Genomic DNA, 144,179 nt, shown 5'->3' with positions numbered 1-144,179 from the left:
TTATGTGCTTTAAACAATTTCTGGCTATGGCTGAAAATGTCTCGAAATGTACTATGGGCACCCTCCGTTCCGATCGAGGGGGGAGTATATGTCTCATGAATTTAATGCATTTTTGGCTAGTCGTGGGATAAAACACCAATGTACAGTGCCTTATACACCTCAGCAAAATGGTGTTGCTGAGAGGAAAAACAGGTCACTGACGGAAATGGCACGATGTATGGTCAAAAGTCAAGCTTTGCCGCATTCTTTTTGGCTTGAGGCCATTATGTGTGCCACTTATGTACTTAACAGGTGTCCTACGAAAGCTTTGCAGTCTATTACTCCATATGAAGCATGGCATGATAGAAAACCTTATATTGAGCACATGCATGTTTTTGGCTGTTAAGCATATGCTTTGGTGCCACAAGTGCAGCGCAGAAAATTGGATGATAAGGCTGTCAAATGTATTTTTGTTGGTTATAGTGCTGAAAGCAAAGGTTACATGTTGTATCATCCGCAAACAAAACGTATTCTGGTTTCTCAGGATGTAGTGTTTGTGGAAGATTCTGTTCAGCCCTTGCTGTCATGTACTAGAGACAGTAATGTAAGCTCACATGACATTTATGACACTTTGTTGCCTCTTTTCAATGGTGGAAATACGAATGTAAGTTCCAATGAGGCAAATGTACAGCCTATGGTGGTTTCTGAAAATATTTTAGGTCAGCCTACTACTAATGCAGATGTACTTGATGTACTTGATGAGGAAAGGGCTGAAAATGAGCAAGCTAGAGGTATGCCAAAATGGCTGGTGCACACTTTGCGTGACAGTAAATTGGATGCACCTTTGTCTAGTCGTACTCATTCAGGCTCTCGCCATGCATCTTATGCATCAGATTGTTATGCTTTGGCTGTATCTAGCTTACATGATGTTGAGGAGCCTCTGTCTTTTGATGAAGCACAGAATTCAGAAAATTGGATGGCTGCCATGCAATCAGAATATGATGCACTTATAGAAAATGACACATGGACTTTATGTGATTTGCCTCCTGGCAAAAAGGCCATTGGTACGAAGTGGGTTTACAAGTTGAAACGCAAGCCGGATGGTGAGATCGATCGCCATAAGGCTCGACTTGTTGCAAAGGGTTATGCACAGCAAAAAGGCATAGATTATGAAGAGACTTTTGCACCCACTTGTCGTATGACTACTGTGCGTTTTCTATGTGCATTGGCAACTCATTTTGGTTGGGATGTACATCAATCAGACATTGTTACTGCTTTCTTGACTGGTGACATATTTGAGGAAGTTTATTGAACGCAGCCTCGTGGTTTTGTCATAAAAGGACAAGAGGACAAAGTGTGCAAATGTAACAAGGCTTTGTATGGGTTGAAGCAATCTCCTCGTGCTTGGTATGAGAAAGTTGACACTCATTTGGTCAAACAAGGATTTTGTAACAGTCCAACAGAAAGCACATTGTATGTAAAGCGTAAGGGTGATGTACTTCTCATTGTGGTTCTTTATGTTGATGATTTGCTGATGACTAGACCAAATGAGCGACATATTGCTGAATTTAAGGCTCATTTGAATGCTACTTTCAAGATGAAAGATTTGGGGTTGTTGCATCATTACTTGGGTATACAGTTTAAGCAGTGTGATGGTGGTATTGCCTTATGTCCAAAAAGTTACATAGAGACATTGCTATGTAAGTTCGGACTTGAGGATTGCAAACCTATTGCCACTCCCATGGAAACGGGTTTGAAATTAAGTCTGCATGATGCTAGCGATCCTGCTGATGTCACTCTTTACCAAACTGCTATTGGCTGCCTCATTTATGTATGCAACACGAGACCGGATATTCAGTTTGCAGTCTCACAGGTCAGCAGATTTATGCATAGCCTAGGGTCTAAGCATTGGCAGGCTGTCAAGAGGATTTTCCGCTACCTTAGTGGCACTTTACATCTTGGCTTGTTTTATCCCAAGGGGGGATCATTGCCGCCAGACTTACATGCTTTTTCGGACTCAGATTGGGCTGGTTGTTTTGACACACAAGTGTCCACAAGTGGTTTTTGTTTCATGCTTGGCAGTTCATGTATATCATGGTTGAGCAAGAAGCAACCTACTGTGGCCACTTTGAGTTGTGAGGCTGAGTACAGGGTAGTCTTCACAGCTACGGTTGAGTGTGTATGGCTCAGACGCCTTATGGCTGATTTGGGTGTTGGACAGGGCACTGCCAACACTATCTACACTGACAGTCAGAGCGCATTGGCTGTTGCGAGGAACCCAGTTTTTCATGCTTGCACAAAGCACATTGAGGTGCATTACCACTATGTCAGGGAGAGGCTCTCAGCAGGAGAGATCAGCTTGGCTTATGTGCCAACACAGGACAACCTTGCAGATCTTTTCACAAAGGCATTGTCTCGTGAGAAGCTTGAAGCTTTCTGCAAAGATTTGGGCTTACTCCCCTTTGTGGACCGATCCTGTCCTCAGGGCATGGCACTTCCCTTTACTCATGTGCCAGCTCTCGTTCACCGCATCACTCCAAGGGGGATTTGTTACCATATACATGTGGTAGTGATGTGTGTGAACACACTAGGACTATCGGGCCATTTTTTCCCTTTTTAGGAGGTTTTTCCCCCGGTGCATTGTATATACGCCCATCACTCTAGGGCTATCTATCTTTCCATTGCACACTAAGTAACACACTCTCTATTGTGTGCCTTGAGCTTCCTTCGTCTTCTCCGAGCTGTGTGTGTTTCTCTGCAACCCTAATTCCAACAAAGTAGTAGGTTAATCCAATTCCCATAGGGGTGTGTGTAGGTGATTTAATTAAAATAAAATACACACCATTGAAAAAGATGTTCAAAAAGATGACTGGCTAAAGATGTCTAGGCAAAGATAAGTGCAGAGACAACTCAGTTAATTGTACAACATAATAAGAATGAAGTATCATTCCAAGTGAATTTGTACAAAGGTATCAGAACTATCCCAATTGACACATCAAGTGTTTTCAAAGTCGGATTGCAGCAAGCTAAACCTTTTTAAGCCAAGATAGAATTCTCACCTGCATCCATATAGTCAAGACAATGGATATGTTAGACTTGGCTACGTATGGTAGGCTTCAAAGAACCTATCAGTTGTTATCCATGTCAAACTTAAAAATTATGAGACTAGCTATTGTCCTATACAAAGTAATCCTACCAAAATTGCTTCATATGTTCAAAACGTTCTTCTTTATAATAACCATTTACTCATTTACTGTGAGAGGAAGTCGACTACTCCATATCATCCTATATTTTTTTAGTTTAAACATTGTATGAAAAAACCCAGGTTTAGGTCACAGCCAGCAAGAACCTGAGTTTAGATGAGTAATATTTTAATTGTGCAACAGGCCTGCTCACCTATCAACACCCATTTAAGTACCATACATAGATTCTCTTTGGTAAAGCAAACGATCATTGCTATATCAAATTTTAGAAGGGTAACAATTCCAAATATCAAGTCAAAAAAAGAATATAGTGGTCAAAGAAGCCACGCTAGTAAAAAAGTGATTTGAGCCAGCAAATTATCAGCAAAGTCAGCACACTAGAAGTGAAAGTTTTGTTAAGCCAGCATGACAATGAATACAGCCAAAATCATCAGCAATCCAAACCATATAGAACCAGGTCATAAGGAAAGAATCAAGTCCCAACAAAAAGACCAGACCAGCAAACAGCCGGAGACCAAGATTAGAAGTCCAACAAAAAAGTTCATATATAGACACCAAGTTAAAAAGACAATAAAAATGAGTTGTAGACTAGATCTCTCATCAATACACAGCCAGCCGAGGAAACCTGGTATTGAAGCACAAATATAGATCAAATCACAATGAGCATGATGATACCTTAAGCCCCTTGAGACCCCTAGCAAGGGAGAATATGGTTACCAAAAAACGAACCCCGATTTAGGCCAACCAACAAGAACCAGAGGTTAATGGGTAATTTCCTAATCTGCAAAAGGCATGTTTATCTATTATTACAAACTAAGCACCATAATAAAATTAATCTTGGTACCAAAGTAGCAGTTGGATTAACTGCCTAGCAAAGTTTCAGCCAGAGCCCCAAAAAGTGGAGCAAGTTTTTTATGGTAGAATTACACACAATTTACCCTTATTCCGTGCCCAAGTGATCCATCAAAGTTTTATATAGGATATCCTCCAGGTCAGTGAGCAGGCGAGCAGGTGGTAGGTAAATCAAAGCAGCCAAGCACCCCCACCACAGTAGAGAGGTTAAGCCAAATACCAATAGATAGTCATGGTATTTATCTGCAAACTGTATGTATCATAACCAGATAAACAACTGCAATCTTCCAATCTCAAATTTTGGCAGCAAAACAGCAATGTCACCGGGATTTCAACACCATACTCACCATTATCAAGTTAATGCAAAAAAGGTCCAATTTTTCATAAATTTCCATGATAAGCCACTACTTCATAGAGTAAAAATGAGCAGGACTAAAGCCCTCACAAAAACCAGTTAATTTTCAAGTCAAAAAGACAAGCATCATTTCAAAAGCTTCATGTACTATGTCCAAGCTTCAGTTTACCCATTGCCCTAGAACAAGGCCCTTCTCACAAAATAGTGCCAAAGTTTAGCTAGTATTAGGGATTAATCTCATCAGTCAGATTATAGCCAATAACTGATTCTTTTGTAAGTCAGAACAGTTTCCTTCATATCACCATAATGCAACCCAATTAGGTAGTAAAAGAAACCCGATCATTATCCATATGTATGTCAAACTTGATGCCATTTGTTAATACAACAAAAAACAAACCAGAGTATGTATGAAATCACTACTAGGCAAGAAGCACCATAATACTTAGTGAAGGAATATGAACCATCACATAATATCCCAAAATAAATATCGGTGATCAGCAAAGTCAGAACAGTTACCCCATATAACACATTTAGGTATTAAAACATCCTAATCAGTAACCATATATCTATTAGAATTGATGCCACTTTATGATAAAGCAGCAAAAACTAGAGTGAGTAAGTATGTAATCAGTCCCATGCAAGAAGCAAAAAAAACTTCTGTTGATGTGAAAATATCAGTAATTACGTTATCCTAAGGTGAAAAAACCTGTTATAATCACCCAACAGAACAAGGAACTAAGCATTTGAGATTTTGAGTTTCAAAATTATCTACCTGTGAGCAGGAGTACTCCCTAAAATTTCTCCAACAAGCCAAGGGAAACCAAGTCTAAGTGAAGGGAAGAACCCCTCACCTTATTATAGGAGTCAGAGAAGTATGACAGTGGTCGTCGCAGTAAGCCAGGTAAGGCCACACTCTGCAAGCTTTGCAATCTTCATCGAGATCATGAGCAGGCACTAAAGAGGAGGAGATTTTATGAAAAAGCAGAGCTATAAGCCTCGCCGGGCCGCCAATCATCATCAGAAGGGGAAGAGGATCGATCGCGACAGATACTGCATAGGTTTCAACCCGGTGGTTTAAGCTGGGAGACACCATATAGACAGCATATAGGGTAGGGTTATTTCCACAAGGGGCTATTCCCATAGGGTATGGTTATTTCCACAAGGGGCTACTCCCACCAGGTATGGGGCCAAAAAATAAGTTTTAAGCAACCTTGGCAAGAGTTATATTAGGGGTTTTTACCATAAAAAATGGGTGCGGGGATTTCTTAAAATAATTTTTTTTTTAATGGTGGATAACTCCATTTGACCACGGTAATCTATATAGTAAAGCAACATGTAATCTCCCAAAGGGTAACAACTCAAGTTTTAACTCGAGTGCATATAGTTGGAAGACATTCTTACTAGCCAGATATATGGATTCAAAGCATAGTCAAAGACACCCTCCAGATGAGGTGCTAGAGCAACAACAGCCAGGTGCAGTGCCAAACCAAGAGTTATTTAAAGGAGTCATAGTAAAATGCATTGCCAAAAGGTATGTGTGTGTGTATTTGGATGCAGTAGTTATTGATAGATGAAGTGACAAAGTGTGTGTGTGTGTGTGTGTGTGTGTGTGTATTTGTGTGTGTGTGTGTGTGTATTTGTGTGTGTGTGTCTGTGAATTTTTCAGCTGATGGTAGAGTCAAGGAGAAGGGGGCGTGCACCCAATCTAACACAATTTCATTAAAAAAAAATGTGGATGCTTTGCTCAATCTATAGATCAAAGTGCCCGATTTGCTCTCCAATGTTCTCATCCAACCTCTATAGCAGAGCTAATTGCTCGTTTTGGTAGCCTCATGCTACGATAGCCTAGAAATATTTGAGAGAGAGAGAGAGAGAGAGAGAGAGAGAGAGAGAGAGAGAGAGAGAGAGAGAGAGAGAGAGAGAGAGAGAGAGAGAGAGTGTGTGTGTGTGTGTGTGTGTGTGTGTTTTGTTTTTAAACTAATACTTATACACAAAAGAACATAACAGTTCAAAAGACATCTGGCTTTAGACAAAGGACAAGGATTAGCACAAAAACGACCCAGTTTTTTATTCATTTGTGTACATCATAGTGATAATGAGGGGATCATTCTAGTGATTTGTACATAAGATAGTCGAGAACAACTGATAGAGGCCAAGTTCGACGATGATGGACAGCAACAAAGCCAAAAAGATTATAAGTAAAGATACAGTCCTCACCTGTATCCATATAAACAAGACAATAGATTCACTAGCCTTGAATATGTTTTACAGGTGTCAACGAACCCTATCAGTTGTTATCCATGTCTTACTTAAAACCTTTTTAACTTATACCTACCATCCAATTAGTGAAAAATATCCGCAAGTATCCATTCTCAAAACAATTAATTGATATGAAGCTGTCACTATTTTTTTTGTAATCATAAGGCTATTACCCATCCTCTTTAAGTGTAAAGTTGTTTCACTTTTAGTTCGTTTTAGTTTTTTTTATTTGTGATCTGAAGGTCATCACTCCTTTAGACCCAAATGAGATCATAGGTTATACTTAAGGTCAATAGTAACCACTTTTCTTTAAGGAATTCATATATACATATTTAAATTAATTAAGTTCTGATCAAAAGGCCATCACCCCTTCTAATCCAAGTGTCTTACCCTATCTTTTGTCCTAGAGAAGTTAAGGTATGAAGTATTTTGGCCAAACCATTACAAGTTTACAATTGTTCATGTTTATACAAAAAATGAAAAAATCAAGAGATGTGTCAAAGTCATAATCTCTTAACTTATTATTGCTAGCAAGGTGATTTGTGAACCTGAGTGCTTAATAACCGCCAAATTCGATTCCACTATTGTGTGGGTTTTTCAAATCATTCCAGCAGAATCAAGTATCTTAAAGACTTCCCAGTTTTATGAAAACTCCAAGTAGTAATCAAACTTTAAAAAACCCAAAGCCATCCGGCTGTCTTTTCTCCTCTTAACATAGATTTGTTTCAGAAGATCAGTATAGTATATGAGTGAAAAAATATTCCAATATTACAATCATTTCATATAAAGACCATATAGCAGCAATCTTTTACTACAGATGTGATCAAACCTATAAGAATCCACCCAAAGTGAATGGTATTCAAGTTGTTCGAGTAAATCTTCTTAGCCCGAAGATTTGTAAGCCTACAGTGAATTCGACAATTTTATATCATGATAGTGCCTAGTACTCTGAAAAGCTTTTTGGTCATTCTTTAGTGAACCATACCCCATTTAAAATGTTCAAGCCAAAAAAGACCCACATGTATCAATCATCTAATGGTCAGAGCTTGATACCATCAGCAGTTTTAAGTTTAGTGTATCAATTCATCAACTACCACATATTTTTTAGAATAGCCAATAGTCTATCAAGCAATATTAAGTTATATGCCAAGAAATAGAGTGAAAACATCTATATTGAGCTTTAGCTATACATTAGTACTCAATTCATTCAACCATTTTAGTTTAATATTGGTAAGTTCTATCTAGGTATAGCCAAAAAGCCCCCATAACTGGTGATATTAAGAGTCAAAAAAGGCCGCATCAGCAATGAAAGCCTTTTATCAAAACTCGGCCATATATATGGCTTGTATAATAGTAAATAATGCCCAAGTATTACCCTCAAAGGAGTGAGAGTATCCAAAAAAACGTCTAGTAAAGATCAAACCATAACCTGCTTTGAGGACCGTATCATAATTCTAAGAGTTAACACAGAAGCTAACCCCCAATTGTAAGTCCACCATCATTAATTATATTAATGGAGCCTATCATGGCTCAAAAATCTAGAAAGGTTTCACATGGTTTTATAAACCCAAACGTCTAAGCTAGGTACATTATATCAACCAACTAAACCCAAGTTTTTCCAGGTCCACTTTCATAATCCTAGTCAGGAAGAGATTTTATCAAAAGGGATACAAAAGAGGTCATCAACCAACTAACATGAAGCATCAGGCCATAGCCAGGGAAAAAAGGTGCCAACCATAGCTTTGTATTTAGCTAGGAAAAAAGGCAATAGCAACCGTAGCTTTGTATCAGTCAACCAAAGATTGGTGAGTTCTATCTGGGTACAGCCAAAAAATCCCCAAGCCAAGTTATATTAAGAGTCAAAAAAGGTAGCATCCAGCAATGAAAATATTTCATCAAAACTCAACCATATATCTAGCTTGCATAACAGTAAATAATACCCAAGTAAACTATATCCACTGTGCTTATTTATGAGAATGATCAGTAAAATCCAATGTCCTAGTACTAAGTGACCTCATCAGTCAGGCTCCTTATGCAATATCATGAAAACCTTTTAAGGGTGGGACAATCTAAACCCTACAGTAAATCATCAAGAGATGATTGATAAAATCCCATACTACTTTATTATAAATCCTGCGGTAACCAACAAGGGTTGATTTGATAAAATCACCATCATATTTTATTATGCATGCTCAGTTAAAATCATCAGGCTAAACCCTACAGCAAATAATCATTAGAATTTTCCGCTAATCTAAACCAAATAACAACAGCTAATAGCTCAAAAATTTATAGATATTGGCTTCATACATCTACAACCTTGTCAAATGAAAAAGTGAGTCTTTGAGTAGTGTAGATAACTAAAATTACATCGATAAATAGTCAAAGGTAAGGAGCACATGTTGTTCAATCAATACCAATCACCAAAAATTTTGAACAAAACTTGGTTTACCACAACTAACTAATGAACAACAATCAACAGAGATTAGAAAACCCCTTTTATTTATAGATTTGTAGTCATCGGAATACTATTTTTCTCGTACTCATAAAGTATCAGTATCTCAACATTGGCAAGAACCAAAACCCACATAGTTTAAGGGTAATGCCTTATTAGTCACAAATCGGCAATAGCCCGACACAGCAAAAACGAGAAAACGAAATAAAGAACCAATACATGTATCTTTTACAAATAAAAAATTGCACAGACCTAAGATCCGTTATTCTGCTCAACCATCTCCAAAATTTGAAACTTTAGGAGGGGATACCACATCACTCAATTGTGTAAATGACTATCCCATCACTCATTTTACTTTCCAAGACCAGCCCTCTTAACTCTCCTTTAAACAATCAAAAACTATGCAATGCAAGGCTAAGTTAAGGCATAGAAAAACACTCAGTAGGCAACCCACCAGTGGAGAAACCATAGCCGCTTTGAGATCAGCATAGCAAGTGGCATCACCATGATGAATCAAAGTCGTCCTTTAAGTGCTCAATATCCCTCAAATCATGCATCCATGTAGGCTTCAAGGGAGCACACCTAAGCAAACTTTGAGGGGCAGGCCAAGCGAAAAGTCGACATTAGGAGGAAGAGGGAGAGAGCAAAGAGGAGAGAGGAGAGGAGAGCAAAAAATGTGATTCTTAGTATACTGCTCTCGTACAACAAAAATCAAGGGGATTGTCCTCAATGCAGTGCAGAAACATAAACGCTCCAGGGGTTTGGTACAATAAAAGAAAAAGGAAATTTTTATATGCATGCAATCTTAACCAAGTCCAACCACCCAAAGGTAATGAAATTAACAAATGAGTCTAAGTATACTAGAGGTGCAACAAAATAGTGTAATTGTGTCTCAGGGATGAACCACCTGGAGCCAAGTATAGTGACTCTTTGAAGATAAGTTTAAGGGGGTGTTCCCACAACTGCAGAGCACAAGCCTAAACATATATAGCAGCATTAGGTATGAAAAAGTAGCTATTAGTAGGCCAATTATCCCAAGTGGGTGGCAAACCAAAGATCAAAGGTCAAGTTAAAGTGATAGTGCTACAGAGGCACACGAGTGACATATGAAACATAGGATAAATAAGTAATTGTGGAAAAAATCATGCTAGTAAACCACACCAGGTATAGACATAAGTTAATTACCCACAAGACAAAATAACCATCTGCTACATTAGTACGTCAAGTATAAGTGTGTGTGTGTGTGTGAAGATGGATAAAGTAATCATAGTCAAATGAGGCACCCAAGTGTGTGTGTGTGTGTGTGTGTGTGTGTGTGTGTGTGTGTGCGCACACACACACAGTACACTTGTGTGTGTGCACACAAGTTCATACAACCTACAGATCCCGATTTGTTGCTACTTTGCTACGATACCCTTTAACTCAACGCTCCCCGGATACAGCTGCTCATGAGCTCCTGGGTTCAAAAGTTGTGTGTGTGTGTGTGTGTGTGTGTGTGTGTGTGTGTGTGTGTGTGTGTGTGTGCGCGCGCGCGTGTACATACGTGCATGTGCATGCGTGCATGTGTGCACATGCGAGTGCCGAGGCACACACAATTTTGTGCTCGTTACCTGCTACTATTACTCAGTTTCTGCCCGATTCTTGCAAACTTCAAATTTCATGCTCGCTTTGCTCGTCTTCAATTTTCACCATCAATTCCTTAATTTGTTTCAGATCCACTCTATTGCAAAATTACTCGACTTTCAAAAGCTTCCCTAACCTTGCTTGATTGTCCTCATTGCAGACATCTTGATCACTGCTTACAAGCTCGATTCACCCCCTTGCTTGCTTGATTCTGGCTGCGAGCTTGCTTTACTTTTGATTCTTCATTAAGCTTTGCTCGATTTAACGAGGCCTTTGACTTGGCTTGCTTGATGAGGTGCCCGATTTTCTACCTGGTTGAGCTTGGTGCCTGCTTCAAGATTCCAATTCTCCAAAAGGGGCTACACACTAGCAGGTAGTACGGGAAGGAGGAAGCTCGAGTCTGAAACTAGTTGTGGGGATGAATCCATGTGCGTGTGCGTGTAGGAAGAGGGAAGGAGAAGAGGAGAGGAGACAGCAGTTTTGGTGGAGCTCTTGGTGAGAAAAAGACTCACCACTCCAAAGAATAGGGTTAGCGATTAGTGACAAGCGATCAGCAAGTTTTGTGTGAACCCTAACTTGGTGGCACTTGGTGGCATGTTCAACATAGCATGCAACCTCTCTCAAATTGTGTCTATTTTCATTCTCTCTCTCTTCCATCTCCTATATAAGTCTCCCTTGCTATTTTTTTCATTTCATTCAAGTGAAGGTTAAGGAAGTACTACAGAAGGTAAGGTTCTCTCTCTCTCACACACACTCTCCTCCACTCTCTCATTATCCTCCTTTCTCTGTCTCCCTCTCCCTCTTCTTCTCCTCCACTTCTCCTCTGCCTCTCCTCCTTCCCTTACTACTTCTCTCTACCCTCCCCATCCCACCCCTACCACCCCTTCTCTCTCACCCCACCCCCTATCCATCTCGCCCCCTCTCCCTCATCCCATCCCACTCCTCGCTCACCCCTCTTCCATCAACTATTGCTATGCTTTTTTCTCAATGCATTGATGATCTTTATATAGGCTGTTGCATCTTTTGCAATTTATATATCACAATTTTGAAGATGGTTCGATCTTCTATTGCTTCTTTCACCAAGCATGAGACCATTGTCCTTTTCAGCAAGGGCAAGAAAATGGTGATCCAAAACTTTCTCCACAAGAAGCTGCATGGAAAGGAAAGGAACTTCCTTGAGGCATGCTTGGAGTGTCAATTACTAACCCCAATCTTCCCCTTCTAGATATTCCTTCCTTTGTTGACCAAGATTTGATCAATATTGATTCTAAAACATTATTAAAAGTAACTTAGATGTACTCAAACTTGCATTTTTGAGATCTAATTGACGTGAAAACTTGTGGGAAGATCAACCAAAAGCATAGGGAGTTTAGGATCAAATTCATCTTTGGATTTTGCATTGAAAGTATTCAAAGACTCTCAAATAACCATTGTTACCACATCATGACCATTGAAGAGTACAATGTAAGCTTCAAGTGGGGATGTAACATTGAGAGACAAGAGAGACCTCCCATGTTAGATCTCTAGAGCGTGAGATTCATATAATCCAATCAAGTTATGATCATCTAAATTGCAATGGGCTTAGAAATAGAAGCAAAATGATCCATAGGACCACAAGTGTTTAGATCAATTATGCACGATAGCATGTATCCAAAGATAACGCAAGGCAGGTCAATTTAGGGACAAAAATGCCACCACAAGCTAAGAGAGCTCCTATAAGATTCCCTCATAAGTATCTGGATAGAATTTTGTAAAGTAATTTGCAAAGATTTCCACCTACAATGTTAGAGAGAGAGAGAGAGAGAGAGAGAGAGAGAACACATATAGGGTACTAGGATTGGCCAGATCTGTAGCAAAATCATGGTGTATGAGGCCAATCCAAGTAGCAAAATGTTTGTTTAAGAAGTACAGGGGATCAAAATATCCTATGCATAGGTTTATTTTTTAAAACAACTCTTGAGAGTTGAATAGATGCACACCTTTCATACACAGTACAAAGATTTTGGTCTAACCATGGAGGGGACTACTCTTACTTGGTTCAACCATTGAATGGGAGCACCTTTGCAACTATAGAAGCTCTATCACATGAGTTTGTAGAAGAGTTTTTGCACCCACCTATAGAAAAGAGAGAGAGAGAGAGAGAGAGAGAGAGAGAGAGAGAGAGAGAGAGAGAGAGAGAGAGAGAGATAGATAGACTGAATTATCATCCATGAAGGTCAGATATAACCTATGGGACCAAAAAACAAAACATTACAATGCTTGCTTTCAAGTGAAGCGTAGATACATATCAGTTAAGGATTGCAGGTCCATCAAGAGGATAATGAAAAAGAAAGAAGAGGATGAAACCTAAAAAGGCTCAGGTGAGGGCGGGGCGGTGCATCTTCTTGAGTTCACTTGCTTTGGTCTTGAGTTGGCTCGGGGTCAATTCTTCAGTGACCTGATGCATGGTTTTTAGGACCCCTTCTGAAGATGCAATAAAGGCGCAGTCAGTTGTTGGGGAGATGAGGATACTCTAGTCCAAGGGATCTCGAAAGAGAAGAAAAATCTACTTCACAAGCACCAAAGAGTAAAAAGTGCCATGGACAGAAGATACGTGGGAACGAGCTCTTATGCATGCCTACAACCTATATCTTACAGAATAGCCCATTCTAGGTGTGAATTTCTAGTGAAATTTACACGAGGATGTTCGTGTGGACTCACAGCACAGCATACTCCGTTTTCACTTTTTTACCGACAGTAAATATTTTTTACCACAGTAAATATTTTTTACCTATAGTAAATATTTTTCACCTACATGGTAAATACAAATCACTTTTTACCTACAGTAACTTTTTTTACCCATGGTAAATATTTTTTACTGCACCATAAGTATTTGGTAGGTAACAGTTCACTGTTACTAAAAGCAGTGATTGGGCATCAACAATGCACTTACAGGAGGAGAAAAGGGGAAAATCTTATGGTAAAGGTGAGTCAACAAGGATAAAGACTTTTGAGTTGAAAAGAGACATGCTGATTTTTTCAAAGAACACATGTCAAAAGAAGCCATGGTTGAGGATTTTTTGAGAATTTGATATCCAGGAGGACCCAGCTGACATGTGCAGAACCTCAAGTTTCAACAGCCACCTTACCTGCTCTTAAATGCTGGTCAAGGCCTTATCCCCATGTGTCACAATCAGAAAAATCAGCATTTACCCTCCCCTCTCAAATCACTCTAGAGAATATCTTGATGGTGACATATCAGGTGACCTCAATCTGTTGACCACCCTAAGCAAAAAGTAACTCCAATCAGCGGCTTTAAGCATGTTTATCCCTAATCCTAAACCCTCTCAGAAACCTATATAAGGAGGCCTTCTCTCACTCAAAACCAACACTTCACCCACTTCACCAAGCAACGAAGCTATGACGACATTGCTCACAACGAGGAGCTATGGATGGAGCTCTACTCTCTCTCCCTCTAGTATGATACATTACTAACCCTAAAACCTAAATAAGGAGTCTTCTCTCATGCTCCATGGCCACCATCCTCGCCATCATTCTCTAAGGTATTGATGTGTTGCTAGTAGGATCATACCTACTTGCTGGGTTGATTGTTTTGGATAAGGGATTATGCCATCCTTGGCTTGCTTCTCTATATCCTTGTTATGTATGATCAGATGACGTTGTATTGTTAAGCTGATGTCTTGTGTATATATATGCTACATAAGGTCCCTAAGCTTCGTTTCTATGTGTTTTGCCATATGTTTTGATGCCATCATAATGCCAGAAGTCTCACTTGCCTATGTGCACTATGTGTGAGGTCCCTAAACCTCTTAATTTAGGGTGATGCCCCCTTTGTTTTGTTTCTTTGCTTGTTTGCATGAGGCGTGGTTTGTGGAGTGTGCATGAGTACAGAGGCCACCCGATTGCACTGCTCTTTTTCCCGCTATCACGACCCATAACTTTGTTCCCTTTAGGAAATGAGACTGGCAGAGTAGCTTCCGCCGTTATTCTTTGTCCTTGAGAGTAAGGATACAATGCTTGGGTGGCACCTTTCTATGTGTTTCGTTGATCCACAAGATGATTTTTGGCTTGATATTTACTCGTTGGAGAATGTCATTGAGCTCGGTGATTGCGTCATCAAGAGTGCCTTCATATGTGCACCATGGTGAGGGAAGTCCTCCAATCCGAACCTTGAGGCCAACAGATTCTTGTGACCGATTTTCTTATAATGTTGCTTGACTTCGTTGACAATCTCTTTACGTGTTGCTTTGTGTACTTCTTTTTGGGTTGCTTTGACAGTTTTGGCAAAAGTGTTTTCGACCTCGTGTGCTTTCACAAGGAGAGCTTGGCTCTCTACTTCCTTCATTTCCTCAAGCCTGCACAAATGCTGCTTGAGCTGTGCATTCTCTTCGACAAGCTCTTGAATTTGGGCCTCGAGGTTTATGATTCTTGCATCTTGGCAAGCAAAAGGATCCTTCTTCAGTGCCGCTAGATGAGGTGAGACTGAGGCTAACGCCTCCCCACAGGGCAATCTCTCGCCCAGGGGACGACGGCGAGCTAGGTTGAGAGAGAGAGAGAGATGTGGGGGAGGAGGAAACGTGAAGGAGTCGGATCGTGAGCGGCAAAGGTGGAGACTTGGAGGAGGATCATGGGCGGAAATGGTGGAACCTGGGCCGCAATGGTGGTGCATGGGGATTGAGTGGCCATAAAAAATCTCTCTCTCAAGCTCACTTTTTGCCCTCCCCCCAAAAGAACCTTTGATTGTCCCTATTCATGTAGACCTCTATTTGAGGGTTGTCTCTGAGAGACCAATGGCTATGCATTGGCAATACCACAAAGAACATACATCATGACCAAATGTGTATGGCAATCCAAATTGCTCTCAAAAATTCACATAGAACTGCTACTAATGGCAAGCATAATCTACCTCCCACTACCAAGAATCTCTCTTTGCCTTGCTCTCTACAATGTCGAGAGCCGATGTTGCCAATGCCAGGAAGATGATGATGGCAAGAAGAGGATATCAAAAACCGCCATCAATGCCATAATTCAAAAAACCAGGTTCATTGATGCCAAGAAGTTGCTGGGTGTCGATGTTAGATGCCGCCCCGGGACAAAAGTGCTCGTCGAGTCGTCGAAAATGTCAGAGACATAGAAGCCAAAAATTTGTGTGTGTGTGTGTGTGTGTTTCTAACATCGGGGAAAACTCGTTAATGCCAAAGATGTGAGAAGAGTGTGTGTGTGTGTGTGTGTGTGTTTTTGTGTGTGTGTGTGTGTGTGTGTGTGTGTGTGTGTGTTGCACAGAGTGGTGCTCCGGACACACGTGACGATGTTCTCTCCAAGCTTTCTCTCTTGTCGGGAGTGTGTGTGTGTGTGTGTGTGTGTGTGTGTGTGCGTGTGTGTGCGTGTGTGTGTTGCACAGAGTGGTGCTCCGGACACACGTGACGATGTTATCTCCAAGCTTTCTCTCTTGTCGGGAGTGTGTGTGTGTGTGTGTGTGTGTGTGTGTGTGTGTGTGTGTGTGTGTGTGTGTGTGTGTGTGTGTGTGTCTCGTGAGAGAGGCAAGGAGGCTCTCTCTCTCTCTCTTTCCTTTGCTCTCTTTCCAAACCATGTGCATGTTGTGTGTCTGTATGTACGCACACACACACACACACACACACAGACTCTCCAATTTACTTATTTGGCTCTGATGTTCTACAGAGTGCTCAAAAAATCACTAGCACTACCCTTTTATCAATTGTCAATCCTTGCGTTGAAAATCTCCTAGCGTTGTTTTGCTTTAATTTGCAGTACTCTTCTGAAAATCACAAAGCTGCCTTCAATTTCTTTATAGTGTTAATTTTCTTCAATGTTACCTTCTATATCTTCTTCTGCACATGCGCTACATAAAGCTCTTCTCTCACCCTCTTTGCACTGGTGATACTCTTTTCCAAAAGAGCCTTGTTTGCACAAAAAACTATGCACACATTGTCAAGCTCTATTTAATCATACAGAGCCTTAGCCTCCACATAGAGTGGTTGCACACGTAAGCAAAAGAGTACCAAACCAAAGCTCTGATACTTCTCATGAAGTGTGTGTGTAGAGATGCATGCGTGCGTGTATGCGGGAAGGGGAGAAGCACGAGCATAGATTTAGGTGGAGCACAATGAGAATAATCCTCACAGCTCCTTATTCTTTTTATGCTATATGAAGAATATGTTAGTGAGATGGGCTAGTAACGTAGTGTGAAGGATCGGTGGCTTACCCCTTAAATTCTTCAAAGTATTCAGAGAATGGGTGACATGCCCTTTCAATATATCAAAATATAAAAATACTTCAACCATACTTAGTGCCATTTGCACTATTAACCACTTGTACCCGTACTTGGTAAATTATTAGGATTATCAATAAGAAACACTTTTTTACGTAGGTATGTTTTTGAATTTGAGGGTTAACTTGCCCATGTGATACCCTCGCCCTTTTTTCAAGTTATCGAGAGACTCTCGTTCTTGTTAGCAAAATTGGAAGGGCAAGCTCCCTTCTCCAGCCCTCTCGGCTCCTCCCTAGCTCACCCTACCTTCCTCTCACCCTACTTGCTTAACGATGAGAATCTACCTTTCTCGTTCTCTTTCTTGAGAATTTTCTTAAGTCCCTTCTTTACTCTCCTTTAAAGAGTTTTGAAGAAAATTGAAAGGGAAATAGACACACTATTTTTTTTAAGAAAGCAAAGAAGAGTCGAGCAGGTTCTATATGTAGTGGAGCCTTTTGCACCCTTTCTATTGCTCCAGGCTTTTTGCAAGCTATGGTGATGGGGAAGCATCCATGGGAGAGCTCTCTCTCTTCCTCTTGCTCTTTCTCCCCTTGTTTGTTGCGCCTTGGTAATGTAGGCTCTCTGCCCTCTCTCTCTCTCTCTCTCTCTCTCTCTCTCTCTCTCTCTCTCTCTCTCTCTCTCTCTCTCTCTCTCTCTCTCTCTCTCTCTCTCTCTCTCTCTCTCTCTCTCTCTCTCGCACCTTATAGACCATGAATCCTCATGCTCTGCCTACTTTGCAACCATAGAATTGCCAGACACATGTAGGCCTCCCCTTTTCAAATCATCTCTGGCGGCCCACCTTGAGAAGCGCATAATATCCCACCCCCTCTTTCTTAATAGTCTTACAACTTGCTTCTTGTTTCTAGAGATTTCTCTTCTTCCTATCATGAAATGAAACACAACCTCCTCTAGAGCTAAGGCTTACTCTACTTCTTATCATCCAATGGAAATTATGCAGAAGTACACTAACCGCATGGAAGTGCAAAGAGATGCCAATCTACTTTTGCACCGGCAATGAAGTCCTTGATCTAAAGATTTAGCATGCCTAAACTACCTCCATGTTTGCCTTCATCATGCTAATAATGATCTCAACACAAATTTTTCCAATGCTTTGGGTGCATATTTAGTTATCCACCTATTGATAAAAACTCTACCAGATCATTACCTTATGATCTTTGATGTTGCACTAATCTGGTAGTTAGAGTTGCATTGGGCATGTTAGAGAGCACCTCAACTCCAGGTTTTTTCAGTATGCCTAGCCCCAAATGTTCAAAGTTTTTTTCTCCACAGTTCACAAGAAAGACATTATAACCCAAAACAAAATTGATGCATTGCCGATTGGGTGACTAAGACAAAACTCCAAACGGTTGCTATGAACGCTTGAATACATGACTATTCTAAACACGTCAAGAAGTAAAAAAAATGCATACCATGAAAATGATGCACCTTAGTAAAAATTTCAAGTGTAAGATAGTTAAAATCATAAACTTGGCTCTTCTATCTTTCATCAAAAGTGTGGAAATTTCCTCCCAATTGTAGCATTTTGCTCTGATATCAAATGCGCAACATTTGCCTCATGGTAAAAATAAACTCCATTCAATTCTAGAGAAAATAAGAGAGAGAAAATGAAAATTGAGCTAAGAGTGTTTACTCTCCACCCAACCTTGAAAAATCTCTTACCCTTTTGGGATAGCCAATGCAAACTAGCCCTTGAGTATGAGGACCTAGGGACTAGCACCTGCGAATCACCATCCAACCATGCCCTGTATAGGCCCTTGGCCATGCAATTTATAGGAGCCCCTTTCCCACATGTATGTCCCGACCCTTGGCGAGAATAAGTGTTTTACTCCTCGAAAACAAAAGTGGTATATCTTTGTAAGAACACTAATAATTTCCACAGTGGCATCCCTCATGGACTCAATTGTCCATGTGACCAATACATGGTTCAGTAGAAGGTTCAATAAAATCAAGAAGAACATCTTGACCTTCTATATTGTTATCACTTTGCAGCCGTTTTGTGTAACCGGCCTATAACCAACATGGTGTGTAGACTCTATTTATAACTCACTAGAGTACTTTAAATGACTTTCCAGAGCTAAGAGATGTCTCAAAGAATACCTCTTATCACTTTTAATGAAAGTAATACATTGACATAACTCATCAACAAAGATCCTTGACTTGTTATCATTGTTCATCAGTAAACAACCCCACCATAACCAATGATCGAGGTTGAGAACCTGACTTAAACATGAAGGAATTAAACCTAGTGGCAACATGCTGTTTCTCATGGTAAGCAAACTCCAAATAGAGAGATAGACTTTCTAATTGGATTGCTTTGTGCTAACATATGCGCTTAGAATACCCTTTAGCACAAGATTAACACTTGTAAACTACCTATGCACTAAGTAACTGGTAGTACCGAGCTATGTTTTCCAATCGTTTATAGACGGTTTTCCAAAAATGACTAGTAAACTTGGGGCACAGATACTTACAACATTGTTGAGTAATTGACAAATGAATGAACAACCAACTTGGCTAACTTATCTATAATTAATTTGATAGATATATTGCACATAGAGTGTGAAATGCTTCATAAGCTACAAACTCCATGAATTTGTAGATCGCTCTAAATCAGCCTTTGCAAAACATCAGGGCCCATAACACCTAGTGTGCATGCATTTAGAAAACATTGATTTGAACCTACATTTTCATGACTATAATTGCTAATGCTTATGGTGGATATGATGCTCATAGCACAAATAAAAGAGGAAGGTAAATAGTTTTACAAAGAAACTAAATACTTGCTATTGCAATCACTTGCAAGCCTTGCAAAAACGTTTGAGCCATAATAAAATGTGAAACAAAAATCACATCTACGTACAAACAATGAAACAATTTCATTAATAATACATAGTCTTACTATATGCATAAATAAACATCCATTAATGTTGTTCAGGAGCACTTGTAACCTTAACAAAGTCTTTCTAAGTACCCGATAATTTTTTGCAACTAAAATTGTTCCCGATACGATGTGTTTAAAATGGTCTGTGAAACGGATTTGACTAGCACCTAGGGACTTTGTCGCAACACATAACTAAGTAAGCACGCGCCAGTGTCAGTCCTAAAGACTCATATTCTCCACATGTGGAAAATGTCTCATATAATGACATCAATAAAAACCACATCTAGCAAGTACGAGAGGTACTCCTGTGTGGAGGTAACTGTAAACACTTAGTGAGAAGAGTGAGAGGAACTCTCGCTCCACACTAGATAAGCCAAACTCCATGATTTCCTTGACCATATTGCTCCCCTTGTGACAAGATGTGCCAAACAAAATCCTACCATGTAGGTCTACAACTGCACGGTGTAGAAATATAGCTGGTACACTATTGTGCCAAAATTCTTTGCTCCTGTATGACCTTGTCATGTGTATGAAGAGCAAAATGGATGAAAGCATTCTAGCATATACGTCCATGGAAAATTCAACCAACGCATATGCAAAAATGAAATGAAACCACTGAATTAAGAAAGGGGGAGTAAATAAGGAGCTCAAGACTTGGAGTTGGCAGCAGATCTCAAAATGAGCAGAGCATTGGGAATTTGAAGGCTTGATATCAACTGAGAATTAGGGAATTGGTATTGTTTCATCGTCTATTCTATAGCTTTGCATTTAAAGTGGCTCAGCTTTGCAATGTCTCCTTGCGACCCTCACCCCCCCTCCGACAACGTTTCGACGTCGACAATTCTCCAATTTTCAGTTTCAGCCACACGCTTTAGACACATAGCAGCTTTGATGGACCATCTTGAAGAAAATTTATTGCAATCACGGCTCTTGGATGGCATTTATAACCACAGGTTGTGCTTTTGTTTTTGTTTTTTAATCAATGTGCTTACTAATCGATGAGGTATTGTGCACCAAATTTCAGGCATTTTGTCCACAAGGTGCGCAATCTTTCTAGTACAGACTATGCGGCACAAGTAGTGCTCATGTATGACTATGTGGGCTGTTGCAGAGATGTTTTAGCATGGTTTTGTGTATTTTCATGCTATGTATGCATATGAAGATATAGCTTGAGCTAGGTATAGCTCACAGGTAGCAGGTTTACAGGGGGTTTCTTTTGGACACATGTAGTCGTCCATAGAGCCACGTGTAGTCGTCCATAGAGCCACTTGTTCAAGAGTGAGCTAGTTTGCAAGGCTTTTGACAGTGCATGTATACCATTTGTGGATCTTTTTACTGAGACACTCACTGTCTGTTCATGCTTTTGATGCGGTTTTGGTGAGATTTTTGAGCTTTTACTCAATTTTCAGGGTTTTGCTTAGTTTTCCCTGAAAAATCTCCCGAATTTTTCCCAAATTCTTGCCATATTTTATGCGTATCTGCAATTATACTCTCTAATGGTTTAGTGGTCGAGTCTGACTCTCACCTTGATAGGTTTTGTTAGCTTAGACACAATTTAGTGTTCTTGTATCCACTCTTGTAGGAGTGAGAGTTGTATATGCTTGTGAGATTTACATGTAGGTTCTAGCTTGGATACGCACACTCCCCTATCACTAGAGCGGATACAGCTGCATGTAGATTGATTGAGCAAGCAAGTGGGCATAGGTTGAGATAGTCTCTCACCTGTTTCTTGTACATAATAGTAGTTTAGCTAGTACCACTCACTTATTGGTGCATCGCTTTTAAGAGGGATATTGTTGGGGTAAAGGCATTGTGGCTTTGCTTGGGGCCGTCTGATGACCGCCGGCCGCCAACTATATGTACATACCTTATTCTTTATATACCAAAGAATAAGGGGCTCCTACCATTATGGGGGTACACAGCACATGTCTTCTCCTCTTCCCTTTCTTGCACAGCTTTGCACACATATGCATCCATGCATAGTGCACTTTCAGCAATTTTGGGAGTTAGAACATCATACCTTACTTAAGAACAACATACCTCACTTAAGTGCTCAACTTTTGATCACATTCAAGATTTCTTTCCCTAGATTTTGACAAACTTGGACCACGCCCTAGATACCTTTTCTCCAAGCCATGTTGTGGATTCTTGACTGGCACACTCATCTTCACAAGTCTTAAGAATTGAGAGTCACTAATTAGCTCAACATAGAGCATGTGACCTAGTTTGTTTTGGTCTCATAAACCATACTTGATATTTGCAAAATAACTCTCTCTCTCTCTCTCTCTCTCTCTCTCTCTCTCTCTCTCTCTCTCTCTCTCTCTCTCTCTCTCTCTCTCTCTCTCTCTCTCTCTCTCTCTCACACACACACACACACACACACACATAGGGATTGATTTCTATCACTTGAAAATCCCTGCAAACACCAAAATGGTGCCAATTAGACTACAAAGCATGCCCAAAGGTGTCATTTGATAAAACCATATACAGCTAGCCACATGGAAAAATTGAAATGCCAAGGGGAAAAGGTCTCATGAAGAGAGTAGAAAGTGTCTTGGAAACCTAAGGAAGATAGGATGATAGTTGCCTCTAAAAGATAGGCACTCCACACTATATTGACTCATATAACTACACACCAAAGTCCAAGATAAAGCTACTCAATATCAAGAAAAACCCACCAGCTGTTACCATTTAAAACCATAGAGTTGAAGAAGCACACAAAATGAGGAGCACAAGTATTTTTTTCTTCTTCTTCTTCCTAACACTATGCAAGCATTGAGCAGAGTCCAACAATGAAGCAGTGAGGAGATCTACACAAGTCTCTAGTGCCCCTGAGTGTTTTTAACCAAGGCTAGACTATTTATTAATGCGGAGAGCCTATCTACTACCAAGAGGAAATTCAAATGGAAGATAGTAAGAAGTGGGAGCAAGCAATGCAATCGGAGTATGACTTGATTATGGGACAAATGAGACTTAGGAACTAATAGAGTTGCCAAAGGGCAAACAAGCCTTGCCTTGCAAATGGGTGTATAAGAAGAAATGCATGACAGAAGATCTTGAGCCTAAGTATAAGGTTAGATTGGTTGCTAAAGGACTCAAGCAGAAAAAAGGCATGGATTTTGATGAGATTTTCTCTTTAGTAGTCACGATGACTACATTGAGTCTTGTGCTTGAACTAGTAACCACTTAGGATACGGAACTGGTGCAAAAATAATTAGTGCTTCGAGATTGATGTATTTGTGTATAGGAGTATACATCACACAATTGCTCGATCTACTCTACCAAGATATAAACTCATGAAGAGTGTATGGTGGAGATATGTCTTCTCAATCCCACTCACAATGAAATAAATCTACCATCTACAATGACCAAACCAAAAAAACATACTCTTCAGTCAGGCATGGCATCCATGCATATGTGCATGCACATACTCAAGAGAGCACACATACAAGCAATAGAGAGATCACTTCTCTAGAAACACCAAAAGCATGCACACAAAGTATAAGATATTAGGGATACACGTGCCAATTAGGATCTTCGGTCAAATTTGGTCAAAGCGATAAAAACCTATTCAACCATGATAAACGAGATAAGGGTGGTCAAAGCTTGCATGAAAATGGAAGGTTATAGAGGCCTTCTTGGCCCCTCAGAGTTGCATAAGAAGTCCTTTAAAAGAAATACAATGAAAAAGCTTATTCAACCATGGTAAAATGAGATAAGGGTGATCAAAGCTCAGAGTTGTGTAGGAAGTCCTTTAAAAGAAATACAATGAAAAAGCTTATTCAACCATGATAAAATGACATAATCCGCATCAAAAAGTGTGAAAGAATCACCACCTGTCGTATTAAGCACAATCTTTCCAACTCCTAATTGGATAAAAGGCATTTTTGACTCACAAGATAGTATTCCTAATGGGGACAATTTCAAGAGAAGTGAACAAATAATGATGAGACGTAATGTGCTTAGTTACCACACATGATCCATAGGTTTTGCAATACATGCATCATGAGAAGATGGGTCAACTGACACTATGTAGTAAAATGTCATTCTGCCTACACAACATTTGTTGAAGTTGCATTTGAAGAAGCATTTGCAATGGATGTATTTGACTCTTTGTTATGAGTCTCCATAAGCTTAGGAATTGCTTCATGATATGATCATTTGTCTTTAAGTATTTAGCTTCTTCTTGCTTTTATTGCCAAACACCTTAGACCTATTCCTATTTGAAAAGGCAACATCTACAGGGGCAATCTTGCTACCTACAAAAGCATTGGAGGTTGCAATACTGGTATACTTCCTTTACTGTAAAACCACAAATTCATGTTCAAAAACATGTTGCTTAGCCCTTTTTCTTTTGAATTGGGCCTCTTGCAACAACACATAGACAAGACTATCAGCGTTCACATCATCAAGCTTTTTCTCTGTCACAAGCCTAGGGGTGGAGGAAAAAGACTAATAAGAATTTAGTAAAGCATCAGGAATTGTGTGCACAAGAGCATTATCAAGAATGACCTCACCAATGGAAATTACCTACTCATAGAGATCTCTATTTTTTGTAAGAAATAAGACTAGAACCTACATACAAAGAAGCTAGTCTAACCCATGCATGATTTTTTGTTTGTGTGTGGAGCAATGCAACACTCAATAGAAAGCAAACTCAACACGAGCAGGTGCATCCTTAACATCCCATTGTGCCTGCTCTTCTATAGGCAACACAAGCTTTGTAGTAGAACTGCTAGAACACACACCATCATCCACAAAGTCATGTCTAAAATCATAACCATGCACAATGTTCTGAACACCCTTTGCAACAATTGTTTTGTATCATGTATGCCCAAAGTGTTTAGATGTCCCCATCTAGTTTTTCCTCTACAAAAAACATGTGGAAAATATCATTGTTGTTAGCCATGGTGGATGGTGATTGAACTTGATGCAAAAGTTACCTATACATAATAAAAATTGTACAAAACCAACCTATGTTATATAACACAACCCACAATAGCCTACAAAGTTCTTGTTTTGTAGAAATCTGCAATGTTGGAAAACTTGCACAAAAGGATGAAATTGACTATGTAGTACTGCTAGTAGTGGAAATGGAGGGCTAGCCAAGATCATTGATCTTCTTTTACAACTACATTGCCTTGCGAATGCTAACACCAAAAATACCCCAATATGAGAATGTGAGCCAAAAGGATGATGTTCAAGAGGTGTCAAAGCTTGCTCAGATTCCAATTGTTGGAAATAATGCATGCGAAGAGGGAGAAGAATCTCAAGAGCAAATAACATTGGAAGTTTTATTACAAAGTGTGCTAATACAAATATAAGAAGGCTCACCCCATAGTGATGGGCATACATACAAGCTGAGGGGGGGAAAGCCCCCTAAAAAGGAAAAAAAAATGCCTTGGTAATCCTAAGTGTGATCACGTGCATCATTACCATACTATGGTAACAAAAAATAATTTCCCATTTATTAAAGCTACACTTGTTTTGGCCTTGTCTTGAAATTAATGGTAAACTTAATATACGCTGTATGCAAAATGAATTGTTGACACTTATGTGATTACCAAACACCATCAATATGAGATAGAAAAGAAGTGGAAGTCAAGTTTGTTGAAGGGCTTGCTTCTTGTTATCATAGACCAAACATAGAATAAGCATATGGGAGCCTCCATCAACCTAGCCATCCTCCATATAGGCTCATTTATATAAAGATCTATTCCAACCTTGATTCATCCTAAACAAATGATGTCCTTACAAATTTGAAGGATGGACTTGCACTACATTAGTATGAAACGATGTAGAGCTTGTTTTCACCTTGTGCATTTTGGGCATATCATGTGCTCAAAACACTCCAAGAGATGACATCACTATGAAAGCTTTTGTAGGTGACTTTGCACTTGACAAAGAGAACCTCACATACATATGCTTAGAAAAAATACCATGCAAAATATATTGCATGGATAAAATCAAACAAGTTTTGCTTTGAGATCTCATCATGGTTTTCTCTCTCTTGTCATTGGAATCAACTATACCACATGTTTTGAGGATGTGCTTCAATATCCCATGCCTTGAGTGTTCTAGGAGGATGACGATCAAGGACGTTTTGTCCTTGGCAAAGAGCACCCGCTTGAATACACATCCACAAAAGCACTCCTCAATCCAATCAGCATGCTCCATTGACCCCACATGGCATACATGTCCATGAGAGAATCGCTCAATCCAATTAGCATGCTCCATTAACCCTCATCTATTTTTTTAAAGTATACATGCTTTGCCTTGAAAATGGCTCCAATTAATCCAAAGGTGTTTAGGATGCACCCATAGGTCACTTCATTTGGAAGCTTGCCTGGTCACTCATTATTTTATGAAGGAGTTTTGCACCACACTTTGCATACACGTCCAAGAAGCACCACTCTCACAAATATACCCTCAAACATTCTTGCCCTTCTCATTGGGCAAATGAGAGGCCCAAGGAACTGCCTTGGCTGGATACACCACCCAGCCTCCCTTATATAGCCCCTGGCTATCGAATCCCCTGTTCCACACTAATCCCCTGTTCCACACTGGCAGCTGGCCACCTACTGGCCCAGGTCCGTGACCTCCCCGGGTATGCCCTTGGCATGACATTACTCCCCCCTTGGAGAAGTGTTTTCGTCCTCAAAAACCAAAGTGGGAAACTAATATTTTCACAAGTGGTGCCTTCTTCAGATCGATCTTTCCACTTGACTAAAGCTTGGCGACGTACATGATGACGCGTACGTAAATCATGATTGTCGATGATTTGCTCAGGTTCATGCAGTGGGGTAGGAGGTTCAACAAAATCAACCAAAATTTGTTGGTTGAAAACATTGTCATCCCCATGCAAGCGTTTACGTAAACGGCTTACATGAAATACCGGATGGACACGAGAGTGTCTTGGTAACGAGAGTCTATAGGCACGATCACCAACTTGCTTGAGTATCTTGAAAGGCCCACAATATCGTGGAGATAATTTAGGTGTTGGCCCAGTATTCAGACTTTCTGAATGCTCTAGCACACAGAAAAATACCTCTTCCCCTTCCTCAAAGGTAAATTGCTAACGTTTCTCATCAGCGTACTTCTTATACAGATCTTGCGCTTGTCGGACATTCTTACGAGCGAGTTTTAGCATATCCATATGGTCTTGGATAAAATCCTTAACCTATTGGAGTTTTTGGGTTGCCAACCCCACCGTAATGGGTGACCTAGGTTGAAAACCATACAGTAGTATGAAAGGACTAAATCCAGTCAACACATGCTTAGCACTTTGTAAGCAAACTCAAGAAGAGGTAGATACTCTTCCCAGTTTGTTTGTTTCTTGCTAACGTATGCTCGTAGCATATCCTCTAGCACTTAGTTAACTCGTTCAGTTTGACCATCCGTTTATGGATGATCTATTGTACTGAGGTTGAGTTGTGTATCCAATCGTTTAAACACAACCCTCCAAAAATGACTGTTAAACTTGGGATCACGATCACTCACAATGTTACATGGCAATACATACAACTTGTACAAATTGTCCACAAACAACTTAGCTAATTCTGGAGTTTTTATGGTCGACTTGGTTGGAATAAACTTGCATAGTTTAGTCAACTAGTCTACGACCACCCATACCAAGTCATGACCTCGTACAGTGGTTGGTAAAACGACAATAAAATCCATAGAGATACTTTCCCGTTTACCATTGGGAATCTCCAAAGGATGTAAGAGTCCTCCTGCCTTCAGGCGCTCTGCTTTGTTAACTTGACATTTCTGGCAATGCAAGACATAGTCTTGAACAAATCCATGTAAACATGGCCAGTAAAACTATCGCCTTACAAGAGCATAAGTCTTTTTAATGCCCGGGTGCCCTGCACTTGGATTGTCATGACATTCATAAATAATTTGACACCAAATGTCGGTGTCCGTCATTACACAAACTCTCTCCTTGTGGAGTAGGTACCCATTATCGATGGAAAAATTCTTCCATCTCTGTAGTTCATCACTCGATAGAGGAGAACTATGTGTGGAGGTTAATGAAACACTACAAGCATTGGAGATAGAAGGATCCCTCATTTGCACATGGCTCCACACTTTGGAGTATGCATCATCATGCTCATATTTTTCCTTCAAAGAATCCAAGAACTCACTTTGAAGTTTCGTGAACAAAAGAGAATTGATCTCAGGCATACGACTAAGAGCATCAGCCACCACATTGTATCATCCTTTACGATACCAGAGCTTTGCATCATACTCCTGAAGAATCTCATCCCACCTTGCCTTTCGACCCTTCAAGTCGGTTGTTGTGTAAACCATTTTATGCTTTCGTGGTCACACACAATCTCAAAGTTAGCTCCGTACAAATAATGCCGCCATGTCTTTAAGGCAGACACTATTGCGTAGAGTTCGCGCTCATAAGAAAAATAATTCTGATGCGCTTAATCAAACTTCTTGATTTCAAATGCAATTGGCCTCCCCTCTTGTAGAAGGACTGCTCCAATAGCACGGTTACTATCATCTGTTCCAAAACAAATGGCTTCAAAGGATCCAGAATAGCTAGAATAGGAGCTGTAGCTAATGCATCCTTGAGCGTATCAAAACTTTGATGTTGAGTGGCACCCCACTAAAAGGTTTTCCCTTTGCCTTTCAATTGGTCCATCATTGGCACAACAATATGAGCATAGTTTTTAACAAACCGTCAATAAAAACCTGTAAAACCCAAGAAAATCTGTAACACTTCTAGATTTTTAGGAGAAGGCCACATTTGAATGGCATCCACTTTGGATTGATCCATGTGCAGCCCATTAGCTGAGATAACATGCCCTAGATAGTGAATTTCCTCCTTGAGAAAGTCACACTTTGATTCTTTGGCATATAAGTTGTTTTCTCTTAGTAGTTCAAACACATGCCTTAGATGTTGCAAGTGCTCTTCTTCAAAAGCACTGTTTACGAGAATGTCATAAAGAAAAACAATAACAAACTCGCCCAAGTACGGTCTCAAGACACTTTCCATGAGTGTCATGAAAGTTGCGGGCGCATTGGTTAACCCAAAAGGCATAACCAAAAACTCGTAATGTCCAAACCTTGTTTGAAATGTAGTTTTGGGTATATCAACAAGTCGAATACGTACTGCAGGAACCTTGAAGACGCCATATATAAACATTTAAAAGCTACCAAAAATATTCTAATTTTTTAAATAAGGCCAAGGCCAATCGTCCTAAATCATTAATTTAAATCTTAAAAGTAAATGTTTTTTAATTTTCAAGCTAGTTTTAAATGGAGAGAGAAACTGTGAGAATATTAATATCATAATGTGATGTTGAGATAGACTAATATGACATTGGCAGGGTCTTAGATCACCCACCATTAATAAGATCACGCATCAGTGGAGCTTGCGCACTGAGATCATCCATTATTAATGAGATGAGATTAATGCTCTCAAACTTAGATTTTTAATTATATATATAAGGGAGATTCTTGTTTCCTATTCTTTTTTTTTAGAGTAGTGGAACTGGTTGAATTAACAAAGAAAGAAAAGAAAAATATTGAGCTCGGGCCAAGGCATAGAGCTCTAAATCTAATGAGTTCGACTTCTCTGGAAGAAAAGAGCGAGCATAGCAATGAGTAAAAAAGCAAGCCAGAGGCATGGCAAGAAGAGGTGAAGCAAAACTTAGAAGGGCACCTTCCTCTGGGGCAAACCGACGTGGGCAACCTCCTACTAGGTACTGCTCGTCCCTCCAGTTACTCCCTCTAGCTGTGCACGGTAGTGAGCACATGTTTCTTGAATGTGTTAGTGAGTGATGAAAGCATCCCAAGTCTGCTCGTGTGCTTACATGGTGTCCACGAGCAAAGGGTTGCATATGAGCTCACTGGTAGATGAGCTCAAGTTGCAGATGAGCTCACGGGTAGATGAGCTCAAGTTGCAGATGAACTCAAGTTGGCTCACGGGATCGCATGTTCGCGACAGCTTGTTCATAGGCTCATGGGACTGGGGGTTCGTATGCAATACACAAAGAACTATTCAACACAGTTGGTGATGGTGGGACAACCAATAGAACAAGTCCATTGAGGTGGGTTTGTCGATGCATAATAGGTGCACGTTGGCGAGCAGCAGTTTGGAGCAGTTTGTCATAAAATATCAAGATATGCCAGTATATGGTAGGTCTTATTGCTATGATGCCTACTTCAATTTGTTACTATGTACATGATCACTTTGAGTATGAGCCACACACCAAGATGGTTACTAGTGGTGCAAACCAACGGGCTCCAATTTAGGCAAAGCTTGGGTAAAATGTTCACAAATGGTGCTCGTTGGTGAGCACCAGTTAGAGATTATCACTAGTGTGTATAGGTGAGAGATTTATAGAGAATGAACATGAGCCCAGAAGCAGCACATAGAAGCTCTTATCGCTTGCAATGAAGGGTATCCTCCCTAGAACTTTGAGGCTTGTGTCACATCTGCTAGTTTGTGAAATGTCTAACAACTAGTGCTCGTCGGCAAGCACCAGTTGTGATAGTGCATATTCTGCTAGTAAGATCTCATGATGCATAGTCCATTGCTGCATGTGTGTTGTAGCCTGGGGAATGTGGCAGATTGGTCACTGTTGTGGCCAGTGGGGCAATCCTGAATGTAGGACAACATCAAAGTTTTGTTTTTGCACAATGGCTCTGATTTTTTTGAGATAATGATGAGTTTGATTCAATGATAACACCATTGTGAAGAAGCAACCCTCATCATCTCGGTCTCTCTCTTTCTCTCCCTTGTCTCTCTCTCTCTCTCTCTCTCTCTCTCTCTCTATATATATATATATATATATATATATATATATATATATATATATATATATATATATATATATATATATATATATATATATATATATATATATATATATATATATATAAAACCCTTAAAAGGGGTTGTAGTCAAACGACACTTGAAGGCTACAACCCCTTTTAAGGGTTTTATAGATCTTTTAATGAGCTTGAGTCTCACTTGTGAATTAGTTGTTTTGTCTACTCGTGGAGCGCTACAATTGGTGCTCGTCACCAATGAGTGCAAGTCAATTTGGATCATCTCCTAACCTTAATGTCCACCTTTGAAGGACCAAAACTGGTGCTCTCTGGCAAGCACCAATTTATGTATGTTAATTAGAATAAGTTGTTGACTTTGATGTCAAGGCAAAACTACAGACGATGTAGTTTGTGGGGGATTTGATTAAGTTTATTTTGCAATTGAATAGATGTTTTGTACAACAAACTAGGGCTCAAACTAGGGCTCTTCCAACGGATACCAGTTTGTATAGTGCAACAAATGAGTTGGTAAAGTGATGAGGATGACCTTTTTTAAGACATTTCTTTAAGATTTAAGCTCGTTGTCACCTTCATCATGAGAATGAAGTGAAGTACATGTTGTCACCTTGTTTGTTACAATTGAATGTTGTCACCTTGTTCGTTGCAATTAAATGTTGTTCATTAGATTGTGGTGACTTCAAGTAGAGTTATAATCCCTTTTATGATTCCAACAATAATCCATAACCCTTTAATGATGTTCTCTAAGTTAACTTTTTGCTATGACTTTCAATCCATCCCTAAGGGGTAGAAGAAATAAAATGCCTGAATCTTCAGAACCAATTGAACACAATGATCTAGTGAGCATAGTTTCTGACACTAGGTTGATCAATGAAGAAGAGATACTTGACCAAGAGGAAAACATGGAGAACATGGAAGAGGCTACAATCACTGATGAGACTTGTTATGACATTGTTCCTTATGTTGTGCGAGAGGAAGTTGTTCAGGATCCAAGCCCGGATGAAGAGCACAAGCTGTTTATGCATAGAGGAGCATATATTTTGGAAAGCACTCAAATGTCTACATGTTTTGATTGTCCACCTGTGCCTTTATGTCGCTTCATTCCATATTCCAGGGTAAGAGGGCTACATGATGACATTAGTGGTTTGAAATTTTCTTTTGCTAAGGAGGGATATTTGCAAGAAAAAGATGCCTTCATTATTTCTTTGTGGACTTGTCAAAGAGAACAAATTGTTGTCACAGGTGAGATCATATATTTACTGTCAAGATAGTCTCCCTCTTGTGTTTTTTTAAACAATTTCTTGATTTCTTATATATGCAAATGATATGATGCAAACATGGAGGGATCCCATTTGGCAAGTTATCAACAGAGAATATGAGTTGGAGCTTGCAAGGAATAATGCTTTGAAATTATTGTCTAACATGATGTATTATGTATGGGAAGGTAATCATTATCTAACATAACATATTATGGACTATTTATCATTGTCTAAAATGATGTATTATGTATGGGAAGGTAATCATCAAACAGTTGCATGGATAGCATCAATCAAAGAGAGATTTTCAAAGGTGAGAGAAAAGCATTGCAAAGTTTTGTGCACGAAGATTGACCCTACAAAGGTCTTGGAGATTGCGCTTTTAAGTGGATTGCAAAGAATGAATTTGTAAGGGTGACTTTGCTCCTTCATTGCAACATGTTCTATTTATTTTTGCTGTTAGACAATTGTCTCTCGTTTAAAGCATGAATACACACTCCTTGGTTGCAACTCATCTTTGAGATAAGCTTGTCAATATTTCACATATATGTTCTGCGGATTATGATATGTATCTCAAAGGATTACCTGAGAAAGATCAAAAGTTTATTAGTTCTATGCGGCTAAGTACTCAAAAGGAGAAGCTCCTCGATATCCTTTGACAAGACGTTACCTAGCCAAACTCATGTACGATGATGTAAGTGTATTGTTGAAGGCATTCTATTTGATGCATCAAATTTTTTCATAGTTGTATCTTAAATATTTTTTAATATGAAGGTCCAAATAAGTAAGAAGCTTGCTTCAAGTCTCGATAAAAAAAGGCATGGGCTTTCAAAGGATGATCTTGAAAAATAAGAAGTGAAGATCATGAATGATGTAATACACAAATTTATTGAACACTTTGGGAAGGTAATTAGAGGATTTTAAAACTTTATTCTTTTGATTGATGAGGGTTACTTTGGTATAAAAGTAATTTTGCATTTTCTTTTAGCATGTAGTTGCTTAACATCGTGGTCCTGGACCTCCTGATTCGATTGAAAAAGTGTTGTTCTTGAAATGGGGAGAAGATAGTTGGGCTACTTTGGAGAAGCTAAACTTGATTGCTATATATGACGCACCTGTTGAAAGCAATATTCTTTGGTTGTCTTTGCTTGAAGCTAATAAGATCACAAGGTCGGCTTATGGACTTCAAAAAGGAGATCACATTTTTTGCAAGTGAGTTTTTAAAAGTATAAGCTTTTCACACAACTCTATGTTATGTAATATTAGTCTATTATTATGAGAGTTCTATTGTCTTTTTTTAAAATTAAAGCTGGATTCGTAGAGAAGGGCTTCTTATACGTGTTTTGGAGAGACCAAAAAGCTTGTGGAAGATATGGTCAATGTTAAAAGAGGTATTGTGTTGCCTTATGAGTGTACGATTTTGTACTATTTTGATGAGATAAAGTATGAAGCAAGGCCGCATCTCATTCCCCTTGAAGTATCTCTTGAAGCAAAGACAAAATATGTGGAGAAGAAAGCATTGAAAAACTTTGAGAGTATGCGCATTGCGACTCAACGTTTGGCTTACAGGTTTCTCTTTTGTGCTATAACTCTTGGTTTGTTGCAAAATTAAGTAGGATCTTTGAATGTGATGGTTTGCTTTGTAGAATTTGTTGTGATTAGTGTCTAAAGGTCATCTACCGGCTCTACTATTTTTGGTAAAGCAATGGGCCCTTCTCTCATCAAAGGATGACTGCATGTACTCATTGGCTTTACATTAATCAATTGCTTGGGAGATGGAGAACTGCCCATGGTGGATCGATATGGCTAGAGGTCATATTCTTGAACGAGAGAAGGAGCTTCATGAGGCCATGCAGAACCAAGGTTCAAGAGATCAGGAGCCACCATCTACGCATGCTACAGTACCTAAGTACTCTCTCTTCTTGGGGAGTTTGGAGAATCCCATAGGTGTGAAGTTGTTGAACTGTACCTTATAGAGCGGGATTCCCATGGCTTGTTGTAGCTCGGTGACAATATAATCCACAAGCATAGGAGCATCATTAGTAGCACCTTCATATGAAAAATAAAAGTCATCAATATTCATTCTACTCTCTTTATTATTGTCAGCCATGCTAACAAAATTTAGGTGTATGCTAACTTATTCTTTGGTAGCTTAAAACCCTCTCGCAAAAAGCTTTTAGGACCTCTCCTCTTAAACAAGAAAAGAGAAACCAATAGCTCTGATACCATTGTAACAAAATTAGGCTAATAACATTGATTGTAGCGGAATTTAAATCACAATAGTGAGCATTTGATTAAGAGAATTCTGAATGAAGATAGAGAGGAAGTGCTTGATTAAAGATACCAATATAAACATGACACCTAGTTAGCTTAGCACGAACAATACTTGTAAAAGAGAGAGAATTAGAGAAACTGACAAAATTGAGGACCAGATTTACTTAGAGCCGGTCCCCCCTCCAAAAGGATTTTGTATTATGTGTTCTTCCATAAAGAGAGACTTGGTGCAATGCATTCTTTGTGTTCCTTGAGACCTTGTTGATGCCATGAAGATGGAAAGCTTCATGCACCAATATTATACCCAATACAACAATTAAACTTACTTGTAGTAGCATAAACTTGTCCTCGGCCTCAATCCCGAAACCTCAAACACCTTCAAAGGTGAAGAAAGCTGGCAGGGAGTGAGGAAAGTGAAGAGGAAGAAGATGTAACATACAAGAAACAAGTATTCTCCTTACCATAGATTAATCTTAGATCTTAGCTTAGCATAGTAATGTAGATCGTAGAGAAGATGAGCATGCCATTGAAGCTTGACTCTTGCTTGGATTTGCATTCCATAGCCACGAGGTGTTGGTGTAGGCTCTCTATTACTTAAGCTTAGAGAAGGAGATGGAGTTCTTGCTCAACACGAGTTGTGTGATTGTGTGTGGTTGAGTATGCAAAAAATGTTACCATATACATGTGGTCGTGATATGTGTGAACACACTTAGGACCGCCGGGGCATTTTTTTCCTCACTAAGATGTTTTTTCCCCCGTGCACTATATATACGCCCATCATTCTAGGGCTATCTATTTTTCCATTGCACACTAAGTAAAACACTCTCTGTTGTGTGCCTTAAGCTTCCTTTGTCTTCTCCAAGCCGTGTGTGCTTTCCTGCAACCCTAATTCCAACAATTAATATTAGAGCAGGTTGCATCCTCCTTGACTTCGCCACCAACAGCTCCAGCACATGCCTGCTGTGAGCTTTGGTGAGCGTTCGGGTCGACAAAAATATCGGGCTCACTCAAAGAGCTTAGTCTGCTAAGACTTTTGATTCAGGCTCATTTTGGCATCCGTTTCCACTACAGACAGTACTGCACATGCTATTTCGTCATTTTGTGTAGAAAATTTGTCAGTGCCGTTTTTTGCATAACAGGTCCCTTACGGTCTTCTACGGTTTGTGCTATATAGTACGTGTTGTTCCCGCTCTCCTTCTCCTCTTTTTGGGCAATTTTCACATTAGGTGCAACATTTACCATGGCTGATAACAACACAGATGTGTTCAAGAGGTTTGTTGCCGAGGAAAAATTGAATGGGGACAATTACCCTATGTGGGCTTATATGATGCAACATGTTCTTGTGTCAAAGGGCATCTGGAACATTGTGCAGGGCATTGATGTACTTCGTGGTTTAGAGGATACAAGCGATGTTGAGGATGTTGCAAGTCTTGCTGCTGTGAGAGTTGTTTTACCTACGACAGAACAAGCTTGTTGGGATGTAAAAGATGCACACGTTCATGCATTGATTGTGTTGTCTATGAAGCACACCATTACTCCTCACATTCGTTCAACAAAATTTGCAAAATAGGCTTGGGATTATTTGGCCGGTCTTTATGCAAGCCGTAATGAGGCAAAAAATTGCGTTGCTGCGTAAAGAGCTAGAGTCAAAGAAAATGCATGAGGAAGATGATATGGACACTTTCCTTGCTGGTGTCAAGGATATCAATGAGCAAATTATTTATGCAGGTGAAGTTATTTCAGACAGTTACCTTATGCAGACTGTTCTTGATGCCTTGCCAAATTCTTACCAGATTTTTAATGGTACTTGGAGACTCATGACCCAAGGAAATCCTGAAGTTGTCAAGTTTAATGCATTGTGTACATTGTTGTTACAAGAGTCACTTTCCAGAGAAAATAGGACTAGACAGCCTGCAATTGAACAGGCTTTTATTGATGCTCAAAGAAAAGGTTGTAGCCACTTCTTATGGTTCTTTTGCGAGTGGAAAATCACATGTTCCTAATGCTTCTGCTGGCAACAATTTGTTTGGAAATTCTGGTGATAAGGGAAAAAAGAAGATGTGTTGCCATTATTGTAAAGCTGATGAGCACTTGATCAAGCAGTGTCCTAAGTTGAAGGCCAAAGAGGCTAAGAAGAAAGAGGGTGGTTCCACTGCAAATGCAGCTATTGTCGAGTCTTCTGTGAAAGGAGACTGTGATGTTGATGTTGATGCAGAATGGGCTTTTAGTGCAGAGTGTACCTATAATCTTGTTGTTCATGATGCATGCATGTCAGTTGCTGCAGATTCACATGTGTGGTATTTTGACAGTGGTGTTACAAAGTACATTACCTCACATTGTGATTTGTTTACCTCTCTTGAGTTTGTCCCTCATGGGAATTCAATAACTTGTGCTAACAATGCCTCTTATCTGGTTCAAGGAGTTGAAAAGAATTGTGCTTATTGCTGCAAATGGAAGTTCTTGCACACTTGTTGATGCACTTTGTGTACCTGGGATCAAGAAGAATCTTTTGTCTGTATCTGCACTTGCTAGACTTGGACTTGTAGTCAAATTTGTGGATGACAGATGTACAATACATGATCTTAGTTTCGGTGATGAAACTGTTGCATCTGGCATTTTAGGCCATGGGCTGTATAAGCTCACTTTGTATGACAAGTGTGGGCATAATTTTGCAAATGCAGTTGTGGACTCAAAGACTATTTCATTTGCAAAACTTGGCATGTACGTTTTGCATATCTGAATTTTGCGAGTTTGCTGCACTTGCAGAAATCTGATATGGTTGCTTCTTTGCCACCTCTTGAAGCACCTGTCAAACATGTTTGTGAAGGATGTATTTTGGGTAAGATGCAGCGTTCGAAGTTTCCCAAGGATGGTTAAGTTAGGGCCACATGTAGGTTGCAACTTGTGCATAGTGATGTTTGTGGACCCATGCAAACTTCGTCCTTGGGAAATTACCTTTACTTGGTGACTTTCATTGATGATTACTCCTAGCATGCATGGGTTATTCCGCTTAAAGCAAAGTTCAAAGTATTTATCTGCTTCAAATAATTTTTGGCTATGGCTGAAAATGTCTCGAAATGTACTATAAGCACCCTCCGTTCTGATCGGGGGGGGGGAGTATATGTCTCATGAATTTAATGCATTTCTGGCTAGTCATGGGATAAAACACCAATGTATAGTGCCTTATACGCCTCAACAAAATGGTGCCGCTAAGAGGAAAAACAGGTCACTTACGGAAATGACACAATGTATGGTCAAAAGTCAAGCTTTGCCGCATTCATTTTGTCTTGAGGCCATCATGTCTGCCACTTATGTACTAAACAGGTGTCCTACAAAAGCTTCACAGTCTATTACTCCTTATGAAGCATGGCATGATAGAAAGCCTTCTATTGAGCACATGCATGTTTTTGGTTGTTTGGCATATGCTCTGGTGCCACAAACACATCACAAAAAATTGGATGATAAGGCTGTCAAATGTATTTTTGTTGGTTATAGTGCTGAAAGCAAAGGTTCCAAGTTGTATAATCCATAAACAAAGCGTATTCTGATTTCACAAGATGTAGTGTTTTTGGAAAATTCTATTCAGCCCTTGCTGTCATCATGTACTAGAGACAATAATGTAATCTCACATGACATTTATGACACTTTATTGCCTCTTTTTAGTGGTGGAAGTTCGAATGTAAATTCCAATGAGGCAAATAAACAACCTAGGGGGGTTTCTAAAAATGTTACAGGTCAGCCTATTACTGATGCAGATCAACCTACATGATGTTGAGGAACCTCTGTCTTTTGATGAAGCACAAAATTCAAAAATTGCATGGCTGCCATGCAATCATAATATGATGCACTTATAGAAAATGACACATGGACTTTATGTGATTTGCCTCCTGGAAAAAAGGCCATTGATACGAAGGGGGTTTACAAGTTGAGATGCAAGCTGGATGGTGAGATTGATCGCTATAAGGCTTGACTTGTTGCAAAGGGTTATGCATAGCAAAAAGGCATAGATTATGAAGAGACTTTTACTGCCACTTGTCGTATGACTACTATGTATTTTTTGTGTGCATTGGCAACTCATTTTGGTCGGGATGTACATCAATCAGACATTGTTACTGCTTTCTTGAATGGTGACATATTTGAGGAAGTTTATGTAACGCAGCCTCGTGGTTTTGTCAAGAAAGGACAAGAGGATAAGGTGTGCAAATGTAACAAAGCTTGTATGGGTTGAAGCAATCTCCGCGTGCTTGATATGAGAAGGATGACACTCATTTGGTCAAACAAGGCTTTCGTAACAGTCTAACAGAAAGCACATTGTATGTAAAGCGTGAGGGTGATGTACTTCTCATTGTGGTTCTTTATGTAGATGATTTGCCGATCACTGAACCAAATGAGAGACATATTGTTGAATTTACGACTGATTTAAATGCTACTTTCAAGATGAAATATTGTGGGCTGTTGCATCATTACTTTGGTATACAATTTAAGTAGTGTGATGGTGGTATTGCCTTGTGTCAGAAAAGTTACATAGAGACATTGCTATGTAAGGTTGGACTTAAGGAGTGCAAACCTATTGCCACTCCTATGGAAACATGTGTGAAATTGAGTCTTCATGATGATGGTGATCCTGCAGATGTCACTCTTTACCAAACTGTTGTTGGATGCCTCGTTTATGTATGCAACACGAGGCCGGATATTCAATTTGCAGTGTCAAGAGGATTTTCCGCTACTTGAGTGGCACTTTACGTCGTGGCTTGTTTTATCCCAAGGGGGGATCATTGCCGCCATACTTACATGCTTTTTCGGACTCAGATTGAGCTGGTTGTTTTGACACGCGAGTGTCCACAAGTGGTTTTTGTTTCATGCATGGCAGTTCATGTATATCATGGTTTAGCTAGACGCAACCTACTGTGAGGCTGAGTACATGGCAGTCTTCACCACAACGGTTGAGCGTGTATGGATTAGATGCCTTATGGCTGATTTGGGTGTTGGATAAGACACTGCCAACACTATCTACAATGACAATCATAGCACATTGGCAGTTGCGAGGAACCCAGTTTTTTATGCTCACAGAAAGCACATTGAAGTGCATTGCCACTATATCAGGGGAGGCTCTCAACAGGAGAGATCAACTTGGCTTATGTGCCAACACAGGACAAACTTGCAGATCTTTTCACAAAGGCACTGTCTCTTGAGAAGTTCGAAGCTTTCCGCAAAGCTTTGGGCTTACTCCCCTTTGTGGACTGATCATGTCCTTAAGGCATGGCACTTCCCTTTACTCATGAGCTAGCTCTTGTTCACCGCATCACCAAGGGGGATTTGTTACCATATACATGTGGTAGTGCTGTGTGCGAACACACTTAGGATCGTCATGGCATTTTTTCCCTCACTAGGAGGGTTTTTCCCCCATGCATTGTATATACGCCCATCATTCTAGGGCTATCTATCTTTCCATTGCACACTAAGTAATATACTCTCTGTTGTGTGCCTTGAGCTTCCTTCGTCTTCTCCAAGCTGTGTGTGTTTTCCTGCAACCCTAATTCCAACAAAAAACGAGAGCCCCTTCTTGCCTTGGGCACCCCCCCCCTCTTGCAAATACTCATACTTGCATCCTATTGGTCCATGCCAAGGCTTAGCCAATGAGAGATAGCAAGCAAAGTGTGTAGCTTTGTGACGACTCCTTAAGTGCATACAACTCATCATCTGCATACCTTCATCCAAGTCTCCTTTTTTTTAATTCCTATATTCAACTGGCCAATAGGAATTAAGCTAGCTTTGAGCTGCTTAATTCTCATTGGACCCCCTGGTAGACTGTTCAATAGGAATTAGGGGGGACCTCATTTCTCGTTGGTTCTTTTAATAAGTTTTTTTAAAATGTTAAAGCTCAATTTACTCAAGCTTAATTCTCATTTGTCCTTGACATAGGCAATCAAATAGGATTCATGTTTCATTGGGGGCAACCTGTTTAGGAGCCTGACATGTGTCCTTTATGCCTTATGTGAAAAAGGGGATCTCTTGTAGTGTGTGTGTGTGTGTTCTCTCTCATCTTCTACAAGGAGGGCTCGCCCCATGCAAGTGGGAGTGTCCTCTTGGCCACTTGCATCCACTCGGTGACCATAGTCCAAATTTACAGAGGTTTGAAATACCTACGATAGGCAATAGTCACCCCTTTGGTCCTAGGCCTAAAGGCTTTTAACACTAACCTTTGGAGGCTTTAATGAAGCTTACCCTAAGGTCTTTTGAAGCTCCACTAGATGCACATTGCTCTTTGGAAGGACATCTCCATTCGAATCCCTAACTTCTCTCCTTTTGATCCCCTACTGAGATAGATAGGTCTAACAACACATACCAATATTCTAGCTCTTGAATCTTGGGAGCTGTTTACCCTCAAATTTTGTTTTAAAACCAAACACAACCAAAAAGTAAACATCAACTTGCAAGCAATCCATGTTCAATGTCTATAATATGAAAAAGAAAGGGCAAGGGGTACATATTGTGCACGTAGGTGTGGTGGTTAGTGTGTGAGGGTTGGACCAAGGAGGTTATGGGCTCAAGTCATGAGGCGTGACCTAGTTAGTGTGCCATCCATGTTTTACTTTCAACCAAATTTAATCCTCCTCTAGATGATCGACTCACACCGTCGATCCCTTGGCTCTCTCTCTCTCTCTCTCTCTCTCACACACACACACACACACACACACACACACAGGGGAGATTTTGAGAGTGACACTTGTCATAAAAACTAATATCTAACTTTTCCAAATCATTTTCTCATGTTAAAGTAATCATTTAATATGGGAAGATAAAAGGGGAACATTGTGGCAGTAGCAATACTAAATCCCCCATGTCCGGCCATTCCTCTTCCCCCACCTTTTACTATACATGTTACTTAGATGGCCTTTGCATAGGCCCAATAATTTGGAAGGCCATCCAAATATACAGAGATCCTTCAACAAAGAAATGCAGTTGCATACACGATATAAGTAGATAAATGTGGAAGACTGTTTCTAGAGCATGCATGCGCAAGTTGCAACTCTCACTGCATTTTTTGTCTTTATAAGGAATTGATAATTGCTAGTGTGAGAGGCACATCTTTAGTTTGTGGGGTGGTTCTACCACCCCCATCCTAGTGGCAAAACAAGGTTGCACCTTTTGAAAGATTCTTCATTTGTGGAACACACTAAACATCTGGGAGGCCATATAGAGGTGCTATCATCACGTGTATGAGAAGGCGCTCTTAGGCTCCCCTCGTTCACAAGAGGCAGAGACACTGGTATTATTTTCATTTTCCAAATCTCGCTGCTCCAATGAGTGTAGCGTGGTGGTAGAGAAAACTGCTTGGCAACAGTTCAACATGCATGATCCCCATGATTCAGGAGGTATGAGGGACGGCAGGGGGTGACAACTTTGCTTTAGGCACTTATTTAGCCTATACAAGCGACCGATTTCTCTATTTACGAGATGAGGTTTCGAAAAGGTTTCTAAATCTTGCCCCCCTCCCTCCCCAACACTCTCTCTCTCTCTCTCTCTCTCTCTCTCTCTCTCTCTCTCTTTGTACGCGCACACGCCTTCGCATACGATTTGGGCGGGTAGCTCCTCGCACATGCGCGCGATATCGTTTGCTTCGGGATCTTAAGATCCTGGCTTGTCGTAAATTGAAATGTGCGAAGCACTTCACAGCTGAGAGGTGGATGCCCTCAAAGAAGAAGCGATGGCTTCCCTCTTCGCGATCGGCGTTGCAGCAGTATGCACTTGCGGTGCTGTAGTGCTTGCCCTCTGGCATATCTACATGCATCTCACAAACTACACAGAGCCCACGTATCAACGGTATACTGTGCGCATCATCTTCATGGTTCCGGTAAGTCATCCATTCTTTGTTCACAAATCAGAAGCAGAATGCTGATGCTGTTGAGATTGCCAGCATTAAAAGATGATGTAAAATTCAGAAATTTTTGTATGCTTGCAGTCCAACAAATGATATGATAACAAGAATTTGCCCGCTATTAGTCCAAAGTTTATTCATACTAGTAAGGCTGGCGGTGAACACACTCTCTCTCTCTCTCTCTCTATGTGTGTGTGTGTGTGTGTGTCGCTGTGTGGCCGGGGGCTGCAGGGAACACTCGCTGCTTCAAGGAGCTCTTGCCACGTGGGGGGGGGGGGGGGGGTAGTATAGATAGTAGCACCATGTTTGTGATTGTCCTGTTTGGGAGCGATAAGATAGATTATTTGTTCAGGAGGTTGGCAATGGGCCTTGTTTCTCCAAGCGGCGGTTTTTGCGTTCATAAGTGTTTGCACATGGAAGCTATTTCTTCATTGAATGCGCTATGACTTTGTGCTTTCCACCATGAAGGATTTTTGAAACAAGTGTGAAAACTACTTTGAGTTTTGACATGTGTTCTTTGTTTTCACCATAAAGGTTTTTTGAAAACAAGAGTGGAAGTTTTCTCACTGGCTTGGTTTTTGTAAGGAAAGTTCGCTCGTGAGTGAGGTGCTTTACTACTGAGAGCACATTAAAAGAGGACACTTTTAATCTAAGAGGCACTCTTAAGCATGTGAAAGTTTTACTTTATGCACCTAGAATGTGCCCATATTAATTTCTAGATGTTAAGGCCATGAGATCATGGTAGTCTTCAAGAAGCCTTTGGAAAAATCAGCACTTGACTAAAGACAATGACATCCATAGTGCACAATAGGGAGTTTAGAAAAAGGCAAGATAGTTTCTTTTCAATCCTTATAGACGTATCCTGCCTTGAAGGCCTCCTGTAGTGCTCTTCTCCCAACCAGAAGACGTGGTTATTGGCCATGTTTTCCAACATGGGGAGTGTGGGCTTTTCACCCTTCACTACCCTTGACACTTGTCATGAGAGTTTTTTGCTACTTTTACAACAGATTGGAGCAAATATTTTTGCTACCTTTACAAGTGGAGACAGGGCATGGATCTTTCCGGCAGCTTGGGCAAGTATCTTGCAGCGGGTGGTGAAAGATGAGGTGGTGACATGGACCGGCCTCCCCATCCAGTGGACATCTTGACTGAATGGATCAACTCCTACAGGATCCTCTTGTTACATGAGAACACCAGCCAAGATCTAGAAACAAGAATCCTTCACACTTATATGTTGAGATGAGTTGTCACAAAGGAGGTGTAGTTCCTTTTCAGAGAGTATTGGCCCGTCAACTAGGCGCTTCAGGTGGTACTTTTTTATTATATTGATGAACTCTCACTAATACAACTATTTGTTGTGATTACACACACTCGATCTGATACCATTTGAGTGTCAATGGCACCTTGGCCTTGCTATTTGTTAAGGTTTTGGGCTTTATCCTATACTTGTGTGTAACATCTCTTGTCTATTGGGATACATAGTGGCGTAGAACCATGTGGAAAAGGAACCCAAGGGGTGTGGGTACTCATGGGGTTCATTACTAGAGGGTGTGGTGTCACAAACTGGTGACGTGGCTGCCTATAGGTAGACACGCACTAGCATGGACAGGGGAAAATGCAGTCTGGCTGAGATATCGCACCGGAATTTGTGCAGCATGTTGATGTGGCACTGCCATATCGATCCACCCGATTTCCAGCGGAATTTTTGGCCTGCTCACATGGCAGATTTGCGTATGGAAATTTCTAGCAGCTTTTAGGCCTGCTTTTGGTCCACAATGCTTGGGAGAGAGAGAACTTTACTTTTTTTTAAAAGCCTTGCTTTATTTCACTAAGCCTCGTGAGAGGAATTGCTTGCTTTTAATGGGCAGCTTTTGGAACAGCTTTTGGGGCTCTGCTTTTGGCATCCCTTGTAATCTCTTTATAAGTGTGGGCAGGCCTCCCACTTCTCAGAGCATGTGGATGCAGAGTCTGAGAGTGAGAGCCTCCCACTCCCTTGTACTTTGAGTTGCAGATTAATACAAAAAGAAATACCGAAAGGGGCGCCAGTCTTTGGGACCAATATCTCTAGATACGGAACTCCGTCGGGCTAGTGTCGAATCAATTGTGAACTGTGAAGTGTTTTGAAGTGAATTCTTGTGGTGTCACGGTAGAATCTCGACTTGGAGTGTCCAAAGTCTGTTATAGTGGTATCAGAGCACGGCCGATTTCTCTTCTATCGAGAAATCCGATCCTTTTTACGCGGCACTTTATGGATTCAAGCAGAGACCAGTTGACTTCCTCTGCATCCGGAGATGCAGGAAGAGATCACAAAGAAGATTCACACGAGGAGTATGGCCCGCCTCGGCCTACTGAGGCCGAGCTTGAAGAGATGGAGCGTTGACGATTGATCGACGATGCAACAAAGATGATGCTAAATTTTGCAAAAAACCCAAAATTTGCAATATTTATGAGCCAGACCTCCTTCGACGAGGTGCATTTATAGTGGCATCAAACCACAAAACCACCCCTCTAACCGTCACTGAAGAAACCTCCTACTACAAGGATGTATTCAGAGCAAGAATTAGAAGAGGTGGTTGATGCACGAATTCTCAGCTTTTTGACGCGCAGAACAAAGCAGAAAAGCACGACAAAAAGCAGAAGAAAGGAACTGACTTCCCGGGTGATTTGGGTCGTCAATCTACATTTGCATCTGCAAGAAAGCAAAAGAAGCGTGTTCGATTTGAAGGAGTACCTAGTTCTTTTTTTTTCTTCTTCTTTTGAGAGTTCTTCTAACTCCTCTGACTCGAGCGAAGAAGACAGAAAAGGCAAAAAGCGAAGCAAAAAGCAAATCTTCGGAAAGGGCAAGAAAAAGGCAAAAAAGTCTAAATCTCGCCTAGTTGTTGACAGTTCTATAGAGGATTTGTCTTCGGATAGTTCGGACTTTGACGAAACAATTTTAATGCAAAGAAGAAGAATTTTTATAAAGCCAACCAGTATGACTTTTTGGAAGATAAAAGCAAGAAAGTCCGAGAGTTTAAGGAAGGTGGACAGTCAATTAAATTTGACACGTTTTTTGGTTATAGAGATGCTTCGAAGGCTTTGGCTTTCATACAGTAGTTTGACATAGCTTTCTTTGGAGGGCGTTACTCAGAGCACTCCAAGATTCGGAGGGCTACCTCTTACTTCAAGGGAAATGCTCTAACTTGGTGGTCCACGCTTTTATTGAACAAGACAACACCAGTTAAATTGCTGAAATTCAAAAGCCTTTTTATTTCTTCTTAGCTGACTCGAGAGTACGAACGCGACATATGAATTGCTTGGAACCATCTTCGGATGACCAAGAAGGATACTTTGGACGCTTATTGCGAGAGATTCTTGAGCTCTTTTCTACCAGCCTCTTCATTTAAGAAGATCTCGTTCAAAGAACAAATTGAGCGGTTTACCTTGGGTCTTCCTACAGAGATCCGAGATCACTGCTTAGAGCAAAAGTCAGATTCCATTAAGGAACTGATGAGTCATGCGAAACGGGGTTTTGCCATTCACTCAGGCAGTTGGACCTACCCCACAAATGAAATCATGACGCGGAGCGAACAGACTTCGAACAATGAAAGTAGAAAGAGAAAGAGCAACTCAGAAAAGAAAGAAAAGGATAAAGAGGAAGAGCAACCGAGAAAAGAAAGAGAAGGATGCACGACCCAAACTCACTTTTCGAGAGCTAGCTCTCTACATCAAAGAGGGGAAGTGCTTTGGATGCGGGGAAACTGGGCATATCTCTGCGAAGTGCCCTAAAAAGGCACCGAAAGAACAAAAGGACAAGGATGACGACAGGCCCGAAGGTTCGAAAGCAGCCGAGGAACGTGGACGAAAAGGCAAGATGAAAACAGGACTGGTCCTAGATTGCGTGGGTACTGACCCAAGCACGATGGACGAGAGTACAGAACTTTGCCGAGCATGGGGCAAAGTGAAAGACCAAGAAGCCCTGATCTTCTTTGATGGAGGAGCCAAGGCCAACTTCATTTCACCTGAATTGGCGGCGCGGCTTGAGATCACAGCCCGATCGGATGGGACCACTAGCAGAGGCAGTTCTAGCGGCACCCGACAGGGACGTAGCCATTACACGTGTCATTGGCAAACTTCGGTTGCATTGTCAGGGGTATTTGGGGCATGAGGACTGCTGCATAATGCCCTTGGAAGGTTGTGATGTCCTCTTGGGAATTTCCTGGTACCACAAGAACAACGCCGTGGTTGACTATCGGGCGAGAAAAGCGACTTTGACTACAGAGAAGGGCAGAACCATTGTACTTATGTAAAACTTAAGGGCGAGTCTGTCCCTATTGTATCGACTTCGGCCGTTTCAAAATTAATGAAATCCAGTCTGTTTGTTTACTCGATCTTTTTGAGAGAGATGAATGATGAGAATAGGACAAATATGTCTGAACTTGATGAAGAACACCAAGATTTTCTCCACACTCGTGCCGATTGCTTTTCAGAGGGCCTGCCAGGCGAGTTACCACCCGCTCGTCTTGAGGATCATACCATTGATATGATATCTGGAAGCACACCACCGAACCGACCACCTTACTGAGTGAGCGGAGCCTAGAATGAAGAAATTATGAACCAAGTGAAAGACCTCTTGGAAAAGGGTCTTGTCCAGCCTAGTACTTTACCATACTACTCTCCAGTGTTGTTGGTTTTGAAGAAAGACAGATCTTGGAGAATGTGCATCGAATATAGAGCTCTCAACAAAATCACCATCAAGAATAGATTTCCGATTCCTAGAATCGATGATATGCTTGACCGACTACAGGGATCCTCGTGCTTTAGCAGGATCGACTTGAAGAGTGGATATCATCAGATCCGAATCGCGCCAAGAGATGTCTACAAGACAGCTTTTCGGACGACTTTTGGGTTATTTGAGTTTTTGGTGATGCCTTGTGGCCTAACCAATGCTCTTGCGACATTTAACCGGATGATGGACATGATTTTTCAAGAGTACAGACTATTTGTTGGCACTTTCTTTGACGACATCATTGTTTTCTCCAAGGATGAGACAAAACATAGAGAACATCTGCTTCAGGTCTTTCATGCATTACGAGATCACAAGTTGGTGATTAATGCGAAGAAAAGCGATTTTTTCCTACCGGAGATACACCTTTTGGGACACATTGTCTCAGTAGCAGGAGTGCAGATGGACCCAGCCAAGATAGAGACTATCTGTGACTGGCCCGATTTGAAGAATGTCCATGAAGTTAGAAGCTTCTTGGGTTTGTCTTCGTACTACAAGTGGTTCATAAGAAAGTTTGTAGAGGTTGCTTCCCCTTTGCATATCTTGACACAGAAAGGAGTCCCTTTCTCGTGGGGACCCACAGAGGTGACTGCCTTTTAGACATTGAAAGTGAAATTGACTACAAGACCAGTTTTGACTTTGCCAGACTTGCAGAAGTCATTTGAAGTATATTGTGATGCTTGTGGTCATAGTCTGGGTGCGGTCTTAATGCAAGAAGGCCATGTCATTGCCTACGAGAGCCGATTGTTCTCAAGGCCGGAATTGACAACACAAATTTATGAGAAAGAGCATTTGGCGGTTATTTATGCTGTTACTGAGTGGCTACATTACCTACTTGGAGCGGATTTTACTGTCTTCACAGACCACTAGAGTTTACGCTACTTCTTGTCACAGAAGCACCTATCGGAAGAGCAGATGCGGTGAGCGAATATCTTGTCACAGTTTCACTTCCAGATTCTCCATGTGTAGGGACAAATGAATTTGGTGGCAGATGATTTGTCCTGCTAGACGTTGGTTTTGGCTATTTCCGCGATTTATCATAGGAGCTTCGAGGATATGGTCGATTAGTATGTCACAAATACAGATTTTACAGATATTTTCACTCGGATACGGAATGGGGAGATAGTAGCGGGATATTCCATTCGGGATGGCTACTTGATGAGGAAAACCATGTTGTGCGTTACACAGCCGTTGAGGGAAAAGGTTATGACCAAATGCCACTGTCCACCTTTTACGGGTCATCGCGGCATTGCTACCACCTTGAAAGGGGTAGAGATACTTTTTTTGGCCGAGACTCAAGAAGGATGTGGACGAGTTTGTGCGCAGTTGCTTGGTATGCCAGAAGGTCAAGTTTGACTGACATAAAGCACAGGGATTGTTACAGCCTTTACCCATACCCACCCGCCCCTGGGAAAGTATTGCAATGGATTTCATTTTTGATCTCCCGAGAACACAGAGTGGTCACGATGGTATTTGGACTGTTATTGACAAATTTACTAAGCAAGCTCATTTCATTCCAGTGAAGAAAACAGTCAAGCCGGATCACTTAGCGAGACTGTTTGTGGCCAAATCTTCAGATTACATGGCATGCCCGAGACAATTGTCTCTGACAGGGACCCCAGATTCACGAGTTTGTTTTGGAAGGCTATTTGGGAGAACATTGGCACGCAGTTGCAGTTCTCGTCATCTTTCCACCCGTAGACTGACAAGCAATTTGAATTGCCAATTTAGTGGTACTAGATTTATTGAAGTCTTACATCTCGGATTAGAAGACTCAATGGGAAAAGTATCTACCTTTGGTGGAATTTGCCTATAACAACACGATACACTCTTCGACGGGGAAGGCGCCATTTGAGATTATTGAAGGTGCTACGAAGGTTCCACCTTTCCTAAGCACGAAAGATAAGATTTTTGAAGCCGATGAGTACACGCGTGACTTGGACACGGCTTTTGCCAAGTTCCGCGAGGCTTTGCAAAAATTCAAGAAAGACAAAAAAAGGCAGCAGATCGCCATCGTCGCGATTTGAAATCGAAGGAGAACGATTGGGTGCTCTTACGTTTTGAGAATGCACGCTTGAGAAAGAAAAAGGGAAAGGGAAAGGAGAGGCTTTTTCCAAAGCTTAGTATGCGATACTATGGACCTTTCCAGATTTTGGGAAAGATAAATGATGTCTCCTCCGACTGAAGCTGCCCGAAGATGGGGAGCCTGATGAGCAACCCGAAGTGGAAGAAAACGAGGAGATTCTTGTTTCAGAATAGATATTGACACATAAAGAAAGAAAGATTAAGGGTAAAGTGATAAGGCGGTTCTTGGTTACATTCAAGAACTATCGTGCATTGGATGCGAAGTGGATGGAGGAGGAGGACCTAGCATATACTCCTTCGATTGTGAATCTTTACCTTGAAGCTTTTGGTTTAGCATAGTCTATTCCAAATGGAACCCCGAATTCAGCTTGGCTGGAAATCTGGTGCAGCGGGTATGCACAAGAGGGGAGTTACTCCGCTCCTTTGTCAACAGATGCCTCGAGTTTTGATACTAGAGTCACTTAAGGGATACTGAGAGCTGACAATATTCTGCTGTAATGACATTTTTTTCCCCGAGAAAAAGATCCTTCTATTAGTTAATGAAACTGCCCATAGGGCTACAACCACCTCTACAAGCGAGGGCTACAACAGTCATGATGGGGAGACTCTCCCAATGAAAAAACAGCATATGTACAATGAGACTAAATCAAGAAATGGGAGGGGGGAAAAGCCACACGGGTGGACGGTAGTGCCATCTGAGTACACCCTGGACCATGGTGAAGAAAGGCCCAGGACGCCAGAGTCGAAGGAAAGCCTCTCTGCGCTCCCTCATGCGGCCGGAGTTGCCCTGCAGTCTCTCGAGCTATCCTCTGAGAGTATGAATCAACTCAAAGCCAAAGATCTCGAACAGTCTCTGCTGGTGGTACAGGGCGAGCCTCGAAGATGTAGAAGCAGTGGGCCGCCAGATGAACCAGAGTGTCATGCCACTGATGAGCTTCGAGCACTCCTCTCTCTCATTGCACCACTCCTGTGGAGTAAGCTCTTTGGTAGGCTAGAGTGTAGGTCGCCCCCCTTGCATCACTATCATCTTGCTGGTGGAAGATAGCTCAAACTGAAGTGCTAGGCTCGTGAGAGTGGACCAAGCAGCTGCCCCCCAAGTGTACTGCCGAGCCGTGGAGAGAGCAAGCATCAGCCGAAGAACACAAAGCCACACCTGCTGTGCCAAAGGACAGTCCCAAAGATAGTGACGCCGACTCTCCACAAGATGGTCACAAGTTGCACATACGGCCGAGAGACCACTATGTACAAGCCAACTCCCAATTGTTGTAGCTCTATGTGCGACCAGCCACTGAAACAAAGTGACTCGCCTCGGCTGTCTGGAGTCCCACAATTTCTCCCAAAAAGCTGCCAAGAACTCAGCTGTGAGACCCTCCTTCTGCCAATGGGGTGTTGCAGCAGGGGGAACCTCTCTCTGTGCTGCCAATATGTGACATCCCAATCGAACAGTGTACTAAAAGAAAGGGACACCTGGGTGGTTTGCAGAGGAGAAAGGGTCCCTCCAAAGCCACTCTCCAGGATCCCACTGCACTCGTGTCAGTGGACAGCTCTCCCAAGCCCACAGTCTCCAGTGTCTAGTCTCGAGAGCTGTTGGGTCAGGATCGATGACACAAGTCCTCCCACAGATGCCCACCACTCGGGTCCTTTGAAAACAACACTCTGCCACCTGCGGGGCCTCTACTGCAACTCGATGTAAGCGTCCCTCACCCCGTATCTCGAAAGACAGGGAGGGAACAGTCTCTGAGCAAGCCCGAACTGAGATGAGAACCTCCAATGCGTTAAGGCTCCCATCCATCTGGGTGTTGAAGACTCGAAGGTGTGAGCCACTCAGCCAGTAGTGCCTCTGAGATGTCGTGACACATGCTTTGCACCCCTCTCATGCCCTGTAGCTGAAAGCCCCGAAGCTCCTCTGACAAGCCTGAAAACTGTAACCAGTTACCTAAAGAGTGTGCTGGACCCTCTGCCATGGGACCCCAGGAAACATGAGGCCGACTACCAACCAAGTGGCCTCTCTGAGTGCTAACCATGGGGTTCCAAACAAGGGGCTGTGTCACAAAAGTACGGAAGCGTAAACTGATTTTTAATTATACTTCAAATACTCAAGAGAATTGGAGAGAGAGAGAGAGAAAGCTTGATACTTCATTGGGGACCGGAAGATGGGTTGGTCCCCCCCATAAAGAGATTATCTTTATTACTAAGGGAGAATCTTTACAAGCACAGGAATGGGGCGATAGCCCGTCCTCTATTCTTTCTTTTTTGCTTTTGACTGAGAGAGTGCGAAAGCTACTCTCTGAATACTGAGAGGATTTTCCCTCTGCTATGAGATTTTGGGAAGCTCTCGAAAACGAGAGTCTATCTTCCACAAAACTCAACGGAAGCTCTCGAAAATGAGAGTCTACCTTCCGTTAATTGTGTCCCTTTATGCATAATCATTCTTGCAACAAAAACAAGGGAGAAACACGCGAAATGCACGCACACATGCTTGCTGTAATTTTCTGCACATAACCTGAAAATGTTACCTGAGCACCTTCCAAAACCGAAATAGAGACCTTTTCCGCGATGGAATTGCACCAAACTTTGTGTACGCGTAGTGTAGGTAGAGAAGAACTAGATTCTATGTGTATTTTGCTGAAATTTACCCTAAAAGAGCTGATTAGGGGTTGAAAACAGAGAATTTACAGTCTCAACACTCTACGAAGAGAGTGCCTGCTGCAATTTCTTGCGATGAAACTTCACCAAAAGCTGGCTATGGCTATGAGAACCCTTGTTCTAGACAATGGACGAGGCCACCACATATGTTGCAAGGGGCTGCTCTCAAGCTTCCATGGAGAGCTCCAATGCACAAAGCCTACTCACAATAGGGGGGGTAGGAGCACTGCCAGCACTGAGAAGTGGGGGAGGGGATCTCTTATCAAGCCAGCAGGTAGAGGGGGCGCAAGGAAGAGAGAGAGGGTGAGGGTTAGTTTGCATTGGTAAGTGTGCCACTTGACACACTTACTTAATAACTTAAAAACCCTTCAACTTTCACTTTTAAAAGCTCACAAACTATTAATGAAATGTGTAAATTGAACCACAACTGCACACATAGATGCAACCAATGAAAATGTTAGTTGCTCCCCAGCGCAATACCGTACCAGCACTACTTTGGCATTATCTGTTCACACTTGTCCGGCTATTTGCTCCAGCATAAACAATTTAAAAATACTTTAATTGACTTATCCTAAGGCCGTAAAATAATTCAAGCCTTAGGGTTACTGTTCTAAGAACCCATCATTCCTTTGCTTGCACTAGCGTGCATAATTTTTTGTGCCTGAAATCTGAGGCTACTATCTACCCCTTCATTGAAGACCCGATTTCCCAATCACTAGGGCTTCATGGTATTTTTCTGCTAGGGTCTCCTTGAGGTGCTCTGGCCCAAACTTGGGCGCTCTTGAGGCCCCAGAACTGTTAGATCTATTCTGATGTGCACACAACTAATTAGATAATTATTTTCTCGTAAATACATTAATTATTTACAAAGTCTGACATAGTTACAGGCTGTCTCAGGTGCTCCTCCGTGCAAGTAGGTTGACGCTGCTCCAGGTCTCGCCGTAGATGCTCCCAAGACCGGAGCAAACTCACAACGAAGCGGTCCTCCAGTCTCCTGCTCATGCCAACTCTGCTGCTCATGCCAACTCTGCGCATCTATGTGAAAATCCATCTGGTCGAAGGTCGCCAGGGGCCTCCAGCCTGATGCACCCTAGCACGAAGCCGCTGCAGCAAGAACTCCTTCCAGGGCTCCTCACCTGGAAGAAGTCCTCTGACGATGAACTTCCCAAGAAGGGGTCTGCTCTGTTGTGCTGTGTCTATGATCCCAAGCCCTCCCTGAGAACAAGGAAGAGTGATTACCTGCCAAGCCCCTTTGGCTTGGGCTATCTGAGTGTCACGCCCTGACCAAAGGAAGTTCCTGATCAGCCTCTCTACCTGATTGATACAAGAAGTCGAGAAGATCCAACAAGAAGTAATGTACCACATAGTAGCCAACAACACCTGGTTCTGCTGTAATGACTATATGAACTGGAATTCCCGATAATATGATACCGATTTGTTCTTGACTTGTTTAAGTGCAGGAACTGATAGACGAAATGGCTGCAGCATTTTGGTCTGAATGATCTCGATAGACCTAGTTGCAATAGGGATTAGTCAATCAGGCAACTTTGAGGTGATCTAGATGCGATTGCTAATTGCATTGCCGATAAATCATGGTCTGAGATCCGAATGAATGTTGAATGTGATTTGTCATGTGATGTCTTGTGATGTCATATGATGTGATTGTCGATTGGTACATGTGCTAGTTGTGTGTTCCTAGTGCGTCGGTACTAACAGTCAGTGTCTGCTAAGACAGTTTATAGCTTCTATCTGTTTGCAGGCGTAATCGAGGACGATTACAATGCTTTCAAGAGGAGGGTATGTCACAAACCGGTGACGTGGCTGTCCATGTGTACACACACACACAGGCATGGACAAACTCGGGGAAAATGCAGTTAAGGTGAGATATTGCACCGGAATTTGTGCAACATGTTGACGTGGCACTGTCGTACGAATCCCCGCGATTTTTGGTGCAATTTCCGACGCGTGGTAGATCTACGTACGGAAGTTTCTGGCAGCTTTTAGGCCTGCTTTTGGTCTACGCAATGTTTGGGAGAGAGAGCACTTTACTTTTTTTTAAAAGCCTTGCTTTATTTCACTATCCTTGTTGAGAGGAATTGCTTGCTTTTAATGGGCAACTTTTGGAACAGCTTTTGGGGCTCTGCTTTTGGCATCCCTTGTAATCTCTTTATAAGTGTGGGTAGGCCTCCCACTTCTCAGAGCATCTGGACGCAGAGTCTAAGAGTGAGAGCTTCCCACTCCCTTGTACTTTGAGTTGCAGATTAATACAAAAAGAAATACCGAAAGGGGCGCCAGTCTCTGGGGCCAATATCTCTAGGCACGGAACTCCGTTGGGCCAGTGTCGAATCAATTGAGAACTGTGAACTGTTTTGAAGTGAATTCTTGTGGTGTCGCGGTAGAATCTCGACTTGGAGTGTCCAAGTCTGTTACATGTGGACTCACCTATAAATATTTAAGGGGCTCCTAAATTGCCTTGAAAGGTTACCCACAAGTTTGCAAGTTGGTTGGGCTGATTTTGGGTCCTATGTGATGTCATGCATGATGCCAGATAAGATGCCTACACTAGCTCTATATAATGAGCCTCTTTGTACACATTTTTGCTTAATCAATCAATCAAGTTTGTGATTATATTCTACTTTACTTCCATTTGTGTACTCAAGTATTAGTTACTATACCAATGCCATGAATGGTTCTCTAATCTACTCTCCCTAAACCTACCTTATGGTATCAAAGCTTACATCGAGATTAACATCTCCTAATCTCTTAGGTCCGAGGCATTCCCGCATACTAGATGACATGGCACATCTGGCTCTTCGCCATTGTGATTGATTCAATTTCTTTTGCATTGCATTAATCTCTCTTTTTTGGAAGTCTATTAATGATGGGATACGTACCCTCTTGAAGGATGCGCCACTACAGTCTACCCACGGGCCACATTACTAAACCAATGAAGAAATATAAACATTAAAATTTGGAATTGCTTCTCATAATTTCTTTGTTTTAGTGCCATTCTCCTCTGCTCCAGCTCTCTGTTGCACTCTTGAGCCCTTCATTTGGAGATAATTAGCCCATTCAACTAATTTTTCTATCCTTGGGTGTATGGGGGATTTGCTTTGCATGGTTTAATACAAAAGTGAGACGAGATTGTCGATGCCGAGCCAATGTCAGGAAGCAAGAGACGTAAGGTGCAGCGGAAGTGAATGTGAACTTTACTTGAGATGAGTGCTCCGAACGCTGGGGCTGAAATGTGCAAAACACTGACTTCTGCTGAATTCTGAAACTGTGTCGGCAAGGACGGCGATGGCGACGATGCGACGACGTGTTGAAAACGCAGGTGCTGAAATCTGCGGACAGCAGGCTGAAACTGAAAACGCTGGCTGATCTGACGGTGCGGCGAGGAATTGCTACGGGCAAGTGAGATGTGCGAGGCTAGGGGCTGGATCTGCTGTGTGTAAGTGCTGAAAACTGAAAACGCTGATGCAATGGGGCTAATCTGTTGCGAGGAACTGCAAAACGGTAGACAAGTCTGCAAGATGCAAAAACGCTAGGCTTGATGTGCAATCTGCAATCGCCAAGTGCTGGAATGTGGAAATGTTGGCTGATCTAGGAAGTCCAAAAACGCTAGGCTGGTCTTGTGGTTGAAAACGCTAAGTCTCGTGCCGGTCTTGCTGAGAAGGTGCACTACAAGTTGCTGGAACTTGTGTTGCCTTTTCTGCCAGAAAGTGCTAGGGCTAGGTTTTATATATAGTCACTTAGCAAATTTGCCCTACCCTGTTTCCCAACAAAATCACCTATAAAATAATAAGTGAAAAATGGATAAATAGGGAAAATGGGTTCTGTGCATTGTAAAATGCTCACGATGGGTATTGATTGTCATGCTGATGATCATGCTGTGTGCAACCAGAGGATATGTGTAACAAACTGCTGACGTGTCAAAGCCCTGAAGAATGGAGCCAACTTGCAGATGCCGGCCGAGGGGCCTAAACCCTAAGAAGAACCAAGTAATAGAAGAAGAAGTCCTACCAACTTATGGGGACCCCGTCCGATGGGATCCCAGTGACAAAGGAACTAAAAATAAAGCAGGATCCACATGCAAAAACTGATGACGTGGTAGCTTTTTGGCATTGCTTTGGACCATAAGCTTTTGAGTTTTAAAGGCTTTTCATTGTAATTGCTTTTTAGGCCAAGGGCCTTTAAATATGAGGTTAGGGCTCATTCTCTGGCATGCTTCTTGGAGAAGGTGCAAAGTCTGGAGTACCGGCTTGTACTGGGTTGATGCAATATAAAGAAATACCGAAAGGGGCGCCAAGGTTTGGGGCCAATCCTCTCTGGGGTGGAATTTCGTCTCTCCGTGTCACGTGTCGTCTCTCTCTTTCAGTTCAATTGTTATTAAAGTGCTAAAAGTCTGTTCAGTCTGTTCTTTTCTATTGGCACTTGGTGCCTGTCTTGTGACAGTGGTGTCAGAGCATCAGGCGCGTGCTTTTCGAAAAGCATACCGGTCCCACAAAAGAATAGAGAGAGTAAACCAGTGACTTATGGAATTTATTCGAGGTATCTTCGTCCTCCAACCTGGACTTATTAGCCACTCCACCCTTACTTCATCGCGCATCGGGCGCGCTGCCGTCTTCACCGCTCATGTCTTACAAGGCATAAGCCATTAAGATCACATGCAAGAGAAGGATCCAAGATTTGTTTCGAGCTGCTGTTTTTCTCAGAGACAGTACCATGCATATGTCTATAGCTACCAAGCCGCACACTTCCAAGGACTTGACAAGCTTTCAAGATTTTTTTTTTTTGCTCGAAGTTATATTGTTTTTGACATCTTCCTTTGGAGTGCAACTTCTGTCAGAGTGGGGTATCTTGAAATGCTTGCCATGGAAACCCTAGGAGATTATATCTTGAAATTTCTCGATATCTCTCAGTAGATGTCTCTTCTTGGATTGATAACCTTGGAGGTTCGGTGCGATTGCTATGTCTTGGACTACCATCGCCGCCAGAGAAACACTGTTTGTCCAAGAGCTGATGGACCATGATGTGCTCGGCTACGACCCTATGGAATGAACCTAACCCTAACTTGTTGGTGCAGGTTTCAGGATGGAAAGTCAGTCGACTTTTCGAGCTCGACTGATGTCGAGATTGCTTTTTAAGTTTGAAATCTGTTTGAGAACTTGTTTGGTGATCCTCTTTGGAATTTGTTTGAAATGGATGGTATTTGTTTTGAACCTGTCTTGATGCCGAGTTGAAATGTTGGTTTGAATACCGGTTTCAATGATTGGTGATTTTACTCCCGGGTGGAGAAGTGAGAAATACTATTTTGGTATTGTTTGAACCTCGGAACGACGCAGGCCGATGCCTAGGGAGCGTTTCGTTGTATGTTTGAAAACCTCAAAATGACGCAGGCCGATGCTTGGGGAGCGTTCTGTTGTATGCTAGAAAACCTCCGAACGACGCAGGCCGATGCCTGGGGAGCGTTTGGTTGTATGCTTGAACCTCCAAGCGACGGAGATTGCGGTCTGGGAAGCGTTTGGTTGTACAGTCTTCTGAGCTCATGGCCCGTATCTTTTTAGGTTGTTTGAGGGGGGAGTGACGAGGTAGTCGTTGAGTAGCTTCGTATCGCAGACCGTTTGTCTCGGGGGAGTGCTCAGTGGCGCTGTTTGTTGTGTCTTGTAACATGTATATGTAAGAATTTGTGCTGCATTGTGATGTGCCAATTACTGAATATTCCTTATTAGATGAGATTGCATGGGTATGTAATTTTAGTGCATCAAGACACCTGTGGAAGATCAGTACGGTCTGGGTGTGATGGCTAATTTTACTACGACGGAATATCAAGAGTTCCGATCGGGATGAAAGGAAGCCAACTCCTTGATCAAAAGAGTTGAAAAGAGAAGCTAACTCCTTGATCAAAAGAGCCAAAAAAAGAAGCTAACTCCTTTATCAAAAGAGCTGACAGGAGAAGCTAACCCCTTAACAAAAAGAGCAAACTGATTGTCCCTCGAAATGTCCCTCGGAATGACCCTCATTTTTTTTTTTTTAATAGCTAACTTGAGTTGTTTTGCAGATATGCTGTAATCGCAGACGATTATTCTCTTTCAAGAAGGGGAGATGTTCAAACTGTTGACGTGTCAAAGCCCTGAAGAATGGAGCCAACTTACAGATGCCAGTCGAGGGGCCTAAACCCTAAGAATAACCAAGTAACAAGAGAAGAAGTCCTACCAACTTATGGGGACCCCGTTCGATGGGGCCGCAGTGACATAAAGAAACTAAAAATAAAGCAGGATCCACATGCAAAAACTAATGACGTGGCAGATTTTCGAAAATTGCGTTGGCATGGTGATGTGGCAGGCTGTACGGATTTACGTAAATTATGTTGGCAGTTTTTTGGCATTGCTTTTGGACCAGAAGCTTTTGAGTTTTGAAGGCTTTTCATTGTAACTGCTTTTCAGGACCAAGGGCCTTTAAATATGAGGTTAGGGCTCATTCTCTGGCATGCTTCTTGGAGAAGGTGCAGAGTCTGGAGTACCGGTTTGTACTGGGTTGATGCAATATAATGAAATACCGAAAGGGGTGTCAAGGTTTGGGGCCAATACTCTCTGGGGTGGAATTCCGCCACTCCGTGTCGCGTGTCGTCTCTCTCTTTCAGATCAGTTGTTATTAAAGTGGTAAAAGTCTGTTCACTCTGTTCTTTTCTATTGGCACGTGGTGCTCGTCTTGTGACAATATGCAACTACTCTAAGTGCCTGGACATGCACGGCCTGCGCATGCGCATAGGCTCACAAAGGTGCAAGAACACTTCCTAAGCTGACCTGAACCCTAGACCTGAGATAGCTTGTCTGCATGCACATAGGGTTAGACGTACACGTGACATCCCCTCCTTTTCAAAGTGAGGTACGGGAACTAAGCTGCATGGCTTCCTTATAGTCTGCCAACAACTTTGGATAATCTCTGAAAAATTCTTGGCGGCCCACTCTGATGTGTGGGTCATGTGATGCTTGAACTTCATGAAGGTCTGCAATGCTTGCTTCTCTGGGCCGCGCCGAAAGCGACACAAAGTGATCTGCGGCTGCTTCAATGCTCCAATTGCGTCTATGGACGTAGTTCCACCTCCATCAAGAATCTTTGAGGAGGAAAATTCTTGAAACCACCTCCAACACAAAATCATGAACATACCCATTCCATGTAGAGTGACTGGAAAAATACTACGCTTCCTAAAAGACTGTGCATGCAATGCAGATGAACAAAGTGATGGAGTGTCCAATCGTTCACCAAAAACACGCAAAAAGTAAGATCGAATTTTGACTTTTCGACGTAAACCTATGAACTGTGGCAAATCACAATGAAAGTGCTGATGCTTGATGGACAATCTTTCTCGTGCTCTTTCTGAGACTGTGTCATGCCAAGGAAGAGACATGGAATGTGAATTCCTTGAATGCAAAACTTTTCTTCTTTTCGAGAGTGATCCGCATACATCCGTACTCATCCATGAGTGAATCATGTGCATTGTACAATATAGCAGGTCTACTATTGATTGCACAAATCTCTACAATGCTTTGGACTTGCCGACGATGTTGACGACGACGAGACGGGCCGAAATTTGAAAACGCTAAAGGCTGAAATCTGCAAATCTTGTATCTGCTGAATTTTGACTCTATGTCGATGGCGACGATGCAACGACGCGTTGAAAACTGAAAACGCTGGTGCTTCTTGGTGTTCCATCGCGGTGAATCTACAAAACGCTATGATGATGCAAAAACGCTAGGGTTGAAAACTATCTTGCGGTGGAAATCTGCTAACGCTAGGGCTGATTTGTTGGTGCAATCTACTAACGCTAGGCTGATTAGTCTTCTACTGCTGCTGGACTGATCTTGTCCAAAAACGCTAGCTTGTTGCAAATGGTGCAAAACGCTAGGGTTCTGGTGGGGGTCCTACTGAGAAGGTGCCTGTTGAGCAAAGGTGCTCCTGCTGCCTCTTCTGCTATAGAATGCAATGCTAGGGTTTCTTATATACTAGACTTGCTAATTTGCCCTACCCAATTTCCAACAAAAGTCACTTAAAGTTAATAAGCGAAAAATGTCAAAAATAGGAAAAATAGGTCTATGCACTGTAAAAATGCTATTGATGGGTTCTGATGGAAATCTGATGATCATGTTGTGTGCAACCAGAGGAATGCATCTAATCTAAGTGTCTGGACATGCACGGTCTGCGAACAGACTCACATAAGTGCCAGATTACTTTCTAATCTAACTGAACTGAACCCAGGTCATGAAGTAGCTTGTCCACATACACATAGGGTTAGATGTGCACGTGACATCACCTCCTTTTCAAAGTGAGGTACTGGTACCGAACTGTATGGCATCGAGGGAGATTGCCAACAGGGTCTGGAATCCTGGAAAGGACTCTTCGCTGGCCCACTTTGATGCGTGGGTCATGCGATACTTGAACTTCATAAAGGTTTGCAACGCTTGCTTCTTTGGGCTGTGCCGAAAGCGACACAAAGTCCCGTGTGGCTCCTCAATGCTTCAACTTTGTCTCTAGTCATGTGTGTACCTTCTTCAAGAATCTTTGAGGATGAAAATTCCTGAAACCTCTTTCAACACTAATACATGAACATACTCATTCCATGTGAAGTGACTCGAAAAATTCTAGTCTTTCCAAAAAACTGTGTATGCAATGCAGATGAGCATAGAGATGGAGTGCCAAACTGTTCATCAAACACATGCAAACAATGGGGTCAAATCTTGACTTTTTGATCTAAATCAATCAACCGTGGCAAATCACAATAAAAATGCCGATGCTTGATGCTCAATCCTTCTTGTGCTCTTTCGGATACCGTGTCATGCCAAGGAAGAGACATGGAATGCGAATTCCTTGAATGCAAACATTTCATCTTTTCACGAATCATCCACATACATCTATGCTCATTCATGAGTGAATCGTGTTCAATGTACAATATGTCATGCCTATGAAAAGGGATCACGTAAGGACAGTAATTAAAATACAGGAAAGCATCACGAATGAAACACTCGAACAATGCGTGCTGACTAATCATGCGCACATATAATTGTTAGGTGCAGTGGAATGAATGTTTGAACTTTGCTCAATATGAGTGCTCCGAACTGTGCTCAAGGTTCCTTTTGTTCTTATGGAAGGGAGAGCCTTCCGTTCTTAATGAGATAGTGCAATGAACACAAACAAAGTGAATGGACACTGTGAATGGAAGTGTATGAGACTGAGAGATAGAGAGAGAAGAGAAATACGACACCAGAGACGTTGTAAAACCCTCCTCCGAAGGCCCCACTCTCGTCGGCGAGAGTGGTCTACTATTGATTGCACAAACTGGTATAATGAGGATGCATATAACTGATGCAAGTCTAGGCTATGTCGGAGTCGACGACGGGGATGACGAGACCGACGCTATGGCTGAAGTCTGCTGTCCTTCTATTGCTGTCCAAAAACGCTAATGGCTGATTTCTGCTGCGGCTGAAAACGCTATGAAAAACGCTGCCCTTGCTGGTCTTTATGGCTGAAAACCTGCGGGTACTTGGGCTGAAATCTGATGGTTCTTATCTGTTGAAAATCTGTTGATGCTAATGCTGAAAACGCCATGCACAAGAGAGGGCGATTTGGGCTCCAAAACGCTAGGGCTTCAAATATGGAAAACGCTAGGTGATGGGATTCTGCTGGCGATGAACCTCTTGTTGAAAACGCCAATGGCTGGAAGCGATGGCGATGATGATCAAAACGCTAGGTGATGGGATCTGCTGGCAATGAACCTCTTGCTGAAAACGCCAATGGTTGGAAGTGATGGCGATGATGATCAAAAGGCTAGGGATGCTTGTTGACGAAAATGCTAGCATGGGGATCTTCTTGCTTGGAGGGGAAACCACCAAGGGGTTCTTGCTTGAGAAGTTGTCTGTTGAGCTTGGGCTCCTGCTGCCTCTTCTGCAAATTAGTGCTAGTCTAGGTTTGCTTATATACAAACTTACTCAATTTGCCCTACCTACTTTCCAACAAAAGTCACTTTAAAATAATAAGTGAAAATTGTCAAAAATAGCTAAAATAGGCTAAATGCACTGGAAAATTCCCTTGAAGGATTCTGATGGGAATGCTTATGATCATGCTGTGTACAACCAGAGGATATGCATCTACACTAAGTGACTAGGAATGCATGGTCTATGAATAGACTCACAAAAGTGCCAGATCACTTCTAATCTAGACTGACTGGACTGATTGAACCCTTGTCGTGCTGTAGCTTGTCCACGGACACATAGGGTTGGACGTGTCACGTGACATCCCCTCCTTTTCAAAGTGAGGTACTGGTACCGAACTGTATGGCGTCCAGGGAGATCGCCAGTAGCATCGAGAATCCTGGAAGGGACTCTTCGTCGGCCCACTCTGATGTGTGGGTCGTGCGGTACTTGAACTTCATAAAGGTCTGCAAGGCTTGCTTCTTTGGGCTGCGCCGAAAGCAACACAAAGTCTTCTGAGGCTCCTTCGATGCTTCAACTTCGTCCAGTGTCATGCTTCTTTCTTCTTCAAGAATCTCCATGGTTGGAAATTTCTGAAACCATTTCCAACACAAAATCATGAACATACCCGTTCCATGTAAAGCGAGTGGAAAAAATCTTGTCTTCCTAAAAGACTGTGTATGCAATGTAGATGAACAAAGAGACGGAGTGCTAAACCGTTCATTACACATGCAAACAATGAGATCGAATCTTTCTCTTTTGATCTAAAGCAATCAACTGTGGCAATTCACATCGGAAATGCCCATGCTTGGTGCTCATACTTTCATGTGCTCTTACTACAACTGTGTCATGCCAAGGAAGAGACATGGAATGTGACTTCTTTGAATGCATACTTTTCAGATTTTCATGAAAAATCCGCATACATTTGTGGTCATTCATGAGTGAAATGTGCTCAATGTACAATATGTCATGCCTAGGAAAAGGGATCACATAAAGACGCTGACGAAAATATAGGAACCGATCATGAATGAAACACTCGTACAATGTGTGCTGACTAATCATGCGAACACATAATACTTCCTGTAATGGTTCTTTGGAGTGAGGCTCGAGAGCCAAGATCGGTTCTTACTGAAGGGGTGCTTTGGATCTAGGCTCGAGAGCCATGATCGATCCTTCTTGATTGATTGAATCTGCAACGAGGTTAGCTTCGCTTGAAAAAGCATCCACTAACGCATCATCCTTGTGAACAATCACGTCATCTTTATGCAAATCATCATGCTTGTGAGAAATCACATCTCGATCATGCAAATCATCATGCTCATCATTAACATCCAAATCATCATGCTCATCATTATTTTCCAAATCATCATGTATATCATTGTCATTCAAATCATCATGCAAATCATTGTCATTTAAATCATCATGCAAATTCTGTGTGTCATGCTTGGGAGAAGAAGAGATTGAGAGAGTCTCCTTTTCCTAAATCTCTTGCATCTGTGCTTGCACTTGAGAAAAGAGTCGCAAGAACTCTTGCATGTGTCGGTCGCTCTGTTCTTGTCTTGCTTTGGCTGCCTTTCTTTCTGCTTTGCTTTCTGCGTGTCTGCAATCCACTTCTGCTTTTCTTTCTGCGTGTCTGCGATCCACTTCTACTTTTCTTTCTGCGTGTCTTGCTTCGCGGTCTAACTTCATGTCCATTACCATCTTGTCGAAAGCCTCCATAGGAGTTAGTGCAATCCTTGACGTAGATGGGGAAGGGGGAGGGTTGGAAAAATCTCTTGGTGGGGAGAACTCTTCGTCGCCTCTCTCATGCTGATCACCTGTATGTGAAGTATCCATTCCGCTTCGGGTGATGACCATGCACTATGATCTTTGGTTCTTAAGTTCATGAGGAGCTTTGGTTCTTGAGGGTCTTGGATTCTTGGGTCTTGAGGTTCTTGAGGTTCTTGAGGGTTTCTTTCGCTTGCAGTCTGTGTTTGAGAAGGATCTTCTCTTCACCCGAGTTTTGCTCTTTTCCGCGGGCGCACCCCTTGGCGGCCTTGCGCTCACACCAAGGTTGCTTTTTCCCACCTCACGTCGATTGGCCGGCCGCTAAGTGCACGGTCCGCTCTCAATGAGTGAAAAGAGACACGAGGGGAGGCTGGACAAGCCCTTCTTTCCTGGGATTCCTGTCACTCTTCAAAAACATGATTAGGAAGCGCCACGCCCAAGCGAACTTGGGTTCGTGCGATCGCAACAAACAAAAAAATTCTTGTGATTCTTGTGGTTCTTTCCTTGAGTGATACAGAACACTGCCAAAGCTCTGATACCAATGTTAGGTGCAACGGAATGAATGTTTGAACTTTGCTCAAGATGAGTGCTTCGAACTGTGCTCAAGGTTCCTTTTGTTCTTATGGAAGGGAGAGCCTTCTGTTCTTAATGAGATAGTGCAATGAACACAAACAAAGTGAATGGACACTGTGAATGGAAGTGTATGAGACTGAGAGATAGAGAGAGAAGAGAAATACGACACCAGAGACGTTGTAAAACCCTCCTCCGAAGGCCCCACTCTCGTCGGCGAGAGTGGTCTACTATTGATTGCACAAACTGGTACAATGAGGATGCATATGACTGATGCAAGTCTAGGCTATGTCGGAGTCGACGACGGGGATGGCGAGACCGACGCTATGGCTGAAATCTGCTGTCCTTCTACTGTTGTCCAAAAACGCTAATGGCTGATTTCTGCTGCGACTGAAAACGCTATGAAAAACGCTGCCCTTGCTGGTCTTTATGGCTGAAAACTTGCAGGTACTTGGGCTGAAATCTGATGGTTCTTATCTGCTGAAAATCTGTTGATGCTAATGCTGAAAACGTCATGCACAAGGGAGGGCGATCTGGGCTCCAAAACGCTAGGGCTTCAAATATGGAAAACGCTAGGTGATGGGATCTGCTGGCGATGAACCTCTTGCTGAACACGCCAATGGTAGGAAGCGATGGTGATGATGATCAAAACGCTAGGGATGCTTTTTGATGAAAACGCTAGCATGGGGATCTTCTTGCTTGGAGGGGAAACCACCAAGGGGTTCTTGCTTGAGAAGTTGCCGGTTGAGCTTGGGCTCCTGCTGCCTCTTTTGCAAATTAGTGCTAGTCTAGGTTTGCTTATATACAAACTTACTCAATTTGCCCTACCTACTTTCCAACAAAAGTCACTTAAAAATAATAAGTGAAAAATGTCAAAAATAGGTAAAATAGGCTAAATGCACTGGAAAATTCCCTTGAAGGATTCTGATGGGAATGCTTATGATCATGCTGTGTGCAACCAGAGGATATGCATCTACACTAAGTGACTAGGCATGCACGGTCTACGAATAGACTCACAAAAATGCCAGATCACTTCTAATCTAGATTGAATGAACCCTTGTCGTGCTGTAGCTTGTCCACGGACACATAGGGTTGGATGTGTCATGTGACAATAATAGTTCCTGTGGGGGTTCTTTGGACCTCGACTCAAGAGCCAAGATCGGTTCTTTGTGATCGATTGAATCTGCAATGAGGTTAGCTTTACTAGAAAAAGTATCAACTAAACCATCATCCTTGTGAACAATCACAGTTTCTTCCTGCAAATCATCATGCTCGTGGATAATCACATCTTGATCATGCAAATCATCATGCTTGTGAATAATTACATCTTGACCATGCAAATCATCATGCTTATCATAATCATGCAAATCATCATGCTTATCATCTCACTTATCGTCATCATGCAATCCTTGTGTGTCGTGCTTTTGAAAAGAAGAGACTGAGAGAGTCTCCTTCTCTTGATTCTTTTCAATCTTCGCCTGCACATTAGAAATGAGAGATGAAGAATGAATAAGTTGCTTGCGATCCAATTCTGCTTTTCTTTCTGCGGCCGCCAAGCGTAGTTGCTCACGCTCTAAGGTTGCTATTTCTTCTTCGTCCACCAAGCGTGCTTGCTCACGCTCACGTCCCTAAGGTTGCGATTCTTTCTTTGTGTTCACGATCTAAAATTGCCTGTCTTTCTATGTGTTGTCTATGTTGTCGTATCATCATGTCCATCATCGATTTGACCAAAGCCTCCATAGGATTTGATACAATCCTTGGCATAGATGGGGAAGGGGGAGGGTCAGAAAAACCTCTTGGTGGGGAAAATTCTTCTTCGCCACTGCCATGCTCATCACCTCCATGCAAAGTATCCATTCCGCTTCGGGTAATGACCATACACTTGAAGTCTTGGGTTCTGAAGTTCACGAGGAACTTGGGGTCTTGTGGGTCTTGGTTCTTGAGGTTCTTGAGGGTCTTGAGTCTTGAGGTTCTTGAGGGTCTTGTGTAACAAACTGCTGACGTGTCAAAGCCTAAAGAATGGAGCCAATTTACAGATGCGGCCGAGGGGCCTAAACCCTAATTTTTGCCAGAAACCCTAACTGTTGAAACCCTAATTATGAAAACCCTAACCCTAAAACCTGCAAACCCTAATTCTGGAAACCTAACCCTTAAACGTGTAAACCCTAATTCCAAAAACCCTAACCCTAAAAGTTGCAAGCCCTAATTCTGGAAACCTTAACCCTAAAACTATTGAAACCCTAACCCTAACCCTAACCCTAAGGGCAGTAGGGAGATTTCTGAAAATTGCGCTGGTTGATGACGTGGCAGGTTGTACGGATTTTCGTGATTTACGATGGCAGTTGTTTGGCTTTGCTTTTTGATCAGATGCTTTTGAGTTTGAAAGCTTTTCACTGTAATTGCTTTTTAGGCTAAGGGCCTTTAAACATGAGGTTAGGGCTCATTCTCTGGCATGCTTCCTGGAGAAGGTGCAGAGTCTAGAGTACCGGCTTGTACTTTGATGATGCAATATAAAGAAATACCGAAAGGGGTGCCAAGGTTTGGGGCCAATACTCTTTGGGGTGGAATTTCGCCACTCCGTGTCGCGTGTCGTCTCTCTCTTTGAGTTCAGTTGTCATTTGAAGTGCTTAAAGTTGTTCAATCTGTTCTTTTCTATTGGCACGTGTTGCCCAGCTTGTGACAGTGGTATGAGAGCATCAAGCGTGTGCTTTTCTGAAAGCATACCAGTCCTACAAAAGAGCAGACAGAGTTATGAATTTTATTTGGCCCTCCAACCCGGACTTATTAGCCACTCCCATCCTTACTTCATCACGCATCGGGCGCGCTCGCGTCTTCACCGCTCATGTCTTACAGGGCATAAGCCATTTAGATCATTTGCAAGAGAAGGATCCAAGATTTGTTTCGAGTTGTTGTTTTTCTTAGAGACAGTACCATGCAGATGTTGATAGCTACCAAGCAGCATACTCCAAGTACTTGGCAAGCTTTCAAGAAAATTTTTGCCCGAAGTTATATGGTTTCTGACATCTTCCTTTGGAGTGCAACTTCTGGCAGAGTGGGGTATCCTGAAGTGCTTGCCATGGAAACCCTAGCAGATTATATCTTGAAATTTCTCGATATCTCTCAGTAGATGTCTCTTCACAAGCAGATGACCTTGGAGGTTTAATGCGATTGCTATCTTGGGACTACCATTGCCCCCAAAGCAACACTATTTGTCCAAGAGCTGATGGACCATGTTGTGCTCGGCTACGACCTCATGGAAGGAACCTAACCCTAATTTTTGGTGCAGGTTTCAAGATGGAAAGTCAGTCGACTTTTCGAGCTCGATTGATGTCGAGATTGCTTTTTAACACTAGAATGGTAACATGACACTTTTATGTCCTTGGACACTTTTGTGTCCTGTTAAGCGACCATTTTGCTTGAATTATTTAAAGAGTATGAAAATGAATTTTTAGGTGCTATATATCCACAAAGTTGCCTTATGAGCTGAAAAAAACTTAGCATTTTTTTTTGAGTATCGATCTCACCATTAACCTTACTCTTGCACAACATTTTTGAACCTAAACTGTGTGAAAAAACGGGTCCTGTTTTTGGCTTTTTTTTTCAATTTTTGGCAACTATACCACTCTAAACTTCATGTTTGTGAGGTTTAGATGGCTAGAGGTTAGGCCTTCATAGTTCTCAACATGTTTTGATGCTTGTAGGGAGAGCTAAGTGTTAAAATTGAAAGTTATGACCAATTTACAAGAATTGCATAATCCTGTTTTTTGGCCAAAATTAGCACTTTTATGATTTTTTTGGTGGCTTTCTTGATATCCTAATTCAATTTTGATTGTGTAAGTGTAATGTATAACATAAAGCTAATCTTCCTTGAGTTTTGGGGGACCTAATATGCTATATAGCATAGTATATGATGATGGTTGAGTTTTTTGATTGTTGAAGAATACGATACATTTTAGAGTAGCAAGTATAACTTTCTCAATATTGCTAGTTTCTTAGGCCAATTGTGTGTATTTTTTAGGTAGTGACCATATCTAATCATAGACTACAAACTTGGCTAGATATTGAGTAGTTTCTATGGGTTTATAGAGGTCATAATGCTAAACCCAGTTTTTTCATGTTTGCTGTATTCAGCACTTTATCATTGCTCCCAAGGTTCCAATTGTAAGAGATCCATTATCCTTTTGACATGCTCCATGGCTCCTTTTGAATCCAGAGGCCCAAAGGGAACTAAGAAAACATGTATATAGTATATGTATTGAGTGTGACTATAGAAACTTTGATGATAGGTTAGCAGAATGGCAAAAATGCAACTTTTTTGTACCTATTTTTTTTGGCCAAAAAAAAAATAGTGAGGTAAAAGCAACCATATGTTTTGGTCACCAACCCATTGAAGTTAACGGGGCATTTTATCTCATGTCCTACAAAAATCTCCACTCTTATTTATATGCAATCAACCGTAAGAAATTGCTGTTTTGGGCAAAATGTACTGGTCCATCAACTTTGGAGGCTTGTAGTGACCAAGGGATGAGAAAAATTACAAGTTTCTCATTTTTTCCATATGTAGTAGTTATTGAACTATAAGCTCATGAAAGGATTTTTCAAAATGATTGGAATTTTTTCCCAAAACCTTGAAAGGACACTTTTATGTCCTGTTAGGTTACCATTCTAGTGTTAAGTTTGAGTTCGGTTTGATCTTGTTTGGTGATCTTGTTTGGAATTTGTTTGAAATGGATGGTATCTGTTTTGAATCTGTTTTGGTGCCGATTTGAATTGTTTGACTCTGGTTTGATACTCGTTTCAATGATTGGTGATTTTACTCCCGGGTGGAGAAGTGAGAAATACTGTTTTGGTATTGTTTGAACCTCGGAACGTTGCAAGCCGATGCCTGGGGAGCGTTTCGTTGTATGTTTCAAAACCTCAAAACGACGCAGACCGATGCCTGGGGAGCGTTCCGTTGTATGCTAGAAAACCTCTGAACGACGTAGGTCGATGCCTGGGGAGCGTTTGGTTGTATGCTTGAACCTCCAAGCGACGCAGACTGCGGTCTGGGGAGCGTTTGGCTGTACAGTCCTCTGAGCTCATGGCTCGGACCTTTTTAGGTTATTTGCGGGGGAAGTGACGAGGTAGCTTCATACCGCAGATCGTTTGTCTCGGGGGAGTGCTCAACGGTGCTGTTTGTTGTGTCTTGTAACATGCATATGTAAGCATTTGTGTTGCGTTGTGATGTGCGAATTATTGAATATTCCTAATTGGATGAGATTGCCTGGGTATGTAATTTTAGTGCATCAAGACACCCGTGGAAGATCAATACGGTCTGGGTGTGATGGCTAATTTCACTACGCCGGAACATCAAGAGTTCCGATCTGGACGAAAGGAGAAGCTAACTCCTTGATCAAAAGAGCAGAAAGGAGAAGCCAACTCTTTGATCAAAAGAGCAGAAAGGAGAAGCTAACTCCTTAATAAAAAGAGCAAATTGATTGTCCCTCGGAATGACCCTCGGAAATTTTTGAGCTAACTTGAGTTGTTTTGCAGATATGCTATAATCGTGGACGATTACTCTCTTTCAAGAAGGGGAGATGTTACAAACTGCTGACGTGTCAAAGCCTCAAGAATGGAGCCAACTTATAGATGTGGCCGAGGGGCCTAAACCCTAATTTTTGCCAGAAACCCTAACTACTGAAACCCTAATTTTGGAAACCCTAACCCTAAAACCTACAAACCCTAATTCTGGAAACCTAACCCTAAAACCTACAAACCCTAATTCTCAAAACCCTAACCCTAAACTTGCAAACCCTAATTTTGTAAACCCTAACCCTAAAATTGTCAAAACCCTAACCCTAACCCTAACAGGGAGATTTTCGAAAATTACGTTGAGTGATGACGTGACAGGCTGTACGGATTTTCGTGATTTACGCTGACAGCTTTTTGGCTTTGCTTTTGAACGAGATGCTTTTGAGTTTGAAGGCTTTTCACTGTAATTGCTTTTTAGGCCAAGGGCTTTTAAATATGAGGTTAGGGCTCATTTTCTAGCATGCTTCTTGGAGAAGGTGCAGAGTCTGGTGTATTGGCTTGTACTTTGATGATGCAATATAAAGAAATACCGAAAGGGGCGCCAAGGTTTGGGGCCAATACTCTTTGGGGTGGAAATCCGCCACTCCGTGTCGCGTGTCGTCGCTCTCTTTCAGTTCAGTTGTCATTTGAAGTGCTTAAAGTTGTTCAGTCTGTTCTTTTCTATTGGCACGTGGTGCTCGTCTTGTGACATCTTGAGGGTCTTGGGGTTCTTCTTTAGCTTGCAATCTGTGTTAGAGAAGGATCTTCTCTTTACCCGAGCTCTTCCCTTTCCCGCGAGCACACGCCTTGGCGGCCTTGCGCTCACACCAAGGTTGCTTTTTCCCATCTCACGTCGATTGGCCGGCCGCTAAGTGCACGGTCCGTTCTTAATGAGTGAAAAGAGAAACAAGGGGAGGATGGACAAGCCCTTCTTTCTTGGGATTCTTGTCACTCTTCAAAAACACAATTAGGAATCGACACGCCCAAGAGGACTTAGGGTCACGTGCGACCTCAACAAGCAAAAAAAATTCTGTGGTTCTTGTGGTTCTTTCCTTGAGTGATATAGAACACTGCCAAAGCTCTGATACCAATGTAAGGTGCAACGGAAGTGAATGTTGAACTTTGTTCACGATGACTGCTTTGAATTGTGCTCAAGGTTCCCTTTACTTACGGAAGGGAGAGCCTTCTGTTCCTTTAGTGAGAGAGTGCAAATGATCACAAACAAAGTGGATAAACACTATGAATGAAGGTGCTGAAACTGAGAGATAGAGAGAGAAGAATACGACACCAGAATGTTGTCAAAACCCGTGGAGTTGTCAAAACCCTCCTTCGAAGGCCCCACTCTCTATGGTGAGAGCGGTCTACTATTGATTGCACAAATCTCTACAATGCTTTAGACTTGTCGACGATGTCGACGACGACGAGACGAGCTGAAATCTAAAAAGGCTAAGGGCTGAAATCTGCAAATGTTGTATTTGCTGAATTCCGACTCTATGTCGATGACGACGATGCAACGACGACGCTCTGAAAACTGAAAGCACTGGTGCTTCTTGGTGGTCTGTCGCGATGAATCTGCAAAACGCTATGCTGATGCAAAAACGCTAGGGTTGAAAACTATCTTGCGGTGGAAATCTACTAACGCTAGGGCTGATTCGCTGGTGCAAACTGCTAATGCTAGGCTGATTTGTCTTCTACTGATGCCGAGCTGATCTTGTCCAAAAACGCTAGCTTGTTGCAGATGGTGCAAAACGCTAGGGTTCTGGTGGGGGTCCTGCTGAGAAGGTGCCTGTTGAGCAAAGGTGCTCCTGCTGCCTCTTTTGCTGTAGAATGCTAGCGCTAGGGTTTCTTATATACTAGACTTGCTAATTTGCCCTACCCAGTTTCCAACAAAAGTCACTTAAAAATAATAAGTGAAAAATGTCAAAAATAGGAAAAATAGGTCTATGCACTGTAAAAATGCTTCTGATGGGTTCGGATGGAAATCTGATGATCATGTTGTGTGCAACCAGAGGATATGCATCTAATCCAAGTGTCTTGACATGCATGGTCTGCGAACAGACTCACAAAAGTACCAGATCACTTCCTAATCTAACTGAACTGAACCCATGTCATGAAGTAGCTTGTCCATGTACACATAGGGTTAGATGTGCACGTGACAGAGAGAGGAGGCGGCTTTTTAGTTTTTAAGTGGATTTTTAGGTTTTGAAGCTTTGATGGAAAGCTTGCCTTCTCCCTTGTCTCATGTAGCGTGATGATTTGCTCTCATCATAGTTACTTGGAACGGGAAATCGGTACGCGGAACGAAGAACGGCGACGGGCATGAAATGCCATTCCCTGTTACGGATACTCACATCTGAAACATAGAACGGGGAATGAGAACGGGAAGTTGGAATGGGAACAAGAAACGGAGACCTGAAATGTGAGTGTGCGCGTGTGCGGAAGCGTGAGAGAGGAGAGAGAGAGACAGTAGATCACAAAACGCTAGATATGGTGAAGAGGGGGCGATCGGCCCCCCATGACTACCATGAGCAGAAGACCCAATACAATCAGATGTGTGTTCTCTGTGAGATGTGGAAGTGGGTACCCCCCTGGCTCCATAAATAGGTGCCCAAGGGGAGGTAGGGCAAGGCCTGATAAAAATCACCACGACCCAACATAAAAATGATATATGGAAAATATGAGGGCGCTCGGACAAAGTGGGCGGCCGACCCCAAACTCGGGCAACTTGACTAGGTACAACCTAGACTATGGGTGGCCAACCCAGAGACTTGCTAGCCGTACAAGTATGCCCTAGACCTGGGTGTAAATCTAACATGAAAATGGCCATTCCCTGTAACTATGGCTTAGCCTCTCGTGCATCTCTGTCCCCCCTTTGCACATATGGTAATGCCCCACTTGTTGGGCTACTTAGATGAAAGATTGCGAATTTGTAGAGTTTTGTCACGTGAAAACGCGTCCAAATCGCAGGGGGACTATCCTATTGCACGTAGGAGCTCTTGGGACACGCGTAGACGTGTTCAATTCGCTCAAACGATCCAAAACAAAGAATTACAGCCTGTTGTGTTTTTCTGCAGGTCTAGGGTTTTGCACCTAAATTGCAAAGTAACATCAGGAAGCCTTGGGGTGGTCATAAAGGAGTTTGGGCACCAATGGCCAAACAGTAAATTACAATATGCTGAATTTCAACTACAGCTCATCGAAAGTATTTTGAATTGAATAAAGAAATACTGAAAGGTACAGGGTGTTGATCTTTGTGTGCGCAATGATGATCTAGTCAGTGGACGCATCTGTGCTCTCTTTTCTTCTCAATGCTCTTTGTAAAGTTAACAGGTAATTGACTTAGTACCGGCCTGTATTGCGTACTGGCCAATTATAGTTACGGTGGCGACATCCCCTATTTGAGCCAGTAGAGTGTGCATTTGTATGTGTGTACACTCCATTTACGCAATCAAAAGTAACTACCACATTGGCAACGATATGGGGACCCCTTGAGAGGGTGGGTTGGGACCCCATTGGGTGTCATTCTCTCTCTCTCTCTCTCTCCCCCTCTCCACCTCGCTATCTCTCTTTCATTCTCTATCTAAAAGGAATTATCATTCGTGCTAAGTAGCACACATTCAAGCAAGGAAAGAAGTAAAGATTTGTGGAAGTGTAAAGTCTAGATCTTCTCAACCATTTTAATTTTGCGGCACTTGACATTGGTATCAGATGTTTGAAGAGTTTGTACTAAGGCGTCAATCCCCAAAAAGTTTTTTTTTCCCCTCATGCTTGAGGTTGTGCTTTGCAGTGTTGAGGCATGCCGAGAAGAGCGTGTGGAAGCGATGAAGTGAGAGGAATGTCGATTGGCAGCCGAAGCCGAGGCTCGTATACGAGAGCGCGAGGTGGACGCTGGGCTAGATGACAAGAAATGGCAGCCATGCGCAAGGCAAACGCGGAGGCTAGACGATAGGAGAGACAACCATTCGTGATCTCATCATCTCTCTTGCAGTTCAATCCGATTTCTCATCATAGGAGCCCATTTATGAGAAGCTTGTCAAGACCATTGCGGAGGCGATTAATGCTACACGAATAATCTACGAATCAATTCCCGAGACGATTATGTTTAGTAAGTATGGCGGTAAGATGGATGCGATTGTCATCTATTCCTGGCTGCATAAATTTACATCTTATTTTGCTGCTGTTAAACAGTTTGATAATAACAAAGTTCTCTTGGCTTCCATGCATCTCACGGGTGATGCTATCATTTGGAAGGATGAGTAAATGGAGAAGGACGCCCACAAGGCGGCCCATGCCGAGTCTCCACAAGTTGAAAGCAATTTGAGAAGGATCTAAGACTTGTTTCTTACCTCCGTAGTACCTAAAGCAAGTCTCGCTTGGTTCCTCGTCTCGAGCTTAGTTGAAAGGAGTTCGAGAAGGATCTTAAGACTTGTTTCTTGCCTCTACAATATCTAAAGCGATTGAAGGAGGATTTAAGGGCTTAGTCTCAACAAGGTAAACCTATCATAGCTACAGGGAATGGCCATTTTCAGGTCTTCGTTCCTCGTTCCCCTTCCAACTTTCCGTTCCGAATCCCCATTCCGTGTTTGAAACGTGAGTATCCGTAACAGGGGATGGCGTTTCATGCTCGTTGCTGTTTCCTGCTCCGCGTTCCGAAATCCCGTTTCGGGTAACTATGAAACCTATGATGTCATATGCTAATCATGTGTCCCAGTTAGGTGGACAGTTGAGGAAATCGGATGAGGAAAGATTGGAGGCCTTTCTCTTTGGGTTGGACCACTTGATCAAGTTTGATGTGGAAGCCGGTAATCCAAAGATATTACAAGAGGCGATATGCTTGGCTCATCTTCAAGAAATGAAGCATAACAATGGTAAGCTCAAGGTTGCCTATGGTAATGGTAACTGACTCCTCTAAAGACAAGGACAAAAATTCTAATGGGAATGGTAAAAAGAAATCTCCAAATTTTTCTTCTCAATCTAATTCTCCATCTACATCTCATTCTAAAAACGACAAAGATAAGGATAAGGGTAAAGGAAAATCTGATAAATCTAAACTCACATCTGATGAAAAATTTGCTCAAGGAATCGTAGGTGGTCAACTAAGTAAAGAAAAACAGGCATTGTATGCAAAGGAATGTAAGGGTTTTCGTTGTTACACAATAGGTCACATAAAAGGATTGTTCTAAGAAAGAATCTAAAAAGGAACCCGCTATTGCTTCCATTTCAAACCCTATCTCTCAAGTGAATGCTATGAGTGTGATAGAGCAAAAAGCAGGATGAGAATTTTGAGGATGAGGAACTCATAAAATGCTATGGACATATTAAAGGTCAAAAAATCGTCGTGTTATTTGATTATGGTAGCACACAAGACATCATTAGTGAGGCTGTGATGACACGTGCCCGCCTCCCGTCTTTTTCTATTCCCACCTACCCAGTGATGGGATTATGGAAGCACACAAGAAATCATTAGTGAGGCTGTGATGACACGTCCCCGCCTCTCGTCTTTTTCTATTCCCACCTACCCAGTGATGGGATTCTTGGAGGGTATGAATTCTTCCGTCTCTGTTGCATATTACAATGTAGATCTTGACATTCGATATGCTCGATTTACTCTTGAAAGGTCACCCACGATTTTGCAAGTTGTTTGGGTTGATTTAGGGCCTCTATGTGATGTCATGCATGACGCCAGATAAGATGCCTGCAATAGCTTTATATAATGAGGCTCTTTGTACACACTTTTTCATCAATCAAGTTTGTGTTTATATTCTACTCGACTTCCATTTGTGCACTCAAGTATTATTTACCATGCTAATGCCATGAATGGTTCTCTAATCTACCCTCCCTAAACCTATCACTTTTATAGGCACGCAGTCCCAAAAGCACTTGAAAATCACCGCTTAGAAAAAATATAGTGTGAAAAGTATCTCACTTTATGTGCTTATTACAACTGTGCACAGAAAGCATTTTTCTTTCTCGTCCCAAAAAGCAATTGTCCACATCAACTAGGCAACAAACCTCAAACTTTGTGACTATTGACTTTTCCATCAAAGTGCACAAATTACACATGTGCACTATAATCGGAAAGGCACCGTGCGCTAATTGAAAGAACAACTGGAAACAACTTTGGCACTTAAAACACTTTAGTTGAAAAGATATAGTGGCCCATATCGAGGCATCCCTTTAGAGGTACAACTGCCGAGGAGTCACGTGCGAGGACGTAGAACTCCCCCTTGGGGATTCTTTTATAGATAGTTGGCACACTTGGCTTGCGTTTACAATTCAAAAATCCAAAGCTTTTAATGATTCAAAAGCTACAGAAGTCATTTGCTTTTTTTTTTTCATAATTGCGAGTGAACTACCGCTTAGTTTGCCACCATTGCCGCATCAACCCACATCTTCCGCAACAAAACGCTATGTGAATCCTGTCGCAAATCATGGGCACGGTCCCATTTAGCTCTTGATTCATGCCACGTCTTCTAGTTGTGACATATATTCCCTCCCTCCCTTCTCCCTTCCCCCACCATTATTGAGAAAGGTAGTCGGCCATGATTAGACCTGCAAAAATCAATCTATTCTTGAATAGACAGTGCCTTCATGCATACCATGCTAGTGACCATCCCAACTAACTCAATACATTCTTTAGCATTGTATCAACACAAAATCCACTTCTGTCATCCTTTTCAAATTTGTTGATATTCGAACATAGTGATATTTGTAGTCATCACATCTAGGATGCACCGATCTCTCACAAATGTTGATGCACATACCACATATCTAGTCTATCTCATTCTAGCAGAACTTTTGATGCACTAGAGTCAAATAAATGTTGCACAAATGTTAGAGGATGCCATGCCATTGTCACAGATGCAAAACTCACACATGCATTCAAATAACCATGAATACATAATGCTCTTCCATAGCTATACGAAACTAAGACGCAGATTTGTAGCACATAAGATTTTTGAGTCACATCTATATGGGACTTGAGACTTCCGTTTGTCCACATAGAAGAGTTTCAATTCACATCTATGTGGTACTCAGACTTTCGTTGTCCACATAGAAGAGTTCCAATTCACGTGTATACAGTACTCAGATATAGGTCTGTATAGAAGATTTTCAAACAAATCAAACAGATTCCCAACAAGATACAAATAAGTTTACTCAAAATTAAACAAGTTTAGACACTACCCAAACAATGTTGAAATAGGTCCAAACTTTATGATCAGACAAGTTCAAATAGTACCCAAACGATATTCTCAAACAAAATATCTATATATAAACAAAAGTTTGAAGACAAAATCATTCGAAGGTGCCCTCTATCAGTTTGACACGAGATGGTGATTGGATTTCAATCTTGTTGCGAGATAATGTCTCATTGTTAAATGACAATCATTTTGTGAGTTTGATTTCAAGGGTGCAACTTGCTGTCAGATGACAATGTTAGCATCGTTTCTGTCACAAAGTGATGATGTGGCATGCCCTATTGGAAGAGAAATGGCCGAGTGGGCAAGAGGAACTGAACCCCGAAGATACATATTAACATAAAGAACTTATGAGTATCGATAGTGTGGCCTAAAACCCTAAAAAATCCAAAGCTTGAACTTTGAGGATGATTTTCGTAAACGCGTTGTCATGCTGACGTCGAAGTTGCTGTACAGAATTTTCGCTTTACAATAGTCTATTTAGGTCAATCAAGATAATTAAAAAGTTTATTTAGAATTTCTTAAAGCAAGAAGTTACTTGCAAAAAGAATAACTTATACACTTAAAAGTGATGACTCATGCCAATGAGTTATCTAAGAACAAATTGGTATGGTGCATACCCTTTAAGTGGATTCATACTATATAAAATAGATCATAGAAACAGATCTGAAAATTATCAACCTGGGAAGCGAAGGAGGATGCATTGGCATCACTGGCTGCCAACTTTTCTACCATGTTAGTGTGCTCTTGTGCTTGTAGGACGATGGTTGGGAACTCGGATGTCCTTTCACTTAGTCCCACACTTGACATGTACTACTATAATAGAGTAGTTCTCCGCTTCTATTAAGCAGCGCAAGCTAGAATCGGGGCAAGACCACCGCGCTGAAGGATTTATGAAAGCTTGAGAGTCTTCTTCATTGTGTGTGTGTGTGTGTGCGCGCGCGCGCGTGTGCGTGTGTTGCTATTATTAGATTCAGACACTAAAGAACATAACAGTGCAACATTCCCCAAATGACACGGACTTTCGGAAGTTGTATTGTTGCAGGGAGCAATAATAAAGAAATACCAAAAGGGGTTCCAGTTTTTGGCGCTTGTGCATCTAGGTGCGGAACTCCGTCGTGCCGTGTCAACTCTCTCTCTCTCTCTCTCTCTCTCTCTCTCTCTCTCTCTCTTCAAAGTTCGATGATTTTACAGTTTTTGTTCGTGTGTTGCTATTGATTTCTTGCTTCAAGTGACAAAGTGTGTAACAGTGGTATCAGAGCTCAGAAAGATTTTTCTTTTGCGGAGGATCCAATCCCTTCTGCAACACACATGGGTTTTCGTAGAGAATCTGACAAAGACACTACCTCAGCGGGGAGGTGAAGAAAAGTTGAAACCCGGCGCGGGAACTGAAGAAATCAACGAAGATTTAGGCAAATTTTCGACGGGGAATGTTGCCAGAGCGGACTACAAATGTCAACTGTAGGTTTACAAGTGTGTAAAAAGATTGATGAAGTACTCCTAGAACGTGAAATATGTGAAGCATTTGAAGACTTATCCGATGGATGAGATTCACTTGAGATGGTGAGAGAAAGCTGAAAGGACAGCTGAGTGCAGAAAAGTGGAAACTGTACTCGCAAAAAGAGCTGGATAGAGCTCTTGAAAAGAAGATGAATTAGATAATAAAAGGCTTGAAGCACTCTCGGAAAAAGAGGAAATTGACTGGCTGGAAGTCGACTTCTGAGGTTGCAAGGAGATCCAAGAAGCGTGTTCGTTTCAATAATGATCCAGATTTTTCTTCGTCTTCAGAGAGTTCCGACAGTTTCTTGTCCTCTAGTTCGAGTGAGGATGAGAAAAGGCGGAAGAAGCGAAGAAAAAGTAGGAGAGCAGGAAGACCAAGGAGTCCAAAGAAGGGGGTTAGGCGGTCAGGTTTGACACGTTTTCAAGCTATGAGGACGCCCATCGAGCCCTTGAGTTTATACAAAAGTTTGATGTCGCTTTCTTGGGAGGTCGATTCTCGGAACGCACCAAGGCGTGAAGGGCGGCATCTTACTTGAAAGGAAATGCACAAACATGGTGGTCTACTCTGTTGTTACGAAGAGAAGCACCTACCATGTGGGTAAACTTCAAGAAAATTTTTACGTCAAAGAATATGAAGAAATGTTATCACGGCTTAGCATCATCTGAGAATGATTGAGAAAGACACGTTGGATGACTATTGCCAGAGGTTTTGGGATAGCTTTTTGTTAGTGTCCTCGTTTTGGAGGATCACTTTGAGGGACCGGATTGACTAGTTTTGCTGTGGTTTGCCAAAAGAGATTCGACAGTATTGTGTGCAACAGAAGTCTGATTTTATTCAAAGACTTATGGGACATTCCAAGCAAGGTTTTCGAATGCATGCTTTCTCATTGACTTATCCTACAGACAGGCTAGTGTCCACCTCTACAAGGCAAGAGTCTTCTAGTGAAGAGAATGAATCAAGGGAATCGTGTAAGGAGTCTCGGTACTAATCCTTAATTAAGTACTTAAACTCATGATTAAGACTTAAGAAACTTGAACTGAACTCATAAACAAGACTTAGAAGGCTCTGTGTTTAATTGATTGAATGTGTGATATAAGGGCTCCTTATATAGGAGACGAAGAGAGACAAAAGAAAAGACACGTCTCCTGGTGAAATCTGAGGTTGCAAATTCAGTCCTACTAGATTTATTGAAGTCTTACATTTCTGATCAGAAGACTCAATGGGAAGTTTTTTTGCCCTTGGTGGAATTTGCCTACAATAAAGCGATCCACTCTTCGACGGGGAAGGTGTCATTTGAGATCATTGAAGGTGCTCCGAAGGTTCCACCCTTACTTAGCACGAAAGGTAAGATTTTTGAAGCCGACTAGTACACGAGGGACTTGGACGCTGCTTTTGCCAAGCTCCGGGAGGCTTTAGCGAAATCTCAAGAACGACACAAGAAGGCAGCAGATCGACACTGTTGCGATTTGAAATTAAAGGAAGACGATTGGGTGCTCTTACGTTTTTGAGAAAGCACGCCTAAGAAAGAAAAAGAGAAAGCAACGGTTTTTTCCAAAGCTTAGCATGAGGTATTATGGCCTTTCTAGATAAAAGAAAAGATAAATGATGTCTCCTTTAAACTAAAGGTGGATGGAGGAGGAAGACCTAGCAGATACTCCTCAGATTTTGGAACTTTACCTTGAAGCATTTGGTTCAGCATGGTCTACGTCGATAGAACCCCAATTTCAGCAAGGGTGAATCTAGTGTAGCGAGTTTGCACACGTGGGGAGTCACTTTTCTCCTTTGTCAATGGATTACCCCAATTTTGAATAGAGTCACTGATGTCGCTTTTGGGTTTCAGGGATACTAAAGGGGTGAATAGTATTCTGTTGATTGACTTTATGACAGGAATTCCCGAAAATGAAAATGATTGATTTGTACTTGACTTATTTGAGCGCAGGAACTGAAAGACAAAATGACTGTAGCATTTCGGTCTCATAAATCTCTATAGACATGATTGCAATAGGATTAGTTAATCGGGCATCCGTGAGGTCCGGAATGGATCTAGATGAGATGCGATTAGTAAATACGTTGCCGATTAATCATGGTTTGAGATTTGGAATGAATTTGTATGTGATTTGTGAAGTGATGTCAAGTGATGTCCGGTGATGTGACTGTCGTCTTGTACAAGTGCTAGATGTGTCGTGTCTAGCGTGTCGATACTAACAGTCAGTGTCTACTAAGACAATTTATGGCCTCTGTCCGTTTTGCAGGCGTAATCGAGGGCGATTACAATTCTTTCAAGAGGGGGGTATGTCACAAACTGGTGATGTGGTAGGCCCCCGGATACACACACACACACACACACACACACACACACACACACACACACACACACACACCCTGTTGACGTGGCAGATAGTATGAACCTCTGCATTTTCTGCTGGTCATGCTGACATGGTAGTGTACGGACGCCTGTAATTTGTGCTGGCTACTTTTGGGTGGTAGATTTTGAAGTGAAAGCTTTTGGGCATGGTGCTTTTGAGTAATTTTTAATTGATTTTGGGGCTCTGCTTTTGGGCATCCCTTGTAAGAATAAATAAATCTGTTGGGTCCTCATTACTCAGAGCATCTGGACGTAGAGTCCGAGTGTGAGTTTCCGCAGACTCCCTTGTACTTTGCACACAGATTAATATAAAAAGAAATATTGAAAGGGGCGCCAGTCTTTGGGGCCAATACCTCTTGGCACGGAACTATGCCAGGCTGTGTCGTCTTTTGTGAATTGTTTTAAAGTGAATCTCTGCTGTGTCGCGATAGAATCTAGACTTGGGGTGTCCAAGTTTGTTACACAAAGTGGATGGAGGAGGAGAGTAAGATTTAGAACATCAAGACATCCGTGAAAAGATCAGCGCGGTCAGAATGTGATTGCTAAATGGTTACAATGATCATGATTTGTATCTGAGACGCTCGACATAAATGTGATTGATCAGTGACTGATGTCTTTGTAGAAGTGCTGGATTGGTGGAGTCTGGTGCATGAGTACATAGAGTCAGTGTCGTTTCTGTCCTATGGCTGTTTTGCAGGCGTAATCGAGGACGATTACAATTCTTTCAAGGGGGGGGTGTCACAAAGTGATGATGTGGCATGCCCAACTGCGAGTGGACAGGAGGAATTGAACCGAGAAGATGCCTATCAACTTAAAGAACTTATGAGCACCGGCCATGGAGCCTAAAACCCCAAAAAACCCAAAGCTTGAACCCTGAGGATGTTTTCGTAAAATGTGCTGCATGCTGATGTGGCATATTGTACGGATGCTGATGTGGCAGCTGCTGTACCACGTGGACGGATTTCCACAATTTTTGCTGGCAGCTTTTGGAGTTTATGGCGCTAGCTTTTGGGAGCAGATGCTTCCGGGAAACCCTTGTACTATTTATAGGAGCCCGTTGGGCCTCACTCTGCAGAGCATCTGGACGCAGAGTCTGAGAGCAGAGGACCCTCGGGAGTTATACTATTGCAACGAGCAATAATAAAGAAATATTGGAAGGGACGCCAGTCTTTGGGGTCAGTGCATCTAGGCACGGAACTCCGCCGTGCCATGTCGACTCTCTCTCTCTCTCTCTCTCTCTCTCTCTCTCTCTCTCTCTCTCTCTCTGTCTCTAGTCAAAGTTCAGTGATTTTGCAGTTCCTGTTCGTGTGTTGCTATTGAATTTTCGCTTGGAGTGTCCAAGCCTGTAACACTTTTGATGATTCTCAACAATGCATCACAATGGCCCAATTTCATTGTGTGAAAATTTACTTTGCCATGATATCGTTGGATGGTAATTGGAAGGAATCCAGTAAGGGGTGTAACTTTACTATTGTCACCAGTAGCTAACTTTGCCTTGATTTCTGAACCAATTTGACAATAGTCAATGTCCAAACTTTTGAGAAAAAACTGGGAATATGAAATTCTCTGTTGCTCCCTTTCAACAAGTCCTTTGGTGCCTGAAATTTGCCGTAAGCTCGGCATAATTCTTTAGATTTATCTGGCAAGGTCAGGCACTATTATTTGGACTAATCCTTCTTGGGGAGAGGTTGCTGAAAATGTGTCTTATTTTGCTTTGTGACGACAAATGTAGGAAGTGTGTCCTGGACCCTGGTTGAAAACGTTCAAAACATCTGCCTTACCTGAAGCACTTGTAGATCCGACATGCTGCTCTCTGCTTCATTTACCTCTTGCCTACTTCTGGCTTAGTAGATTAGCTGAACTCATTTTTTCTTCTAACCAAAATGTTTAGACTTCAAAGGTTAGTATAAAGTTGGGTATGGTGAGGCTGTGCGCGTCACAGAATAAGTTTTAATTATTTTTCGAGGTTTGGGGGATCAAGGAAAGGCTAACTTTTGAATGCTTCATTGTTTACAGGTATATGCAATGATGTCTTTTTTTTCCCTTGTAATGAGACAAAAGTCAATTTACTTCAGTTCTATCCGTGACATGTAAGTCATTTCTTGTCATGAAAATGTTCAAACGTGTTTTTGTTGTTTCACAGCAGCTCTAGTTGTGTGCAGATATGAAGCATGGGTAATCTACAACTTTTTGTCATTGTGCCTTGCTTGGGTTGGGGGACCTGGAGCAGTGGTAACGAGCTTGAGTGGAAGGGTACTGAAGCCATCATGGCACTTGATGACGTGCTGTTTACCAGCCATTCCTCTGGATGGGTATCAAAATTACTACTGGGCAGAATGTTTTTTCTTTGCTGTCATTGCCAATTTGTGATTGTGAAATCTGACACACTCATGGAAAAATTGCAGTCGTTTTATAAGGCGTTGCAAGCAAGGTGGGCTGCAGTTTGTTATCTTTAAGCCAATCCTGGTAGCGGTCACATTTTTTCTCTATTCTAAAAACAAATATGAGGATGGGAACTTCAGTGCAAACCAAGGCTATCTTTATATCACAATTATCTACACCATATCTTATTCTCTTGCCCTCTATGCTTTGGTTATCTTCTATGTCGCTTGTAAAGACCTACTTCGTCCTTTCAAACCAGTCCCTAAATTTGTTATCATCAAGTCAGTGGTTTTCCTCACATATTGGCAGGTTCGTCTACATTGCAACTAGTATCGAGACAATTTGTTTTTGTTTGTCGTGCTAAGGCTTTCTGATTGTTGTGCAGGGGGTGCTTGTTTTTTTAGCTGCAAAATCAGGCCTCATAAAGAATTCTGATGATGCTGCAGATGTTCAGAATTTCATCATATGTGTGGAAATGGCAATGGCAGCAGTGGGACATCTTTATGCTTTCCCATACAAAGAGTATGCTGAGGCCAATATTGGCTCATCTGGCGGTTTGGCAGACAGTATCACCCATGCCTTGAATTTTAATGACTTTTACTATGACACGGTGCATCAGGTACTTCCCAAACTTTTCTTCTTACATCTAGCTTAAGCGTAAGAAATTGGATTTTATTTTTCTTTTCCACTGTGATGCATCACTTTTTGAGGCTCTTCTTCTGTGTCTCGCTCATTCAACAAGAGGACCACTTTCTTGTAATAGATTAGGTCACTATGGTGTATAGAAGTTTTCTTCTTGCTTGCATGTTTGTGCTTTAATTTTGTATCAGTCAAAGCAACCTCAGAGTTGAGAAAGATGCAAAATCAATGGGAAACACTTCTGTTACACATAATCAGCACTCAGCGATTTGGTTTACGTCCAATTATGTGGCTTTCAGCTGTATTTTGAAACTGCCAGGGTTTGCCTCTGTTCTTATATCTTTTGTAATATCAAAGGATACAAGCCCTGTTTTTTGCCTGAGAGATCTGGCTCTGATATTTGAGACTCTTTGGTGGAGTTTTCTGTCTATGCAAGTTCGAGTGGCCTGTTTTTGCTTCAGCTCTCTTTATCACTCCTTTGTTCCTAGCCTTTGATGTCTCACCCATTTTTTGCAACTCTGTATAATTGGTAGTTTTTACCCTAACGAGCTTCTTGTAATCTGCTAATGTAATATAAAAGGGCCCAAGCCCTCCTTGAGAGAGAAATGAGATGTTATATTAAACGTCTTCAAAAGGCTAAAACGACTTATGAGACCAAATTGATACAATTTTGGTGGATTTAATCCAGTGTCTGGGTGCAAAAATAAAAATAAAAATGAAGTAAAGTGAAAGACTAAAATCATCACCATCATCATCATCATCATTAATGCCTCAGGATGCCTGACATCGGGCGTTGTCCAAGAAAGCAGTCCTGAAGAGGCTTCGTCAATGTCCGCCTCTGTAGATAGTTGTACTGGGTGTCTCCCATGTCATGCTATCTCCCATGTCGTGCTATATATATATAGATAGATAGATAGGTAGGTAGGTAGGTAGAGAGAGAGAGAGAGAGAGAGAGAGAGAGAGAGAGAGAGAGAGAGAGAGAGAGAGAGAGAGAGAGAGAGAGAGAGAGAGAGAGAGAGAGAGAGAGAGAGAGAGAGAGAGAGAGAGAGATCCATTATCGTCCACTGAGGTCACATATGATCCATGGGACCAAAGATGCATACAAAACTGTTTCTCCTCTCTAGAAGGGTAGGGTGAAAAGTGTCTCCTCTTCACATGAGTGTGGGCGATGTCCACTACCTTGAATGGAGAGGTCTTACGACTAATCGTCTCATGGAAGGACTTAGTGACAGTGTCTTAACTCCATTTTTACATTCCGATCGCGCTCGCTGCTGTTGTCTTGCCCCCACCCTGGGTCACGCTGCCTCCCCAACGCCCCAGCCTCCCTCCCGTTGCCCCCCCCCCGCCTTCGCTTTTTGCTGGCGCCTCGACCTTGAGGGCTTGTCCTTCACCATTGGAGTTCTCTCGGAAGCCGTCTGGTTCTCTTCATCCGCTACACTCACAACAATAGACACAGATGAAGGTTCATGCTCTGCCCCGAAGGGAGTCTCCAGAAGCCCCCTCGCCCGACCCTGCAGAGCCCACCATCCGACTTGCTCTGTCGACTTTGCTCTCTTGTCGACAGAGCAAGCGAGCCTAGCCGCAAAGGTGGAGGGCCTCCAAGCGACCTCTGTCATCTGCAAGATCATCGGCACCCGACTTAGCAGAGGAGAGGTGCGTGATCTCCTCCAGGCCCGCCTTTTAGTAGAGGTGGGCAAGATCCTCGACGTTCAGCTTCTCGAGCGTGGCTACTACCAGATAGAGTTTGAGACTCCCGAGATGGTGTCCAAGGTCATTGCGATGAGCCCCCTGGCCATCCGAGCAATTCGGGCACACTTTCGACAGTGGCGCCATGGTTTCGATCCAGCTACCGATGTTCTTGTCGAGGAGGGAGTACATTCCGCTCCTTCCAGGATAGGCTCAGAGATTGGGACTGTCTTGGAGACACCTTGCACGACAGCCTCTGTAGTTGCCAAGGCGGATGACATTCACATAGTACGTGCTCTGGTTCGCACACCCACACCCTCCCGAAGGTCATCCTACTACCTTGGGTGAGTGGTGTTTGGTTCCGCCAGAGCGTGGAGTATTTTGGCCTCTCGAATCAGTGTTTCATTTGTCGCTAGATGGGCCATGTTGCGAAGGCCTGTCCACGGAGGAGGCCCCGACCTTCACCTTAGGCTTAGCCCTAGCCTCCACCCAAGGGCTGGCCAACAACAGCAGACAGAGTCATAGGGTACTCAGGCTTCACTCTCCGAGCCCGGGGCTCAGGCAGAGGAGGATTGGCAGCAGCTTCGTGGTCAATGTTGACAGGGGCCACCATAGGGTACTCAGGCAAATCCACCCTCCGAGCCCGGGGCTCAGGCAGAGGAGGCCTGGCAGCAGGTTCGTGGTCGGCGTCGACAGGGGCCACCACGTCAGCTTGGCACTCATGGTGGTCGCTAGGCTTCAGGCCAGCAGCAGTGGGTTCCCACAGGGAACCGTTTCAACCTTCTTCAGCAGGACGAGGTCCCAACTCCACCCTCCACCTGAGCCCCACCTTCGACAGCCACCCCCCCCCCCCCCCCCCCCCCCCCCCCCCTCTCCTTCCACCCCACCTCGCCCTTCTCCCTCTGCCGCTCCCTACCTCCCCCCACTCCTCCTCCTCCCACTAGCCTTCCTACTCCCCCATCTCCTCCCACCCCTACCCCGCAGTCGACCCAAGGGGTAGGATCTTCCTCGGTTGCTAGGAGGTCATTGTGGACAGAGGTATTATTGTGCCTGACAGGGCTCAATGGATTACTATGCAGGTTCAGGGTTGCCTCTTGGGATTTGTGAATGAGTCTCTATCGCATGTAGAGCAATGGTGCATCGGGGGTGACTTCAACATGCTGGATGACTCCTCTCACAGGATTGGAGGTGGCCATGCTAGTGTGCACGGAGCTGAGTTGGCAGCTTGGGAGTTTGTATGATTTTGAGGGTTTCAGATGTTTGGCAACACTCTGGCTTTGTGAGGTCCCCAGACAGCCTAGCCTTCTCTCGTTTGGACTGCAGAGTGGGAGGAGTGAATCTATCTTGGATAGATCACTTCTACGCTAGTGACCACATCTGTGACTTGGGTGGGTCAGTTTGCATTTTGGCCGGGACATCTTTTTCGGACCATGCACCAGTGATCCTCATGGTGACAGATAGACAGAGGAGGGGGAGCACGATGCTACACATCCCCGAGAGGATCTGTTGGACTCTGAGCTCAGAGAGCGAGTGGTGGCTCTTTGGACAGAGGGCTTGGACACGCAGGACTCTGCTTGGACACCAAGGACTCTCTTGCTGGCAGAGTGGCCTCTTGACTTGCTCAGCTTAGTCGTTTCTTTCTTCAAGAGTCTACCGTCCGCCTGGCTACAGCGAGGGAGGAGGAGCAGTGTCTCCGACGGGGCGTTGCTTCCTTGTAGAGGATGCAAGAGCAGCACCCAGACAGTCCTTGGTTGGAGGAGCAGCTGCAGCATGCTCGCCAGGAGCTTGCCAACATAGAGAAGAGGCGTCATGCGTTTTGTCTCCATTGACAGGCATCTTAGTGGACCTAGGTGGGTGACAGAGTGAAGACGTTCTTTGAGACGGTGGGACCGTGGCATGCGCACATCAGTGTCAGCCAGTTGAGGAGGCCTGACCGGTCAATTGCTTTAGAGCCAAGAGGACATGCGTGCAATTGCTTCTGACTTTTATCGTGACCTGTTGTCAGCAAAGCCTTAGAGCGTCAGGATGCATGCAAAGAGCAGGTTTGGGTACAAATGCCTTGTCTTGTGACTGAGAAGATGCGCCAAAGGCTTGACATGCCTCTTCAGCTAGAGGAGCTCCATGCGGCCCTCATAGCACTTCCCCGAGGTAGCCATCCCGGTAAGGATGGTTTAACTCCCAGTTTTTTCTGAGACTATTGCAACTTTCTTGGCTTAGACCTTTGCAGCGCTTTTGAGTACATCTTACACATAGGAGAGATGCCTGACATTATGAGTGAGGGCTTGATCTACCTCATTTCCAAGGAGGGTGGCTCCTTGGATGAGATTCGGCAGTGGCGGCCCATCACCATCCTCAACTCAGCCTACAAATTCTAGCCACGGCTTTGAGTTTGAGGATTCAGCCACTTCTAGAGAGCATTATACATGGGACCCAGATAGGTTTTGTCAAGGAGCGTAGTATCCTTGACAACATCTTCACTTTTTGGAAGTCATCTGCCCTCGCGTGCCTCCGTGGCTACTATGTGGTACATTACATCTTGTTGGATCTTTTCAGCCAGGTAGAGAGGCTAATCAGGAACTTTCTTTGATCAAGGCGTGACACTTATATAGCCCGGGCCAAAGTAGCATGGCAGGTCATCACTCTACCTTGTTCTCAGGGGGGGTTGGGCATCATAGACCCATCACAGCAGAGCAGAGTCCTTCTTGGGAAGTTTGTTGTCAGAGAACTCCTTCTAGGGGAGGAGCCCTGGAAGGAGTTTTTGCTTCAGCGGCTTAGAGCTCGAGAACCTCAGGCAGGAGGCCCTTGGAGACCTTCCCTCATATGGATCTTCAGAGAGATGCGCAGAGTTGGTCTGAGCAAGAGGCTGGAGGATCGTTTTGCTGTGAGCCTGCTTCGCTCTTAGGAGCAGTGACGGAGAGGCTTGGAGAAGCACCAGCCCACCTGCACGGAGGAGCGCTTGATACAGCCCCTTATTTGGAACCCCTTGGTCAGCACTTAGAGAGGCCACTTGGTTGGTAGTAGGCCTCATGTTTCTCGGGATCCCATGGTAGAGGGTCCAACACGCACTCTAGGTGATTGGCTTCAGTTCTGAGGTTTGCCAGAGGAGTTGCAGAGCATCCAGCTGCAGGGCATGAGAGGGGTGTAGAGCATGTGTCATGACATCACAGAGGCAATACCAATTGAGTGGCTCACACCTCTAGAGTCAGCAGCTCCCAGATGGATGATGGCCTTCACGCGGCTAGAGGTCCTCATCGCAGTTCGTGCTTGCTCAACTACTGTATCCTTCATGTTCTTCGAGATACAGGGCGAAAGTCGACTTCACAGAGTCTCAATAGAGGCTCCACAATTTGCAGAGTGTTGTTTTCAGAGGATCCGAGTAGTGGGCATCTGTGGGAGAACTTGTGTCATCGATCTTGACTCAGCAGCTCTTGAGACAGGCCATTGGAGGCTTTGGGCCGGGGGAGCTGCCCACTTGCACGAGTGCAGTGGTATCTTGGAGAGTGGTTTTGGAGGGACCCTTTCTCCTAAGCCGACCATCCAGGGGTCCCCTTCTTTCAGTACATAGTTTGATTGGGACGTGACATATTGGAAGCACGGAGAGAGGCTCGTCTTGCTGCAACACCTCATTGGCAGGAGGGTCTCACAACTGAGTTTTTGTTAGCCTTTTGGGCGAGGGTGTGGGATGCCAGACAATCGTGGCGAGTCACTCTGTTCCAGTGGCTAGCTGCACACAGAGCTACAGCAGTGGGGAGTTGGCTAGTACAGAGTGGCCTTGCGGTAGCATGCGCAACTTGTGACCATCCTTTGGAGAGTCAGCATCACTGTCTTTGGGATTGTCCTATGGCACAACAGGTTTGGCTTCGGGTCGTTCGACTGATGCCATCTCTTTCACAGCATGACAATACACTTGGGGGGTAGCTGCTTGGTCCACTCTCACGAGTCCCGCACTACAGTTTGAGCTATCCTCCACCAGCAGGATGATAGTGATACTAGGGGGCCGACCTACACTCCTGTCACAAGACGGGCACTACGTGCCAATAGAAAAGAACAAACTGAACAAACTTTTTTAGTTTCTCTCTCTTTACACATCTCTACCGCTCTCTCTCATTCTTCTCTTCGCGGGAAAGTACAAGGAACCATCATTCAAGCTAAAAGGATCACTAACACAAGGAAAGAAAGTCAAGGATTGTGGAAGTGTAAAACCTAGATCTTCTCCATTTCAATTCCGTTGCACCTGACAAGGTAGGCACACAAAACAACCAAAACCAATAAAACAGCAAAAGACATACTCGCTGGCAAAAAAAAAAAGTAAATCAATCAAAAGTGGCAAGCATCACACGCAACCGAAAGGAGGCGCACTTGTGTTGGGGGAATGGGGGTTTAGGGGGAAACATTGTTGGTTAGAGGATGTTGGCAACAAAGAGAAGGACAACATCAGCGGGGCTACATGCACGGCGACATGCAGGGCGACGCCAAAGATAGGCAAGAGGAGGGAGATTCTGAAACAATTTTGGCTAACCTGCTTGCTATTGCTCTAAATTATAAATAAATACAAATTACACAAAAGATCTATCATGAATTCATCCGTACCAATTAGTTTTAGAAGACAAGCTTTTCCAGTGCAATGTGCCACATCGGAACTTTACTGACATCCTGATAGTATGATCAATAGAACAATATAAAGGCCGTTAGTCCAAACTCAAAAGCTTTACATGAAAAGCACGGAAGTCTAAAAGCATTTGAATTATTTATGGTTTAGGCCCCTCAACCAAGGTTTTGTAAGTTGGTTGGGTTAGGATTATTAATCCTAGCCCATTGATAATCTAAGCACCTCGGCAGGACTTCATAAGTTGGGATTTCTTCTGTTCCTTCTTCTTTACTAGGCTTTAGGCCCCTCGGATAGGATCTATTCCATTGGTCGAAACTTGGTGGTGCCACGTCACTGACTTGTCATAGCCACATCCAGAGCAGAGCACATCAGTACAAGCACCTGTATAAGATGGCCTCCCTAGGTTACAAAATACATTATTTATTCTTTTTCTGGTTGAGCGTGAAAAATGGCTGGCCAACCAAAAATTCTAAGACATTGGCAAAAGGAGACAGACTAGGTCTAGAAGGTTGAGGGACTGATAAGAAGAACATGCTCCAGATTGGTTATAAATAACATTCTAACTAACTTTGTAACATTATTTTTAAGCCTAACATTAAAAATATTTTAAAATAACTGGCCAAGTGTGTGTGTAAAAGTGGACAAGACTTTAAAAGCATTAAAATAAGGTAAAAACTCAAGATCTTAGCATGAGAAAATTGAACGTGTAAGAGACTTGGACACTCCAAGGTGAAGATCTAGAGAAACACACGTGAGAGAAATTGAAACAATTGAACAAAACCGAGAGAGAGAGAGAGAGAGAGAGAGAGAGAGAGAGAGAGAGAGAGAGAGAGAGAGAGAGAGAGAGAGAGAGAGAGAGAGAGAGAGAGAGAGAGAGAGAGAGAGAGAGAGAGAGAGAGAGAGAGAGAGAGAGAGAGAGAGAGAGAGAGGGGCACGGCACGGCGAAGTTCCGCACAGAGATGCATTGGCCCCAAATACCCGCACCCCTTCTCAATATTTCTTTATTTATTAAGCTTCAACAAGTGAAATGTCCAAGGGTCCTCTCTCTAGCTAACCTACCAGAGAAGAGACCCTAGCACACTTTTAAAGGCCCTTGGCTTGGCTCAGAAGCAGTTACATGAAAAGTATAAGTCTAAAAGCATGCCGTAACCGAAAAGCTAGCCAGACCCCATGGGCTGTCCGTATGGCATGCCAGTCAGCGTTGTCAACATGATTTGTGGTGCAAATCGCAAGCATCTGTATAGCCTACCACGTCATCAATTGGCTACACAAATTTTGAACCTTGCTTTTATTTTTAAGGGTTTAGGCCCCTCAACCAAAAATACCATAAGTTAGAACATTTTTGGGTTAGGTTTTTAAACCTAACACCTTCTAGGCCACTCGGAAGATCTTGGGAGAGTATAGCAATGGACTTCATTTTTTATCTTCCCAAGACTCAGAGTGGGTATGATGGCATTTGGACATTCATTGACCAATTCAGCAAATAGGCCCACTTATTCCGATAAAGAAGACAATTAAAGCCGACCATTTGGCTAAGTTGTTTGTCTTACAGATTTTCTAATTACATGGTATGCCTGAATCTATAGTTTCAGATAGAGATCCCCGTTTCACGAGTTTGTTTTGGAGGGAAATCCAAGAGAATATAAGCACAAGGCTTAAATTCTCGTCCTCGTTTCACCCACACGCAGATGGGCAGTCGGAGATAGCCAATTCAATGGTCTTAAACTTGCTAAAGTCGTACATCTCTGATCAAAAGACTTAATGGGAGAAGTATCTGCCCTTGGTGGAGTTTGCCTATAATAACACAATTCATACGTCTACGGGGAAGGCACCATTTGAGATTATTGAGGGTGTCAAGAAGGTTCCATCCATTTTGAGCACCAAAGATAAGATTTTTAAAGTAGATCAGTACACACAGGATCTAGATATTGCTTTTGCCAAGGTACGAGAGTCTTTGGAGACGTCTCAAGCACACGGCATAAGAAGGCAACAGACAAGCATCGATGTGACTCGCAATTGAAGGAAAATGAATGGGTGCGAGAGGCACACCTACAAAAACGGAAGGGTAAGGAGAGGCTTTTTCCACAGCTAAGTATGCGATACTATGGGCGCCTTTCAAGATCCAAGAAAAGACTGAACATTCACATCACTATCCCCGTCGAGATCTTAGTTGAGAATCATGATCATTGTAACTTATTCAGTAATCACATCCAGACTATGTCCCAAAAAGTGCATCTCTGGCAAGAAAAACTCCTCTTTTTCCCATTAACGACCAGCCTCCAGTCTGTTACACAGAGGATTTGACTCCTATGCAACTCCGGTGTAAGAGAGAAGAGCTTACCAAGGTTCGTGAAGACAGAGAAGTTGGAAAATGGACAATCTATCGTGGAGGACATGCAATTGTTGAAGACTTTCGGTCTACCAAGGCAGCCCCCAATGATACCACATAGCCATTAGTTTTGTTTTTGCTTGTAAATATAGAGTTCTTTTTTCCAAGAAAGAGATCCTTCTATTAGTTAATAAAACTACCCTTAGGGCTACAACCACCTCTGCTAGAGAGGGCTACATCAACCATGGGGGAGACTCCCAATGAAAAAACAGCATATGTACAATGAAGGCTAAATCAAGAGATGAAGAGGAGGGAAAAGCCACACAGGTGGGTAGTAGTGCCATATGGGCTCGCCCAAGACCATGGTGAAGAAAGGCCATGGGCGCCAGAGTCGAAGGAACTCCTCTCTGCGCTCGTGCACGCGGTCGGAGCTTCCTTGAAGTCTCTCGAACTTTCCCCTGAGAGTATGTATCAACTCTAGCCAAAAATCTCGAGCAGTCTCTGCTGGTGGCACAAGGCGAGCCTCGAAGATGCGGAAGCAACGGGCCCGCCAAATAAAGCAGAGTGTCAGCAGGCCACAGACGAGCTCCAAACAAACCTCTCTCACTGCACCTCTCCTGTGGGGTAAGCTCCGTAGCAGGCTGGAGTGTAACAAATTGCTGACGTGTTAAAGCCTAAAGAATGGAGCCAACTTGCAGATGTGGGCCGAGGGGCCTAAACCCTAAGAAGAACAAGTAACAGAAGAAGAAGTCCTACCAACTTATGGGACCCCGTTCGATGGGGCTCCAAGTGACAAAGGATTAAAATAAAGCAGGACCTGTACACACACACACAAATTGATGACGTGACAGATTTTCGAAAATTGCGTTGACATGATGACGTGGCAGGCTGTACAGATTCCTGCGTTTTGCGCTGACTGATGACCAGGCAAGCTGTATGGATTGTCGTGATTTACGTTGGTAGTTTTTTGGCTTTGCTTTTGGACCAGATGCTTTTAAGTTTGAAGGCTTTTTATTGTAAACTTTTTTTGGGGCCTAGGCCTTTAAATATGAGGTTAGGGTTCATTCTCTGGCATGCTTCTTAGAGAAGGTGCAGAGTCTGGGTACCGGCTTGTACTGTGTGGATGTAATATAAAGAAATACCGAAAGGGGCGCCAAGGTTTGGGGCCAATACTCTTTGGGGTGGAATTCCGCCACTCTGTGTCGCATGTCGTCTCTCTCTCTCTCTCTTTCAGTTCAGTTGTTATTGAAGTGGAGAGAGAGAGAGAGAGAGAGAGAGAGAGAGAGAGAGAGAGAGAGAGAGAGAGAGAGAGAGAGAGAGAGAGAGAGAGAGAGACTCAACGGGTCCCAACCAACCCTCTCAAGGGCCCCCCATACCATTGCCTATGTGGTATTTGCTTTTGATTGCGTAAATGGAATGTACACACATGCAATACTTTAAGTGTAGACTCTACTGACTCCATGGGAAATGTTGTCGCGGTAACTCCTCAAGATGAGGCACCTCTGGGGCTGATTTGATGCACCTTTGGATCCTTTTTGATGCAGGATTGCTTATGGCCACCAAGGGGTAGATTGGGGTTGAATTGCACTCCCGATGTAAGAGGAATGAGGGATTGAAAACGTATACCTTGACGATGCCGATGATGGACAGCAATGGGAGCACTCGACGACGGTGATGGAATGGCCGATGAGAGGCTCGATGGGTTGCTGAAGTACCGGGCCGCAAACAGGAATGGCTAGTGATTGTAGATCCAAGCCGATTGTGTGAGGGAAGGGATGGAAACTGAAAACGCTAGGGGTTGATTTTCAATTCTTGGCAAGCGCTAGGGTTGTGACTGCTGTCGCTGGGCTGATTTCCCAACAAAATGCTAGGGTTGATGGCTTGTTGCAGGAAATGCTAGAGCTGAATGCTCTTGATGCCAGGCTGAATCTAGCGCTATCTTCACTTATCATCAAATGCTAGGTTGGACGATCCCTTTATAGATGAGGTTTACATGTTATAAACTTATTTAGGTTGAGGTAAGGTAAAACCTTTGTGAAAATCCTACAAATAAATCAATTTTATGATTTACTAATAAGTTTGACCAAGGGGTGGTCTCTTGGTGAAACTGTCGTACATTTGCCCACCCGAGAATCTGAATGACGGTGGGAATGGCTTATTGGATTCCTCTAACCTAGAACTATATGCACGCCATGCCAGATACCCACCGTAGTGTAATAACACCTGCCAAAATGCGTGTACAAACCATTTATGCAAGAGGGTTCCAAAACTAGAAAATTGGCTCTAGAAGTCGATGAAGCATGTCCACATTGCACATAGAGCCATGTGTACGTGACATCCCCTCCTGCTTAAGGCGAGGTATTGGTACCAAACTCCATGCACGCCATAAGATGGTCTCGGATGAAGTTCCTTCTAGATGATGTCCTTCACGACAACTTTTGAGAGAGGCTCCCTTGGGTGATATGGAAATGTCTAAAACTCAAGGATGGTGATGATGCATCTCTTTGCAAACAATGGACTGTCTCTTGGATCAACGATACCCTTGTTGGTTACGAGCAAACAATACCCTTCGCTACCCCAACTCGGATGGTTTGAATTAAACTGCAAACTGGATGGATGCTCGTAGAGCGAATGGTTGGATATGCAAGCGTTGATGTCCACGAAGGTTACTGGCTAGCCATGCGGGAAGATTGGCGAGAGCAATACCGAAGGAGATGAAGATGGATATGTCCTTTGGAGTGCCCATGAACCATGGCAAGTGCTCTATATGATGTCTCATGAAACCGTCAAGTAACTCCTCAAAGATAGAGGCTCCTCTCGGGGCTTCGTCTAGATTGTTGTATGATGGAAGCTCTAGACGAATCCTCGCCTTTGCAACGAATGTGGCTACTAATGTAGGCTCACGATGCGCATGAACTTGCCTTGTATTGGAACTCTTTGGCACCGAATTGATGGCTACTGATGGTGTGGACCCGAGGTACTGCCAAAGATGTGTACAGATCGATTGTCACAAACTGCGGACGTGTCAAGCCACTGAAGAACAGAGCTAACCTGCAGATCCCGGTCTAGGAGCCTAAACCCTAATTGAAGAAGCAAACAAAAGAAGAAGCAGCAACAGAAGAAGTTTATCAATTTGCAAAGTCTTCCTGAGCGGCCTATTTTTAAAGAAGAGTTCCCACCAGCTTACAGGACGTCGTCCAATGGGGCTCATGGGACCTAAAGAGATTTAATACAGCAAGACCCCCCCCCCCCCCCCCCCCCCCCCCCCCCCCCCCCCCCCCCCCCCCCCTCTCGAAACGAACGCGGAGAGTGGATCTCCCGGCTACACGGACCGCCTACAGACACACGTCGGACAAACCACCCGACTATAGCCACCATCTGGCAGCTCCCTGTGCTGGGGCCAGCGTCCGAGGACGTAGGCGTACACCTGTAAGACCGACCGTCCCATACCACCCGGCCTCACCTCCTCGAGGTGACCTCGCGCACACCTAGCCTCACGGGCTAACCACTGGCACTCTGCCAGTGGGGGTCGATAACTGTAAATGAGGCCTTCGCCTCCCTTTTATAATAATGGCCGGCCACATTGGCCGTGTTCACACTACGTCCGTTCGGACATTGGACGCCCATCCCGACGGCATCTGGGCTAGATCCCCTCTCTTGTGGGCGGGACATAACATACTTTCCCCCTTAAGAACCATTAATGTCCTCATCAATGAAGAGGGGATACTGAGCCTTCAAAGCTCTAACAGGTTCCCAAGTAGCAAACCTTTCAGATTGACTCTTCCATTTAATTAAGTACTTGTCATAAGCCTTTTGACGTGAATGACGGGTACGATGATCTAAAACCGCTTCTGGTTCTCGAGGAATATACTCAGTTTGCATATCTTGTCGTACATTTTCCTCAATAGGCACAACAACGTCGGCTTCGCCCAATTTCACTTTAAGGCGGCTGACATGAAACACTAGATGTACACTAACATCTGAAGGAAGAGCCAGTTTGTATGCAACTTGGCCAATTTTCTTTGTGATCAAGAAGGGACCACAATATCTAGTTGAAAGCTTATAATGCTTTCCAGTTCGCATAGTCTTGGAATTCTTGGGTATTTTAAGATAGACCCATTGTCCCACATCTAGAGTCCTTGGAGATCTCTTTTGATTAGCATAAGTAGTGACTCGATCACGAGCCGTTCTTATACTATCCTTAGCCAATTCGAGCATTTCTTGCATGTCATACAGGAAATCACGAGCTTGGCGTTCCTTGACTTTCTCTAAGCCAATAGCAATTGGGGATTTAGGCTCAAATCCATACACAAGATGGTCAGAAGACGACATACTCAACTTCGTCTGAAGATGAGCAAACACATCTCGCCAAAATCGGCCAGTGAACTTAGTATTTCGATCACCGACACTATCTTTTGGCAGACCATACAGCTTATAAAGCTGATCGACAAATAAAACCGCCAACTCATGGCTTTTTACTGTCAACTTCGTTGGTATAAACTTCGCCATTTTTGTGAGTCTATCGACCACAACCCAAATAGCGTCATTGCCCCGACTAGTATTTGGCAAACCAACGATAAAGTCCATGGAAATACTCTGCCACTTGGCATCTAGGATTTCCAATGGATGTAGCAGGCCAGCTTTCCTAATGCGCTCTGCCTTATTGACCTGACACTGAGCGCATCTCTTCACGTAGCTCTCTATGTAAGAGCGCATTCTTGGCCAATAGAAATATCGCTTGACCAAAGCCAAAGTTCTCTGGATGCCTGGGTGCCCATTGTTAGGGACATCGTGGCATTCGCACAAAATCCTTTGTCGAATCTCATCGATTTTCGGCACGCAGACTTTACCATTTCTGAACAATAGTCCACCTCTAATGGAATATTGTCGCTGTCTCGTCTCTCGAGCACGACTTACTTGGGTCTCTGGACCACCCAAGCCTGTATGCGAGTCATGCCCCGCTTCGACCTCGTTCCATATCTTGCCAAAATGGCCATCGGAACGACATAGCCCTCGGAGAGAGAGATAGAAATCCGTCGAGATTTCAGCCATAGACAAGGCATTGACCTCAGGAATCATGCTGAGCGGATCGGTAACTTGATTGCTGGATCCTTTTCTATAACGGATCTCAAAGTGAAACTCTTGCATAAGCTCAACCCATCTAGCCTTCCGGCCTGTGAGATCACCCTGATCAGAGATATAGTGCAAGGAGTGATGATCTGTCTATGCAACAAACGTAGAGCCATACAAGTAGTGCCGCCATTTCCTTAGGGCGTGGACTACAACGTAAAGCTCCTTCTCATACGTTGGATAACGCATCTCAGCGTCAGAAAGTTTCTTACTTTCAAACGCAACAGGACGTCCATCTTGGTATAATGTCGGACCAATAGCATAATCACTAGCATCCGTTTCAACCACGAACGGTTTGCTAGGATCCACATTGTCTTACAGGGCATAAGCCATAAAGAACCCAAGACTTGGAATTCATGGATTCAATAGAATATTTGCAGATTTTGCTCAACGAACTCCACGACATTCTTTTGCGGCATTCTCAGCAGAATCTTCCGATGCTGCAAAGTTTTCAACAATTTTTGAACTACATGTTACCCCCTCTGATGCCCCAGGTGGTACCTCCTCCTCCGGCATCAGAAAGTATGAGAGCTTCCAACTGGCAAATTTCTCAGTCGTCTTTTCCGATTGGGGGAGTTTTCAGGAATATGGTGCAGCCATCTGACCTTGATCCAGCGCAACCGCCTTTGCCACCGCCATTGCTTTCACCTCCACCACCACCACTGCCACGGGGCTACAATGGTTGGAGTCCATACGGATACCCTTATTATCCTTACCCGGGTTATGGGCCTAACCAACCCAAAGATTTCAAAGATGGCGGCATAACAGTCAAATTTTTCACTTTCTCCGGGGTGAAAGATCGCAAGAAAGCATTGCAGTTCCTACAACAATTCGATAACATCTATGCTTTAGGGAACTATACAGAAGAATCCAAGATTTCTCGAGCAGCGGGATTTCTTAAAGATAATGCTATGCAATGGTGGAGTTCAATCGTGACACAACCGCAATCTCCAAGGACTTGGCAAGCTTTCAAGATAGTTTTTGCACGTAGTTACATGACTTCAATGTTTGAAGTCCGGATTTTGGCAGAGTGGGGCAACTTGAAAATGCTTGCCACCGAAACCATGGACGAATATAACCAAAGGTTTCTTGACGTGTACTTTCCGGTGTCCTTCTTTAGATCTGTTCCCTTGGAGGCCCAATGCGAGAGATACAGCATTAGACTACCATCACCTTTGCAGGAATATTGTCTTTCCAAGCATGCCTCCACCATGCAAGAACTTATGCAATATAAAGTAATAGCGAAAGGGGCGCCAAGGTTTGGGGCCAATACTCTCTGGGGTGGAATTCTGCCACTCCGTGTCGCGTGTCGTCTCTCTCTCTCTCTCTCTTAGTTCAATTGTTATTGAAGTGCTAAAAGTTTGTTCAGTCTGTTCTTTTCTATTGGCACGTGGTGCCTATCTTGTGACAGTGGTATCAGAGCATCAAGCGTGTGCTTTTCTGAAAGCATACCGGTTGTAAGGTGCAACGGAATGAATGTTGAACTTTGCTCAAGATGAGTGCTCCGAACTGTGCTCAAGGTTCCTTTTGCTTACGGAAGGGAGAGCCTTCCGTTCCTTTAGTGAGAGAGTGCAATGGACACAAACAAAGTGAATAGACACTGTGAATGAAGGTCCATGAGACTGAGAGATAGAGAGAGAAGAGAATACGACACCAGAATGTTGTCAAACCCTCCTCCGAAGGTCCCATTCTCTATGGTGAGAGCGGTCTACTTATGATTGCACAAATCTCTACAATGCTTGGACTTGCCGACGATGTCGACGACGACGAGACGGGCTGAAATCTGCAAATCTTTATCTGCTGAATTTTGACTCTATGTCAGCGACGATGCGACGACGACACGCTGAAAACGCAGATGCTGAAATCTGCGTTTTCCACGCTGAAACTGTAAACCTTGCGGAAACTGACCGTACGACGAGGATCTACTGCGGGAAGGTGAGATCTGCAAGGTTCGGGACTTGTTCTGCAATGTCCCAAGGGTTGAAAACTGAAAACGCTGGTGGTTCTTGATGCTCCATCGCGGTGAATCTGCAAAACACTGGGATATGATGCAGATGCAAAAACGCTAGGGGTGAAATGGTCTTCTGTTGCAAAAACGCTAAGGCTCTTGCTGTCTTGTGGTAGCCGAGGTTGATCTGCTGAACAAAAATGCCAGGCTAGTCTTGATCCCAAAAATGCTAGTGTGTTGCTGTCTCTTGCAAACGCTAGGCCTCTGAGGGGTCCTACTGAGAAGTTGCCTGTTGCTCCTGCTGCCTCTTCTGTCAGAAAGTGCTAGCGCTAGGTTTTCTTATATACAACTTAGCAAAATTGCCCTACCTACTTTCCAACAAAAGTCACTCAATAAATCAGTGAAAAATGTCAAAAATAGGTTTAATGCACTGGAAAATTCCCCTGAAGGATTCTGATGGGAATGCTTATGATCATGCTGTGTGCAACCAGAGGATATGCATCTACACTAAGTGTCTGGACATGCATGGTCTACGAACAGACTCACAAAAGTGCCAGATCACTTCCTATTCTAGACTGACTTGACTGAACTGAACCCTGATCATGCTGTAGCTTGTCCACGGACACATAGGGTTGGATGTGTCACGTGACACCGGTCCTACCAAAGAGCAGACAGAGCAAGATCGCACTTTCAAAAGCTCATTGGAAATTTTAGCTTCGTGCTCCGACCCCGGACTTATTAGCCACTCCTACCCTTCATCGCGCATCGGACGCGCTCCCATCTTCACCGCTCATGTTTTACAGTGCATAAGCCATTAAGATCACTTGCAAAAAAGGATCCAAGATTTGTTTCGAGCTGCTGTTTTTCTTAGAGACGGTACCATGCAGATGTTGATAGCTACCAAGCAGCATACTCCAAGTACTTGGCAAGCTTTCAAGAAAATTTTTGCTCGAAGTTATATGGTTTCCGACATCTTTTTTCGGAGTGCAGCATCTAGCAGAGTGGGGTATCCTAAAATGCTTGCCATGGAAACCCTAGCAGATTATAACTTGAAATTTCTCGACATCTCTCAGTAGATGTCTCTTCACGAGCAGATGACCTTGGAGGTTTAGTGCGATTGCTATCTTGGGACTACCATCGCTGCCAAAGAAACACAGTCTGTTTAAGAGCTGATGGACCATGCTGTGCTTGGGTACGACTTTATGGAATGAATCTAACCCTAATTTTTGGTGCAGGTTTTAGGATGGAAAGTCAATCGACTTTTCGAGCTCGATTGATGTCGAGATTTCTTTTAAGTTTGAATTTTGTTTGAGTTCTGGTTGAGAACGTGTTTGGTGATCCTGTTTAGAATTTGTTTGAAATGGATGGTATCTGTTTTGAACGTGTCTTGGTGCCGATTTGAATAGTTTGACTCTGGTTTTAATACTGGTTTCAATGATTGGTGATTTTGGAGGGTGAGAAATGATGTTTGAGAATGCTTGTTCATACTCATGGCCCGGATCCTTGTGGTTATTTGCGGGCAGCGGGGGGAGTATTGAATGATTGAAAAGTGCTGTTTTTACTCATGGCCCAGACCTGCATGGTTATTTACGGGGGGAGTATTAAGAAGTCTGAGCAGTGGCTACTCTCAGCACCTCCAAACGACGTAGGTTGCGGTCTGGGGGACGTTTGGTTGTAAAGGGCCTCTATATCTTATGGCCTGGCCCTTTTTAGGTTATTTGCGGGAGGAGTGATGAGAGAGTCGTTGAACAGCTCATGGCCCGGACCTGGATGGTTATTTGCGGGGGCAGTGTTCATCGGCGGCTTTATGTTTCTATGTCTTGTAACATGCATATGTGAGCATTTGTGTTGCATTGTGATGTGTCACCCACTGAATATTCCTAATTGGATGAGATTGCTTGGGTATGTAATTTTAGTGCATGAAGACACCCGTGGAAGATCAGTGCGGTCTGGGTGTGATGGCTAATTTTACTACGCCGGAATATCAAGCGTTCCAATCTGGACGAAAGGAGAAGCTAACTCCTTAGCAAAAAGAGCAAATTGATTGTCTCTCGGAATGTCCCTCGGAAATTTTTGAGCTAACTTGAGTTGTTTTGTAGATATATTGTAATCGCGGATGATTACTCTCTTTCAAGAAGGGGAGATGTCACAAACTGTTGACGTATCAGAGCCCTAAAGAAAGGAGCCAACTTGCAGATGTCTGCCGAGGGGCCTAAACCCTAAGAAGAACAAGTAACAGAAGAAGAAGTCTTACCAACTTATGGGGACCCCGTCCAACGGGGCCCCGAGTGACATAAAGGATTAAAATAAAGCAAGATCCCCCACACACAGATTTTCAAAAATTGCGCTAACATGATGACGTGGCAGGCTGCTATACGGATTTTCGTGATTTACGTTGGCAGCTTTTTGGCATTGCTTTTGGACCAGTTGCATTTGAGTTTGAAGGCTTTTCACCGTAAACTGCTTTTGGGGCCTAGGGCCTTTGAATATGTGCTAAGGGCTCATTCTTTGGCATGCTTCTTGGTCCCTAGAGCAGGATTAAAATAAAGCAAGATCCCCTACACACAGATTTTCAAAAATTGCGCTAACATGATGACGTGGTAGGCTGCTGTACGGATTTTCGTGATTTACGCTGGCAGCTTTTTGGCATTGCTTTTGGACCAGTTGCATTTGAGTTTGAAGGCTTTTCACTGTAAACTGCTTTTGGGGCCTAGGGCCTTTAAATATGTGCTAGGGGCTCATTCTTTGGCATGCTTCTTGGTCCCTAGAGAAGATGCAGAGTCTGGAGTACCAACTTGTATTGTGTTAAATGCAATATAAAGAAATACCGAAAGGGGCGCCAAGGTTTGGGGCCAATACTCTCTGGGGTGGAATTTCGCCACTCCGTGTCGCCTGTCGTCCCTCTCTCTCTCTCTCTCTCTCTCTCTCTCTCTCTCTCTCTCTCTCAATTCAGTTGTTATTGAAGTGCTAAAAGTCTGTTCAGTCTGTTCTTTTCTACTGGCACGTGGTGCCCATCTTGTGAAATACGAGCCAAGGGCTCATTCTCTGGCACGCTCTTGTGTAGAGGTGCAGAGGACTGAGTATTGGCTATGTACAGAGTTCAAGCAATATAAAGAAATACCGAAAGGGCCGCCAACGTTTGGGGGTAGTGCTCTCTAGGGGTGGAACTCTTCCACTCCTCGTCTCGTGTGTCGTGCACTCTCTCTCTTTCAATTTAGTTTTTATTTGAAGCTCTTTTTGTTTTTCAGTTTGCTCTATTCCGTTAGCACGTGGTGCACGTCCTCGTGACATTGATAACGATGCAATGCCTCTTCTGGAATGATGAAATTCTCCAAGCAAATGGGAGAGGCGATTCTTCAAACAATGCCAAGACTCCAAAGCTAATAGGTTGATCTAGATGGTGCCTTCCTTTGTTGCCGTAGGTCGCTAACAAATCTTGATACTTGCAATCAACATCTTCATGTTTCAAATGTATGTCTTCAATGATACAATCTGTCATGTTGAAGAAGTTATGACTACAAAAATCCATGCTAGGATTTCTTAATGTCGAGGTGGTCGAGCGTGCACACTAAGTCAACTACCCTCTCGTAGTTGCACCACAATTGTAACCTCCGGTATATAGTGTTTGCATTTCCTAGTCTCAAGGCGCACGGTCCTATGCACAATGGCAGGTCGTGTAGTTCCCTGAGTGAGAAGCGTCCTTGGGCGAGACGCTACAACACACTCGAACACTAGATAGAAAAAATATTAGCGGATTAGTGCAAAATCACAAAGCTCTGATACCAATGTCAGGTGCAACGGAATTGAAATGGTGAAGATCTAGGTTTTACACTACCACAATCCTTTACTTTCTTTCCTTGCGTTAGTGATTCCTTTTAGCTTGAATGATGGTTCCTTGTACTTTTCCTTGAAGAGAGGGAATGAGAGAGAGTTGTAGAGATGTGGAGAAAGAGAAAATGAAATGAAATGAAATGTTATATTAACGTCTTCAAAAGGCCAGAACGACCTATGAGACCAAACTGATACAAAAGTGGTGAATCTGTTACAATGTTTGGGTACCTTAGTACTAAAGTACTAAGTGTGAAAAGTGTGAAAGTAAATGTGAAAAACTAAATACAAAGTATTAAATAAACTTCTTAGGAGCATTTTGGGTTTCTGGCTAGAATGCTTCTAATCCTTTGTTGTAGTCTCCTTCGGTGAAGTGTGCTTCTGCATCTTGGTCGTGGTCATCTCGATTTCTAAGCTCAATCGCTCTGTCAATTAGGGTGCCTTTGATATGAATGTGGATACTCCTTTGTGTTGGCTGTTGGCCTCTTGCTTCCCCTTCCACTCCTGCTTCTCTCGATTCGAAGAAATCTGTGATCTGCCTCTGAGGCTATAGTGCTCTTTGTCTTCTCATTAGATTATCCCCGTGCCGATGTAGTTCTAGTAGGTACAAGCCTAAGCATCTTTGATCTTGGTATTGCATGATTCTATCTACAGGTCCAAAGCCTTCTTTAAAGAGGCAATGAAAACGCCCACGTATCTCATAGTATACTGTGCAGTGGTTTATATAGTGTAATTCTGTCTCCGGCTCCATTCTGCATAACTTGCAAATTCTACTCTCAGGTGGGATTCCCCTAAATCTGCCAAATTCAATTTCCAACTGGTGTGAGGATGTACATCTCAAACCATGAGACAGGTGGGTATCCATGTAACTCGGGCGAATCACAAATCCATCTTCAGATAGTTGTATGAAGTTTTCTTTGTAGTCGGCCATCTTCGTGCCCAATTCTTGTGTAGGGTCTACCCATGTCCTCTTAGTATCCAATTGTATAAGATCCTGTCGGATGATTTTATTAATCTCCGTTCGTGTAATTGCCAGCGATGGAGCCTCAAGAGAGTATTGGAAGGAGGGTAATCTTTCCATATTGAACCCGTGTCTCTGAAACCACGAGGACAGTTGCGCATACCAGCATGATGTATCCCCTTTCATTGCCAATTATCGAGAGGATTCGAGGGCCAGTCTAGTATATCGGCCATTATTTGTATCCCACAAACCATGTATAAAGGACACTGATCTGGTAAGAGCTTCAATTTCTATCGGAGGGGCCGCTAGTTCCGCTCGAGTAATCGCGTGTGGTACGGAGGCCTTGGCTCTAATCATTCGGGAAATCATAGATACCAAAGGTCTCTCCATTGACTTCCAATTATCCTGATCCACAGATGGTCTCCAAATTTGGACCCCATAAAGCATAGCCGAAGCCACCACAGTATCAAAGAACCACAGTTTGTTCGTGGTTCTTGAAACTACACTTGTGAACACATCCTCTCCAACCCTCCCAGGGCCGCAGAGGCTCTGGATAATCTAGCATCCGTTGCTTTCTTAAGAGTAAACTTCGGTCCTGCAAATACCACCCCAAGGTATGTGTATGCATCTGTGTACTCTACTGTATCCTGGCCATATGCAAATGTAGGTGCTGATCTAACCCACTGCGGTGTGGTGTTAAACACCATAACTTTGGTTTTACCCATGTTTACCGACAGTCCACTGTCCTCCGCGAATTTATGTAATGCATCTAGCTGCCTCTGCATTCCATCTGGTGATTTTGCTATCAATACAATATCATCTGCATACAACAACAAAGGGATCCATGACCCTGCAAGTTGAGCCCCTCTGTCACCCTCTCTATCAATGTAATCTGATACCTCATCTATGTACATACCAAATAAAGTAGGGGACGGTGGGCATCCCTGCTTTACTCCAACGGTGGAATGAACAATGTCGGAATCCCCTTCTGGAGTACGTACATAACCAGTTACTGACCCGTATAAGGCCATGATCCCCCAAATAATCTCTTTGGGGACCCCTAACTCTTGCATCCTGCGCATCAATCTGGCCCTTGGTACTGTATCAAAAGCTTTCCGAAAATCCACAAAGCAACAATACATCCTTCTCCCATTTGCTCTTCCTTCCTCAATAATGGCTCTGAGCGTAAGAATATGATCTAAAGTGGAATAACCCCTTATGAATCCAGCTTGTCCTGTTGCTCTTATGCCCTCATTCTATGCCCATCTACTCAATTTTTGTTCAAGAATGGATGCGTACAATCGGGTCAAAGTGTGACCTACCATAATGGTACGGTAGTTCCCGGGTATCATAGGATCCCCTGACTTGAAAATAGGTACGATAGTAGATAATTTCCAAGATTCAGGTAATCCTTCACACATGACCCGATTAAACAGAGGAGCAAGGACTTCTGAAAGTAGATCCCTGGCATGGATCAGATGTTCTGCTACTAAACCATCATGATCATATGCTCTTCTTGTCTTCATCTTATCAATGGTTTTTTCCACCATTTTCGTAGTAAAGAAAGTACTAGTAGCAGGGCATGGCTCTAGCGGATGTGGTAATGGAGGCTGTTGTAACTAAGTCAAACTTTGTAAATAATTAATTTATTTACGAGAAAAGAATTATCTAATTAGTTGTGTGCACACCAGAATAGACCTAGCAGTTCTAAGGCCTCAGGTGAGCCTAAATGCGGGCCACAACACCTCAAAGGGACCTTAGCAGAAATTACCCTGAAGCCCTAGTGATTGGGAAATCGGGTCTTCAGAAATGGGTAAGCAGTAGCCTCAGATTTTAGGCTCAGGAAAAAAAAATACGCGCGTCAGTACAAGCACATGAATGAGATGGGGTCCTTAGAACAGTGACCCTAAGGCTAATAAAGTTAATAAAGCCTTAGGGTAAGTTTCGTTAAATTAAATTTAACGGTCCGTGCCCGGGCAGGCGGCCGGGTTAGTGTGAACAGGTAAAGGCGGTGCAATGCCAGTGCGGCATTGCGTCGGCAGACCTTTGGTGTTCTCATAAAAGAATCATTGGTAGCATTTGTTAGTTAGTTGCACATTTCTAATTAATGAGCTAGAAGTTTTTAAAGTCAAAAGTTGAATGGTTTTTAAGTTTTTAAAGTAAGTGTGCCAAGTGGCACACTTACCAATGCAAACTAACTCTCTCTCACTCACTCTCACCCTCTCTCTCTTCCTAGCGCCCCCTCTCCCTGATGGCTATTTAGGAGCCCCCCCTCCCCCATTTTCAGGGCTGGCAGTGCACCTATCCCCCCTAATGTGAGCGTGCTCTACGCGGTGGAGCCCTCCATTGAAGCTTGAGAGCAGCCCCTTGCGACATATGTGGTAGCCTTGTGCTCCCATTGTCAAGAACAAGGGATCTCAGAGTCATAGACACCTTCTGGTGAAGTTTCATCGTGAGAAGCTGCCGTAGACGCTCTCTTAGCAGAGTGCGGCTGCTGTAATTCTCTGTTTTCAGCCCCTAATCACCTCGATTAGGGCTGTTTTCAGCAGATCAGCCATAGAAATTCTCTTCTCCCTCCTTATCCTAAGTCTACATCAAGTTTGGCGCGATTCCATCGCGAAGAAGACCTCTGTTTCGGCGTAGGGGTGTGCATAGGTAAGAATTTCAGGTTATGTGCAGAAAATTACAGCAAGCATGTGCGTGTGCATTTTGCTTGTTTCTCTTTTGTGTTTGATGCATGAATGAATGAGCATGAAGGCAATACATAACGGAAGATGGACTCTCCTCTGTGAGAGCTTCCGATGAGTTGTTTTGGAAGATAGACTCTCTTTTCGAGAGCTTCCAACCAGTCTCGCAGAAGAGGGGAAATCCCCTAAGCAGAAAGAAAGTGGAAACACTTTCTCAGTCAGTAGTCAGAACAGAACAGAAGAAAGAATAGAGGACGGGCGTATGCCTCGTTCCTGTGCTTGTAAAGATTCTCCCTTAGTAATAAAGATATTCTCTTTATGGGGGGGGGGACCAGCCCATCTTCTGGTCCCCAATGGAGTGTCAAGTTTTCTCTCTCTCTCTAATTCTCTTGAGTATTTGAAGTGCAATTAAACGTCAGTTTACGCTTCCGTATTTTTGTGACAGTGGTATCAGAGCAAGGTCCTCTCTCTCTTCCTGAAGGGATTGACGACTCTTGGTAGACTGCAGAAATGGGAGGACGCGAGATAGAGTTCTCTCTCCTTCAACAGCAGGTGGAAGAGTTGCAGAAAGCTCTCTCCCATCCAGAAGTCCAAAAGATTCTCCATACTCTTGAAAAAGGGAAGGAGAAAATGCCGATGGGGTCGGGAGAAATCCCGCAGAACCCAAAGGCGCCACAACCAAGGAAAGATCCTTTGATTGGAACCTCCAGCATGCACGAGAGACAGAAGAAACCTCCAGAATGTCATGTGTGGTTTAATCCAAAAGTTCAAGAGCAGGATCCCCCTGATTCCCCTCAGTTCTCTTTCATGAAGGATCTGGATGACATAGTTGCTCCGGAAGACATGTTTCTTGACGATCGGTCGCAGCAAGAAGTGCATTCAAGGGAAAGTACTCCTGTCCACAAGGAGTCTAAGCATAGAAAGAAGGAGCACCATAAGAAGAAGCACCACAGGCAGAAAACATTCAAGTCGGGAGATAAAGATGTGAAATTCGACACCTACAATGGATGGCGTGACAATGACAAAGCTTTGGCTTTCATCCGTCAATTTGAAGTTGCATTTGCATAAGGGAATTTTAAGGAAAGATCCAAGCTTCGCCATGTCAGTTTGTACCTGAAAGGCACTGCCAGCAATTGGTGGTTAACCCTTATCCTGGAAGATCGCAAACCCCAAGATTGGACTGCCTTCAAGAAGGAGTTCTACGCACAGTTCCTTCCTCCAGACTATGAGGAAGAGGTAAAGAAAGAATGGGATCGACTTTCACAGTCAGAGAACGAAACTGTTCCACGCTATGTGGATAGGTTTTGGGACGTTCTCTTGAAAGTCACTCATTTCAAGAAGATTGACGATTCGGAGAAGATGCGCAAGTTTGAAGCAGGTTTGCATGAAGCCTTGCAAAAGGCTATGAAGCTTTACCCTCGAGGTAACTTGCAGATACTTATGGAATCAGCCCGCATAGCTGATGGAATACATGACAAGGGTACTCCCAGGAAGATGAAGCAAAGCACTTACCATGCCAAGCAGAAGGCTCTCCATGAGCAGCCTACCTCTTCTACTTCTTCTCAAAAGAAGAAAAGAACCGCCTCCGAAGCAGAAGCAAAGCCAAATCAGCCCAAGAAAGGGAGATATCTCTCTCCTGCTGAGTTGCGAACCAACATTAGTGAAGGAGGATGCTTCAAGTGCGGACAAGTTGGTCATATGAAGGGTGACTGTCCAACCAAACCTCCACAACCACCCTCTTCCAATGCAGTCCCAGATGTACAGGGAAATACAACCAAGGATGGAAAAGAAAGAGCTCTTCTCAAAGCATGGGGTAGTATCAACAACCAGCGGGCTCTTATTTTGTTTGACCCTGGTAGTACAGATAACTTCATCTCTACCAAGCTAGCTGACGACCTGAACTTGCAGCCCAATCGTTTTGGAGTCTCTATTCAAGCGCAATCTGCTTTCAAAGGGCAGAACTCAAACTCTACTCCAATCATAGGGAAGTTGAATCTAAAGGTCGACAACTACAAGGATCAAGAGTCTTTCTTACTAGCTTCACTTGAAGGATGCGATGTTATCTTGGGAATGCCTTGGCACTACAAGATGCATCCCATTCCTGACTATGTTCAGAAAACCTTATCTTTTGCTCATAAAGGAAAGGAGTATCTTGTACTTGCAGATGCAGGTGATTAGCGTATTCCTATCGCCAATCACATTGCCATCAAGAAAGAAATGAAAAAGTGTGTTTCAGCGTACTTGATTTTTGCAAGAGAGAGAGATGTGTCTGTTTCACAACTTTCTTCCTCTTTAGAGCAAAAAAGACTTAAGTTAATAGAAAGATATAAAGATTGTTTTGCAGATGAACTTCCAAATGAACTCCCACCTTCGCGACCTGAGGATCATACAATTGATTTGATCCCAGGAAGTTCTCCTCCAAATCAGCCCCCTTATCGAGTTAGTCTAATGCAGCAAGAGGAAATTCTCAAGCAGGTTAACGAACTTTTGGAGAAGGGCTTAATAAGGCCTAGTACTTCTCCATATTGTTCACCTGTCTTGCTAGTACAGAAAAAGGATAGCACATTCCGCATGTGCATAGACTATAGATCTCTAAACAAGATCACAATCAAGAATCGATTTCCAATCCCTCGGATTGACGACATTCTTGATAAGTTACAAGGAGCCAGTGTCTTTAGTCGTATAGACTTGAAGAGTGGTTATCATCAAATCCGCATAGCTTCTCAGGATGTGCATAAGACTTCATTTAGAACAACCTTCGGGTTGTATGAATTTCTAGTGATGCCTTTTGGGCTCACTAATGCACCAGCTACATTCAACAGAATGATGGATAGAATCTTCCACTCATACAGAAACTTTACAGGCGTTTTCTTTGATGACGTCTTAATCTTCTCAGAGACAGAAGACGAACACTATAACCATCTCGCCTTAGTGTTTGAAGAATTACGCAAACACAAATTATTTGTGAATGCTAAGAAGAGTGAGTTCTTTCTAAAAGAAATCCACTATTTGGGCCATATAGTATCTCACAACCAGGTGAGAATGGACCCTGATAAGATTCAAGCAGTTGTAGAATGGCCTACGCCAACTACGGTACATGATGTACGAAGTTTCCTTGGCCTCTGTTCTGCTTTTGCCGCGATAGCAGGTCCCCTCCATGACCTCACAAAGAAGCGAATTCCATTCCATTGGGGGTCTGGACAAAACAAGCTTTCGAAAAGCTTAAGTATCTACTCAGTCACGGACCTGTTCTCACCGTCCCTGATCTTCGCAAACCTTTCGATGTATACTGCGATGCATCTGGAGATTGTGTAGGAGCAGTTTTGAACCAAGAGGGTCACGCGATAGCCTATGAAAGTCGGTGCCTTAAAGATGCAGAGTTGCATGCCTCCATATACGAAAAAGAGCTAATGGCAGTAATTCATGCTCTTTCCATTTGGAAACACTATCTATTAGGAGCTGATTTTATTATCAAGACAGATCATCAAAGTCTTCGCTACTTTCTCACACAGAGAAAGTTATCAGAAAAGCAGATGAGATGGGCCAACTTTCTTTCAATGTTTCATTTTCAGATTTTACACACTTCTGGAACAAAGAATGCAGCTGCAGATGCTCTCTCCAGGCGTCCAAAGATCAATGCACTAACAACAATTTATCATGAGGAACTAGAATCTCTCAGCGAGATGCATCCTCAAGATCCAGACTTTGCCACAATTTGGGCAGATCTTCAAGCTGGTCACTCAAAGCCACATTATTCTATCAGGGATAATACACTCTATCGTCAACAAGCAATATGCATAGCTCAGCCCTTACGACAAAAGGTGATGAATGAAGCACATAATTCTCCTTATGCCGGGCATCGGGGAATTGCTTCCACCACTAGTGCCCTCGAAAGGTATTTCTTTTGGCCAACACTCCGTGCGGACATTGAAAAACATGGACGTGAGTGTTTAGTCTGCCAAAAGGTAAAATATGACAGACATAAAGTTTATGGCAAGCTTCAGCCACTCCCTGTGCCTAACACGCCATGGGAAAGTATTGCCATGGATTTTATTACGGATCTTCCTCGATCCAAGAATGGAAATGATGCAATCTGGACTATAGTAGACAGATTCAGTAAGCAAGCCCATTTTCTTTCAGTAAAGAAGACGATCAAAGCTGATCACATGGCTAGAATATTTCTAGCTCAGATTTTTAAACACCATGGATTGCCAAAGACTATTGTGAGCGACAGAGATCCCCGCATGACTAGTCTATTTTGCCAGGCATTGTTCGAAAACTTGGGAACTAAGCTTGATTTTTCATCAGCTTATCATCCTCAAACGGATGGTCAAAGCGAAATCGCTAATGCCACTGTTTTAGATCTCCTCAAGTGCTATGTTTCGGAACGACAATCCAAATGGGAACAATACTTACCAATAGTTGAGTTTGCGTATAATAATACCATACATTCCTCAACTGGTAAAGCTCCTTTCGAAATTATTTATGGGAAGCCACTCTTACTTCCTATTATGGTGACCAAAGAAAACATCTTCGCCGCAGATGAATTTGTGCGCAATATTGATATTGCCCATCAACAAGTAAAGCAAGCGATTCTTCGTACTCAAGAGCAACAGAAGAGAAAAGCAGACAAGCACAGAAGGAATCTCAATCTTGAAAAAGGACAATATGTCCTTCTTCGGTTTGAGAAAGCTAGATTGAAAAAGCGGGTCGGCAAAGGGAAAGTTGTCAAACTTTCCCATAGATTTTACGGCCCTTTCAAAATTACAGATAAAGTCAATGATGTGACTTTCAGATTGGATTTGCCTTCTAACTGGCGCATCCATAATGCTTTTCATGTCAGTCTCCTCCGACCATATGTTGGACCTCCTCCAATGGCGCCCGTACAAGAAGATCCTCCAGAAGTCGAAGAGACCGAGGAAATCCTTCAACCTGAACAGATAATACACCACTCGGAGAGACAACTCAAGTCGGGGAGTCTACATCGAAAGTATTTAGTCAAGTTTAAGAATTACACTCCTTTAGATGCAAAGTGGATGACTGAGTCTGATCTTAAGGACTACCCCGACATCTTGCACAGTTATGTTGACGCTCTACAGTTGAGGTCAACTGTTTAGAACCAAGAGGGATGTAACTAAGTCAAACTTTGTAAATAATTAATTTATTTACGAGAAAAGAATTATCTAATTAGTTGTGTGCACACCAGAATAGACCTAGCAGTTCTAAGGCCTCAGGTGAGCCTAAATGCGGGCCACAACACCTCAGAGGGACCTTAGCAGAAATTACCCTGAAGCCCTAGTGATTGGGAAATCGTGTCTTCAGAAATGGGTAAGCAGTAGCCTCAGATTTTAGGCTCAGGAAAAAAAAATACGCTCGTCAGTACAAGCACATGAATGAGATGGGGTCCTTAGAACAGTGACCCTAAGGCTAATAAAGTTAATAAAGCCTTAGGGTAAGTTTCGTTAAATTAAATTTAACGGTCCGTGCCCGGGCAGGCGGCCGGGCAAGTGTGAACAGGTAAAGGCGGTGCAGTGTCAGTGCGGCATTGTGTCGGCAGACCTTTGGTGTTCTCATAAAAGAATCATTGGTAGCATTTGTTAGTTAGTTGCACATTTCTAATTAATGAGCTAGAAGTTTTTAAAGTGAAAAGTTGAATGGTTTTTAAGTTTTTAAAGTAAGTGTGCCAAGTGGCACACTAACCAATGCAAACTAACTCTCTCTCACTCTCACTCTCACCCTCTCTCTCTTCCTAGCGTCCCCTCTCCCTGATGGCTATTTAGGAGCCCCCCCCTCCCCCATTTTCAGGGCTGGCAGTGCATCTATCCCCCCTAATGTGAGCGTGCTCTACGCGGTGGAGCCCTCCATTGAAGCTTGAGAGCAGCCCCTTGCGACATATGTGGTAGCCTTGTGCTCCCATTGTCAAGAACAAGGGATCTCAAAGTCATAGACACCTTCTGGTGAAGTTTCATCGTGAGAAGCTGCCGTAGACGCTCTCTTAGCAGAGTGCGGCTTCTGTAATTCTCTGTTTTCAGCCCCTAATCACCTCGATTAGGGCTGTTTTCAGCAGATCAGCCATAGAAATTCTCTTCTCTCTCCTTATCCTAACTCTACATCAAGTTTGGCGCGATTCCATCGCGAAGAAGACCTCTGTTTCGGCGTAGGGGTGTGCACAGGTAACAATTTCAGGTTATGTGCAGAAAATTACAGCAAGCATGTGCGTGTGCATTTTGCTTGTTTCTCTTTTGTGTTTGATGCATGAATGAATGAGCATGAAGGCAATACATAATGGAAGATGGACTCTCCTCTGTGAGAGCTTCCGATGAGTTGTTTTGGAAGATAGACTCTCTTTTCGAGAGCTTCCAACCAGTCTCGCAGAAGAGGGGAAATCCCCTAAGCAGAAAGAAAGTGGAAACACTTTCTCAGTCAGTAGTCAGAACAGAACAGAAGAAAGAATAGAGGACGGGCGTATGCCCCGTTCTTGTGCTTGTAAAGATTCTCCGTTAGTAATAAAGATATTCTCTTTATGGGGGGGGACCAACCCATCTTCTGGTCCCCAATGGAGTGTCAAGTTTTCTCTCTCTCTCTCTAATTCTCTTGAGTATTTGAAGTGCAATTAAACGTCAGTTTACGCTTGCTTCCGTATTTTTGTGACAGCTGTTCAGATACCATATATAATGATGTTACATATTGACCCCAGATCTCAGGAGAAGTAATCGTCGGAGGCGGTGAGTGCTCTTGAAATAAGCGCCATGTCTCATGTGAGTCCTGACTCAAGAAGAGCTGATATAAATCCTTCTCCAGTTTGGCTAAAAATGCTCTTTTCTTGCGACGTACTATACGCCGAAGAGCAATCCGAGACTGCTTATATGTGATGATCCCAAGTGTAAGCTCTTTCTGGACCTGGGTTCTCGTCTCTCTGCATTCCTCGTCATACCAATTGTTTTGAGGCATGTTCCCAGCTCCTCTCTTTTGATCAGGTTGAGTATGTGGGTATGTCTCTTGTGCTGCTCCATGTAGTATCTCTGTTAATTGAGAAGTAATCTCCTCTACAGTATATACTGGTTCGGCTGCCCATATCCTATTATAGATCTTTTCCACATAGATTGAATCAGTTTCTGGCGTGAAAGTATATCTTGTGTGTGTCTTCTTCCTTTGTACTTGAGAGGCATTGTATTGGAAGGAGATTGATAAGGTCAAGAGAGCATGAGCCACTGCAATCCCAACCAGTTTGGGTCCCACCTTAAAGTCCTTGATACTAGAAATAAAGCTTGGTGAAGTCATGACATAATCTATTGTACTGGCCGCATGCCTGTGCGGGAAGCATGTGAATCCCCCAGATAACGGGAAATTCTCTAGATCATGAAGTATGGCCAAACCATATATAGTTTCCATCTCCATGAGATGTCTCCCATATTCAGTGTGTTCTTTATCCTGTGAGTTTCTAGTAAGCCCCCTCTGTGATAAATCCACTTCTCTAAGCATTTCCTTTGAAGTATCGTAGAATACTGCTTGAGAGTTGGCCGTTCTGGCATTAAAGTCTTCTAAGATAACGATGTCTCCATCTCTAGAGAACTCCCATATATCATTATTCAATATGGAGAAAGGGGATTGTCCTTTAGGTGAGGAGTAGACTGAGGTACTTGGAGGGAAGTAGCATATAGCGATATATAGAAATCTACCTGTCTCGGCTCTCATTCTCACCCACATACACCTTGCTTGCTCATCTTTCTTGATAATCTGTAGTAGTGGTTTCAGCTCCTCTTTAAATAAGACTGCTACTCCTCCTGAACCCCGGCTACCCTGTAGAGATCTCTTGTCTGGTCGACCAGCTGTTTCCCATAAATAACCCTTCACATGTGGCATATGCTGTCCCGCTATCTGGTGTGTCTTTGAGTAGAAAACTATGTCTCTGTCCCTAAAGCTGTCTTCAAAGGCACCTACATCTAGCCTATATGATCCATTACAATTCCACGCCGCTATCCGGAGCGTCGCCCCATAGGTCTCGCACCGTCATGGTGAGCGCTTTTCTAGAACCACTACTTTCCCTCCTCTATACGAGAGAGAGAGAGAGAGAGAGAGAGAGAGAGAGAGAGAGAGAGAGAGAGAGACCCGATGGGGTCCCAACCAACCCTCTCAAGGGACCCCCACACCGTGGCTGATGTGGTATTTTCTTTTGATTGCGTGAATGAAATGTACACACATGGAATACCTCAAGTGTAGACTCTACCGACTCGAATGGGAAATGTCGCTGCGGTAACTCCTCAAGATGAGGGACCTCCGGGCTGATTTGATGCACCTTTGGATCCTTCTTGATGTGGGATTGCTTATGGCCACCAAGGGGTAGATCTAGGGCTGAATTGGGCTCCCGATGTGAGAGGAATGAAGGGCTGAAAAACTCAGATCTTGACGATGCCGATGATGGACAACAATGGGTGCACTCGACCGTGAGGGAATGGCCAAGGAGAGGCTGGATGGGCTGTTGATGTACCGGCTGCAATGGGAACTGCTAGCAACTGTGAGGGAAGGGCTGCGAACTGAAAACGCTAGGGGCTGATTTGCAATTCTGGCAAGGGCTAGGGCTGTGAACTGCTGTCGCTGGGCTGATTTGGCAATTTCACAACAAAACGCTGCGGTTGATGGCCTGCTGTAGGAAAGGCCAGGGTTGAAGGCTCCAGATGCCAGGCTGAATCTAGCGCTATCTTCACTTATGATCAAATACTAGGTTGGATGCTCTCTTTATAGGTGAGGTTTACAGGCTATAAACTTATTTAGGTTGAGGTAGGGCAAAACCTCTGTCAAATTCCTACAAATAAAGAAAAAAAACGATTTATTAATAAGTTTGACCAAGGGGTTAGTTTCTTGGTGAACTGTCGTACATCTACCTGCCCGCGAATCCGATTGACGTGGGGAGGATTCCGCTAACCTAGAACTATATGCACGTCATGCCAAATGCCTACCGTAGTGTAATAACATCTGTCAAAACGCGTGTACAAACCATTTATGCAAGGGGTTTCAAAACTGGAAAATTGGCTCTAGAAGTCCATGAAGCATGGCCCCATGGCACATAGAGCCATGTGCATGTAACATACCTATGTTCGCTTTCTTTCTTTTATGTGTGCCTATGGTGTTTGCTTGTGCCTGGCGTGTGTGTTTTCTGTGTTTGCTTGCTCAGTTTTTACTATTGCATGTTGTTTTTCTGGATTTTCTCTTGTTTGGTGGGTGCCTGTAAGGGTTGGTGTTGGGATTGGCGGCTGTGGTGCTGAAGGGTTGGTGAGTATGTTCGGCTTTACCCTACTTCATGTTGATGTTTTGCAAGTTGAAGCCCCATTGATTGCTGCTAGGGATGGCTTGAGACTCTCCCCAGAAGTCTTTTTGATGCAAACTTGTTGTGCGGTGGTGATGCACCTTTTGTTGGAGTGCGCCTATCGGCCTCGGAGATCTAGAGTCTGATACGCTCTCTTTGTTGGAGTTTTCGGCTTTATTTCGGTGGCCTGTTTCTGCTATAGCTCGTTTTTACAATCATCCTTTACTACCTCCTCTCCAGCTTTTGATGTATCACCGATCTTTTATATCTCTGCATCACTTCTGTTTGGTCTTATTGTTTTTCACTGCCAGTTCTAGATAGTGTAATGCCTATGGGCTTCTGTATTGTCTTTGGGCTTTTTGTTATCTGCTTATGTAATACAAAAGAGGCCCCTTCCCCCCCCCCCCCCCCCCCCCCCCCCCCCCCCTTTTTTTTTAAACTGATTGAGAGAGAGAGAGAGAGAGAGAGAGAGAGAGAGAGAGAGAGAGAGAGAGAGAGAGAGAGATCTGGCTCTTCTATATTGCAGTTTGCTCCCACATATCATGACTATGTTTTGTATAGTGATGGAAGTCAAGAGGTGCCAACAAAATACAGGGTGAGGACGTTCGTTCCCACTGGGCAGGAGATGGAAACATTGCGCAAACACAAACAAATGTTTGGTGCAGGGAAGCTAGATGAAGCGCATATGGCAGCCGTGCCTCCAACAGATTCTGAGAATAATGTTCGAGATTTGAAGGAAAGGGATGGGATGCAAAATCCTTTACTTTTTGATCCTCACAACCCATTTTCAACAGTCTATGATATGTCTCCTATAGATGGCACGGGCCAGACAGGACGACCGCGGTTACCAGAAGGTAGACCAACTGATTATGATCGAGGAAGGTCTGGTGCAACAGCTGTTGGCAGTGCAGACAGTAGGCGTACAAGCCTCGGGGACGAGGCTCTTGAAACCACTCGACTTGCTCCTGGTCGAAGAAGGTCATCACAAGGGGTTCTTGCAGATGAGACTGACTCTTATGGTGAACATGACCAATTTGTTGAAGGGTACATTCAAAGGTAACAGTCAGTGGGGTTTTATGTTTTCCTCTATGGAATGTTCTTTCGACAGCTTCATGTTGAACAGTAGTGAACGGTTGTCCTCGCATGGCTCTCCACAAGGGGGACTCTGATGCATCGTTGTACAATACACGCGATTAGGGCCTTCTATTTCCAGCCAATGTTCCCTGTTCAGGAAGTGATTGGAAGGAGTGGATGGCTTACATTACAAGGAGCACAGATGTAGGCATGGTATTGGTGCGCTCAGAGACAAGGCTCCAATTTTATCGCGTATTTCTGAGATGTTACTTCAATGAGTAGAAATATTTGTGGAGCAGGGTCCATGAACACTTTTATAACTGGCTGTAAAAGACAATGTAAAAACTTTAGCTTCTGCATCAACATTTTTTTGTCTTTTGCGAGGGCTGTGCAGTGGTGCTGGATTATGAATTGCTTGATTTGTGAAGCAAATGTTTTGGATGGGCTTCTTGGCAGCTTTTCAAGCAGAAGATGAACCAACAATCCCTTCGATGCTTTTGGCTCATGATCTGGCAATTTTTTTGCTGCATATATCTACTAGAACCTCTGTGTCATCTATGTTTGCAGTGCCTTGAGTCAATGTCAGAAAAAGTGAAGTTTGCTCATGTTGGATAGTTTATGTAGATTCAGAAAAAGTGAAGTTACTTATAGGTGTGTAAAAAAGATCTCAAATCACTCTCTCTCTCTCTCTCTCTCTCTCTCTCTCTCTCTCTCTCTCTCTCACTCACACGTCACTGGCATCTGTGGTTTAATAATGACATACTCTACACGTTGGAAACCTCAGTACTGAGTATGGCTTGACTTGATCCGAGGGCACTCCACTTGATATGTTAAATCTATAGCTTTCATATTGGGCTGAACCCCTTTGTGGGCGCGTGCGCGCGCACACACACATCACTATCTTTTACGTGTTCATTCAAAAAGTCTTCCAGTGGAGGCTTCAAAATTGTATCCTTGTTTTTTGGCTTAATCTTGTCTTTAAAAGAGGAGGTTAGCTTACTTTGAGTGGTACTTCCATCTACAACTCATTCTAAGCCTATCCACACACACACACACACACACACACACACACACACACACACTTTTGGTCAGTTCATCTGATTGTGAGTGATACATCTAGCTATACACACTTACACTTGAGCTGTTGGTAGAGTTGATGGCTTTATTGTCTGATGGAGGATTATTTTGGGTAGTTACTTTTTACTTCCTCAATGAGTGATTCTGGCTCATGATGTGCACGATGAAGTTGATTAATTCGATGTATTGGGATGTTCACCATAACCCTTTGCTTTTTAGTCTCCTCTTTAGATATAACGATCAATGATTACTATAAGTCTCTACTTGGCACTTCCTACCTTCAAGGAGTGGCTTCGAATTGCTTTGATCATATTTGACCAACCCACATGATTTTCTCATATTAAACTCATTATTAATGTGGGTTAATAAACGGGAACAAGGGTTAGAATATGGACATGTGCTTATGGATCTGTCTCAACACGCGGCCAATGTTAAAAGGGTTTAAACGAGAAATGGTATGTTAAACAACAATGCTACCGAATGGAGCTTAAAGATTGTAAGGTTAGCTTCATTAAAGACCTCTAAAAGTTAGTGTTCAAAAGTCCTTTGATCTTAGGCAAGCAAGGAGTGACCTTGACGTGGGAATGTTACCCAAGCATCTCATGCTAAGTGTTAGTGGAAACCTTATTCAAAAGCTTGAAGTGTTTTTCACATGCTTGAATGACGAAGATTTTTGAAGTATTCAATTCAAAAACAACTCTTAAGAGAGATCAATCTTTTCATGTTTGATTGACTAAGTCATTGAAGGATTTAATTCAACCAAATGACTTAATAATCATAAAAGACACATGTTCAAATGATCTTCCACATGTGGTTCTCATGATGTGGTTGCATGTTATTGAATAGGTTTTAAATGACTCCAATGAGAATTTAGATACATAAAAATAAATAATTAAGTTCTTTTTCTCAAAGAAGAAAAAGAGGACACATGTCCAATTGAAATAATAAAATAATATGAGAGAGAGAGAGAGAGAGAGAGAGAGAGAGAGAGGTGGACCAAGCATGAGAGGGAGATATACTCTTCCACACACATACATATTCTCACATAATCACATACATATTCTCATTATGTGGAGTGCAAAGTGCAAAAGCTCTATCTCCTTCTGCAAGTTTGTTGAGAAGTGGAGAGCCCACACCAACACTCTTGGCTATGGAATGTAAATCCAACGAAGAGCCATGCTTCAATGCTTAAGCTTGCCATCTTCTTCATCTTCATTACTATTGCTATTATGCTATGCTAAGCAAAAAGAGTGATGATAAGTGAGGAACTATTTTTTTTTCTTATGTATGATTCTTCTTCCTCTTTCCTACCTTCATTCCTCGCTAGCTCTCTCCACCTTCGAAGGTGTTTGAGGCCTTGGGACTTGGGATAGTTAATGTTTTTTATAAAGTTTATGTTAAGCTCGTGATGCATGAAGCTTTCCATCTTCATAACATCACCAAGGTCACAAGGAACACAAAGATTGTATTGTAACAAGTCTCTCTTGATGGGAGAATCTATAATACAAACGCCTTTTGGAGGGGGGATCGGCTCCAAGTAAATCCGGTCCTCAACTATTGTCATGTTCTCTAATACTTTCTTTCTTGTAAAAGTATTATTCATGCCAAGTTAATTAAGTATTACGTTCATGTTGCTACTATCAATTAAGTTCACCCTCTATGTTCTCAAAGTAATCTAAAAAAAATGCTCACTCTAATTCTCTTAATTTCGCTATTCTCAAAGTTCATAGACCATTTCCATTACATTGGTATTAGAGCATGTGGTTTCTCTTTTCTTGCTTAAAAAGAGAGGTCTTTAAGTAGTCTATTAATGGTTGGTTTTGTTAATTATACTAGGGTAAGTGTGACTGATTATCGGTTTTGTTGAGCTCGCTATATGAGATATGGTGTATACTTGTGGAGCTTTGGTTTTAATAATGGGGTCATTTTAGACTTGCCTACGGCTTATCATTATTGAGCCATAAGAAGTTCGAAAGGAGCTATCTCTCGGTAATTCTGCTATGCTAGACCCACCCCACTACTCTCTATAATTAACCAATTCGAGCCATGGGTGTAGATACTTAAGTGCTTATTTTCAAAGGGTAAGAGGAGTAGCAACTAAGGTTTTGAGCTGCTAAAGAATACACTAAGTAAACACATAAGTATAATTAGCATGGCTGACAATAACCAAGACAGTAGAATAAACATTGATAACTTTGATTTTGTATATGAATGTGCTAATGATGATGCCCCCATGTTTATCAATTATCTTGTTACTAGGTTACCTCAAGCTATGGGCAACCCTACTTTACAAGCCGAAGCTACTCGACAACTTTGTGCTTATGGAATTTTGCTTCCTCTCTAAGAGGAGAGAGAGTTTAGGAGGCCTCTTGATGAAACCCCCGAAAGAAGACTCTCTCCCATACTACGCGAGGAGGAATCCAAAGAACAAGAAAGTCATGAATCCCTAAGTTACTCTGAAGATATGGCTCCACGAAGACGACGGTCTAGACGATCGCCAACTCCTCCCATGAGGAAACGGTGAACATAGAGTCCTTCTCCTTGTCACTGTTAAATGGAAGAAGGAAACAAAGGAACAAAAGGTCAAGAAAGAGGTCACTCTCTTCTTTTTCTTCTTCACCTTCCTCCTCTCCCGACGAAAGCTATGGCTATTCTCCTAGAGAATACAAGAGTTGAGGACGTCGCAAATCATACCCTGCATGGTGAAGATCACAAAAGCTCAAGAATTTCAAAGAGGGAGGAAAGAGTATCTCTTTTCTTACCTATGATGGAACCTTCGGTGCCATCGACAAAGTATTGGCCTTCATCCACCAATTTGATGCGGCCTTTGGAGACAAGGGATTCAAGGAGTCCTCCAAGCTATGCCATGTAGCTATGCACTTTCAAAAATTGGCTCTCAATGGTGGGCTAGCCTTTGGTGGCAACGGTGAAGCCCCAAAGACATGGAAAACTCTACGAGTTTCCATCATGAAGCAGCTCTTTGCAAGCGATGCAAAGAACAAAGTACTTACCAAATGGCACAGTTTGAAGCTTCTCTCACATGAGTCTATTTACAATTTGTGGACAAGTTTTGGGATTTACATCTCAAGGCTACTGCCTTCCAAAAGAGACTTCGCCGAGCAAAAGGAACAATTTTGTGCGGGATTACCTGAAGAAATGACCGAGTATCAACTCTCAACGGCCTGGTTCTGTCACCGCAGTAATCCACCACACCATGGTTGCTTTCCGCATTAATTTCCAACAAGGGACTAGACGGAATGTCAAACCCATGGAAAACAAAGACAAAAATGATGCAAAGGGAAAAACCAATGCCCAAAATTATTCCCAAGCCACTTCCTCCAACAACAACAATAGGTCCAAGGAGAAGGGAGTTTACAAAGGTAAAACCAAACTCTCTTATGAAGAGCTTGAAGCTTTTCATAAGGACAATAAGTGTTTTAAGTGTAGGGAGCAAGGACATGGCTATCATTCTTGTCTCAAAAAAAATGCTCGCAATGAGACTCCTAGGGCTTCCACCATCAAAGCTCCAAAAGAGGATGCTCATCGCAAAGGATCATCTCTCTCCTATGCTTTGGGAAAGGTAAGGGAACATGATGCCTTCATTTTGTTTGACCCTGGCTCTACTCACAACTTCATATCAACGGAGTTTGCCACCAAGTTGGGCATTCAAGCTTTTGAGATGGGAGATATTATAATGGATGACACAGCTTTCAAGGGACAACAAGCCTTTGTTACTCCCTTGATTGGGAAGTTGAGGCTTCATGTTCAAAGCTATGTTGACAAAGAAGACTTTTTCATCTCTCCTTTCCAACATGAGGATGCTATCCTAGGGACGCCATGGTTACATCACATGGCTATCAACATGAAGTTCTTGAAAAGAGAATCTACTTCACCTACAGGGAAAAGAACATGTATATAGATGCTAATGAGTCTGGTCGTACTATACGACTTGTAAATTCACCAGATTTTGATAAGGCAATGAAAAGCTCGATTTCTGCGTACATGATTTTTGTCAAAGAGTCCACTAATGACGCTAATGGTTTATCAAATGAAAATGGCAGGAATCAAGAAGAGTTAGACTTGTCTACTTTTCTAAATGGATTCCAAGATGTTTTCATTGATGATATCCCTATGGACTTACCTCCAAAACGAGGGGATGATGACCATCAAATTGAGCTCCTACCAGGAAGCTCGCCGCCTAACAAGCTTCCTTATCAAGTTTTCCAAGCTCAACAAGAGGAGATCATGAGGCAAGTACAAGAATTGTTAGACAAAGGGATGATGAAGCCTAGCTCCTCTCGCTTTTGTTCTCCAGTCCTTTTAATGCAAAGAAAAATGGTACATACCATATGTGTGTGGACTATCGAGCACTAAACCATATCACTATCAAAAACAGATTTCCTCTGCCTCGGAAAGAAGACCTGTTTGATAAGCTACAAGGCTCTATCTACTTCAGTAGGATTGACCTTAAAAGTGGCTATCATCAAATAAGGATAACGATTGAAGATATCCTAAAGACCGCGCTTCGTACAACGCTTGGTCTTTATGAATATCTAGTTATGCCATTTTTGCTCGACCAATGTACTAGCCACATTCAATTGTTTGATGGAGAAAATATTTAGACCCTACCGCAAGGTCATTGGAGTGTTCTTTGATGATATCATCATCTACTCCAAGTCCTTGGAAGAACACAAGCAACATCTCCAAGTGATTTTTCAAGCATTAAGGGAGAACAAGCTTTTTCTCAACCAAAAGAAAAGCGAATTTTTCCTTCAAGGGATTCAATACTTAGGTCATATTGTCTCTCAAGGTGGTATCCATATGGATCTATCGAAGTTAGAGGTAATAAAAGCATGGCCTAATCCAAGGAATCTACATGAGCTAAAAAGCTTTATTGATATGCGTGCATACTATAGACACTTCATAGCAAAATTTTCTCAAATAGCAGGACTATTACATGACTTAACAAAGAAGAACGTTAAGTATTCATAGACTGCTAAGGAGCAAAAATCTTTTGATAAGCTCAAAGAGAAGCTTACCTCTCAACCAGTCCTCATGATTCCGAATCTCTCGAAGCCATTTGAGGTCCAATGTGATGCTTGTGGTGATTGCCTTGGAGCAGTCTTGCTTCAAGAAGGAAATGCCATAGCATATGAGAGCCGAAGGCTCAATACGGATGAACAGATCTTGGTCATTTATGAGAAAGAGATTTTAGTTGTTCTACATGCCCTAAACACATGGAAGCACTATTTATCGGGGACTCCATTCATTTTGCAAACAGACCACCAAAGTCTCAAGTACTTCATGACACAAATCAAGCTTTTCGACAAACAAATGAGGTGGGTAAATTTTCTTTCGTAATTTTATTTCATATTGCTCACATTGTTGGTAAGCACAATCAAGTGGCCGATGCACTTTCACGACGACCAAAGTCAATTGGGTGTCTATAGCAACTCACAATGATCTATCTTCCATGATAGATGAGTATGCTATTGAGCCTGACTTTAAAGATGTAATGTTAGCCCTTGCTTTGGGGAAAAAAGAGGAACCATTCACCTTGCAAGATGTTTATCTTCTCCATGGAAATAGGCTATGTGTTACCTACTTCCTTCCTCACAAAGTCATGTATGAATCCCATGCTCCTCCCTATGCGGGACATAGAGGCACTCAACCTACTCTTGGAGGAGTAGAGACATACTTCTATTGGCCTACCATGAAAGTGTACATACAAGAGTATGTTTCAAAATGTGTGGTATGCCAAAAGACTAAGTATGATAGAGGGAAGAAACTTGGATTACTCTAGCCATTGCCAATCCCTAATTCACCATGGGAGAGTATATCCATGGATTTTATCTTTGAATTATCCAAGTCTATCCATGGGAATACGGGAATATGGACAATAGTTGACAAGTTTAGCAAGCAAACACACTTTATTCCAGTTAGAAAGACTATTAAGACACAAGAAATGGCAACCATCTTCATATCTCAGATTTTCAAACACCATGGATTACCAACATCCATCGTGTCAGATAGAGATCTTAGAATGACTAGTAATTTTTGGAAAGGTCTCTTTGAAAATCTAGGTACAAGATTGAATTTCTCTTCGGCCTACCATCCACAAACGGATGGCCAAAGTGAAATAGCCAATCTTACAATACTTGATCTACTAAAGACTTATGTTACAAAAGTATATAAACGATCGCAATGGGAGAAGTACTTACCCCTTGTAGAGTATGTGCACAATAATAATGTCCATACTATTACAGGAAACGCACCTTTTGAGATCATAGAGCGAAGACCTAAAAGTCCCTTGCTACTTAAAGTACATGGAAAGATCTTCGCTGTTGATAAGTATAGCCGTGACCTACAAGAATCTTTTCAAAAGGTTAAGGAGGCTATATCTACCTCTCAACAAAGGCAAAAAGCTGTTGCTGACAAGCACAAAAGGGCCTTAACGGTCAAAGAAAATAATTGGGTCTTACTTAAGTTTTCCAAGGCTCTATTGAGGCAAACAATGGGCAAAAATCCTACGGGCCTTGAAGCCAATCAATGACATGGCTTATCAACTCAAGTTTCCCAACCATTGGCTCATACACAATGCTTTTCATGTGATTCTACTTAAGCCCTAAAAAGGAGAGCCACCAATAGAACCAATTACCAAAGACCCTCCAAAAATCGAAGATCAAGAAGAGGTGCTACAACTCGAAGGTATCCTTCGGTATGGAGACAAGGTACTACGGCATGGTAAGATTATGCGACGATATCTTATTAAGTTAAAAAATTATCCATTTGAAGATGTTAGATGGATGCAAGGAATACAACTTAAGGATAGTATGAACCTTGTTGATGCTTACAATGCTGTACTAGAGTAAGCAAATGTAAATGTTTTCTAAATGAACAATGTTTTTCTCTTATAAGATTAATCCTCTTTTATGCACAAATTTAAATATTATGCATGTTTAGAATCATGTTTGTGATGACGACGTCACTTAAACACCAAGTAGAATTTATCACTCTACTTTGGGAGTATGATATGGACTAAAGAGCAGACATGCTTGAGGCAGCTATGTCTTCCAAGCACCAAATGGACTAGTCATCCATTCTAGAATGATGTCGCAAGGTGAAAAGGGATCCTCTACCCACTAAGAAATGCAGACTAATGACTAAGACTTTATCTCTTCTACCTCATAGTCGAGGATGACTATGATTTCAAGAGAGAGATAATGTCATAAAATCTAATATCTAACCAACCCAAATGATTTTCTCATATTAACCTGATCATTTAATGTGGGAGAATAAACGTGAACAAGGGTTAGAATATAGTCATGTGCTTATGGATCTGTCTCAACATGGGGCCAAGGTTAAAAGGGGTCCAAATGAGAGACGGTATGTTAAAGAGAAATGCTACCGAATGGAGCTTAAAGATCGTAGGGTTAGCTTCATTAAATACCTCCAAAAGTTGGTGTTCAAAAGTCCTTTGACCTTAGGCAAGCTAGGGATGACCTTGAGGTGGGGATCCTACCCAAGCATGAGATGCTTGTTGGCTTGCTAAGTGTTAGTGGGAACCTTACCAAAAGCTTGAGATGTTTCTCACATGATTAAATGACTAAAGTTCTTGAATTATTCAATTCAAAGACAACTCTCAAGAGGCATCAACGTTTCCATGCTTGATTGACTAAGTCATTGAAGTATTCAATTTAATCAAATGACTTAATAAGCATAAAAGACACATGTTCAAATGATCCTCCACAGGTGGCTCTCATGATGTGCTTGAATGCTATTGGATAGGATTTAAAGGGCTCCAATGAGAATTTAGATACATAAAAATAAATAATTAAGTTTTTTGTCTCAAAGAGGAAAAAGAGGACACATGTCCAAATGAAATAATAAAATAATACGAGAGAGAGAGAGAGAGAGAGAGAGAGAGAGAGAGAGAGAGAGAGAGAGAGAGAGAGGGAGGGAGGGAGAGGTGGACCATGCATGAGAGGGGGGTATACTCTCCTACACACACACACACACACACATACACATTCTCTCATTGTGTGGAGTGCAAAGTGCAAGAGCTCCATCTCCTTCTCTAAGCTTGTTGGATAAGTGGAGAGCCTACACCAACACTCTTGGCTATGAAATGAAAATCCAACCAAGAGCCATGCTTCAATGCTTAAGCTTTCCATCTTCTTCATGTTCATTACTATGCTATTATGCTATTCTAAGCAAGAAGAGTGATAATAAGTGAGGAACTATTTCTTTCTTCTATGTATGATTCTTCTTCCTCTTCCCTACCCTCATTCCCCGCAAGCTCTCTCCACCTTCGAAGGTGTTTGAGGCCTTGGGACTGAGGCTTGGGATAATGCTTTTTGTAAATTTTATGTTAAGATTGTGATGCATAAAGCTTTTCATCTTCATAGCATCACCAAGGTCACAATGAACACAAATATTGTATTGTAACAAGTCTCTCTTGATGGGAGAATCTATAATACAAATGCCTTTTGGAGGGGGGACCGCGGCTCCAAGTAAATCCAGTCCTCAACTATTGTCATGTTCTCTGATACTCTCTCTCTTGCAAAAGTATTCTTCATGCCAAGTTAATTAAGTACTATGTTCATGTTGCTACCATCAATTAAGTTCACCCTTTATGTTCTCAAAGTAATCTCACAAAAATTCTCACTCTAATTCTCTTAATTCTGCTATACTCAAAGTTCATAGGCCATTTCCATTACATAGTTTTAAAAGCTTTAAGATTTCTTGATTGGATTGCCTTGCTTCACACTCTAACCCTTAAGAGTGCTTGACCAGTGGGAACAACCCCTTAATATAAATATCACTACATTGATTAACCCCTTTTTACTTCTTTTTTACTATGAATCGGGCATTTATACTGTCCTTATAAATGTGTTTAATTCAGCCCGCCGTCTTCGTGAGGCTCTGCAATCTCTTTGTCGCCCTTAATATTCAGCACTATGGGCACATCACAGATGTAATGGAGGATACCCTCATCACCTTTGGAACTCCCTCCTTGTACGATGATGGTTGGAGAAGAGCTGGCCACCTTTCTTCTTCTACCTTCCTATTATATTATAAATATAGGTGAGGGGCCTGCTTCCCTCACTTAGACTTGGGATTAGTGGTTTTGGTTTTTAATGCTCCATACCTCACTTAGGCTTGAACTGTTGGTATTTTTCTTCCTTCAAGAGCATGAGTCAATGAGAATATATGACTTAAGGGGTGTTATCGTGCTGGTTACTGATTGTTGTGGGGTTCAATCTCTAGGAGTTTGTTGATTTGGCTACACCGTAACATGTCATCTACAACAGTTTACAAGTGTTTCATTTTTATATAAAAAACTAGGCTTGTCTCACTGCTTCTTTGAGATATTAACAATGGTTTAGCTAAATAAACTTGATCACATCCGATGAATGACATGACTTGGGTTACCCAAATTTCTAGCATGCTATGGTTTGATTGAACCGATTGTACCTCAAGACAATGAGGTTGTAGGGCAAACTTGCCAGATTTTCCTCCTTGTACAAAGAAATTACTAAAATAGCAGGTCTTATTCTACTTTCTTTAACTTTTGATTATGGTTTCACATGTTGATGAATCTGGCTTTGGACTTTGTCATGCTGGCCTCTTTATGATAGTTGAACTCTCACTTTAGTTGGCTCACTAATATTAAAAAAAACTCAGGAAGGCTTATATAAGGCAGCTCTTGATTGTTGGTGATGTTTGTATGGCCTTGGCTTGTTTTTTTTTGATAGATTGTTTCTCATGTTATCATCATAGTGATTGATTCTTATTGATAATGATTCTGCTATGGAAAAACTTGGAGATGGTCCAATTGGATGAGTTGGGTTTTTCTTAGCATAATTGATCGGAATGGCTCACTTTATTGGTTTAACATTGGTTTCTTTTGGGAATTTTAAAATGTGCCTGGAATAATGTCAGTTGGTTTGGCTTCATGGATTACCCACTCGATTGCTTCATAGATCACTACAAGCTTGCTGGCTTCATATATTACCCATAGCTTCCTTCATAAGGGTGGTTTTTGGTTGAATTTTTTTAAATTAAATAAGTGATGTCCTTCTCTCTAGACTACTGTCCTAGGCAGAGTTTGTTTTTTCCTTCCCATTTTACTTGGCTTGGCTACGCAGAATGGATTAGTTAAAATTCCTGTTGTACATTGTTGGACTAGGGATGTTACTTCAGGATTTTTGGCTAAATACTTGAGGACTTCATAAAAAAACTTCTTTTAGCTTTGGGATGATACTTCAGATTTTGCTCTGGGTTGATACTTCAGCTTTTTCTTTGATGCCAAGGGAAACTGTTTATGATACTTGGAGGTGGTGCTAATGGGTGTACAGGTCCTAGTGTTGGCTTTGTACCTTGTAGGATTTTAACTCCCCTATATGTTGATAGTCCACAATGAACTTGGGGCATTATACTAGTTTGAATGAGTTCACTTTGCTGATTCTTCTGGTTTTGCAAAGAACTAGGGACATGGGATGGGTCCTTATGTTATGCTGGAACTTAATGCTTTTAATTGATCATTTTGAGAATATTTAATTTTATAGGTTCATTTTAAGGATCACTATGCTTGCTCTTTGAGCTGTCACTGATCATTTTTTAAAGAATGAGTACTAGTGTGTTGGTTTTGTGACCCCTAAAAAGGACTATTGCATGTTACTGGTCTCCTCCTTGATAGTAATCACCTGATTATACAACGAAATTCTGGCTCGGTTTTTCTCCCTTACTGACTACTTGGCCAAGCGTGAGAAGGAAGAATTTGTTAAACAATGATATTGTTTTGACTTGATGATTGCTCCTAGATAATTGGGATACTTTTACAGTGACTAGATCCATCCCGGTTACTAAAGAAGATTATAGAAAATATTTTATTTCTCGGAATGGGTTACTTTATTGGTTCTCCAATCTACATTTTGATTTGTGTTTTGTAAATCTAGCTCAAGTTAAAATCTGCTTAACACTTAGGCTGTACTTTTATAGTGACTAGATCCCTCCTGGTTACTAAAGAAGATTATAGACAATATTTTAATACTCAAAATGGGTTACTATATGGTTCTCCAATCTACATTTTGATTTTTGTTTCACAAATCTAGCTCAAGTTAAAATCTGCTTAACACTTTGGTTGTACTCCCTTCTTGGATTGATTCCAATTATGGGGATTGCTTCTGATGGTTATTACTTCTAATATAATGATATAAATTTTGTCTTGGCTATTACTTCATATGCTGTTGGTTATGATACTTATACTCTAATCTTAATTTGATCTTGTTTACTAGTTCATTGCTGGTTTCGATAATGTGATCGTGTGAACTTTTGCTGTACTTCTAGATCCTAGTTACTCCAATAAATATTTAAAACACTATGATTCGATAACTTCTTGTTTGTTTATGAACATATTAGCTTGGACATAGCTTGAAACATACATCTTGGCTACTTTACTAATGTTCTGTATTTATGCTCGGCTTTGGTATAATTTCCTGAGTTGATAACTAGTCCCTTTGTGGTTGCTAGGCAGAATTTATCTTTTGCTTCATAGGTTATGGTTTTTTTTGGGATTTTTGCTACTACAACTTTTTGCCATATGTTGGGAAAATTGGATTTTTGATAACCTATATAGGGCTGACATACCCTAATTGGTATGATGTATGAGCTTGCTTTGACTAAAGCTTCAATACTAATCCCTTCTATATTAAAACATTTGGGTAATCTGGGATTTCTAGGAGATTTTGTACTTGCCATTGAATTCTACTATGGTTAGCTGGATTTACTATTTGAAGAGCTCGACTTTGGCCAATACATTATGGTTATAATTTCAAAAAACAAAACTTCTCAAGTCACTTTCATCATATAAGTTTTTTCTTAACTTGTGGAAGGTTTGATATTTTTTTATAATGAAAGGTTTTTAAGATCCTGGGGAATTCTTGAGATTATTTAAGGACATTAGTTAGTCTAGTAATTTTTAAGTTTGACATGGATAACAATTGATAGGTTCTTTGAAATCTGCTGTCTTGACTATATGGATGCAGGTGAGAATTCTATGTTGACTTAAAAAGGTTTAGCATGCTCCAGTCTCACTCTAAAGACCCTTGATGATTCAACCGGGATGACCTCAACAATTCTCCTACTTTTGTATAAAATCATTAGAATGATACCTCATTCTTATTATGTTGTACACTAATGAATCAAAGACTTGAGTCATTTCTGTCCAAATCCTTGCCTAGTCATCTAAAGCCATCGGTCTTTTGAACGTCATGTTCCTTTGTGTATATGTATTTAATTTGGTATTGCACCCCCCCCCCCCCCCCCCCCCCCCCCCAACACACACACACACACACACACACACACACACACACACACACCCACACACCCCTCATTCTAAGCCTATCACGTACTTTGGTCTTGAATTGACAAACTATATTTTGGCTTTGATTGGTTAACCTAGCGGCCTAAAACTATTGTAGTTACCCTTTAGGGAAATTACCCTTAAGCAAAGTGTGGGTGTCGGTCAACTTTTATCTCACCCCTATAATAACCTGTCCCGGACCTTCAACTCTCCTTGTAAAGTGAACCCCCGATCACACCATCCTGCCCTTAGTGTAACTATGGGAGGAACTCACCCTTAGACAATTTGGTGAGTTAATCTCTACTGTAATAGGAACACTCCCCTCATACCCACCTTGAATGGTTGATGACCTTGGCATTATGGGGTAGACATCCTTAAATAAGGTTTTCCTCCCAAGTGGCATCATGAGACTCTCTGCGTGCTTTTTCCCTGCCTAAAGCTCAACAATGCAATATCTGCTCCCCACTCTCTCTCTCTCTCTCTCTCTCTCTCTCTCTCTCTCTCTCTCTCTCACGTGTGCAAGTACATAGACTGATATAAGCTTGAGCACCGCCTACACTTGGATATTATGATGATTCTGGAAGCTCGCCTACGGATGTCTCTATCCCGACGTCGACTGGATGGGCCTCTACTCAAAGGTGAGGGCTGCTCTTGCCCCTCTCTTACTCTTGCTTGTGTCGTGCGTGTTCTAGAAAGTGAGTTTGAGGGATTTTTTGCTAATTATATTGTTGGTGTGGATTGCAAAACTCCTTGCATTATGGAACTGGTCGAGTAGGGCACCACCTCTCAGCAAGGTGCTAAACTATGCATGATATATAAAAAAGGTTATTGCAAAACACACCTCTAGTTTATTTTTGCCATAATCAATTACTTTAATGATACCTTACTTTGATTTAACTTTTGTGATAATTCTTTTCTCCTTACTGGCTGAGGCTGAACTGGTCCCTTTCTTTGCGTTTTAAAAAAAAAGACTTATTTACCATCATGTTCTTTGCTTTTGATGCTTGCTGCCTAGACTAGTTAATGGCGAGGTTTTTGAGCACTTTAAGGGAATTCTTCTAGGATTATTTTGGCTATGTACTGTCTGCATACTGTTATTTTCAAAAAGATATGATCTCAGTTATCTTATGGTGATTGCACTTACTTTGCTAAGAGGAATCGGTAGTATGATTATTTATACACAATTTTTTCTCTGTTGACTGTTGTACGTTGGATAGCCGTGGTAAATCAGAATTTTCCCAAAAAAACTTCTATGATTGGGCTGATTGAGCAATATTTCCCTAGGTTTATTTGTCAATGAAATTTTGGTCTTGATCTTTGGATTATTTTTCATTCAACAAGGTTGCTGATATACTGAAGTAGCTTTCTGAGTTGTTTGGCATGATTATCCTTGCATGGTGGTAGCTATTAAATTTTCATATGAAATACTTTGAGGAACTTGTCCTCATTGTAAACTAAATATATTTTACTTCTTTCCATACCTTATGGTAGGTTTAAATTGGGTTTTCAGATCATCTACTCTCTTAGTGTCTCAGTTGAGTCATGGTGCCTGGCTCTTACAAAAAAATATCACATATTTTTGCATAATATAGGAATGATTTTTTCACAAAAACTAGTATAAACTTTAAGTGGTTTGGAAAGAAGGATTAGAAAATAAATCCTATTGGCTGGGGCATACTGACTCTAATTGGGAGATTTCTACCACAAATACTGGTATTGCTTGGCCTAAAATGTTGCCTAAACTTAGAGGGCATACCTTCTAATTAATACCAACAGTGAACCTCACCAATGTCATTTGTGATCCTAGTTTTTCATCTATATCAGCTAGTTCAATGAATAACATAATGGGGTCCTTAAAACCATCAAGATCTTTGTGCCTTTTTTTGCATACATAAATTTTAAGCCCTGAGGATATCTCTTTGATAGGGTTTTAAAGGGAGAGATCTTAAATATTTTTCTTGATAAACCACTTTAAAACTATAAGTAGTTTATCAAGAAGGTTGCTTAGAAGTAATGCCACTTGTTGGCTCTGAATACTTGTTGGTGACCATGTGCTGGATCGGTACACCTGGGTGATCTGTGATTGATAGGCTTTTCTAATTGGCAATGTTTTAATGATTAGACGTATTAAATTGTTCACTTTAAACCTTTTATGTTATAAAGGGGGTGTTTAATCTCAAAACCTAGCCTACCAATGGTGCTTACTCTGATGATAGTTTGTTCATAACTTGCCTAAAACTTGGCTGATAGCACCTTTCACTACCTAGCTTATATTGATGTTATTGAATATGAATGATCTAACATTTGTAGCTCCTGAACTATATTTTCTTAGAACTAGCAGATTACATTGCATAGATAATGATTAAACCAATTTTAGAAGTAATTAAACCATGGATTTTTTGATTTAAGAAATAATTAAACCAGTTTTTTTGAAACAAGAACATCTTAAAGCCTGAAATGGTTTGACAAATAGGCTTCATTTGATAAATTTGGTAAAGCAATTGGATCAGAAGGGGTGATGGCCTTCTGATAAAAAAACAATCTAATTATTATGTATAATTTGCTTATAAGAAAATGGGATAACTACTTACTTTTACCCTATTATAAAAATTGCACTTGGATAAGAAGGGATGATGGCCTTCTAATCACAAGCCTAAAAAAAAATAAAAAAAATCTCATTTTACACTTGATAAAGAGGGGTAATGGCCTCTTGATCTCATTGTGTTAGCTTCATTACTTTTTTTCTAAGAATGGATACTTGTTAAATTTAAACTGTTCATGGATGGTAGGTTTAAGCTAGAAAAGATTTTAAGTAAGAAACGGATAACAATCGATAGGGTTCATTGAAACTTGTAAAACATTCTCAAGGCTAATGAATCTTATGTTTTGTTTATATGGATGTAGGTGAGGACTCTATCTTTACTTAAGAGCTTTTTGGCTAAGGTGTTGTCCATCTCTTTAGAATTGGTTGTTCTTGACTATCTTATGTACAAAACACTAGAATGATACCTCATTCTCACTATGCTGTACAAAAGTGAATCAAAGACTGTGTCATTTTTGTGCTAATCCTTGTCCTTTGTCCAAAGCCAATTGTCTTTTGAAATGTTATGTTCTTTTGTGTATAAGTAGTAGTCTAAAAACCACAATACACAAACACAAACATGCACACACACACACACACACACACACACACACACACACACACACACACACACACACACACACACACACACACACACACACACACACACACACACACACACACACACACACACACAGAGAGAGAGAGAGAGAGAGAGAGAGAGAGAGAGAGAGAGAGAGAGAGAGAGAGAGAGAGAGAGAGGTGGCTATGAGAATATCATAAGAGGTGGGGTGATTACATGTGCATATATAAGGAGGGGATGAATCTCTATCTCTCTCCTACATTGTATCTATTGCGTGTACTCGTGTGGCGGGACTGCTTGTCTCCTCAATGGTTGTTGACCCCTGCAGATCCTTGCCCCCCATGACTTGTCTTGCATGTGGTTAAAGATCCTTCGCAATGCTTCTTTCACCACCTTGTCTTAGGGTGATCCGCACAGGCAGGGGTAGAACCCTTGCCTCTTATCATCTATTTTGTATGTTGCTGTTAATTGCAGCTAACTTGGTAGAGATGAGACCACTAGGCAGAGTTTGCTTAGACAGGTGAGAGGGGGTTCAACCCAACTTGTGCGAATGTGTCGTTACTGCATTGTAGATTTCTATGCAAGTCTAGTGTTGGTTTCTTTCTTGGGTGGGTTCAAAATCTTTGGTACAAGTGTCTTTTCATGGTGTGTTGTCGCCAATAATAGTAAGATACATTTTAGGGTTGATGACGTGTCCTATTCGATGTGTGTGAGCTACATGACTCTCTCTCTCTCTCTCTCTCTCTCTCTCTCTCTATGTGTGTGTGTGTGTGTGTGTGTGTGTGTGTGTGCGCGCAACAACGGAGGATGAGATGTATCACCTGTCGTGTGGAGGTGTTCAAGGTGGCGGCGATCAATTCCACTCAAAAGATGTTAAAAGTGAGAAAACTATTTCAAAAGCATGAACATTGGGAAGTGGTGGACAATAATGCATTATCCTACCGAGATTGGCGTGTTGAGAAGGATAAATCACAAATCTTGGAAAGAGAGGTTCAAATATCCACGTGAGGATTGGATACACACAATTTAATAAGTGGAAGTTTGACAATACCTTACCTTTATCGACTGCAATCTTGTCAGCTTCCTCAAGCAACCCACAATTGGTTCTTCTTGTTCTTCCTCCTCTTTAATGTTCTTGGTTTGAGCTTCGAGTGCCTCCTCAACTAGAGTAGTGGAGACTACCTTGTCTAAGTTGTGCTCATGGCTGTAAGAATAAGGTTATCACTAAATTCATCATCTTACACGATTGTATGCTTGGAATGATAAGGGATTGAATATACATGTCCATGAGAGAGATGTATAAAAGTTTTTTTCAAGGGGGATGTTATAGGGCAATATCAAAATTGCAATAAACAATGTATGGGGTGTCAATGTCTTGGACTGGATTGACTGCAAGAGATACCAGGTAGGGGCATGGCCAACAAGCCTTGAGCTATTTTCATGGAATCAGATGGAGGGCTTTTTTCCAAAAGTGATGTTCCTGGGAGCAAGTCTGGGAAACTCTTGGCGCTTTGCATCACATGTGCTTCTCTCCAGATGTGGGCACCTATGCTTGCATTTTGAAAATGTTGACATGGGCAATCAAATGCAAGGTAAGATTGTTTGTGGGGGCTCTTGAAAAAAGACATTTGTTGCACACCCAAGTATAGCCACACTGGGTCGACACGAAGGACCTTTGCATACAAAGTGTCTTATAGGAAAGTTGTGGAGGATATTATCACGACAATATAAAGACTACCTCACAAAAAAAAAACAACACGATAGCTAGACAATTGGAACAAATAAATCAACAAACTAACATGCTAGTTTGGTATTGATCACATTAATGCGTATCTCCTATGTTCCTAAAAACCATTTTGCTAGACAGACCATAAGCATCGAGCGTTTGAAAACTAATAGACTTTTGCCAAAACTTTAGATTTCAATGAAGACTTGTAATGGAATCATGAAAACATTTAAAGTTTTTTCAATTTTTATTTTTTATTTTGTAAGTAATAGTCAAAAACCTACTAGGCACAATGTAATTGTTTATAGTTTTTTTTGTCAACACTAAGAGGCATGGAATAGCTCCTGTTTTTCATGAAGGAGGATATTGATGCCATAATATAATGGTCAATGATAGAGTTCATGTAATGATACTCACAATAGAAATCTGCTCAAGAGATGAGCTCATCTTTGATTGTATCTTGTGATGTGTCTTTGGCTTGGTTTTGTAATTGGAACATAGTTTGTATATAATACAAAGGGCAGAGAGAGAGAGAGAGAGAGAGAGAGAGAGAGAGAGAGAGAGAGAGAGAGAGAGAGAGAGAGAGAGAGAGAGAGAGAGAGAGAGAGAGAGATTATCATCCTCAGAGGTCAAATATGACCTATGGGACCAAAGATACATGTGATGTACTATTAAGTGATTCTCAATGCTCAAGGATTGTGGTGATGAGAATTGCAATGGAGAGCCCATACTATGGCTGGGCGAGAAAAGTGTGTAGGTCTAAGTCATGGCTGAAGATTTGAGGGAAGCAAGCTTGAATGTCAACAAAAGCTGAGCACTATGGTAGTGTGTGTTACTTTGACTCTTGAGCTTGCAGTGAGCATAGTGTGCATAGTTGATGGAATTATTCTTCATTGACCCATCACCAATCTTGCATCCAAGGGGGTTCGATCTAAGAAAGTGGCTATGAGATTGCGTATAGTTGACAAGGGATATGCTCAAGCCTACACGTGTGAGTATGGTTTTGTATTTTGGCAAAAGATGGTGTTGTTTGGTGGCAATAAGGATGATGTAATGTATGAAGCATGACCCATTGGATTCCTCCCAAGCCATAATACATTGGTGCTATAGAAAGGCTTCATTCGCTTTGGGAGTCTATTGAGGCATTTTGTAGCAAGTGTCATCCATCCCATCTCCCACACTATCCCCAATGTGTTTTCTACATGTAAATTCATTGTTATAGTTTGTCGAGATACGTTATTTGAAATGAACATAACCATACTGTTGCACATGTGTATAAGTAGCTTCTTGTTAGTGATTCGGATCTTTCTTATACAATCATATGAGTGTACTTCCTCCAACTCCCTTAAAATGGCATGGTATATCAAATTGTTGCATATCATGTTGCAATATTTTTGTGCGGATATTCATATCTCCAAAGAAAATAACCTCTAAAACTGTCATGCCAAGGGCATACCGAGGGGGGTCACGGACCCAGGCTAGGTGACCGGCTGCTAGTGTGGACTACGGGATGCAAGGGACAAGGGCTATATATGGGGGGTTGGGCGGTGAATCCGGACCGGGCAGTTTTGAGAAGGCTAAAAAAGAGAAGTTACGTTTTCAATGCTTGGGAAGCGGCCATGGCAAAAAGGATTGTCCCAAGGGGAAATTTACTACTCAAGACAAGGAGAAAGCAGTGCACACGGTGCAACTGTTCCCTCTTGACTCTTCCTCACGTTTCTTCAAGGTGGAGTTAACACACACTGAGGTGGTGTATGAATGCTGTATCACAGCTTCCATGTGGCAATAGACCTTCGGTCACATGAGCTAGTGCATATGCACAGATATCTTCAAGGGTACAAGGTGCGTATCTTGGTAGATGATGAAGGTGCTACTCACAATTTGATTAACTATGGATTAGTGAAAAGACTCAAATTTCCACAAACTCCGAGTTCCCACTTCTACAAGGTAGGAAAGATAAACGGCTATGATGTCGATGTATGGATACATAAGTGAGAGCTGTACCGTTGGAAATTCAAGGCTATTTCACATCCTTGGATTTCTAGGTTATGAATATGGAGCGGGCAGATGTGGTCCTTGGTAGAGAGTGGTTGCATAGCCTAGGACCATCATTGAAGCATCACTACGAGCACAATAGTATGATGTTTGAATCCCATGGCGCACATGTGTTGTTGTTAGGAGAGAAGGATGTTTCTTCCTCACCACTGATATGTACAAGAGAGCTTATGAAGCTCACTTTTGATAATGAAATAGAAGAAGTTTTCTTGTGTTACTCATTGTGTCATTTTTATTTACAAATGTTGAATCTGTTGAAAATTCCTCAACATCGCATGCTTCTCTCTCATCTCTTCCAGCAACGGCTACTTCTCTCTTTTCTCAACAAGCAAAGGTTGCTAGTCAGTTAAAAGATTCATAGATGGAATTTCAAGATGTTTATAGCCAACACAATCTGTGCAACATGGCATAGTTTGGTATTAATCGCATTTTTTTCTTGAAGCGTCTCTCCTATGTTCCTAAAAACCATTTTGCTAGACAAATCATAATCATTGAGCATTTGAAAACTAATAGATATTTGCCAAAACTTTAGATTTCACTGAAGACTTGTAACGGAATCATGAAAACATTTAAAGGTTTTTCAATTTTTATTTTTTATTTTGTAAGTAATAGTCAAAACCTACTAGGCACATTGTAATTGTTTATAATTTTCTTGTCAACAGTAAGAGGCATGGAATAGCTCCCATTTTTCATGAAGGAGGAAATTGATGCCATAATATAACGGTCAATGATAGAGTTCAGGTAATGATACTCACAATGGAAATTTGCTTAGGAGATGAGCTCATCTTTGATTGTATCTTGTGATGTGGCTTTGGCTTTGTTTTGTAATTGGAACATAATTTGTATATAATATAAAGGGTACACACACACACACACACACACACACACACACACACACACACACACACACACACACACACACAGATTATCATCCTCATAGGTCAAATATGACCTACGGGACCAAAGATACATGTGATGTACTATTAAGTGATTCTCAATGCTCAAGGATTGTGGTGATGAGAATTGCTATGGAGAGCCCATACTATGGCTAGGAGAGAAAAGTGTGTAGGTCTAAGTCATGGCTGAAGATTTGAGGGAAGCAAGCTTGAATGTCAACAAAAGCTGAGCACTATAGCAGTGTGTGTTACTTTGACTCTGAGCTTGCAGTGAGCATAATGTGCATAGTTAATGGAACTATTCTTCATTGACCCAACACCCATCTTGCATCGAAGGGGGTTGGATCTAAGCAAGTGGCTATGAGATTGCGTATAGTTGACAAGGGGATATGCTCAAGCCTACACGTGTGAGTATGGTTTTCTATTTTTGCAAAAAGATGGTGGTGTTTGGTGGCAAGAAGGATGGTGTAATGTATGAATCATGACCCATTGGATTTCTCCCAAGCCATAATACATTGGTGCTATAGAAAGGCTTCATTCGCTTGGGAGTCTATTGAGGCATTTTGTAGAAAGTGTCATCCATCCCATCTCCCACACTATCCCCAATGTGTTTTCTACATGTAAATCCATTGTTATAGTCTGTCGAGATATGTCATTTGAAATGAGCATAACCATACTGTTGCACATGTGTATAAGTAGCTTCTTGTTAGTGATTCGGATCTTTCTTATACAATTTTTGTGTGAATATTGATATCTCCAAAGAAAATAGCCTTTAAAATTGTCATGCCAAGGGCATACCCGGGGGGGTCACAGACCCGGGCTAGTTGACCAGCTGCCAATGTGGACTAGGGGATGCAAGGGACAAGGGATATATATGGGGGGTTGGGCGGTGAATCCGGACCAGGCAGTCCACTGGGCTTTATACTGGTATCAGAGCATGGTCTATTTTGGGGAAGAAGGCGTGGAGCCACTCTTGGATTGCATGCTCATGCAAGGGAGGGAGTGCAAGGCCACCTGCTAAGTGAGGAAGGTGAAGCCAAGCGGCATGTGCAGAGGGGCTTGTGCCTAGGATGGAGAGAACTCGATCTCCATCATACCCTACGTGGCACAGCTTGAAGGAATCACACTGCTTAAAGGAGCAATTCTCGCACTGTTGCAACACCTGCAAAGCTACGCACAGGCCATCAACTCTCTCTCTCGCTCTCACGACACTGTCTGGTCGCCATAGCCAACAGGGAAGCTGCTTTTCACATTTAAAATGCCCTAAGGCATTTGGCCTTGGGAAATATACTCAAGCAAGGGTGCATGTCCACCCCGGCACACACCCCGTTTACACAAAGCTCCCGTCGGCACTCGGCAAGGTACCGATTGTTGGTCAACGTTTGCCCTAATTTTAGGCAAACAGTAATTATTGTGTAGCCTGTAGAGTTTTACTTCTTGATTTGAGATCAACTTTCCAAGACTTTCATTCAAAGTGACCTTCATGTCTACAAAAGGTGTCGGTTGCAACAAGTTCAACATCGAACTCAACATCGAATTAGTTAACAATTGATCTAGAAGTGGATTTTTGGGAATTTGTTTGGATCACATACCACGCGTTCTTTTTCGACAAACTTCTCCCGATTGGAAAGGTTTGCATGGTTGACGACCAAAAGCAACTGAGAGATTTCAAAGATCCAACAATACTAGCACAGCTTGGTTTCTCAAGAAATCATGCAGCTTCGACTTGCGATTGTGCAGGGCCTAATTAGCACGACTAATTATCAACGTATGCGGTGCATACTACGGTTACAAATTTTTTTGGAATCAAGGTATTCTTCTTTTTTTCCCTAGCACTACACAATTGCTATGGATTCAGATATCAACATGACTTTTGATTTTGAGCACCATACCGTCAATCCTCCCAATGATGGCTCGCTACCGGATACTCTCACGGAGGGTACTCACGAAGCTACGAGAGGAGATGACGCTTACATATTGCATGATATTCAAGAATTTTGAGCACTTCAAGCACGTATATCAATGATGGAAATGAATGTCGCATCACTAAATAAAAATGTCGGTAAATTATCCACTTTAGTGGTACAATTTATGCAATAATAGACCAAGGGTCTTGTTGACACACACATGCATGAGCACGTAGCCGATCAGGGGTATGGTCCTCCTGGTCAGGGACAAGGTCCCCCTTTGGATTCTCTACATTATCTCACTACGAAGGAGGTGGAGGAGTTGCTAAAAATACAAAGCCACCAACTTTTAAGGGAGAGGACCAAGAGAACAATAAGGATGCAGTGAATATCTTTCTCAGTAAGTGGGACGAAATTCACGCCTTACGATGTACTCCAGGTGAAGTCAGGGCACTGCAGATAAATCTAACTCTAGAAGGCAAGGCCTATAAATGGTGGATGTATATCAAGGAGAAGAAACATCATACCACAGAGTTGGACAACTATTGAGGCTATGCTTAGAAAAGAGTTCCTGCCCACAAATGAGGCAGATAGAAATTGGACGGCTTGGGACACGTGTTCCATGCACCAACACCCATCATTGCTTGAATATATCTCGCACTATCGGGATGTTATCCTCAAGTTAGAAGGGCTAGACACCTTTCAACAAGTACGCGGCTTTATCTGTGGTCTAACGCCAAAGCTTAAGAATCACGTCAAGACTCAAGACCCTAAAACACTGGAGGAGGCCATAGTGAAAGCTCACATGTTCATGATGATCCAGATGATAAGAAATCACATAGTACTCATGTGCCTGCTAATACATATGGTAATACACGCACACATCATGGGCACAATAAAAGGAAATTTATAGTAGCCAACTCAAAAGCAAGTAAGAAACCCAAGGAGTCTCGAGGGCCTCTCTCTACTGAAAATTTTGAGAAGGCTCAAAAAGAGAAGTTACGTTTTCAATGCTTGGGAAGTGGCCATGGCAAAAAGGATTGTCACAAGGGGAAATTTTCTACTCAAGGCAAGGAGAAAGCAGTGCACACAGTGCAGATGTTGCCTCTTGATTCTTCCTCACGTTTCTCTAAGGTGGACGTAACACACACCGAGGTGGTGCATGAATGCTGTATCACAAATTCCATGTGGCAATAGACCTTCGGTACACATGAGCTAGTGCATATGCACATATATCTTCAAGGGTACAAGGTGCATATCTTGGTAGATGATGAAGGTGCTACTCACAATTTCATTAACTACGAATTAGTGAAAAGACTCAAATTTCCACAAACTCCGAGTTCCCACAGCTACAAGGTAGCAAAGATGAATGGCTATGATGTCGAAGTATGGATACTCAAGTGAGAGCTGTACCGTTGGAAATTCAAAGCTATTTCACATCCTTGGATTTCTAGGTTATGAATATGGAGCGGGCAGACGTGGTCCTTGGTAGAGAGTGGTTACATAGCCTAGGACCATCATTGAAGCGTAGCTACGAGGACAATAATATGATGTTTGAATCCCATGGCGCACATGTGTTGTTGTTAGGAGAGAAGGATGTTCCTTCCTCACCACTGATATGTACAACAAAGCTTATGAAGCTGACTTTTGATAATGAAATAGAAGAAGTTTTCTTGTGTTACTCATTGTGTCATTTTTTTTCAAATGTTGAATCTGTTGAAAATTCCTCAATATCGCATGCCTCTCTCTCATCTCTTCCAGCAATGGCTACTTCTCTCTTTTCTCAACAAGAAAAGGTTGCTAGTCAGTTAAAAGATTTATTAATGGAATTTCAAGATGTTTCTCCCAATGATTTACCATCAAGATTACAGCCGACATAATCTGTGCAATATGGCATATATGTGGTTGCAGGCAGTAAACCAGTCAATAAACCACCCTACAGAATGATTCATTTTGAGGTTGTTGAGGTGGAATGTCAGCTTGCTAACTATCTTAGTAGAGGGTTTATTCAATTGAGTTCTTCAACATGGTCTTCTCCTATTCTATTGGTGAAGAAAAAGGATGGTAGTATGCGCATGTGCGTAGACTACCGTGGTTAAAATGCGGCCATTGTTAAGAACAAGTACCATTACTACGCATGAATGAGCTCTTTGACAAGCTCACTCATGCTCGTATTTTTACAAAGATAGACATGCGGTCGGGATATCCCCAAATACGTATTCGACTTGCTGATATACCCAAAACTGCATTCCAAACAAGGTTTGGACATTACAAGTTTTTGGTTATGCCTTTTGGGTTAACCAATGCGCCTGCAACTTTCTTGACACTCATGGATAGTGTCTTGAGACCGTACTTTGCTAAGTTTATTATCGTTTTTCTCAATGACATTCTCGTATATAGTGATTCTAAGGAAGAGCACTTGCAACATTTGAGGTAGGGTGTTTGAATTGCTAAGAGAAAAAAACTTATATGCCAAAGAATCAAAGTGTGATTTTATCAAGAAGGAAATTCACTATCTAGGGCATGTTATCTCAGTTAATGGACTACACATGGATCAATTATTGGATGCCTTTCGGAGGTGGTCTTCTCCCAAAAATCTAGAAGAGTTACAGATTTTCTTGGGATTTGCAGATTTTTATCAATGGTTCGTTAAAAACTATGCTCATAATGTTGTACCATTGATGGACCAGCTGAAAGACAAAGGGAAAACCTTTTGGTGGAATGCCGCTGAACAACAAAGTTTTGATACGCTCAAGGATGCATTAACTACAACTCCTATTCCAACTATTGTGAATCCTTTGGAATCCATTTGTTTTGGAAATGGATGCCAATAATAGTGCTATTGGAGTAGACCTTCTACAGAACGGGAGGCCAATTGAATTTGAAAGCAAGAAGCTTGATTCATCACTGCAAAATTATTCCGCTTATGAACGAGAAATCTACGCAATGGTGTTTGCCTTAAAGTCATGGCAAAATTATTTGTATGGAGCTCAATTTGAGATTGTGTTTGACCACAAAATCATAAAATGGTTTACACAACAAACTGACTTAAAGGGTCAAAAGGCTAGGTGGACTGAGATTCTTCAGGAGTATGATGCAAAGCTCCGGTAAAGGACGATACAATGTGGTGGCTGATGCTCTTAGTCATATGCCTAAGATCAATTCTCTTCTGTTCACCAAACTTTGAACTGAGTTTTTGGATTCTCTAAAGGGAAAATATGAGCATGACGACGCATACTCCAAAGTGTGGAACAATGTGAAAATGAGGGATCCTTCTCACTTCAATGCTGGTGAGTGGCATAAAATGGTAACCATCTTTTTGCAACATTTGTCAGCCTACTCAACGTCCTCTTCCTCATATGTGTATATATTTTGCTACGCTATTAAGTTATCTAGAGTAAATTCCCCCTCTTCGTTTAACCTTTGTGGCGACACATACATTATACTCTTCCCAAAAATGATTGGGATCGCCATTTGACGGCTGCTCTTTGGGCGTATAGGACATCTTTCAAGGTATCTACCCAATTCATCCCTTTTCATCTAGTTTATGGACAGGAGGCACTTCTCCCCATTGAGGTAGAGCTCTCACGCTTGCGCGTTCTTGCAAGAGTGGCAAAAAAACCAAAAGAGGTTCTACATGAAAGGATCTTAGATCTCCAACGACTTGAGCTAGATAGAGAAGAGTCCATTGATCACTACATCACCAAAGCGACAAGCCAAAGGGATAAAATCAACAAGAAGCTCAAGGAGAGGATTGAAGGAAGGTATGTTGGTTCTTCGCTATGATAACCGACTTGATACTCGACTTGACAAAAAGTTTTTGCAAAGATGGGAGGGACCTTTCATGATAAAAACAAAGTTTGGGAATGGTAGTTACAGATAA

At 42.3% G+C, this 144,179-nt stretch overlaps 1 protein-coding gene across 1 annotated transcript; it reads left to right on the top strand.

The window, feature by feature from the left end:
• Nucleotides 1-41,740: 41,740 nt before the first annotated feature.
• Nucleotides 41,741-117,635, top strand: LOC147458966 (uncharacterized). Its single transcript, XM_086510375.1, has 6 exons — nucleotides 41,741-42,087; nucleotides 82,544-82,617; nucleotides 82,690-82,839; nucleotides 82,933-83,218; nucleotides 83,295-83,528; nucleotides 116,557-117,635. The coding sequence occupies exons 1-6, from the start codon at nucleotides 41,941-41,943 to the stop codon at nucleotides 117,088-117,090; spliced, it is 1,425 nt and encodes a 474-aa protein (XP_086366501.1). The 5' UTR covers nucleotides 41,741-41,940; the 3' UTR covers nucleotides 117,091-117,635.
• The last annotated feature ends 26,544 nt before the right edge of the window (nucleotides 117,636-144,179 follow it).

Source organism: Adiantum capillus-veneris, chromosome 4 (assembly GCF_014529385.1).
Source record: "Adiantum capillus-veneris isolate H3 chromosome 4, ASM1452938v2, whole genome shotgun sequence".
Taxonomy (NCBI): Eukaryota; Viridiplantae; Streptophyta; class Polypodiopsida; order Polypodiales; family Pteridaceae; genus Adiantum; species Adiantum capillus-veneris.
This window is presented reverse-complemented; position numbering and strand designations above follow the sequence as displayed.

Excerpts from the sequence above, each read along its gene's own strand:
- LOC147458966 (XM_086510375.1), top strand. The coding sequence starts at position 41,941 with ATGGCTTCCCTCTTCGCGATCGGCGTTGCAGCAGTATGCACTTGCGGT. Across the intron at positions 42,088-82,543 it reads GCATCATCTTCATGGTTCCG|GTATATGCAATGATGTCTTT; the intron begins GTAAGTCATCCA and ends CATTGTTTACAG. Across the intron at positions 82,618-82,689 it reads TTCAGTTCTATCCGTGACAT|ATATGAAGCATGGGTAATCT; the intron begins GTAAGTCATTTC and ends AGTTGTGTGCAG.